The sequence below is a fragment of the Caloenas nicobarica genome, chromosome Z, assembly GCF_036013445.1.
Source record: "Caloenas nicobarica isolate bCalNic1 chromosome Z, bCalNic1.hap1, whole genome shotgun sequence".
In the NCBI taxonomy this organism is placed as follows: domain Eukaryota; kingdom Metazoa; phylum Chordata; class Aves; order Columbiformes; family Columbidae; genus Caloenas; species Caloenas nicobarica.
In genome coordinates this window covers 28256451-28375378 of record NC_088284.1, presented here as the reverse complement: position 1 = coordinate 28375378, position 118928 = coordinate 28256451, and the positions used below count along the sequence as shown (strand labels likewise).

Below are 118928 nucleotides of genomic sequence, written 5' to 3'. Positions count from 1 at the left end.
CTCTCAACTTTGCCATTGCCAACTGCCAGCTCCATGCACTCCAGCCCCTCTGCTACATACAGTGCCACCCCCCGCCTCTCCTGACCTGTCTGTCCCTTCTGAAGAGCCTGTAGCCATCCATCATGGCACACCAGCCACAGGGCTCATCCTACCAGGTTTCACTAATGCCAGTGATATCATATCCGTGGGACTGGGCCAAGGCTTCTAGCTCATCTTGCTTTTTACTGATGCTGCATGCATTAGTGTAGAAGCACTTCAATTGTGGTTCATTGTGCCCTTCACCTCGTGGCGCAGTCTGAAGAATCTCACTATCACACAGCTCCTCAAGTTTTGGCGTGCAATACCACTGCTCGTCACTGACTGGCCTGGTACTGCCCCCTCCCCCATTCCAACCTAGTTTAAAGCCCTGTGAAAGGATGATATAATTATAGAAACATAGAATGGTTTGGATCAGAAGGGACCTTAAATACGAACTAGTTCCAATCCCCCTGACATGGGCAGGGACACCTTCCACTAGATCAGGTTGCTCAAAGCCCCATCCAACCTGGGCTTGAACAGGGATAGGGCACCCACAACCTCTCTGGGCAGCCTGTTCCAGTGCCTCACCACCCTGGTGGTAAAGAATTTCTTCCTTGTATCTAATCTAAATCTACCCTCTTTCAGTTTAAAGCCATTATCCCTTGTCATATCACTACATGACCTCATAAAAAGTCTCTCTCCAGCTTTCTTGTAGGTCCCCTTTAGGTACTGGAAGGCTGCTATAAGGTCTCGGTGGAGCCTTCTCTTCTCCAGGCTGAATAACCCCAACTCTCTCAGCCTGTCCTCACAAGAGAGGTGCTCCAGCCCTCTAATCATGGTTGTGGCCCTCCTCTGGACTAACTCAAAGGAGTCTGTGTCCTTCTTCTGTTGGGGGCCCCAGAGCTGAACGCAGTACTCCATGTGGGGTCTCATGAGAGTAGAGTAGAGGGAGAGAAACACCTCCCTTAACCTGCTGGCCATACTTCTTTTGATGCAGCCCAAGATATGGCTAGCTTTCTGGGCTTCAAGTGCACTTTGCTAGCTCATGTCGAGCTTCTCATTAACAACACCTCCCAGTACATCTCCTCAGAGCTGCTCTTAATCTATCCTCTGCCTGGCCTGTACTTGTGCTTGGGATTGCCCCGACCCATGTGCCGGACTTTGCACTTGGCCTGTTGAATTTCATGAGGCCCAAACTTGCATGGGCCCACCTCTCAAGCCTGTCAAGGTCCCTCTGGATGGCATCCCTTCCCTCCAGCATGTCAACCACGCCACATAGCTTGGTGTCATTGGCATACTTGCTGAGGGTGCACTTGATCCCACTGTCCATGTCCTCAACAAAGATGTTAAATAGAGCCGGTCCCAATACTCTCCCCTGAGGAATGCCACCTATCACTGGTCTCCACTTGGACATTGAGCTGTTGACCACAATTCTTTGAGTGCAACCACTCAGACAATTCCTTATCCACCAAGTGGTCCATATGTCAAATCCATGTCTCTCCAATTTAGAGACAAGGATGTAATGCAGGACAGCGTCAAATGCTTTGCACAAGTCCAGGTAGATGGCATCAGTTTCTCTTCCCTTATCCACTAACACTGTAACCCCATTGTAGAAAGCCACCAAATTTGTCAGGTACAACTTGCCCTTAGTGAAGACACGTTGGCTGTCACCATTCACCTCCTTATTTTCCCTGTCCTTTAGCGCAGTTTCCAGGAGGATCTGCTCCACAATCTTGTCAGGCAGAGCTGAGACTCACTGGCTTGTAGTTCCCCAAGTCTGGGGTTATGTTTCCCATTTTCCAGTCAGTGGGAACTTTGCTGGACTGTCACAACTTTTCAAATATGATGGATAGTGGCTGAGCAACTTCATCTGCCAGTTCCCTCAGGACCTGTAGATGCATCTCATCAGATCACATGGACTTGTGCACATTCAGGTTCCTTAGATGGTCTTGAACCCGATCTTCTCCTCAGTGGACAGTTCTTCGTTCTCCCAGTCCCTGCCTTTGCCTTCTGTGACATGGGCGGTGTGACTAGAGCACTTGCTGGTGAAGACTGTACCAAAAAAGTCCTTGAGTACCTCAGCCTTCTCCATATCCCCCGGTAACCAGGTCTCTTGTTTCCTTCCAGAGAGGGCCCACATTTTCCCTAGCCTTCCTTTTACCACCAACGTACTATAGAAGCTTTTCTTGTTGCCCTTGATGTCCATGGCCAGATTTAATTCTATCAGAGCTTTAGTTTTCCTAACCTGATCCCTGGCTGCTCAAACAATTTCTCTGTATTCCTCCCAGACTACCTGCGCTTGCTTCCACCCTGTGTAGGCTTCCTTCTTGTGTTTGAGTTTGTCCAGGAGCTCCTTGTTCATCCATGCAGGCCTCCCAGAATTTTTACCTGACTTCCTCTTTGTTGGAATGCATTGCTCCTGAGTTTGGAGGAGATGATCCTTGAATATTAACCAGCTTCCTTGGGCCCCTCTTCCCTCCAGGGCTTTATCCCATGGTGCTAAACCAAGCAGATCCCTGAAGAGGCCAACATCTGCTCTCCTTAAGTCCAGGGTAGCGATCTTGCTGTGTGCCCTCCTTGCTGCCCTGAGGATCTTGAACTCCATCATTCCATGGTGGCAATAAACATGAGCCAGGACATTCCATTTCAATGTAAGAAACACTTTCTTTCTGTGAAGGTAGCCAAACACTGGCAAAGGTTGTGTGAGACATTGTAGAATCTCCACCCCTGGAGATATTCAAAACCCTGCTAGACATGTTCTTGAGCATCTTGCCTTAGGTAACCGTTAGGTAACCTAAAAGCTGGACTAGATGATCTTGAGGTCCCTTCCAACCTCAACCATTCTGCAGTTCTATGAAACTAGAGGATTATGTTGGCATAACCAAAAAAAAGTTTATAAACTGGCTATAAATACATGTAGATCATAAACTTAAATATTACAAATCTTCAGAATAAAGAGATTCTGCACACACCTTCCAACAGCAGAAAATAGTTTAGATGTTGAATTTGATGAGTTTATGAAAGGGACTAGAAGACAGTTTCCCACAACAGCTCGTAATGAGACTTAGCTGTTCAGAAGATACCTTCCAGTCTTAACTTCCAAAACTAACATTTTTAGAGCATGAAGTATGTAAGGACATTTTAGACATCCTGGTCTAGCCACAGTCAACTTGAATCAAGACATTGTTTCCCCTAAAGGCCTGCCAGCATCGGTGCATGTGTAGCTGCTCCTTAACCCAGTTCTGTTAAATGAGTCAGTTTATCTTGAACACACCTTAAACACAGTTAATCTTAAACATGCTTAAATTGGTTGTTTTTAAATGAAATATTTTTGACAGAACTGTTAGAGAGCAATTACGAACATAGGTCCAGTTGGATGGTGGCCCCATGCCTAAAAGCTTTGGCAAGTAACACTGGGGGTGACCTCATCACAGCCTACACCTTCCTTGAGCGGGGCAGTGGATGGGGAGGTGCTGATCTCCTCTTTCTGGTGACCAGCGATAGGACATGAGGAGATGGGATGAAGCTGTGTCAGGGGAAGTTCAGATCGGATGTTAGGAAAAGGATCTTCATTGAGAGGGTGGTTGGTGACTGGAACAGGCTCCCCAGGGAAGTGGTCACAGCACTAGGCCTGCCAGAGTTCAAGGAGTGTCTGGACAATGCTCTTAGTCATATAGCTTAGTTTTAGATAGTCCTGCAAGAAGCAGGGAGTTGGACTTGATAATTCTTATGGGTTCCTTCCAACTTGAGATATCCTATGACTCTATGATTTTATGATTTAGCTGCCTACGGCTCAGGCTCAGCACTGGCATCATGCTGCTCTGTGACCTTGAGTCAGAGGACTGTGTAGAAAAAGTGGTGTGAGAAAAAGCTGAGAGAAGTGGGCTCCTGTGCACCTTTGCTCCAGAGCTGCTTTTAAGCTCAGGCTCTTGCTCTCAGTCTTTGACCAAATTTTGTTGCAGGAATGCCTGTGCTTGGTCTTCTACCTTCCTGACTCGATTCTCATCCTGACCTGCTTAGTTGACTTTCTGGCTTCATCTTGGAGCTGTCTCATCATCAGCTTGCCTGGTGATCTGACCTGTTGGCTGAACCTTAATACCATCATGAGACATGCTCTGCTCTTCACGCTCAGGTAGAGTAGCAGTGTATGTTTGTTAGTGAGGCCACAGTCCTGCCTGCCTTGGCCCCTAGCTTGCCTTCCCTTACAGAGTAGCCTGCCCTTGCTGCTTCCTGTCAAGTATGACTGTGAACCCTTGGAGGTTACAGAATAAATTCCTATGCTAATTCTGTGGGTAGAGCTCTTAGGAAGCATGCATATAGGAATACTTCCACCTTTAAAAACCATACCTGATCTCTTCTATAAAGGCTTCTGCTACCAAGCAAGAGAAAGGGAAGTGATGAGCATTTGAATCTACTGCTTTTGCATGCCTCCAAATGGAGAAAGAGTTAAGGAAAAAGCACCTGATCTTCTTGCAGGGATGAAACATCCTGATGGCAATTTTCAGTTGCCTAAGCCTAACTGAGCTTTGCCAGTTACACTACCAAGCTGCTTCTAAACAAATTAGATGTATACTACTGTATTTAATGGCAATCCAAGTTGCACAATTTTAGTTGCTTGTTTTTGCTGATTGATGCCTGTTCTAAAGGTATACTCCATATATTTGAAACTTCAGAGTGGATCTGGCACTGGTAAGGATAGGCAAGCTGGCAGTTACCCGGATTGATGTGCGTATCATTAACAATTTGATTTCAAGAACATACATTATTATGTTTTGTAAAATTGACCACTGCTGTTAGGATAAAGGTAAATTTATGTCTGTGAGATATCACAGTTGTGAGGGCATTTCTAAGAACAATATTTCCCGTAATTTGAGGAAGAAGGAAATAAGTACAAATTCCATAGCGGTGAATCATGTATCTTTACTGACTGTCTTTTGAACATGCAGTATCATTTAAACACGTGATCCTGAAACTGAGGTGTTTCAGATGACAAAATCAGCATCAAGAATGGCTGATGTTTAGATATTCTAGCCTTGGCAATGTTCCTTTGTGTTTGATCATTCTGCTTTGATAAGAACGATTTTAAAAGCTTTTAACTTTAGATGTTTTAGCTCCAGCATGAAAACTAGGTACGGGAACATATTAGAACTTTCTTTTTTGCTTAAGTCTACTTTGCTGCTGAGCAGAAGACAGGAGGGATGTACACGTAATGCTACAGATTGCAATAGCATTCCATTCCACGGGACTTAGAATTCAAACAAGGTACAGACTCCCACTTCCACTGACAACAGTTTCTTTCCATATAAGATAGAGCAGGAAGCAGCCAGCAATGCTGGCTGTCTTTCAGTTCTCAATAACTCATACATATACTACTCTTGTCAGCTAATTTAATACTGAAATGCACAGTCATTATTGATACTGAAATTTATACAGTGTCTTTCATCAGCAGAGAGCTCACAATATAAAGTGTTTCTAAACACACATAAGCAAAAAAAAAAAGATGTTGCCATGTTCTGATGGAAAACAACAGCCATATGACACACAGGAAAAATATACTGTAGCAAACAGTTGCCCAGAAAGGAAGAAGGAAGTAGAATTAGGCTCCTTCGTTATGACAGCAGTCCTTACTCATTAAAGTATACCTTATAATGAGAGGCTCAAACTTCACTTTTACCCTGGATCACCAGGAATCCTTGTGGTACCCTGTAAAAAGGAAATAAAAATCATTGGAGCTGTGAAAATGAATTTTTGTTTAGGAAAATGTGTTACTTGCACTAGAATTTAGTAAGGACACAAGAAAAGCTGTGAGAGATATTTCCTGGCTGCGTGATGAACACTTCAGAGCACTGAAACACTATACAATACAATTATTATTATTACTGCAAATATCAGGACGTCTTTCTTACACCATATGCAGAACGCAATTATTCAGGTAAAGAGGTTCTTGGAGGCACCATCCTGGGACATTTGTTCAGTTCCAATTAGGGACAGTACAACCTAGTGAAGCAGCTGTGACACTCAGTGAAGCAGTATCATTACTTCCTACTGCTCTCAGAAAGAAAATATAAAAACAATAACTATGTTCAGCTCTTCTATGAAATGTGACAGATTAGACAGAAGTATGGTTCTGGTTCTCCAGTTCTTCTCAGAACATACATAGTAGATACAGAGCAGGCTAAGTTTCTTACCCTGGAGTATACATCAGTTAAGTTCTAAAAAGAATATAATTTAAGACCTATTATAAATGTCAATCAGCCTTCTCAACTTTGGCTCCTTTGCTGAAGAAGCCCTCAAATGAACCTGTTGGTACACAGTTTTGAGGAGATGTCTAGCTCCCCACTAGAAATACCAACTTCCAGTAAGTTTTTGTAATAGAAAATACAGTAAGTATTCTAGAATTAAGAGAAGTAGTGTTAGAACTGCATCCATACTCTCCAAATTTGAAAAGGTTGTGTTTAGATCCACGACTTGCATATGGCTTTATAATATACATAAATTGCCTGCTAAACTCAAGCTTTTACAAAATCAAGGAAAATCCGAATCCTAAAAGTTAAACTCATAGTCATACTGGCACCGCTTCTTTTATTCAGCAACCTAAAAGCATTTTACGAAGGTTGATAAATATTACCACCTACAGATACTAAAGACATGGAGTTGACTCACCAAAGGACATGTTGTTTGGTTTGGGTTCCTCACACTGCAGTTGACTAAGGTGCGTAAGTTGGGGACAGTATCTTCAGTCCTCAGTGCCCTCTGCGGTCCGTGAGGGGAAACAGGCAGACACAGAGCGACTCGCATCGCGGTTGGACGGAATCACTGTTCAGAAGCACCAATCTTTCTCCGCTGCCCTTCACCATCATTCCCAGGGGATCAGACATCTGTGGAAATGCTTAAAATCTTCAGAATCAGTGAAGGCCTAGTGTCACAGTTAGTATATGATCCCACCATTCTCAGTTTCTTACCTGAAATGCTACACTAAGCTAGTTCTGGGAAAAACTCTGAGAATTTATAAAGCTGTATTGATGATGATTTTCTCTCTCCCTCCCTTTAATACAACTCAAGAAAATCCAGAAGCCATTTAATACCCATAGCAGCCATGACCATATCAGAATGCAGTAATGATCTAGCAGGAGAAAAGGTCTCTATTATTTGAATAACTACCATTTGAATCTTTGATAATTCTTTTCCCTTTTTTAACTCTAAGACCCAAAATAGGAACAAATGTAGAATGGAGTAAGATCTGACACACTTCAGTTCTTCAATTATATCATTCATTATATGGGTAGCAAAATCAAGGCCATTACATAAATGAGCGTACCTAGAGCAGAGAAGCAGTTGATCACTATTTAGTTGGATATTAGATCTGCAAACTTCTACGTTCTTTCACTTCCTTAAGGTACAAAATTGGGCAGCATGCTACTTGGTCTATTATGGGTCATGTGCTGTCCTAGCACATGGTCAATCTATGAAAGTACATAGTAGTAGTACAGTTTATAAGGATGGTTTGAAGTGAATTAAGTAGAGCAGCAGTATTACTCATGATTTTGACTACTTTCATCTCGGATTCTTGGACCTAGCTGTGTTAAATGGTAGACAAAATACAAATACATGTGGTTGTTCATGCAGTTTACAGAATTAAGATATACTGTAGATCCACTTAAACGTAAAACACCAATGTTTTTAAACAAAGACTTGTAGCAGAAAAAGAATCCTTAATCCCCAGTGGTGGGAAGGAGTTTTGTTGGCTCAAACAAACCTATAAAACCAAGAATGTTTATTGGCTGGCACATACTGTGGATATATCATACAAGGTCAGAAAAGTGCCAATAAAGCTTTCACAGCTTAGAGGTTTTACAGGCTGGAGAAAAAAAGTAATAGTAAAGTTACTTTTCAAAACTCTTCAGAAAACCAGCATTGTGCAGTGGCATAAGAATTCCATCTAGCTCCCCTAGAAACAGGGACATTCAGCATGTGGAGTACAACATGCCTGGGACATTAATAAGTGTATGCAAAGATTATTGGAGAATTAATGCTGTATGTAGTAAAAAAAAACAGTTTCAAGAAACTTGTTTATCCTCAGAATTAACAAATGATAAAAGGGTCATTAGAGATTATACTGTGTGAAATATTTACCAGCTTCTTTATGTAGATTGATTCTGGACCACTGATAGATGTCAACACATCTGAGTTAAATGCATACGTTTACTCAAAGCTTGTCTTCACCACACACACTCAAACACTCATAGACTCTTCAGTCACTGTTGGTACATGAAAGGCTTTGCTTTCAGGCAACTAACTCTCCCATTTTCCATGGCTGTATTACAGTTTCAGTAGATTTCTCTGCATTATATCTTACTTTATTATTGCTGGATTTTTTGAGTGTCATTTCCGTTCCTTTGCCCACTCCCTCTTTGAAAGTGTGACAATGGATTGTAATGCTTGTCCCGTCCAGTGTGCTCTCATGAAATTCCATTGAAATGTCACCTTTAATGCTGTCCATATATATACTTATGTAAATACAAAAATTAACTAATGATTTATCAAAGTTGATGCTTCATAAATTTGTATGTTATTATATTTTAATGCTATGTCTCTGGCTGCTATCATTGAGGTGATGTGGCTCTAAGAAGTTTAACTCCATCCCAAGTAAAGTTCCTTCCTAGACTAGGTATCTGGAATGACATCTGTGTAAACCATCATGACGTTTAGTATGAACTGTGACTTTCACACTTCAGATGATGTGACCTTTCATCAGTGGATCCTTTCCTGCTCCTTCCTAAGCCCTCCAATTCTCTTGCTCATCCACTTGTAACTGACAAACACAAAATTAAAGAGTGACTGTCTTAAAATACCTACAGGCACATACATCACTATAAATAACAGAACAGTGTCATTTAAACAAACTCTAGTTGAGATGTAAAAGAAAATGCAGATTTACATAGTAGCAGTTAACTGCCAAAACTATAGTTAACATAAACATATGCTCAATATGGTCATTTACAGTGTTCTGACCATGTGCTAAGGGTTGTGCTGCCTTGTTCAAGTTGTAGTGAATTCTGGAATTTCTGGTCTCTCTTTGACTACTTAAACAGCTGAGTAACTCAAACAAGAAAAACAAACACCCTGATCTCCTGTGGCCTTGTGGTTGAATTACTCTGAATTTGGCAGAGTGCAAGCCCTAAAAGAAGCTTTCCCATCAGGTAGTAATCCCATAATATCTCCTCATTCCTAATACAGACACACTGCATCAAGGTTGTAGCCTGGGCCTCTCTTCTCTACCTAGCTGCTTGTTTTCACGGATCTTAAAGGAGCAGAATTACTATGTATGGGACCTCTACTTTGCCAATATTACCAGCCAGCAACTTCAGAACCTATTAAGGGGAGAAGGACGCCAGAAAACATAATTACATAGACCTGTTTTCTTGGAAATGCAAACTAAAAATCCCTACTTTTTATTTCTTCCCTGCCACAATGAATCAGGCATTTTCCTCTTTAAATGAATAAGGCAGAGAAGACATAGAAAGACAGATGGATGAGGCTATTACCATTGTGTGAAAGACTGGCACTGGAAATCCATTTGCAGCAGGTCTAGAGCATCTTGTTTATAACTGTTGACTAGGTCAATGCTTAATTTGGCATAGGTACCTGAATTTGACATTGAAGCATCAGAAATATAACTGTGTCCCCTTTAGCCCAATACACAATTCTACCAGAAACAGGCTATATTTATGTAATAGCCCATCTACTTTTAACTTAGCTACGCAGCATGCAAAAATACCTTATAATGATACCAATAAATCCAGACACTTCAAACTAGCATCTAAGGTCCAATAATTTTAGATTGTTATATTTTGCTAAGATTTATAAATTACAGACCAAACAGAGACTCATAACCTCTCTAAGAGTTTTAATGCTCATGTAAATGGCTGAGTAGCATGTACAGAGATACATGTAGAGATCTCTATTAAAGGCCTTGGGAATCTGTGGAGGTCCCCGCTGACTGACAGCTGGCCAATGTTATTCCAGTTGACAAACAGGGCATGAGGGAAGACCCAGGAAACTACAGACCTGTCAGCCTAACCTCAGTTTCTGGAACAATTATGGAGAAGATTATACCAGGTACTATTGAAAGGCATTGAAAGAACAGTGCAATCGTCAGGCACAGTCAACATGGGTTCACAAAGTCCTGTTTAACCAATTGGATTCCCTTCTATGATAAGTTCACCCCTCTAGTGGGTGAAAGGAAGGCAGTGGTGGTTGTTTTCTGGATTTTAGAAAGGTTTTTGATACTGTCCCTCACAGCATCCTTCTGGACAAGCTGTCCAGCTGTGGGATGACCAGGTTCACAGTGTGCTGGGTGAAGAACTGGCTGAAGGGCAGGACTCAAAGTGTTGTAGTGAATGGGGCTACATCTGGCTGGTGACCAGTCACCAGTGCTGTTCCTCAGGGTTCAAGTCTATTAATGATCTGGATGCAGGAGTTGAATGCACCATTAGCAAGTTTGCTGATGATACCAAACTGGGAGGTGGTGTTGACCCTCTTGAGGGACAAAGAGGCCTTGCAGAGAGATCTAGATAGATTGGAGCATTGGACAAAACTAAATGGCATGAAATTTAACAAGAACAAATGCTGAATTCTGCACTACTTGAATGCATCTGGAAGAGAGCAACAAAACTGGTGAAAGGCTGGAAGTCATGTGCTATGAGGAGCAGCTGAGGATTCTAGCTTGTCTAGATTGGAGAGGGCAACCTCATTGCTCTATGCAGCTTCCTAAGCAGGGGACGTGGAGAGGGAGGTGCTGAGCTCTTCTCCCTTGAATCCAGTGAAAGGACACGTGGGAATTGTTCAAATCTGCACCGGGGAGGTTTAGACTGGATATTAGGAAGCATTTCTTTACCAAGAGGGTGGTCAAACACTGGAACGGGCTTCCTGGAGAGGTGGTTGATGCCTCAAGGCTGTCAGTGTTTTAAGAGGCATTTGGACAATGCCCTTAATAACATGCTTTAACTTTTGGTTAGCCCTGAATTGGTCAGGCAGTTGAACTAGATGATAGTTGTAGGTCTCTTCCAGCTCGCTTCTTCCTTCTCTCTTCTCTCTTCTCTTGTTTTTTCTCCTCTCCTCACTATTTCTCAAAAGACATTACAAGAGCCAGAACACTACAGACAGGTTTTGAATAAGAATGCAAAAATAATGAAAATTTGCACATAGCACAAAATTGCATTCAACATGCTCAATCAAAAGCATTTTAAATTAGATCTATTGTCAACGACCCTCTCATTGAAAAAATATATGTATTTCCCTGATTGCTGCTCTTTAAAAATACAAATATACATGTAAAGACATACAAAAGCAGAATGACCACATGGCATTTGCTGTTATGCTACAGAGGAACTGACTCCTGAATTGATCAATACAATTTAAGTGACTGCAAGGTCTTTTCACGTAGTAAGATAATACCTAACCTATGCCTAACTTTGCTTTGGAAACATAATGAAGTTTTTATTCACGTCAGCGTGTGCATACACACCTGTGCGCTAAAATGGAGAAGGGACAGTGCAACACACATAAGGCAAAATCTCGAACCCTGAATTGTCAGTATGAGAATGTTAAAGGCTGTAAGAGTCGCTCGGGCTATAGTGAGATCAGCCGTGTGTTTTTGCCGAGGTCAGGCCAGCGGGGAGCCGTGCACAACCACCGCTCCGACAGCAGCCATCGCAGGGCGCCGGGACCCCGGGGACCGCGCAGCTCGCCACCGACAGCGGCCAACGCGGCGGGTCAGCGTGTCCCAAAGGGGCACGGGACGCGGGCGGCATCTCGCCGGGCTACCGGCACAAGTCGCTTGCGCTCTGCCTCCCGGCGGCACCACGGACCTGAGCGGCACCGTAACGGGAGACAAAACGGAGACGAGACGCGACCGACCGGAGAGGCGGGTCCCGAACTCGCGCCGCCCCGAGCGGGTCACCGGTGGCCGCCGGACTGCCACAGGGCACAAGCCGCGTCTCGCCACCGGCCTCGACGGGGATGCGCCACAGCGTGACGCACCCGCTCAGGCACCACGGAAACGCCTTTTCCCACCTACCGCGTTTTCTAAACGAGGACCCGGCGGCACGCACGGCGCCGGCCCCCGCGCCTGCCGGCCGGAAGCTCCGCCCAGCGGGGCGGGGCCTACGCGCTGGGGCGTGGCAGGGCGGTGCCGCACCGCCAAGGCCCAACCCTGGGCGTCTGCGCGTGGCGCCGCCCCGCCCCCGCACTGACGTCTGACGGCGGCCGTCAAGGGGGCGGGCGGGCTCCGTCGCCTCCGCGCCAGGCCGGCATGGGCGGGGCGGGGCGGGGCCGGCGCCTCCTTCCTGTTTCCGCTCGGCCGGCCGGCGCCCTCCAGGGCTGCGGTACAGTGGGGCAGTGGCGGGGGGCGGCGGGCGGGAGGTGAGGAGAGGTGGCACGGCACCGCTTCCGAGCCCCGGCGATGCTTCCCCGCCGTCACCGTCCGCCCCTCCTCGAGCAGCGCGACCTGTGCCGGGCGGGGGCGAGCGCTGCCGGGGCCGGGCCGCGCCGCGCCGGGCGCCTTTCCCTCATGGGCTGTGTCTTCTCTCCGCAGGGACCTCGGCGCCACCCTTCCGCCGCTCGGCAGGCCCGGAGGGTGCCCGAGGCGGTGCTGGGCCCCCCGCCGCAGGTGAGGGCGGCGCGGCGGCCTCCACAGCGCGGCCGTTGGGGCGGGGCGGGGCGGGGCGCGCGGCCGGCCGTTACCGGAGTGGGGAGGGGGGACGGGGCGAGGGGCCGCGCCGGCGGGAGGCGGGGACGGTGTCCGGGCGGCTCCGCGCCTCTGGTGGCCTGTGCCGGGGCGCCCGCAAGCGGCCGGTCCGGGCGGCCTGTGCCGGGGCGCCCGCAAGCGGCCGGTCCGGGCGGCCTGTGCCGGGGCGCCCGCAAGCGGCCGGTCCGGGCGGCCTGTGCCGGGGCGCGGGCTGACGCGAGCGGGCTCGGCCGTGCTGCCGCCGACACCGTTCCTACGTTGATTTTGAACTACCGACTATTGCCAGTTCACCACTTAAAGCGCTGCCCCAGCTCCCTCGCCTCCTTAGTAAAAGCTACAGAAACCTAAACCTACTGGGGTCTCTTTCCTTCTCTTCCAAAGCAGCACAGACCTCACTTTTTTTCCACATAGCAATTTGTTATTGGTAGTATCTGAAGCTCTGTTGGAGGAAATGCCGAATTATTTTGTAAACTGCACTTTAAGGTACAGTCAGCACTCTGTGTTATGCTTACTTTCACATACTATGCTGTACTTTTCTAGCAAAAAAGAGCTTGGTCTTTAATAATGAAACATGATGACATATTAAAATAGTAATTGCTGTGTATGTGTGCTTTTGTTTTTCTGAATGCTCAGAATTTTTTTTTTTGTTATTCCATAAGGTTTTTCCAATATAAAAACCAGAAAAGATGTTCGATATTAAGGCTTGGGCTGAATACATTGTGGAGTGGGCTGCAAAGGACCCATACGGCTTTCTTACTACAGTGATTTTGGCCCTTACACCGTTGTTCATAATCAGTGCAGCACTTTCATGGAAGCTTGCAAAAATGATTGAGGCCAGGGAGCGAGAGCAAAAGAAGAAACAGAAACGCCAAGAGAATATTGCAAAAGCCAAACGAACAAAGAAGGATTAAGTGGGAAAGTCAAAAACCCCTTCCTTATGCAAAGAATCTACTTTTAAAATGAAACTCCTGTACATCTTGTGTTGTAACTGTCCTTTGATACTTGATCTGGTTATTTCTTGCAGTATGAAATTTAATCCCTTCAGTGTATTTTTTCTGTTGAGCTGGGTTGTCTTTGCCCAAGTGACACTTGTTACAATCATTTAATCTACTATTTGTGTTTTAGTGCAGGTTGCTTTTTAAAATTTGCATGTTCAATTAAAAATCAATCTGTTGGGTGGCTCTAGAGGTAGATTATTTTTTTTCCTTAGCTAAGCTATGACTTAACAAGTGTCTTAAAATTGTCAAATTATGGGGAAAATGTGAATAGTAAACTGGATTACAGAAAGGCAAGTTTTGGTATACCTTAAGCAGAGCTGTGGAGATAAGGTAGCTTCAGAGTTAGGTAGCAATACCTTGCTGATTTCCCTTAAGGGTGTTGTATGTGGCCCTGCGGCACTCATTCAGCTGCGTGCCCACAGAGGCTGCTGCAATGTCTTTGGTGGTGGGGCTTGTGTGTAGAAAGAACCGAACTTGGCTTTTCCTGTTTCCTGAGCTACCAGCCATCAATGGTCTTGAAATTCAGCCCAGACTCTAGGAAACTGATGGCTTGTTCTTATTCCCTTCATTAGTCTGAAGCCACCCATGTTCTACAAGATACACCATGTTTTTTGGTTTTCCCTTAACAATCACCTGAATACTCCACCTGTAAGTTGTTTCTGCCTTCAGAAACTTTTTATGCCTCAAAAAATAGGCATAAACAGGGTGAGACCAAAGGCCCAGGTGGCCTAGTGTACTGTGTCCCAGTGACCCATAGCAGGTGGCTGTGGGGGGAGTAGAGGAGGAGGATGTGTGTGCTGGTGACAGTAGCTCTTCCTACTCGCTAACCTTCTGGCTTACCTTTGATTTAGGACCTCATGAGTTTAGGTGGGATCTTTGTTCTTATGGCCCTTGAATCTGCTGCCTTCCAGGCTGCAAAATACTAGCATACTGGAAAAAGTCCAAATGGGGATTGTGTTGTAAATATGCCAAAATTATTTAACCTTGATTTCAATTCATGTTTTTCTAACAAGTGGTTAATTTTTTGAAGCCTAATTTTTATTAATAGTCTAGTTCTCAAGAGCTTGTAGCAGACATGATGTTTTCAGACTTAGCATCTTTGCAAACAGCAGCACAGGCTTGTGCTTTCTAGCAACTAGTCCTTCACTATATTTAAAAATAAAAGCCTAAAATAATACCAGTGTTCAAATGTGGAAACCTATAGAGCTGTCTGACACCAAAGGGGATGAGAAGTGGGGAGCCTAACTGAAATGACTTAAAGTAAATGTGAAGATTTTCAATTTTGTTGGTCAAAGCAAGCAGCATTAGAATATGATATTTTGTCATTTTTAAAATACATGGGATCAAGTCTCCATGTTTTTTTCTCAAGTGTTGTCAAATGTGTATGTGTTCCACCTTTGATACCTACATAGCTTAAAAGACATGGAAGAAAACTGATGAGGGATGCACTGCACAAATAAATTTGATACTTTTTTCAAAAGATTGTGTGATCTTTATTTTGACTTGAAGTTCTCAAACATCAGCTCTAAGCATATAATCTGCACATTTTATGTATCTAAACTATGGCCAAACAGATGTGATCACTTAGGGAAGTCCCTGCATACACCAGAAATAAAAACAAATTCTTTTTTTTTAATATTAATGGCAGCCCCTTGTCCCAAACTCTGTGTTATTCTCCAGCAGTTTACCAAGAGCTTCTAACCTCTGTTACAGTAGTTATATGTAGTTTAACTCAGCCTGATTTTATCCTGTGTGTACTACTCGCTGCAAATTAAGTGTAACTAAAATACATTGGCTTTTTAAAACTAAGTTACAAGAATGTTTTGTAAGATTAATACAGTGCATAGTCAGTGCAGTGTCACAGTGACTCCTATTAATGAAATAAACTTTTCCATCCACACCAGAGGAAAGCACACTGGCACTGCCAAGAGCATTAAAAAACATTCCAAAGAACTATCTTAAACTCATGCCTAGGTTTGGGAAAACTTAAGTGCACTGGTTAAAATTTATTACATAAAAGAAAAATAAAAGAAGAAAAGTTAGCTAGAAAACCTACCTATGATGTCATGAGTAACTGATGAACAGCAACTGTTGAAAAAAAAACCCAAAGAAAGACATACTGTTTTTCACTAAACCCAAATATTCTACAGTTGTTTGTCATGATTAAGCCTATTTGAACAGTTCTGCAAAAATAAATGAAACTGCTTTAGTATTACTTTATTTCTTACATAGAGCAGCAATTAGTGCTGTCTATTAAAATATTTATCCATAGGAATACCCGTACAATTGTTTACTTATTATGACTACTCCCACTGCCTGGTGGCATCCAGGACCCTGGCTGAAAGGTACTCGCAGTGCTTGTTGGATCTTGCGAAGGTTCTTTCTTTCCATAGTATGGGGCTGATGCATGGCCTTTAATTTGAGTATGAACTGGTTCGGCAACAAGTCCCTCCTTGTATTCCTTGGCCTGAAGCAGCTTATCCTTTTCGGCTACATCTTTGATTTTCTGTTTCATTTCTTCTCTATAATTTTCGTTCTTAAGAATCTCCTAAAAACACAGAGAAAGATAATTAGATAAATCAGAAAAAAATGCAATACTCAGTGTTGGAATAAAACATTTTAAGCTGTCATCATTCTTAATTTTATAATCCACATTTTAATGTACGTAGGTAAAATAACGTGGCAAAATTAACTGTTTCTACAACTGCAATTCAGCCCTAATTTAAAATGTTCTCAATGTTTTGATCATGCTGTTGAAGTAAAATTGCATTGTGGTGTCCCAGTTTCACTATTATATTGGATCAAAAATGAAAATAAATTAAATAACAGTAATCAACAAATGTGAAAATGCATTAAACACAAGGCTACCTTTTCCATTGTTTTCTATATAGGACTTGCTACTATGTAGCTATTTGTCACTTGCATTTCTTCCTGTAGCTCACTAAGCCTATGACTTTAGGTATCTGCAGTTTTGGGAGAAGCAGGTGTGCAGCCTTCACTCTGCTAGTACCTAAGCTGAAGCCATGCAAGATTAATAAATAAGTACAATAATAACTAAAAAAAAAAGCCAGGACAGAACTGAAACTACTGAGATGGTACTAGTAACTCAAGAGAAAAAACACTGGGGAAGGCGAGGGAAGCATAAACACCCTGAGGGAAATCCTGCCCCAGAGACTCTGAGGACAGCTCAGCAAGGCCAAAGACCAGTATGGTCCCAGCAGGGGAGGCCAACAGATTCTCAGCTGGTGCTTCCCTGGCCAGCCAAGGAGAACTGGGCACTGTGGTGACGGACATCAAGCACAGCACCGCTTAGGTAAGCTGTGTGTTAACTCCACGTACCTACCAGGTGTGTTAACTAAAATAAACACATTGCATTCATACAGGGTGTAAAATCATACCTACTGCCTCTGTACAGGTAAAAAATTCAAATAAAAAGTGACCTAGTTTTTGAGGTTTACCTCCACCACTGATAAACTGAAGCAACTATCTGATGCCACAATCTAACTGCAAGGCCAAAGACACACCCAGGACGTGTATTCACAGAAGGCTCATACCACTTGCTGATTCAACTTTATGAAGCTATGTACTGAAACATGGTTGGGTACAGATTAGAGCTGGAAAAATCACTAACAAAGGTGACCTGAACTGGGATTTGGCTGCTTCCACTGAGAAATGCTGAGGCTATTAGTTGAAGCAAGTGCAATTACTGGCTTGTCCACAGGTATAATAGAAAAACAGCTGTTAGTAGACCTTGCAATCTTGTTCAAAGGAAAACACAAAGAACTCCTAAAGTAAATATTTTTAAAAAGCCCTGAAAAATACTGTTCAGTTTTTAACTGTTAGCATATGTTTCCTATGAGAAAGATGATTTGCAAATTCTGCTAACAGTATTAGAAACAAAAGCTGAAAGGTGATACAAATTTCTGTAACATTTTGAACTGAAATACAACTTAACTGTAATCAAAACCATGTAACAAGGAAGCTGCTAATATTTGCATTTAGATTGGGATACAGGAGGAAAAAGGCTGAATGGCTTTCTCTGGATTACAAGTATATGGCAGATCTAAGGAGAAACGAGACCAGTACACTTGTCTCTCAGTAGAAGGCCATGACAGTATTGTAGGAATGGCATAAAAATACATGTGATACTACCAAGAGATCACATAGCAAGTATGTGAACATTTAAGATTTTAAAAGGCAGTATTTAAAGAAAAACATCTTGGAGATATAATGGAAACTAACACCTTTTTCTGAGTCCTTAATTGCCTGTATACTTAAATTAACAGATGCACAAAGCAGAGACAAAACACTTCACATATGTATACAGCAAGAAAATACACAAGCAGCACACAAATGACTTTGCAGACTGAAGTGGGGGAGGGACAAAATTCTCCCATACTCAAATAAAAATATTGCCAAGCTTAATAGGGTCAAATTTTCAACAGTCAGTAGAGCAAAACCTCATTAGAACATCTCTCAATTCCATCCTTGTTTCCCACATGTCTATAAATCTACCATGACCTTATTGATTTCAAGGGGATTACTCCTATGGTGCTTGTATTACCCCACTACGAAGAAATAAGGTCATATACCTTTGTGATATCTGAAGACTGCATCATAGTCTCAGCTAAAACAACGTGAAATGATTTATTAAAATATGAATGTAATTCAGTTACTGTGAACAGCTACTTACTAACTTAAAATATTTTTCAGTTATTACTTTAACGAAGTCATCTGAGTCCAGTAATGGCAGCTGTAACTAAATTCCAAATGCTCCAAGTCCATTTTAAACGCTGATGTATAACTGTTGTCTGTTTTTCAGACTCTGTAAGATTCTTTTAGTCAGCTTTCACTGGCCAAAGCATAGTTGTGATCTAGTGAAATAACCAGGTTAATATTGAAAAAAGCATGAGGAATGATCCTAAGAAGCAAACATGGAAAAAAAACCTGAAGGGACTTGTTCAGAATCATCTATACAATCCACACCAGGACAAAAATGTTTCAAGTTCAAATTATCAGCACACATCCATTTTATGCATGAAATTCATGTCACTAACATGTACAAGGAAATAAGGGTTCCTGTGCTCAAACTAAAGAAAATGTGAATCAGGCATCCTGTGTCAACTGGCATGTTAGAAAAATTGGGTCAAAATAGATGAGTTTTCTTGGCATAAACATCTTGTCCTTTGATACTGGCAAGTTTGTTCTGTGGAATTCTCCCACAGGCACTGTGTCCTTCCTGTTTCTAATATTATCCTTAGCAAATACTTCATTCTCAATTCTCACTAGAACGTATACTTTTTTTGTTTTCAACTTTCGGATTCTATTTCTAAGTTTTATACTATTGGTTCAGTTACCATAGTCACTGAAATTTGAAGCAGTTATCAAATTGAAGTTTCCCTGCCATTACAAGCATTTAAATAAAAGATCCAAGTAGTTCCAAATTTGAATACGATAACCAACTTGGTTCAAAATGCAAATTTTAATTTGCACGCATACTTATGGAAGGAATTATTCTTAAAACACACTAGAAATGTGCAAGATCTTTATAACTAATTGTCCAAATTTGGCTTCAGTTTATCTGCATGGCTCACGGCAATTAAATACAGTGAGTGTTACAAAGGTTCCTCCCCAGCCAGCCTCTAAAGGGCTTCCTATCACCTGATGAACAGTGCTAGAGAAGCCAGCGTCTGCTGGGCTCTTCTACCCACGACAAGTAGTCTGTAAATCTGCATGGCACCACAGGCTCTTCCAACTCACCTGCACATCACCACATTATCACTTTGAGGCTCCATTGCAACCCAACCCTTTACTGTTTGATATACTGTAAACAGTGACTGGGAGCTAAAGGTTCAGAACCTTTATCTTCTACTCCAAGATGAATTGAAATACTTTATAAAACAGCTAGGTTCACTATAAATTGCCCCCCAAAACACACAATTTAAGAACATGAATATGTAATGTGCTCTGACCTGCAGGGGAAATACAAAATCTTTCTACTCAACACAGAGAACACAGAATCTATCAGGTTTCTAAGGGCTAGTTTGTTATTCCAATACTCTCTTTATACAAATAAATTATATAAGCCTTTTGAACCTGCAGTTCTCAGGAGGCACATGGCATCTAAAGAGTATTAGAAATGCCTTTTATAATTTTTATTAAAAGACAAATCTAAAGATTTGGATTATGCTGCAAAACTGAAAAATGCCTGAAGACATCCAGCCACTTCTTATGCTAGCTGAAATCCCTACATGTAAATTTCACCTTGAAATGCACCAGCTCCCAGTATTTGGAACAAGATAACGCGTGATGAAGCAAGAACTCGGTCCAGCTACATATTCTACAGTTTACTTTTAGGTGGAATGTAAAAGAAGAAATTTTATTCACTGCAGGTAACTACTTGTCCAGCTTTGGTGATTACTGTAAGCTCTACGAGGTGTTTCATGCTTCTAATGATTGCAGCTGCATGCTTTCCCTCCGTAGAAAGGCAGAGCTTAAAGAAGCGATCTCTAAGGTTTTCTTGAAGAACCTAACATTATTATTAGGAAATGCCAAACTGTCCCCTATGTGGAGTTTGAGGCAGCTGCTTTTAATCCACAAAGTGGTGACTTCTGTGTATCCTGACATCTTAGTAGTGGTAACAGCTGCATGAACAAAGAATGAGTGTTGGCTGGTCGTGGGGGCAACATAGCCCAAGACATGTTGCTGCCTTCCAAGTGCGTTGCTGCAAATGAAATCATGCTGTATTTCATGTCACTGGCACGCACTTCTCTTGCAAACTATATTTTTGCTTAAAGCTCTCACGTAACTCTAGCAGCTGAGATGTACCACCAAGCATCCTCTGCTGCTTGGGAACTGTATTCACCTCTGCTCCACAGAAAGAGAAAAATCTAGAAGTTTGTCTCTAATCAAAGAACTTTTAGTGCCTAGCAGGCTGTACTGGAAGACCTGCTTTGCAGGCTGAAGATTTGGAATGTAATGCTCTTTCACTCTTCAAGGAGCACATATTGTTGCTTCTTTCCCTTTTTTAAACAAACAAGTAGCCTTACAGAATAAATAAAATTAGTTCCTCCTGGTAGGAAAATGTCATAAATCCAAAACAAAAGAGGTTTCTCTAGATTTGCTTATTCCTTCAGCTGAGGTCTTGCCAGTAGTGACTACTAACCTTTGTGACACTTCGTGCTCGTCTTCTCCAGAGGCAAATGTCTGTATTTCACCCTTTCTATCCTGCAGCACCTCCTGAACCCCACAATCTTGGTAACTCCTCCTTCCCCTCCTCTTACTTCTTTACTGTTTCTCGCTCAGTCCTCAAGCCACCTATCGGTTATAACACCACTTGCCTCTCAAGGAGCATTTTCAGTCTCCTAAAGGCAAAGGGACACCCAAACTTGTGAACAAGTAGTTCTAAGGAGGCAGGTGGCTAGACATAGTATACCGATGTAACAATGTCCAAGAGGGTCTGTTTAAAGGTTATTTTAACAAACTGGTACTGGTTTTGGTGTTGTTCTTTCCAGATGATTTTCTAAAGACACTATACCCAAACCTAAAAATACATGGGTTTTATGTATTATTAATTTTGAGCAAGATGTCACATTTCATTTCAGATGGGTTTGTATTTTGACTAAATTAAAAATAAATGGCTTCTTTATGTTGCCTTAGAAACTATTCCATTCTCCTAAGTTATCTTAATCACATACATTGAAACACTTATGATTTCTTGTTATTTGAATAGGATTAACTATTATTTGATGCCAGAACAGAGAAACATATGGACAGATTAATGTTCCTTGGTTGAACTGTACAGACACTACATATTCATAGAATACTTGCATTTTGGTATCTAGTTTGAATATGTTTAATTATGAATGAACTTGAACTTTGAACGCTGCCCATTAAAATCTCTCATCTACAAGTTAGCAAAAATTTAAAAAATGACAAATGGAAAGGAAAAAATCTGTTTGATCGTTGTAGGACAATTTAACACATCAGGAGTTTTTCTTCACTGGAAGTCCACCAAAGTCCAAGAAGTTAAGCCAATTCACCTGTTTTCATAATATCACCAAACTGGTTAACTAAACTCTGTTTTCCAGTTTGACAAGTTAAATAGGCAAGATCAAATAATCTGAAATTACATCATACTTCAAGAGTAGGAGGCAGAGGGAACACCTCATCAGTGAGAAGCACTGAATGTTCCGATCCAGGGCAGGTCTCGTTAACTCAGCAACTAAGCATGAACTCAGGAGAACTAGGTTGGGAATAAAAAATTATGTGGTAAATGAAGGGCTCTGTCAGGACATGGCAAAAACAGAGGAGCAGTTTGATTTAGAAAGGCTTATCTAGCTTTGCTAAAATATTTATTTAAATCAAACAATGAGCCAACTGACCGCTAATTTTGTGAAGAACATACGTGTGAAATCTCTTTGGTCAATCGACATTCAACATTAGTCAAATCAAGGTAAGAATTGCTTTTTTAAGGTTTTGTTTTCAAAGAAATCTCTGATCAGCTGCAATTCTACAATATGGATTGTGTTCTATGCACTCAATGTGATTTTTTTCAGAAGGATGAACCCTGCATAATTCAGAAGTAAACTGATCTGAAAGATCTTTGTTGGATACATCACAACTGGTGGCATCTCTCATTGACTAGGCTTTGTAGAATAGCTTTTTTGACCTTCAAACATAAATCAGACAAATAATCCAAACAAATTACTAAATTAACATAGCTGCTGTTTTAGAACAGTTATTTTTGCTTGCAACCTGCAACAACCCCTTAAACATAAACAGATACAGAAATGGGCCTCCAGTGGTATCACAGGTGTTTGAAATAGGAAGCTCTGACTTCCATTCTGTTTTAAGGGAAAGGTAACTCCTTAGGATCATTACAGTTCATTCTAGATGAAGGCTGTTTGTGCATTTTGAGTTCCTAATCCTGTAAACGAAAGGTGCACTCGTTATTTGGAATCAATCAGTAACAGCACAAAAATTGCAATTAAGATTTAAAGCACTCCATAATTGATGCGTAAGTATTAAATCAAGATATTGATTACAAATGTAAGTACAAATATATGTTTTGATGACGGCCCAATATTTAGGTTTCAATACAGTGCTAATATCACATTTACTACTGAGCTGAATCAATTAAATACTAATTCTAACTCTCAGCATTTTTTTTTGTTAAATCAAATCTACAGAGAAGCAATGCCAACTATTACTGAATTACTATATTGCTACTTCTGAGACACAGAATTTCTGGAATGAGTTGACAATAGTCTCTAGGGCACCACAGTGTAGCACACATGCTATTTGGCAAGAACATGTAATGAGCAGCAAAATGACAAGAAAAGGCACAGACACTGGAATGTAAAGCATGTTGACAACACACGGAGTCAGTAAGGGTTTGTGCCTGAATTATTTTTATAATACTGCAAAGACTTTTGTACAGAACTATGTATATGTTCAAGATCACAGGTTAAACTGTGTAGAAGCAGCAAAAAATCACAAGCCAGCCCAGCACCACCACACTCTGCCCTGAATAAATGGCAATGCACAGTCTTGATGCCCACAGAACAAACAAGGAACTGTAGCCATGACTCAGTCCCAGTGTGGTCCTTGCTTTCCCCTTACTCTATGGATGACGTAGTCTGTACCAGCCCTTTTCCTGGTACGTTACTTCTCCCTCCACTCCCGTTCAGCTGTGCTGACACTGAGTTAGGAGACGGAGCCAACGCTCCATGGCTTCCCTCCCACACAGAGAGGAGCAGCAGAACAGCAGCAGCTCTGCCCTACAGCCTTGGGATCTGCCGCACAGGCAATGCCTCCACACTCTTTTCTGTCGAGGCTGACAAGCACCTGTCACGGCTGTTTCACACCTGAAGAGAAAGTTAAAGTGAATAAGAGGGAATAACTCTAAAAAGTAAGAACTTCTTCAAGCTGTTTTTGTTTTTTGTTTTTTTTTCTGAGTGACTTCTCTGACCACCCCCTTCTATTTAGACCTTTGTAGCTCAGCTTTTACATTGTCAAATTTTACTGCCCTTTCACACTGAGTAATAATCCTCTCTGGAATCATGCACAATTTACTATGCAAAATGTCGTTTAGTGCAAGTCACGTAATTTAAATATGTCCCAAATTTTCAGTCCTGGTTGTGGTCCTGGAAAACAATGATGGAAAATACTTTGCTCAGATATGTTTATCCCTGTGCTTTTTAACAGCATTTCCTAGAACTGTAAATCATATTCTGCAGCTTTTTGTGGCTTCAGGAGTAAAATATACCCATTTGCTAAGCCCTGTTCTCTGTACAAGAATATACAATCTCCACGTCAGAGTTCTCATTTTAAAACTTCTCAACTGAAGCATCTGAAAGAAGACAGAAGCAAAACTGTACCGTGCAATCCCAACAGTGTCAAATAATTTTTCTAAACTGCATCCTTTTACGGTTAAAGAAATGTATATTCTATGTAAATTAATCTCCATGGCTGAAGCTAGTTTTGACCATACAATCTCTCAAATAAATAATACTTAAGATCAAACAAATGGGAAAAGTGGGTATGCATTGTGGCAACCCAACAATGTAATTTTGATGTAATTATTCTGGGGGGGAGTAGATAGCGGTAAAAACAATCGTTGAAACCTCATGCTTATTACACTCACTGAAGTACATTTTTCCTTCCTTGACAAGGAGGCTGTCAAAACCAACAATTATGGAAATGATAGAAATAGTTTGAAAGAAGACAGGAGCTGTCACAAAAAGTTTCTGTTTTTAACATTTCACTTTCTATCCAACTGTGCAATTCATAAACCACTGAGATTTATTACTGCATGACAAGTACATAATGCATAAGAAAAGCACTCAGTTACTGTGGTTTTCTGTTTCAAACTGCTTTCAGGCTCTTGATACTAATTAAAGGAACATGCAATTCTACTTCACTTTCCATGAAATATTAACATACATACACACGCACACAAGGCAACAGTGAGGTTTCAGTTCAAACTGAGAATACTTGTAGCTGTGCAGCCCTGTGTGCACTCTCACAAGAAGCACAGTCGAGATTAACAACAAAGAGACTTCTAGTATCGAGATCTGTGTTCACAGAGTAGCGTTACTACAGATTCATATCTGGCAACTGCAGGATATCACATTGGCAGATTGAGAGATAAACCACATTCCTCTGCATACCAGTTTCTCTAGGCATTGCCATGAGACCCTTATATGGTTTTTCCTCATGCATTTTCTGGCACACCAAGACAGTCTGTAACTTTATTTCTACTCCATTCTACAGACAAGGCCATAAACAACGCCAGGCTACTCAGATACTCCTGAACCTCAGAACATGGGCAGTAGTGATGTGTAGCTACAAGGTCTGTTATGGGAAATAAAAGTGTTAGATTTCTAAATACATTCAGGCACCTTGTGTTACAGACAACAGGATTCTTTAAAAGCCCCTACAAATCTGATGCCCTCTGAAATCAGAAATACTAAAGAAATCAAATGGAAGTTAGGCACATAAAGGCTTAAAAATTCACTATATGCCTGATATTTTTAAGGTTTGCTACACCCTGAAAAAGATGCCTCAGTTCCTTCTAGGTTTAGAAGCTAAAGACTCAATGTGTCCTAGATACAACATATTGAAACCAATTTTTATATGACTCCCACTATCTGTGTAGGGAAAAACCTGGCTGTGTGTTACATGCGCACTGATTGGATAAAGATAAGAGACAGACAGAAAGGTAGATAGTCTATTGAAACAGGCACCATAAGCAAAGCTTACAAGTATCTTATGCATCCAGCCACTATCTCAATTAGCTGCATCAACAGAAAATAACATTTTCTTTCATTAGTATTTTTAATGTATTTACATAATGCTGTCTCAAATTTAAAATAAAGCATTTTTTAAATGAAATGAATGAAAACACGAGATACAGTACACAGCAAAATTTGTGAATGCCATGCAAATCTGCCTATCAACAAAGTGCTGAGAAGTCTCACGAAGTTCTTACCAGCAGAACTTTGCTGGAAATTCACAAAAGTGAGACATACTCACAGCAGTCCTGTGAGTGTTACATTGTTTAACACTACTTAAATTTGTGGGGTTCCACTTTCATGATGGAATAGCAACATAAGCCCCAAAAAAGGAGTCCTGAAGAGAAGGATTTTCCCTCTGCCTCCCAAGAGTATTTTCTTTCCATTGCAAATGAGGTGTGCAAAATCTGACACACAGAATCAAATAATTGTTTAGGTTGGAAAAGACCTTTAAGATCAAGTCCAACTGTCAATCTAACACTGCCAAGTCCACCACTAAACTATGTCCCTAAGAACCTCACCTACACATCTTTTAAACACCTCCAGGGACGGCGACTCAGCCACTTCCCTGGGCAGCCTGTTCCAATGCCTGACAACCCTTTCTGTGAAGAGGTGTTTCCTAATATCCAATCTAAACCTCCCCTGGCACAACTTCAGGCCCTTTCCTCTTGTCCTATCACTTGCTACTTGGCAGAAGAGACCAACACCCTCCATGCTACAACCTCCCTTCAAGCCGTTGTAGACAGCGATAAGGTCTCCCCTCAGCCTCCTTTTCTCCAGGCTGAACAGCCCCAGTTCCCTCAGCTGCTCCTCATCAGGCTTGTGCTCCAGACCCCTCACCAGCTTCATTGCCTCCTCTGCACTCTCTCCAGCACGTCAATGTCTTTCTTATGATGAGGGGCCCAAAACTGAACACAGGATTCAAGGTGGGGCCTCACCAGTGCCCAGTACAATGGCACAATCACTACCCTAGTCCTGCTGGCCACACTATTCCTGTCACAAGCCAGGATGCTGTTGGCCTTTTTGGCCACCTGGGCACTCTACTGGCTCATGTTCAGCCACTGTCACCAACACCCCCAGATCCCTCTCTGCCAGGCAGCTTTCCAGCCACTCTTCCCCGAGCCTGTAGTGCTGCCTGAGGTTGTTGTGACCCAAGTGCAGGAGCCAGCACTTGGCCTTGTTAAACCTCATACAACTGGCCTTAGCCCAATGATCCAGCTGGTCCAGATCCCTCTGTATGGCCTTCCTACGGTCCTGCAGATCAACACTCCCACCCAACTTGGTGTCATCTGCAAACTTTCTAAGGGTGCTCTTGATCCCTTCATCCATATTATTGATAAAGAGATTAAACAGAACTGGACCCAACACTGAGGCCTGGGGAACACCACTCGTGACTGGCCACCAACTGGATTTGGCATCATTCACCACAACTCTTTGGGCCTGGCCCTCCAGCCAGTTCTTTACCCAGCGAAGAGTACACCCATCTAGGCCATGAGCTGCAGCTTCTCGAGGAGAATGCTGTGAGATACGGTGTCAAAGGCTTTACTAAAGTCCAGGTAGGCAACATCCACAGCCTTTCCCTCTTCTACTAAGTGGGTCACCTTGTTGTAGAAGGAGATCAGGTTGATCAAGCAGGACCTGCCTTTCCTAAACCCATGCTGACTGGGCCTAATCACATGGTTGTTCTGCACATGCTATGTGATGGCACTCAAGATCATCTGCTCCATAACCTTCCCTGACAGAGAGGTCAGACTGACAGGTCTGTAGTTCCCCACATCCTCCTTCTGGCCCTTCTTGTAGATGGTCATCATGTTTGCCAACCTCCAGTCAACTGGGACGTCCCCAGTTAGCCAGGACTGCAGATGAACGGTAGAAAGTGGCTTGATAAGCACCTCCACCTCAGAACTCTTGGGTGGATCCCATCTTGCCCCATAGACTTGTGGGTATCTAAGTTGTGTAGCAGGTCACTAACCATTTCACATTGGATTATTTGGGCTTCATTCTGCTCATCCCTGTCTTCCAGCTCAGGGGGCTGGGTACCTGGAGCACAACTGGTCTTACTATTAATGACTGAGGCAAGAAGGGATTAAGGACCTCAGCCTTTTCCTCATCTTTTGTCACCGTTTACGCTCCACATCCACCAGAGGGCGGAAATTCTCCTTAGCCCTCTTTTTTTGCTCATGCATTTATAGAAACATTTTATTGTCTTTTACAGCAGTAGCCAGATTAAGTTCCAGTTGAGCTTTGGACAACTAGTTTTCTCCCTGCATAACCTCACAATATCCTTGTAGCTATCCTAAGTAGCCTGCCCCTTCTTCCCAAGGTTATAATTTTTCTTTTGTTTTCATGAGCTCCAGTCAATGCTCTCTATTCAGCCAGGCCAGTCTTTTTCCCTGCCAGCTCATCTTTCAGCACATGGGGACAGCCTGCTCCTGCACCTCTAAGGTTTCCTTCTTGAAGAGAGACCAACCTTCCTGGACTCCTTGTCCTTCAGAACAGCCTCCCAAGGGACTCAGCCAACCAGCCTCCTAAACAGGCCAAAGTCTGCCCTTTGGAAGTCCAAGGTAGCAGTTCTGCTGACCCCCCCTCCTTATTTCTAAGAGTATTGAAAACTCTGACAAGAGTATTGAAATTCTGGCAACATTAATACTTAGCAGGTAAACTAATCTGCATGTAAAGTGATAAATTATTAAATCTGCTTCCACAAAATAGCATTTGATTAAAAGTACTTTAATACTTGTAGCCTTTAGAACATTTGCATTAACTTAAAACTGTAAGCTCTCTAGACATGGGTCCATGTCCTATTTGCCCAAAACCACGCTGCATACATCTAGTTTCCTATATATGCAATAAAGAAATGTGATAGTCTACTTAATTATTCATAATTTGTTAAGTTTGTTAAAATATAATTTACAACTGCACAGGAATAAAGGTAATGGCCATACACAATATATATAAAGGTAGAGATGACAGAATGCTATACTAATGCAAGAGCATACATACACAAGCTCAGATTCTCAACTGCTATAAAGCAGTATGCGTACATGTATGTGTATGCACATATGCATGCTTACACTGGATGCAGACATGATTCAAAATTCTCTATCATGATGGACTCCCTGATTACCACAGGAACAGAATATGTCTCAGCAAAAGATAAGAAATTACTTGATCTGCATTAATTTGCAAAGTTATCACCCTCATCATAACCCAGTTGAAAACGGGACTTGGTATATTTCAAGCTGTAATGAAATCAAAAGGCAACCAACTGTTTCCAGTATCCCAGAAGCTGGCTCTTAAAACCTAAGGTTTCCAAATCACTAACATGCCTTACCTTACTTCTCAGATTAGAAATAACAAAGGTGATGAGCAGCATTCTCGGGTTATGACCAGCCCAATATGCAGAAGTCTAAATGACTTGCTCCAAAAATGGGGAAAAGGTGCTGGGTGCACAGGAAGGAAAGTAGTTGTTGGGTATGTGAAACACTTAACACTGAACAAGCTGTCTTGGGAAGTCTCTGGAGTATTCTTCCACACACATATACACACACACAATAATCTAAAGAAAAAGAGATGAAAATCAATTTCTTCTGTAGGAAATTGAAGGCTTTATAATAAAAACAAACAAACGATCTGTCAGGTGTTTGTGGAAGAAAGAATGGTCTGAACCAAAACATTATCAAGTCGTAAGAACATCATCAACAGACTTGGCTGGTGCCATGACCTAGCTGTAAGAAAGGACAAGTTGCCTTAATTCCCACTTAAGAGACTGATATGTCATGATGATTATGAATCACATTGTGTTGGCCTACAGTATTCACCAAACCATTGGTTTCCAAAATGTGGTCATCAGTGCTACCAGTAAGATCAGTAAGATCTAGCTGACTGGTGAAGCTGCATCCCTGAAATATTTTCCGTTAAAGTTTGATCATAGAGCTCATCATGAGACTTGATGGTCTGAGCAGTCTGGAAACCTCTATCATTCATAGCTGAGAGCTGAATAAAAGACAAGTTTGAGAAATAGAAAAAAATCCCGAAACATAAAATACTAAAGAGGGATGGTAAGAAAACAGAGCATAGAAGGGGAAAAGAAATTTTAATAAAGTTTGACATATGTCATTTGATATCATGGAACAGCAGGTTGGAAGAGATCACAATTATCATCTGGTCCAACCTTTCTTGGCAAAAGCACGGTCTAGACAAGATGACCCAGCAGCCTGTCCAGCTGAATCTTAAAAGTGTCCAGTGTTGGGGAAGAAGTGTCCGAAGTTATATTAGGAAAAAAAAAAATAATGGTCAAAGAACAGGGAAAAAAAGGATAAACATCCAAAATAAAGTGGTATTACAGACCACAAAGTTAGGAAGATAGGCACAGCTCCAGAAATTCATGCTCTAGGAACTGTAATGCTGTTTTCTAGTGTTATAATATGATGTTGACAGTAAAATGTCATTAAGGCAAAAATGTAAAATTTGTGGGCTTTGCCTCCTTTTTAAGAAATAGCCTAGTCTCATGAGAAATATGTGAAAGAACAAAGAGATTTGTTATATAGTTTCAAAATGAAATATAGTCACAAACAATCCCTCGTTCTATAGCTGTCGAACAGCAGTTTACCATATCAGCATTACTGTCAAAAAGGGAATATAATACAGAATAGCAGTCAGTGAAGTTTATGTGGCTAAAATACTAAAGCAAATCTGTCCTGCAAACAGGGACCAAACAGTATTCTATATGTACTTCACTGGCATAATTATATTTATAATGTTATTGTAATATAAAGGTTTGTGGTATAACGGTTTAAAATCAGGACAAAAGTAGATCATACCCTAAACTAATACAGAAAAAAAACTTAAGCTAAACTATCACATATTAAAATTGTGACTGCAGCATTATTTTCAAATACTAGCAAGAATTTTTAACTTACATATATTTGAACTACCTATTTTTACACAGGAAAAAAACAACTTAGAAATTACTTGAAAGAAATTATACCGACTTTTGAAATTCCTGGTATATAACTTCTGCTCTGATAAGGTCAATGCACAGCCCTGCAGGTAAAGTATCTAGCTGCTACATTATTTTTCAGATCCACTACCTCATGAAACTGAAGGTATAAACAGTCCTGTAACTCTGAATGCATGATTACTCCCAATAATCTTTAATTCTCCATAAACTGCTTTTTCTGGAAGGTAAAGTACTTAGAATGTTATTGAGCCACAGTTCTCTCACCTGTGCAGACTCCTTGCTCCCTGTTTTGAAACAGAACCAGCACCTCCAGCACCAGGACGGACTTTATTACACCAGTTTCAAACCCAAATCTGCCCATGTCCTCTAAAGCAAGTTTATCTTCACACAATTATCATGGCAGTCTGGTTCATGGAAATAATAGTACAAGAGACATGCAACACCTCCATCTTCGAGTATCACAAGCTGGTAATTTCAACAATGAAAGTTGTATGTATACAGTTAGTATGAGCCAGAGCTAATTAAAGGGAGATCAGCTCAAGCTTAGACAGAACAACTGCTGTAGTGTCACTTGTGAACAAACAACTAGGGTGAGGAGGAAGGAGAACCACCACCATAACAAAAAAAAAAAAAAAAAAAAAAAAAATCACATTTAATACTTCCCTAAATGTTAATTAAAAGAAAAGTGTGTTCATTTACTTTAAGTCCTAAAAAGCTTTGAGGATAAATTTAACTTACACTTCTTCCATTTATGGGTGTATTATAGGCCTGATTATCTCTACAACCTCAGTGGCAAGTGTTAAACAGAGGAAGAGAGAATTAGTTGAAAAGCTCTAAGTTGTGTGGGAGCTCATTTTAATGAGTTATGACTTGTAAACACCAGCTGACAAGCTTCCCCAGGTCATCTTAACACACAGGCAGGCAGGACAACTTTTCACAAATCAGTATATTCCAGAAGATCTCGGTGACCAAATCTTCGGCTAGAGCACGGCAACACAGCTTCACTGAACTCGACACAGTTATTCCTACTGATGCAAGTCAAGTATCTGCCTCTGTGGGTGTCAGTTCGAATCTTCTGCAGGAAGCCATGCCTCACCTCCTGACTTGCTCCTAGCTGGTGCTTAGCAGCTTGTAATACAAATCCAGGGCAAGTAGGGTATGTGTGTGTGTCTGTATACACAGAACAACAGCCAAACTCTTTCCACTCTGCACGCACTCAATCAGCATGAAATACCGTGAGATATTTCCCTACTTCATTCCATTAGGAACCACTTATGGAAAAAGGCATGGCTGCAAGTCTGCCACCTCATTAGCACTGTAAAGTGTTAGTGAAATTTGTTTTCCTGTACTGATGAATCTGCTGGCAACCAGATTTGAAACCTGCACTTTAATGTCAACTACCATGAAAAAAAAAAAATCCAACACTTGCATTAATACATAGAGGACCTATTTTAAAAATTAATAGCAGTAATTTCAGAATTTGTTTAATTAAAGAAACTCTTGAATGACCACAATCACCTTAAAGGATCTACACAGATCATCTTAAAGAATTCAAGTAAATAAAAATAAAAACTAAAGGACAGTGGAGTTTATATTTCCATTTATTTTTGTTTTTCCTAAGTGTCAGATATCTAGTCTGTGTATAATTTCACCAAATAGGCAAGCAACATACTAAATTCTCCTCTGATGGTGACAAACTACTGGACAGATGAGCCCACTATGAATTAAGTTTTGTAGTTTAACTACAACAATTGAAAATGTAAGGACACTTCATTTCTCTCACCTCAATGGTGGGTGGATCCTTTCTTTTTTTTCTTATCCACGCTGCAAAGGAAATAAAAATCAAATTGATTATTTTGAAGATCACAGATAGTATCAAACCTCAAAATTGTGATGAATTTGTAACAGAAAGCAAATATTTATAAAAGAAATTAACAAAATTTCCAACAACCTGGCAAGCCATAATCTTATTTCCCAAAATATAAAGACCCAAGATGTTATTTCCCATGTCAATAGTCTCAAGTCTACACAGAAGGAGGGGGTGGGGGGAAAATCACCTCTGTGAGGAGAGCTTGGGCACAGTTTACATACCACCCTGGCTGCCAAATAGGGCTTAAAAAGCAGGGCTCACAGCTCAGGCCTGTTGTTGAGTTTGCTATACAGAGCTGAGCGTCACCATGAGAAAATGATGACTGCTGAAAAGTATGAAAAGCCTTAGACCACTCTGGAGAAAAAGAGTTCCTTTACATGCCTCAGGCATTGTTAAATCTGAAAACCTGTTTATGTTGGAGCTAACCAGAATGCCTTCACAGCCCCAAACCCAGCTGAGGGGCTGCACAGCCCCGACCGCACCACGCTGTGCGGCTGCGCGTGGAAGGGGAGGCGCTGAACCAAGGGAAGGCTCAGTTCATGCTGGGACAGACAGCAGGGGAATGAAAGCTGTGGGAACGACACTTGTACTGTGGCTCAGGTTCAACAGATCAACAGACTTATGCCTGCTCCTGCTGCAGACACCGACAGTGAGCGATCCAGAGAGACCCCGCCGCAGACAGAAGCAGCACTCCGTCGGGTGTCGCTTCATTCTGCCCATGAACTAGAGATAGCTCCAACTATTACAGGCGCTATTTAGACAAACAAATTCTCTGATTGTGGACAAGGCAATATCCATCACTCTTCAAAAGTACCACTACCATAGCATTTTTTCATGCCTTTTCAGTCCACACAACTGGTAGGTAGTGGGTGGTATATTTGGTAGACTTTTCTGCTCATCTATTTCACATGAATAAGTACCAGAATACAAGTGGCCAGTAACGAACAGAAGGGCGAACATAAGGAAAGCCAGTTCCAAGTGCTGAGAGATGGCAAAATGTTCTTTTGTATGTTTGTTTGGATAATTAGGACTTTTGTTACTGTGCCTGAAAATTACAGCAAAAATGACATTTTCATTATCACCCAGTCAAATTCCTGGTCTGACCTGTACCTGTCTATAAAGTTTCAGAAATGCCTTAAGGAGGAACTATTCTAAATTTTAATTTTCTAATACCATCTGTGCTGTATTTTGAGGGGAGCTGGGGAATGAGTCAGTAAGTCTAAACCACTAAGAGCTGCACAGAGCTATAATGTCACCTCACTACTGAAAACACAATTACACATAGGGTGAAACACTAACACCACTTTGCTTCAGCAACATTATGAAACTGGTTTCAGGAGGAAAAGCTTCTAATTAATGTAAGAGTGGAATTAAGGGAGGCAAAATGGCATTACATAGCCTGGAACTCAGCCATGATGGCAAGGCCAATCTTAACTCAAGTTAATGGTAAAATACCTGTAATGATACAAACCAAGGTATTGCTTTTGGTTCTTGTCTATCAGGTAATACTTTGTGAAGATGTGTTCTTTTAAATACCATTCTCAAACACCTTTTCTTAAAAGCAGTCCCTGCCAGCTCTTCTCAGAGGTCTTTCGGTCCTAACAAAGATTACAGCCAAATTTGTCATTATGAAGAAGTGACTGAGCACAGAACAGACGGCATCACCCTTTTTGCGAAAGTTCTATGTTATTGGAAAGAAAAACAGCCCACTAAGATAATCCAGAAGACAACTAAATCACTTTATATTACATCTGTAGAGCTAGAAAATATTTTCTATGTATCTGTAGCTGTTTCAAACATTTAAATTTTACGACGATTTAAAAAAAAAATCTGGCAAGATCAGAGACTAAACTGAAATGACTGAGACTGGTATTTCTCAGCTGGCAGCCTTGCAGACACTCTTAGTAAAAGGACCAACAATGGTATCAGAGAAAATCAGAGCACACAGGCCTTTCCTCCTGACAGAAGTCATCTTTGTCCGTACTTAGTAACAGTTCCAACATAATCCAGAAGAGCAAGAAAGTGGTAGAGATACCACATATAGTGAAGTATGTATGTTAGCCACTAACCCATGAAAGATATAGCTGGAGGAAAAAAAGGAAAAGGAGTAGTTTAAAGTATTTGATAAAAAACTAAGTATTAAACCTTCAAAATTTAAGGGATTACTTTAAACAAAGTATCATCATCTGCCCTGCCATGCCTTGCTTCTGTCACATGGAAGTACCGTACCACTTGTTTCAATTCCACAACTCTCAGCACCTAAAAATTCCTTCATTTTTTTTTTTAAATTGCCAGTATTTTCTTTAAACACCAGCTGCATTTTAGCTTCAACTGATTACAATTACTGATTCTTAAAGAAAAGTTCTCAAAAACTGAAATCCTACAAAAATTAAGCAGCATTTAGAAACTGCTGCTTAAATATAACCATTACAATAGATCTTCTTTCAATAGCAGATGGAACTTCTAGACAGTTGTTTGATTAATGATTTTCAGATGAATGGAATACTTCTATTAAAATATTTCATAATTTAATTATCTGCCTCAGTTTAGCAAGCCATAGGCAGAACAGTGAAGGGTAATACAATGACATAAGTCTTGTAAGCAGAGGCTGTGAAGCAAGGAGCACTATACAACATCTCTTCATTCATTAATAGATCTCAATTAGTACCAACAATCAAAAGCAACAAAACAATCCTTAATTTACACAGATTTCTCGTATCAAACATTCCATTATCAGACTGTATCTCTTTAAATATGCAAATAATGCACACAGTGTAATGTGCTATTTTTATTTACAGCTGTAACAAGAATTTAAATGCATGGTTTTACAGGAGCTATCAACCTTCCTTCCTTCTAATAAATGTCAGGACTACAAATCTTTTTCAGTTTAACCCTAAATAAAACTTGCTGACACAAAGATTGGATACCATTTTCTAAATTACTACAGGTAAACTTATTTTAACATCCCAAACAAGGTGCATTAGAAAATCATTATTTAATGAAAGATTCCTTCACTGCTATGTAGCTGAGGGAGAAATACAGTAACAAAATTTACTAAAATCTCTTCATAGACATACGATGAAGTTAGTTAGCTTTAATATATTTAATATTCCCTGTGTGCAAATCAATTTCTGAAATATTCTACATAAAGCAGAACTCAAGATATTTTACATGATTAAAAGTAAAGAAAACATAATCTGAAGTATTTTAGTATCTTGTACTTTAGTTTCTATTAGTTTTATCAGTCTTCCAAAAGCAATCAATTCTTCTAATCATTCACCTGACCACTCGTCTGTCTTTGGGGAGAAGAAAGGGAGGACTCTAATATATTTAATCTCCACCAGTTTTCAGGTGGTTCTCTCTCAGACAGAAAACTTTAGAAGTCTGGTTTTTTTAAAGTCATTTTTTCTAAAGTATCAACAACATTTTGGGCATCCAACACACAGTTCAGAAAACCATCAACACCTCAAAACTCAGGAATAAGAGAAATTCATGGTAACAATTAAAGGAAGAATGAATGTATACAAAAATATAACCAGTGATTTACGACTGAGTTAACACTAATTTTAACAAAATCCAAGTAAATGGTATCTTGAAGACATTTTGCATTCTCTCTTAAAAATAGAGTTGGTGTATACAATGCAGCAATGGAATAGCTCTCCCACCTTAGGACTCTCCATTACACTTTTGGTTAATGCAGGTTTAAATTACTGAACAGATTTATACCACAGTTAGATAGTTGTTGATGGAAATAAAGCAGGTAGGTGCTTTATTACATATTATTTGAACACTATATGCACACACGCATACACTTAATTAAAAAGTGTCCAGTGATAGTTATAGCTGGAAAAGATTTCCACATGAACACTCCTGTTCCCTATGCTAACAAAACAAAATGCCCTCACCATTGTCAGCCAAGATGTTTTAAACCTGGTAAAGTATAGAAGGTGACATGTATGTACTGAGGGCAACCAACACGTGCTTCCCTGCCCCCAAAGGTTTGGCAAAATGAATCACTGCCTCCATTTCACACTAATTATGCTGCTGTCTCTAATTTTATCTGGATGGCACCTCCTGCATTCTGTACTCATTGTAATGCTACTTCTGTCTAAAAGGAATTCTGCAAGATAGCTGGATATTTCCTACCTTGAGACCCTCGCATTCTTTTATCTGCACTCATTTGTATTCTCATTAGTATGCATGAGATTTTCATTGAACTTTAAGACTCCTACCAGCACACAACGTAATGGGCGTAAAAGTGAGCACGCAAATTAAGACTCTCATTAATCACTAAATGTTACCAGGAAAGGAGGAAAAAAAAAAAAAAAGAGGAGTAGATGGGCAATAAAATGCTGCATGAAGCATGCAATCTCATGAATCTCTATAGGTATGTAAAATTACTGATCTCCTCTCAGGAGCACTATTGACATGTTCTGAGGAGGTAAATTAACCTTTCTGTAATGTTAGTTCTGAATGTTCACCTCCTTTAGAAAGTGTATCTGTTGCGTGCACCCAAATTGCCCAGGGAAAATAAAAGTATGCAAGCTCACCATGTAGTAAAATAAAAGACGTTTCACCTAAACAAAAACCAGGTAATATTCGTATTGTGCATATGGATTACACTCTAAATTCAAAACTACAATGCAAAAGGAAACATACTTGGATTTTTAACATGAAAATCAATTTAATTTTCTGTGTACAAACAGCTAACACTAAGACTACGGAGAACACAAGGGATTAGGATTCTATTCTTCTAATATTGAGTATGTTTCAGTTTTACAAAAGCCTTAAAGGACATTGAGAACTTTTGCAAAATTCACAAGCCTGAGAATTTATGAAATTTAATCCTGTGGAGCATTTAAAACTAACATCTTCAGGAGAAAAATTCCAGACAAACCCTTCAGGAGTAAGCCCTCAACCATCTGTTCAGTAAACTTTCAGGACTAATACACAAACATCCTCTTCGGAGTCTGAGAAACAGCTTGCACAGATTAAGTCTAAAATCTGGATGTCTGGTTTATCTACTTGCTTTACAGCTTTCTACTTGGTCTCAGTTACCTTATTACATGTTCATAACTTGATAAGCACAGCACCGAAACCAGCTCCTTAGTTTACCAGCTGTCCAGGCTGAATGTCTTAGCTATACAATGAAACTTAACTCAGATCCCCTTCAAATTTCACTACAGCCTACTACTACAACACTCCTTTGGTTCCTGGTTTTGTGCAGGTTCTCCTCAGACAACTCATGCCCTTAAATATTTCCAGGCATAGTACTTCTATTCAGTTCTGTCACAAGAGGTTTCTTTTCTAGTCACACAGCGTGATGTCGGGAAACAAGGAGAGGGAAAAGGTGTTGGGATGACTGCTTTTAAATCAGGTGGCCATTAAGGATTATCCACAAGCGAAAAACTGAGTCTGCAGATCCCTAGAAAAAGGAGAGGAAATAAGGCACCAGAAGCTGTAGCACGGTCCTAAAAGTGAAAAGCCTGAGAAGGCTTGGCAAGGAGACTGCTATTGCTGAACCAGCCAAAACTGAAGTAGAGGAGCTGCAGACGTCAAAGCGCACACACAGGGTTTGGAGAGAGGGTCCCTGGAGATCTAAGCATGTGCTCAGCAGAGAGGATTTAGAACACTACAAATAAAAAGAAAATTTAAAAAAAAAAGAGTAAAGAGAAAACAGAAGAAAGAAATATTATACAGCCTTCTAACCTTATATTCATCTTTCACTGTTCGGAGAAAACGGCAAGTATTTTAGAAATCCTTCTGCAAAGTCTCAGACTATTTGCTAGAATGATCAGCATCCACAACAGCACAAATTATAAAGTGAACACCCACAGAGAGAATGCATTGGGAAATTTTCAAGAGTCTGGTCAGAAGATACAGAGGCAAAGTTCAGCACAGGACTTGTGGGCCTGGGAAACTTAACAAATCTTAATCTGAGGAACTTAAGACAAATATTAAAGATGACAGAATAGGGACCGAATTGTAATGAGTCTTTCAGCAAAGTGTGTCTAAAAACCTTGTATTAAACTTCCCACTCAGATAACTGGCTCCTGTAGTATTATTTGAACTCTCTACTCTTTCTATTCTTTCCTATTTCCTACTCATTGAGAATTCTTCATTTTACAGGAGACAGAAAAGAAGTAATGATGAACTGAACTTCAGAGCATCCAACATCCTCAGTTCACATCCCAATACATAGCAGAGGTGCAACAGTCCTTCGAACAGCCTCTATAGCCTCAGCAGAAGTGCCAGTTTTGGCTTTTTACAATTATGTTATACTTCCACATGACTGTAATGTTTAAATCAGCATTGGACAAAAAGATACAGGTTAGCCTTTTTTGTGGAATTCCTATACTTTGTCTTTCAAAAACATGCACTACATACCCATTCTGCTTAAGGATTGCATAGGGGGAAAAAATATGCACGTTATGTTTCCTTTCTCTTTCTAGAGAAATTCAGTAGTTAAGATTAAATGACTGTTACCTATTTGCACCATGTAAATGTTCCTTTCTCTGTGATTTCTTTATACTTGGTGCTGCCAAAAATTACAAAGAAAAAAACGCAGTTACAAAATGGGGAAGTTAAGCGTTAAAAAGTGTAAATGCAGCTCATAAAAATGGGACTAGCCAATTGCCTTTTCTTCTTCTAAACAACCCTGAATAAGATGCTTTGACTTGCACAAGTGCATCTCAGGTCTGGCAGCTGCACCTTTCTGGGCAAGATCATACTGCAGGGCATCCTACCCTTGATTCTAAGGTCTCTGTACTGGTGTGCTTGCTAAAAGCATCCTTCCAAAAAGCTGTACCCTCCCTATGCACCACACTGTCAAGTTACATGGATTTGTGCTAAGGTTTCTGAAGAGTGATATTAGTGCAGGCTTATTAGTGCTATTCCGACTACAGCGGTCTTAAGGAACATGTTCATATAGCAAGTTGGCTGAACCAGTTCAAGCTCCTTTGTAAAAGGGTGATTAGCCCACACCCATCTGAGACAGACTGCCCATGTTGTTTCCTGTTAATTCCAGATGAGTGCAGGTAGAGACTACTGGACTGCACTTTTCCTACTCTGAAAAGGCAGCAGCAGGTCTTAAGTGAGAATTCATCAACAGCAGAGCAATTACCTGAGGCTCTAGACGTGCTTCTCAGTGTTTGCAGTGCAGAGTGACTGCACGACAGTCACACAGACCTAAGATGACCAGCAGTGGCTGGAGAACTTTTGGATGAGGAAGCAGGCCTTCAGAAAGCGGGATCAGGTAGATACCCATTCAAGCACCAGATGATTTAGTCAGGACAAGCCCGGCAGGCTGCTGTTCCCTTTCAAAAGATGGCTATCTCAGACTGATAAAGAACGAGGAGTAAATAGATTAAGACTTGGCAGCCAGCTGTAAGTACTGCAGTGGTAGAAGGCAGAAGCTGTTGGTACTACAGTTTTGCCACAGTTGGCAAGTGTTGCTAACAGGGTTGAAACATCTTTGAGAAGTTTATACTAGCCTTAGTTGATCACCAAGAAAAACAAAGGAATCAGTGTAACAACAATGAAAAAATATAAGATGGGAACAGATGATATTTCTCTACTGACTCCAGGAGACCTACAATGGGATCAAAGTTTCTCTTAGCTCAGTATTTTCTATCTCAGGCGCCAACAGTGACTTTAAGGGAGAGAGAATGAGGTAAAGCAAGTATATAATGATATTTCCTCAAAACACACTATAGCATCCACTAATTTGCAACTCACTGACAAATTTAGGCACTGTGATATCTGTATATGAGAAGGAGTTTTCTTCCACAAATTATTTGAAACTCATGCAAACTTCCAGCAAGAACAATATTCAGTGACAAGGAATTCCACAATGTAACTACATACTGCTTAAAATAAACAAATTTATTTGCCTTAAACCTACCAACTTCTGGGAGACGCCTAGATATTATTCTCCGAAAAAAAGCATGGTGAATGATGGGTAGACTCTATGTACTATTTCAGGGGTTCCTTGTTTATGCTATGGAGTCCTGGATTTCAAAGCCTCATTTAACCCCAGTCTTGGCTCAAGCTCCTACAGTCTCAGGAAACAACATATACTCCCCCTCTGCTTTCTCTCTTTCTCCATGGGCTGCTCAGCTAATCCTAAGGAACCTCTCTGACCTCCCTGAATTTTCTATGTCTCAAATTTTCAGACAAAATTTTCATCAGTAGCAGTGAGAAAGAACAGTTAATAATTAACATGTCCTCCAACTCCCTACAAGACTGTGCAAGGAAGAGTATAGGAAATCAAATATCACCATTTAAAAAAAAAAAAGCTCCAACACTGTGCCACCAATAATTCAACTGACCTACAAATTAACACTGCAGTGAAGGCATAACTAGGAAGTTAACACATTTAGTTTTGGTTATTCAATCAGATTCCCCTCAGGCACAAATATTTTCACATTTAATAGGAAAAAGTCATGATTATACAGGTTTTATTTACACTCTTATTAAGTACTGATTTCCTAAACATCATTTATCCTATTTGTAAAGGGTAACTTTAATAATTTATAATAACCATACAGTTAAACGGAAGCCTGCATTACTCAAGCTGAAAGATAACAGACACCTATTCACATAGTCAATCTTTTCACTAAAAATATAGAATCTACATTCAATGGCAAAATTATCGTAAAATAAAACCAAAATATTCAGTATTTACCTTCCCATTCTATTGGAAAGTCACCCATTTCATACTGGTATGCTTGACGATTTATTGCTTCTACAAATCTTCTTTCTGGTATAATCTGCCCTATAGCAACAACAAAAAAAAAGGGCAGTTAAAATATATTTCTATATAATATTTACATTGCTAATTATGTTATTGTTTTGAAACAACTGCACTTATTCACACCAGTGCAATGATGTCTACAAGATAAAAACGAAGGATTAAAATACTGAGAAAATTGTTACCATCTAGATATCAATCTGCAATGCTATGTGTTTCAGTAACTTTAACAAAAGCCTGCACTGTTCTACAGTTGACTTGGATTATTAATGACAAATATGTTTCAACTCAAGTTATCCGCCCTCCCTTTGAGAATGCTTCTCTGAAGAACTGCTCATCAGTTTTCTATCAACAGTTTTTTTCTTCACCTGAATATCTTCCACACCATTGCTGGTGAGGGATCATAAACTTGATGCTTTTCTCCAGCCAAAGACCAGCACTGACAGTTCAGTGGTTGCCTTTGCAATGGGGTCAGGATGAACCACATCCAGCCACTGGGAACTGCTCTGTGCACGTTGAGCCTTTCCACATGTGCTTGCAAACTAAATATTTTCTTCATTTAAAAACAAAACGAAACACAACCAACCAAACAACCAAAACCCCACAAAAATACAAACCAAACAAACAGTAGGTAGCTCTCTGATAGAGAACATTCAGTCTACTGAAAAGGGAGCCCATGTGGAGAATCTGGGTCTACATCCTACCCACAGATTCTACTACTGGCAAAGAGGAAGAATTAAGGTACAATGGATGAGGCAGCACACAGCAGACTGACTGTCAGATACCATGCTGCTGTACAGAGCATATATTTCAGATTGAAAAAAAAAACCCCACATTCTTAACCATGGAAGCTTTCACTTATGAAAGAGTATTTTAATTTGCTTTTTAAATTAGCAGATACTGGAATGGTGTGCAAGTCCCCTGTCCCTCAGAGGGAAAGAAATGTAACAAGATTCTCTCAGCTTTTTCTCCCAGCTTTCTGTCTTCCTGGGAGGCTGATATGAAGAAATTGACATTTTGCAGAAAAAACAAGAAATATCTGCATAAAATATTTTATTTCATAATGACATGATTAATGCAGTTTATTCCTTCAGTATGCTTTCAATAAGTATTTCAAAGTTGTTTGAAAACTAAAAGCAGTCAGGAGTTAAAATTCATCCATCTCTGGTTAATAGCTAAACTGCATACTATTGTTCATTATTTATTTAATACAGTAAAATAAGAACTTGTATAGAAACTGCAATTCCTTTTCTAAGTAACTTCTTTAGCTTTATAATATTTCTTTTAATTTTTAAGCAATGCAACATTTTTACTGTTTAAGAGATATGCCGTCAGGCAAAGTGTAGCATACTTTCATCTCCAAGATTAGATATTTTTAATCAGTGTTGAAAAACGTACAGTTTATACTTATTTGTTTCATAAGTACACAGTTCCTATATGGCAAAGATATTATATGCCATACACTTGCTTTAAAATAATTTCCTTACAGCAAGACCATGGATAAATCCATTCCTCATATTCTTTAACTATATAGCAAAACAAAAATGCAGAATTACTTTCTTCCAATACAGAAGACCTCCAGAAAAGCTGCAGACCTATCTAATTAGGTCAAATCCTAGTAAGTTTCAGAATTAACTCTCATCTTTATTGTTGGAAAGTCATTAGATTTTACTGTTAGCACAGGACCTTTTAAAAAACTGCCCATAATTCCAGTCCTGCACAGGTAGACCAGTCTGAGGAAACTGACACGCAGAAGTAACAAATAAGGGTATTTTTCTAACTGCTACCACTACTTGTGACTGATGTTATACCTCTATACATTCCCAAATAAAACATTTTTAATTAAATACTTGTAACAAAATACAGCACTTTTTACTCTTCTGCAAGCTTTCACAAGACACGTGCAAAAAATTCATTCTCCAGATCCCACAGTCAAATCACATTGTAGAGCCAAACTCAGAAAATTATTTCAGAAAAATGTTGTTTTGAAGAATCATCACACAGTAGTTCTGGTGGCTTTTAAGCCTCTCTGCATTTGTGATGCACACATGGCACTAATTAACTTCAACTGTCTGATTTGCCTTGTCCCTTAGGTTTCTTTTGGCAGACCACAACTGACAATTTATGTAGACTTCTCTAGTGAAGATCACACTGAGGCCTCTTTAGACATAATTAAAACCTTTTACAGTTTAGATAAGTGTTTTTTCAGGCTAAAGATATTGACTATTTTGCTTTGTATACATTAATTAGTTCCCATGTTTTTAAATAAATACTGTGGTCAAGAAGCTTCACTTGTAGGTGTATACGTATGAAGCAATTACGAATACCAATGTAAGAACCACTGTTTACCAACTTTAAAATTAACTTAATTTTCATGTGACCACTAGATCTTAGAAACATAAAAGAAGTATTAATACTTCAGGTTGGAATTACATAAAACACAACATATCCAAAGAATAACAGGCAACAACTCATAAAACAAAAAGCAGATTACTTTAGAAAGAACTTAACAGATGTACAGAATATTCAGATAGGCTACTCAAATACAACATCATTTACACGAAACACTGAAGCAGCCAAAATTTGCAACTTTGCAGGAGTAGGCAAAATGGCCACGAAGTTTAAGTAATGAGCAGATCTTTCAGCAAGTGAAAACAGCAATTACAATTTTAGATTTATATACTTTCTTACTGTACATATTTTCTCCAAGCCTTTCTGTCTCAGTCTATCTGAAAGTCACTGTGTGTTGACAGAAGTGAATTTGTATAAAAGCCTGAAAACAGAAGTGTTTAACAGAAGTTGGGCAGCCTGCTGGCATAAGAAAGGGGAAACCAAAGCCAGCAAGGGAAGCAGTTAAGTGATATGTGAAGGGTTAGCAAATGACTTAATGAATTATTTTCTAAATTTCTACAACCTAATTTATAGACTACGAAGCCCAGAAACCAAGTTATATTTCCACAACAAAGTCCCAGTTAACACAGATTCTATAAAATGAATATTTTAATTTTTCAGTTTCTTCTGAGGAAGAACCCCTCTTCCACAGACAAAACATCCTGGTTGTTGAAGCGCTATGTACTTGTAGAAACTGTATTGTGCTCCAATTACTAAGAATATGTTACTTCATCATCAGTAACACAGCTTAAACTTTACATACCACAAAGACAGCTTTCTAAAAATTTTTTCAGCAGTATCTTACAAAGCTCAACGGAGGGATTCCCATTTCTTTTCTCTTGTCTGGTAACACCTCAAAAAACCGTAATTTTTGCTAAATATGAAGCAGTACTTAAGTTAGTAAAGCAATTGAACTATTAGCAGTTCGCACAAAGCAGAGAAATAATTACTTCTCTAGAGGCAACAAAAAGTAGATTATTTCTCTATAGGCTGCACGAGTGGCAAATCACCCTTCAGAGCAAGATAAGAAGTCCTAATCTCTATTGGAGGAGAAAGAAAAAAAAGTTTGTTGGGAAGAAAGGGAAAAACAACCCTTTTAAAGGTGAACATTAATTTATGCAAGCCTAGGTCACTCCTTTGCATAGATTTTTTGCTGAGGGACCCTGTTCATTGGTGACCGTCTTCATGTTACCTCATGGTCATCACTCTAGCATTTCTGCAATAATAATCTTCACCTCAAGAAAGAAGTCAAGATTTTGAGATAGTACTATTCCCCCAAATAATTCTGATTGTATTTTTTCAAAATTTAATTTCTATGAAGTTAATTACTTTCTGCTCAGTGACAAATTAATAACTTTCAATAGTTCATTATATTTATTCATACAATAGATCAATACGGTATTTAAAATAAAACAGAAAATGTTTAGTATTTGCACCTAACATCTATCACTTACATATGTAGATATATTTTCTCCAATAATTCATATACTTGAAGTAATTTAGAACTCATTATGCTTTATAAAATCATATTAGAAATTCATTTCAACTTTTAACAGCAGCAAGTAAGACAATAGGCTACTTTGTTCTACGGTTCTGATTTCCATTATCTCAAAAGAACCAGGATCAGCGATTTCCAGTTTCATAGTGATGCAAGATCAGAAGTATTAAAGTTGATAAGTGCTGAATGAGCATGTCAAAAAAGCTGTAAGTATCCGGCACATAGGGTCCAAAATCATGCTTTGATTTTGCTATTTTTAGTTACCTCTTATAAACAATGCCTTTAAGTTTACAGAGTTGTCTGCAGGTACTATTTTCTTGCCAAAGGAATATCTGTTTCTTCACTTTTGTAACACTTGTCAGACATGCAGAGTGTATGGGCTACAACTTGGTTCCATCTTGCGGTTAAAACCAGTTACGTATATTAAAATTTTCCAGTTTGGCACAAACCGAAGATTTTTTTTTTCCCTTTTAAATCAGACAGCCTATGCTTGTGTGGGTCATTAGTTCACAGTAATCACATTTTTGCTTAACCACTTCATTGTATGTATCCAGTCACTGATATACTGAATGTATACACATACATATATACGGATATGTATTTTCTATGACCCATTGCCTAATTACGCTTTCAGAAGAAGAAAAGTTTCAGAAACATAACATGTGTAGTATAGATAACGGCAATGTTCAAACGAAAGTTACTCCGTCAAAGTGCGGATAGTAAAGACAGCACAGACCAGTGAGACTTCAGAATAATACCTCCACAATCAGCCAGGAAGGACTGTGGTGGGACAGGGTTTGAGGGGGAAAAAAAAAGAAAAAAAAACCAAAAAAACCCAACCCAAACCAAACCCAAAAAAACCTGCGAGTTTAAAAATGCATTTACTGTAGTTAAAATGCGAATAACAGGTTAAAAATGAAAACAACACAAGCTTTGGATTTTTTTTCTTCTTAAATGCCCACATATCCCTCCTCCTCCCTACTTGTATGTCTTTGCTATTCTTTAGAAGACTTCTAGCTCCCTAGTCTTGGACTCTGCTCTGCACATATCTGTCACTGTGACAAACAATTCATACAAAGATTTGTCTGGAAGCTGTTTCTTTGAACAGAAAAGAAATACACACATACCTGGGTTGTAAGGCTTATTGATACACCAAGCTGTAATTTCCAAAACTGGTGATGGAACAAATATTCTAACAATGATGCAACCAGTAACACAAGAAAACACCAGGAGCAGTAAACTATACTATGTGCAATGCTAGTAACTATTTCATTCTCTGTTTCCCTAAGGTGATCTACAACAGCAGACCTCACTGAAATCAGGAGGGGTTTCCTCAATACACTGCTCTCTCCATTCAGTTTACTAAGACCAACCATACGGTACAATATCGTTGTTAGTAAGGTCACCGCTACAGAAAGAGCTTAGTACAGTTTAGAACCAAGTCCTTTAAGGTGATCTTCAGAATGTTTTTTAATTCAAACTTAAAGCAAGAGCTAGCAGGAATAGCCTCCCACAAGTAGCTTTAAATTAATAATTGGAGAATCAAGAAATTGCAAGCACTAACATAAAGGCGTCCCACTTTCTCTTTCAAACTGGCCTCTTTACAAACCATATTACTGTCTGGATTGCTCCAACTGCCACAAGTTCAACAATTTCTATCTGGATTATGGTCAACTGTATTTAAATGTCTCTTAACTGTTTGCTTAAGTATAAACAAGTATTTTTTCTAAATTAAAACAACTTCTGCTACTGAAAGCTCAAATTTTCAAAAAAATTACAATATTATATTTAAATAATCTACTTCTGTTTTACAAACATCCTCAAAAAGTCTAGAGAATATTCTGGCACATCATTAATGGAAGACGTCTTTTTTTTTTTGGTCTTGGCAGGGGGGAATCTACAAAGAAAAATCTAATATTTTTATGATGAATAAAGCCAAAACACAAACACACAGAAGTCAATGGGTTTTCTACCGAGTGTAACGGTATCAAGCCACAGCCAGAAATACAAAGCACGAACTATTTGTACAAGAAAAGTGTCACTGTTCAGATCACTCAAGAAATAAACTTCTGCAAGCTTGCAAAATATTCAGTGAAAACCATGCACTGTGTGTACCAGCATCGCTTTGCCCATCTCGGAATGAAATCACCTCAGAGATGAAAAGTTTAAAAATATATGTACATGCATACACACATAGATACAAAAGCATCAGGAACATAATACTACCATCTAGATGTGCGTGGAAATTAATGTTCTTGTACATAGTCACATGTGAAGACAACCTTAGTAAAACTTCTGATTAAAACATTTGCAAGTGGAAGGAGAAAAGCTTTGCTTACCCCCAGTGTGGCAGTCTAACTCCATGTTGGATCTCACAGAGTAATTCTCATACACTCTTTCTGTTGTTGCTGCATATTGCTTTGAAATCCTTCTGCACGGTAATTGTGAACTCAACCCAAGATGGCCCCAAAACACAGACTTTGGACTGAGAGGGCTCTCAGTTTTCAGTCGGCCAAAAGATGTTTTTTCTGTATAAATCCATAAGAGCCATCTAGTGCGATCTGCTTTAACATCTACGTACCAATTCAAAGACGTGGCACCAGCTCGTATAGATGCATCTAAACTAACATCTGAGGTGTTAGCTCACTGCATCTGGTGTGGGAGGAGTCATCTGATTAAAATATTGCAATTGCTGACATCAACTGCTAGGTTGAGTTTGTTCATTGTTTACATGGTCCATGTCTATTTGTCTAGAATTCTGACAAATGCTTTTATTTTAGAAATAATCTCTTCTGTCATTGTTCTTGAGGATGTGGATATCATCACTGTTCCTGAGGATACAGATACCATTACAAATACCATGCCAGTACCTTAGAAATCTAGGTTATAGACAAGGATCAAAACATACTGTTTGTTATCTTTGATAGCCTGTGCTGCTGAAAGGAGGAAAAAAAATTCACACTATTCTCAAAGAAGGGTAGTTAATAAGCAATAAGAAAGACACGACCTCTTTCTCTGATAAACAGAATATTTTGTCAGTGTTTAGGGCTAAAGGGATTAAAAAAAAAAAACAACTGAGGATATTCGTTTTGAGACATGACAAATTCCTTCCAAGCAGCAAAACTAGATCTACCCTTAAATATAACAGAACACAGGGAAACCACAGAGTTCTCCAGATCCAAATGTTCTACAGTATCTCCTCTACAGCCACACAAGCAAATAAATAATAAACCCCCTCACTGCTCCCCATAAAAATCACCAAACCCTTAGCTCTAGACAAGAGCAGTGAGTAAAACAAGGCCTAAATTCACTACATTGTAAATGTTAAAATTGACTAAGCGGACAAGCGCATACAAACAAGTATATCTATGATATGCAAACAGAACATAACGCTCCATGCCACACTGGGAGTAGGAAGCCAATCCCATACATAAATGAAAAATATGTATTTTAAACCCAACAGGAAGAGAACAGGAGGACAGAACTTGAAGTCTGAATAACTGTATTAAATACTTGGTACAGCTATTCCAAATTGTTTCAGAGAAAGACAAGCAATCAGCGTGTATACGTTGACTCACTAGGGCTCATATATATTAAGAAATATTTCATTTTCACAAAGACCAAAAAAGTGGCTATTATAATCATGCCATTTTGAGCATGTCATTCTTAAAGAAATAGTCAAGACCTATATACAGTATCAATATCTGTCCTAGTAAAAGCCTCTGAACAAGTACAACTTGTCCAGAAACATCTCAAAGTCGTTTTTATTCACACCTCATTATCAAGCAGCTAACGATTAAGAGGATGGTTTCAGAGTTTCTATACTTGCAAATGCCCCCTCAAAAACTGGCAGTTGCCACTGGAACTCTGACTCCAGCGTTGAAAAGCTAAGAACCAGTGCAACCATTAATCAGTGATAGATTAGGTCTTTTTTCAATTTAAAAAAATGAACTAATATTTTATTTCATCTTTGTAAAGTAAAAAACCAAAAAAACAAAAAAACAACTCGTGTGGAGGCAGAGCAAGATAAATGGTAGAGGCTTCAACTGCAAATCCTTGGTTTAGGTGACTGCAGTGGAAAATGCGGAAAACTACACCTTACAAGGGTTTCATTCTGCATGCTCCTTTAACAGTTAAACACACATTACTTTTTAACACTATTATTTACAGTAAAGGCAATGGGAAGTGATATTAAACTTACTCAAAGTACCCTTGCAAGTTCAGCCTGAAAGCTCTCCAGGACAAAAGTCTGGTTTGGCATTCATATCGGATCTCATCCATTATATTATAAGTATGTGAAAACTGTCCTCTACTTGAACTGCAGTTTCCTGTTTTTGCTAAGGACAAAATGAATTTGAACTTACTCATTCTCATTTTTGGGGGGTCAGTTTCTCACTGTCTATGTAATTTGACATTTTGCGTTTAAGTTTTTTCCATATTTTTGTCATTATAGGACATTCAAGCTAGCCAGAAGGGATACTATAACTAGGTAATTTATTTCAATAAAATGAGAATGCTAGGAACAATTATGAGCTGCCAAACAGTCAACATGTATTCACCTGCATCTGTGTCATAAACATATGAAAAAAAAGCACCCTGCGTTCTATATTTTCTTTTTAGGAATGATAAATGTAATAATCTGAAAACACTGAACCTGTAACTTCCTGAGGGATCAGACCCCATGGCTTTTATACATCTTCACACAAAGTTTATGTTTTGAAAGCCTGCTGTACCTGAGATTGTGGCAGTTAACTCAAGTAAAAATACCTTTTATTGCAGTTCGTCTGAGAAGCAAGTTCCTTCAGTGGACAGAGGTTTAAAAACCCTCTGCCAAGTGCCCATTGTCATTCTCGTCCCTGAGCTCTCTTCATCCAGCAGCAGGATGCACCAACACTGGTTCCCGTTCCCTGCCCTCTGGATGGCCTTGTGCCCTCCACCTCATCAAAGCCACATGAAGCCCAACAGATACTGCACCTTCACAAAGAACCACTGTTTTGCGAATGAATCTACAACAAGCTTACGAGAAATACTCAACATTAGATTCTTTTTGCAAGAAAAGTGTAAATGATACCAGTACAAATGCCACTTCCTTGGAGAGCTGGTGGATGCTCTGTACTCTGGCATGTGGAAACTTTCTCCCAACTGTGCTTTTGGTTTGTTTTGCTCTATCAGATACAAGAAACAGTTTTCCACCAATTACTGTCAAAATATGAATAAATGCAGGAATGAAGTCCTGAATATTTTCTGTAAATGTATGAAAAATTGCTTAAAATGGGGATTTAGCATGTATAAAGCAAATTTAGCAAGCAGACAGAAAGTGTACAATAACTTGTACTCTATAAATAAAAACATAGTGTAGGAAGATAAACCTGCAGTCATGCAGGGAAGAGAAATGGGCAAATAACAGCAAGGGTATGAACTGGAAATGAAATGAAAAGAAAGTTACAGCTGTGGAGAACATCAATTAAGCAATATGACCCAACACAGCAATGTTAGTCTGGTTTGGATGATTAATTATATTTCAATTATACATCATTTGCAAATACTCATTTACCATCTCCATTTTTTTTGAGAATAAATGGAATTATTATAGCTAGCTGCACATACATTCTCAAGGAGCTAATGGTATTTCTATTTTTGGTACGTTTTAATACATTTTACAAAAGGATTACATGTTTTAGATCTGCAAAGAAAATTCAGTCTTACACAAGGTCCGAACACAGTTATAGCTCATAGGGTGCATAGCACTTGAAGGATTAAAGAAGACTAGTACTGCTATTTTATTGTGTTTGCTTTTCACTGCAGAGTATAGGGGAGAATGCTCATGTATTTCTGCAACAGTCAACAGAAGAGCGCAACTTTTGAAGAAAAGGTTAGCTAAAGTAACTTGTACTTCGAGGTACATTATCCATTTCAGGTATACGCATATCCTAGAGACACTTATTTTAAACAGCATTAAAAATTATTATTTATCCTACAATTTATATATATGCTACTCATTTTGTCATAAAAATTACAAAATTACCCTCTGAAGCTGCACTTTCACTATTTGTATACTCCAACATAGAGCATTTGAGAACATAAGAGAAGGTGTATGTAGATTACCTTTAAACCTCTGCTTCAAAAGTTTGTTTCTTTAAGCTGACCGGTGCACACCCATTAGTTAGGGCATTTTCCAGTAACATCAATTCTGGGCAAAATAGTACATTTTAGCTAGTTTTGGTGAGCTCAGAGTGGTCTTCACATAGCCAAGGTACTGCAGCAATGTCAGATCTACTTTCAAAGCTACTTTGAGCAGGAAAAGGACAAACTGGAAGAGCATGGACCAAGGACTATTTGAAAGACAAAGCTTTTTAGACCTCAGCCAATTAATGAATTTATTTTTCTACTCAAATCTCAAGAGCTTCTGTGGTAACTTTGCAAGTTAGAAAAACAAATGCACATGAAAAAAACAACATGCAAACCCCACTTAAGTTTTTCCTGTTTTCTACTTCCACAGTTCCAGCTCAACTAAGCAAATTTTAGACTAAACAGCAAATACTGATGTTTATGTGCTTTCACAGTATGTAAGTACTTAATTACAAAGTATTGAAATACTCATTTGTGTGCCCATTGATTTTAGAGTATTTTGCTGTTACTAGAAGCTAAAGCACCAAGTGCAACTACTGTAGCCAGTAAGTACATATAGAAGTTTCTATGTGAATGCATTTATGCTGATACCAGTGAAAGAAAGGAAGAAAGACTGCATTTCGACAGCAATCTTTAGACTTGTATAGCTTCTAATAACCATAATACAAGTGTTTGATACACACGAGTTTATGACCACTGAAAGAACAAGCTGTGATACTTAAAAAATCTACAATCAAATAATTTCATTTCCAGGTATGTCAAAAACTTCTAGGCTCCTAAGCTATATTTGCTTTTTTAGAAGCAAAATTAGAGGTTGTTACTTTACTACACTTTACCAATTTAATCTCTAAAATGTAAATCATAGAGATTCTCATTATTCCAAAGTTATTCAATTAATCCTATTAGAATTCTAACTCATTTCTTTCTGGTTTGAGCAGCTAAGATAAGTGATACCCATGTCTACGTCACACAAGCTATTTCATTCTTAAATGTCCCCATATATTAAGAAACCTTACTGATATCAAGACTACACGCGACTTGTGTCTCACCATGCTAAAGCATAATCTGCGATGTCCAGCTATGGAGAACTCTCTTAACAGTTTCTGGAAAATTTAAGTGTTTACTGACCTCGAATTTTTTTTACCTTCCTTAGCTTGCAATGCATGACGTAACTGCAGCATAGGATGGCACAGATGCAAACTATTATGAGGAAAAGGCTTCTGAACACAACAAGGTGGGTACAGCTGCCTTGCTATGCACTGGGAGTTGTGTGCATATAACACAGCGATGAAATAAAATACCTAGACATTAAACCTTCCCATAGTCTTAAGGTGCACAGGTGTTACGAAACAAAGGTGTTCCTGGAGTTAGATCTCTCAATAATTATGATTCTGCTTCTACAAAAAAAAAGAAGATACTTCAAAAAGATTTAACGTTCCCTCCCCACCCCATTCCTTCCATGAAAACTTAAATAGTCACATACAAACCCTTCAAAACAAAAGATAAATGTATCCAATTTTATTATACCATTTGTCTCAATGACATTTCTTACTAATTGTTTTGACAACGTGGACCTGTTTTTGTGAATGCATGTTTGTTTTTTAAATTACCAATGTAATTAAAGTTGTTACTCAGAAAAATAAATTAAGATCTTACACATCTTCTCCTACCTGTGTGTGTGAATGAATGAGAGGGAGCATGCCAGAGATAAGATGGGATTTTCAGCCCTAATAAAGACGACCTAATTCTGCGCATTTCAATATCATTCACTTTCCATCCTGGGAATTTATCATAAAATCAAATTACCTGTATGATAAACCTTCTGTAATTACCAGTAAGAGTCTTATTTTTCAGTTTAAGGACACTTTTGATTTTCTGTTGCATTTTACACACGATACAGATGACTAAACATATTTAAATATCAAATTCAGACATTTTTAGTTCAAATCAATTAAACTGAGAAATCATTCCCTTCTGGCTGCCTACATTTTTCTTTAATCCTGGTCAGTGTACGACCTTATCACAAGTAATTTGCTACTATAAGGCTGAGAAAAAAAATGCTAGCCTCACAATTTTTGTCATTTTTCACCCACTTTCCCTGCAGGCTGCTACTGTTGATGGCCTTTATGGAAATATAAATTCAATCAGCAGCTGCAAATTTCATGAGACGTCCATCTTCATGCTGAATTTCTAACTGAGTGTCAAAACAATCTGTGGATTTCTCCCTGATGAAACACACTTTGAATTGTAAATTTCTGCAATTTTATCATGTTCAAATTTCAGCTGAACTAAAATAGAGCTAGCCCAGATATAGTGCCTACCAGCTTGAGATGAGTCATTTTTCCCCTCATTATCTCTCTCTACCATTGCAAGGGTTAAATAATAACCTATGAAAAATAACCTGTTTTTCTCTTTTACATAAAAATAAAACTATATTTTCTATTATTTTTAGTAGTAGAATAAAACAGAAAGGCCTTCAATACATTCCAAATGCTCTCAAATCAGTTATTTGAACCTGCTATTCATTTTACAGTATTTTGCAATGATAAAACCCCAGAAATTAGCTGTACTAAAACTCAAAGAATTTCTTACAGTGTCAAAATGGGTAACATTCAAGGACAACAAGTACAGTTCACAAAGACAGTTTGTTTATTCTACATTTTGACTTCAATGTTGACAGAAAAAATACACATGTAAATGACTAAAATTGAAACTCAGTCCAGTTTTGAACAGTTTGCTGTTCTCTGAATACAGTAAAGCGAAACAATTTCTGATTCAATTACTGCTTGTTACAGTAGCTAAGAAAGCACAAGCAGCCTATCAGGTATATTACCGCAGCTCAAGTATTTTGCTTTAGAAAAGCATTTGTTTCTCTCTTCTATAGAAACTACCATGAACTATGTAAAACAATACTACTTTTCCATTTTGCAAGCAAACTAAATAGTCTGTTTATTACATATTCTTCTCCTCTCATTTTCATATATAAAAATACCATTCACAAAGATAAATTCACTGATAATGACAATATATCTATTCATGTAGTTATGTACTGGCTGTCTTTCTATTTGTTTTCTTCTCTCCAGGAATAAATATGTGTGGTGGAGTGGGTGGCAGGCTTACAGAATGCACTTTACTAACATTGAAAAGAATTATTCTGTTTTGGATGTTTCAATGCGAATACCATATTCCAAAACACAAGACTGTCTTTCAGTTTACAGAAGAATTCAATGGAACATATTCTTTTTTCATACACCAAATTTTCAGTTAATTCTTAGAACAAAGAAAGAAACATTAAAAATGAGCAGCTACAGAATAATTCCCTTGAAGAAGACTCCATGTACTGAGGTTTTATCACTATTTGGTGAAGGCACTCCACTCACTCTTGGTTACCTGCACTGCATTCTCTTGTGTGAACTGGAATGACCTGCGAGTTGACCATATCTCCAAACTCTCAAAACTAGCTGATCTATACAATTCCCCTGACTGTCTTTTTTACCTGAAGTACGGCTTACTTATCAAAAAAAAAAAAAAAAAAGGGTGAGAGAACTACTCCATGTAAAAAATCAAGTTTGTCTCAAGAAGAGGCCCAAGGAAAGAACGCTGGCATGCAGCTGTGGAGGGAACTTCCACTAGTTAGGTGAAATCTTATGCTCCAGCAAATAAGCAGGTCAGAGGGGTGAGTCACTCAGAGAAAACTACTGGGCTCCTTCTCAAACCATGCTTGTTAAACTGACCCTTATAAACTTGCTATTATTAGAATGCAGGTTTCCTGGTCAGCATGACCAAAAAAACCCAACTTTGCTCAAAACATTATTTCAACAGATCTCTGGTTTTGCTTCATTGAGTCACAACATCCCAGATCAAATAATGCTGGGAGTTTATTTCAGTTTCCCATGGTTGTATATTTATTAGCTTTAGCAGCAAAACAGAAGTATACACCAATCTCTTCTTTAATGCCAGTTATTTTATATAGTAAAGCAAATATTCTGTAACACACACAATTTTCAGTCATAAGCTTTAGCACCTGAGTATAGCTGAAGATTCTGCTAGGGTAGATCACAAGAATGATAATTACTGAATGCAATACAATAGCTTTCATTATAACAGCTTCTTGAATACTAGATTATTTAGTTACATTTATCTGTGGAGCCTGCCAGAAAGGAAGGGAGGCATAACAAGAAAATTTGGTTCTATTTCACAAAATATCAAGAGTACTACTGATAGAGCTCATTGTAATACACGTGAAGGACAGGTACCAAGAATCCATCCTAACTGCATTAATTCACCATCCCTGGACACTTGTTCCTGTTCAATTTCAGCATTTACCTTTGTCTCACACTATTTCAAAACCTCAACTCTACTTCTCAAAAATAACTGCTTCCATTTTATCCATCTCTTTCAAGTTCTAAGCTATGATGCTTTATTAAAGTGCAGAGCATTGAAGCACTTCCAAAGGGAGCTGATAAAACTTCCACCAAATACATTAAAGTGCAGAATTTTCCAGTTTCTGTGGGGACTGACATCCTAACTTCCAGGCTTCCAAACCAAAACTGAAAACATCAAAGTACTTTAAAACTTAGGCAAGAAAATGAAAATTGAAAACAGCAGTAATAAGGAAAACAGAGCTGCACAAAAGAAAACTCAGTGTAGTAAAAATCCAATAAATGCGATTCCACAAAATCTAAGATGTGCTACATATTTCTTCAGTGCCACCTTCTGGTACCATTCTTAGAGCTACTCAAGAAGTGTGATTTTTTTTTTTTCCTTCCAATATAACCATGAAAGTTGTTAGCATACCAATTACATACATATCTTTAAAAAGAACAGTAAACTTATGCACTTGAAAAGAGCACTAATCCTGAGCAGAACAGTTTTGGAATTTTATGTTATGTAAAAAGTTGTGCTGGTGAGGGCATTCAGTCATCTGTGGATATAAAAAAAAAATGCATCAAGTAATAACATCACAAGTCAGATAAGCCTAGGACAACACTAAACTTACATTTTGGCAAGGTGTTCTGAGTATTACAAATAAACAAAAATTGTAATTTTTATGGCATGAAGGTATACCACCTGCAGATTGTGTCCTCTTTCCAGATGTCCCCAAACTCACGTATTTATAATTGAAATACTTCTGACTCGGAACTGAAGATACGTTTTGGGGCTCAAAAGTCAGTCTGTTTATTTTTTCAGAAAATATCATTGGTTGTTTTAATAAAAATATTGCCTTCTATCTACAAACCTTGCCTTGCCCATGTCTTTTAACAATCATGGCTAAAACATTACCACAATATTCTCCTTGCCTTTTCTAGTCAATAGCCAAAAATATTAAACAGTTGATTTAGCTTTGGTTTTCATAACACCTCACACACAGACGTGCAGAAGTTCATGAAGATTTCCTTTTTCTCACCTTCTTCCAAAGGCAACTGGAAAAGTTTGTAAATGGCAAGACATCTAACAAGGATTTGCTTAGAAAGTAGGACAGCACTACCACATTCTGAAGCTGATTCTTGTTTTAAAATACAGCATAATCATTGACAATATTGGAAGCAGGCAAAGGCCAAAGTGAAATGCATAATAAAAATAAACAAAAAGGCTTGATTTTGCTCTTCGGTTTTTGTAATTGTCAATTACTTTCTTATCAAAGGTATTTTGTAACATGACAATCTAAGTAAGGTAATCCACTCACAAAACCCTAAAAATGTCTCCTTAAAAACTGGTATGAATTTTAACTACACCTTGTAATGCAAATAAGAAATAGTTTTCAAAACCAGAAAATATACAGCAGTTAAATCCCTGTTATTGCAGGACTGTGAGTTAATTCACCACCATATGGCATAAAAGATATGCTCTCTCTGGGAACATTAGCTTTCAAACTTTCTACATGGTCTCAATTGTTTATGGCACGTTAACAGGTAAACACAGGAGTGATACAGAAAGAGCTTCACACTGCAACAGCAGCAAGTTGTCCAGTGGGATATCCTTGTACTTGATGCTCTCAGGAAGAGCTTGAGGAGAAGCACTTGGACACCAGCAAGAATGGAGAAAAGAGACAACATTACAACTTGAAAATTATTTGTTCTTCTAGAGACCGCTTGACTCTTACGTGCTTGCTTTTTCATCTCCCTTCTGCTTTTATTTCTTTCAATGGCCTCTCCTTTCCTGTCATCCATGAGGGATGAGTAAACACAGAGTGTTTCCATCAGCTGCTGGATCCATAGAGAAAAATTGTCACATTGACCAAGTAAAGCCCTACTGAAATTAAAAAGCGAATGGAAACGTTTATTTTATCCTTCCAAAAAAGACCAAAATATTTCTAGAATTCTATAAGCATTGGTTGGATAATGTCATCTCTAATAACATGGCATCACCCCAATATACACAAGGTTTATCTTTTAAAAGAAAACATGGTCAATCTCCAGTTTCTCAAAAATATTTCTCAGCATAACACTGATTTGTGTGCATGTTTCTGGAATGCTTGTGTTCCAGAACTGTTGCACTCTTTGCAAAGCAATCTAAATAATCATGTTGCTCAGTGATATCCAATATAATTATTTATGATAGTTGTGAAAGCCGCATCTGGAGTGAGGCCGTTCTAGTTAATGCATAATCAGGCATATATTATCCTTTTTTTCTGTGATACTACACATTAAGTCTAATTTTCAAAGAGTTTCCATCAATTGGAAGATCAACAATAAGATTTACAATAATAAAAAAAATATCCTGAATAGGCTGTGTGCACAACAGCAGAGTTCTGCACAGCTTTGATGTAACAAGACAAGTGCTAAACTTAAATTTTAGGTATCTGTCATGAAATCCTAGCCTTCTGTGCCCAGTAATATTTACAACTGCATTCCTAGTCCCTCCTAGAAGTAGCACAAGTTTCAGTGGTTGTTTCACAAACCTGGTTTTCTTTCACTTGCTACTTCAAAGATTAGCCCAAACACCCTTCTGTTTTTCTTGCATTTTCTCTTCATGGAGAGAAGAAAAACAAAACCAAACCCACCAACAACCAACAAACACCACCACCAGGAAAATATTTCCAGTTGCTTCAAATGACACTGCACCTCCTCTACACAAACCTCCCTCCAAGGAGTGCATGAATCTCATAGAATTTGGCATTTAGCAGCAAACACACAGATGTTAAAGACTCTTTAAATGGAGTTGCTTTTCTAATCTGCATCACAAATTGCAGGCTCAGAGTACTGCCCTGATGAAAAAGTACAGAAAGGAGAGCACTGGAAAGGAAAATAGGAATGTGGGACTTCCTAGTATGGATTCTTCTGTCCAAGGATTTCCACATATTGGGAACAGCAAAGGAAGGAAGGATGTGAGATCCACCTTCTTTTCTGGGAAGGGTAAAACATTTCACATGAGGATGGCCCATGGCTGATACAGAGTCATAACTGAAATGTCAGACTAATTCAACATCAGAATCCATACAGCCATCAGACAACCCGTCTTTAACAATTTTGTCTCCATTCTATTTTCTTTATCACCTATTAAACAACTTTTAGGTATTTAGGAAACTATCAATTACTTTCCTTTAAGTCCACTATTTTATTGCTTGTCGGGTGCAGACATACTATTTGTTAGGTCTTCAGTGTTTCTCATACTTGAAAAAAACTAATCCTACTATTCTAATGTGCAGTTTAAATATTTTGTATTCTCTCTCCCATCTTATGGTTGGTAACATGTTCTTATTCTTTACACAGAATTACTATGCTTTAGTTCTCATTCATCTTCAGCAGTTTATTACTCATCCACCAATTTTCAGATGCACCCAGTGGCATCTTTTCTTTTGAGCCAACTCCAGGCTCTTCTTTATATTCTGGCCAACTTTTTACACTATATCTTTTCCTAATTAGCAATGTCACCATTTTTTACTAAGCTCATTCTATTTTAGTGCCCTCTTTTCTCCTCAGTATAGTTCATCTAGTTGGACTACAGCTACGTATCTTGTCACAGGCTCAAACACATAGTCAATGCATTCTAGAACCTCATCTCACAGAATTCCAGAGAAATTTCACAGAACAGCTGAAATAGCTCAATACATTACAGAAACACTTCTGAATCTTTGTATCCCCACTCCCTCATTTACAAGATGCATCAGAACCCCATTATGCCAGTGTCAGTCCAACTGCTTGTCATTTTATTCACGCAGACTATCAGCTCTAGCCTAGAAACTACCTCCTATAAACAGTTTCAATTTCACTTAGCAGTTATGAGGTCTTCTGTTACATAAGATTTCAAGGTAACATCAACATTTTAAAGTGCTAACGTTTCAAAAATATTAAATAGTGATGCGATTTAACGTACTGTGTGAACTTCAACTACAGTAACATGAAAGTTCCAGTCTGCCAGTAACCCTTGGGAAATAAATTTGAACCTCTTTTGAAAAGGCTCACAATAAAACAATATTCTGGAAGTCAAAAACTTCAATCTGAGAATGCAAAACTTTCTAAATTCACAGAAATATCAGCTTCATCATCTGTGTTCTCCTCCAGCACGACAGAAGGCCAGCCACGGAACATGCCTTAAGATGCCACCCTAAGGAAACGGAACTCATGCCCTTTCTTCTGCAGTATGCCAACTACTTACTGATTAACAGGGTATTCATAAAGGGGTAAAGTGTTATTGCTGCTTGTGAATTGCTACTAAAATTAAGCACAATGGTTGCTATACCCTTCACAGCTTGAGGGTGTGAGGAGGAAATGGAAAATCTAGTGAGTACTGCATGCGTATCACCACTTGCCTGGCCACTGCAGCACCACAGAAATGACAGAAAAAAATCTCATCAATTGAGATTTTAAGTACAAAATTGGTTCTTTTTAATCAAAACTGTATCAAGAGACACCTGGGGAAGTGGTACAAAATAATAATAATAATAATGATAATAATGATCATAAATAACAACACCAACAATAATAATAATATCAACAGATTATGCTGTCAATTTTAGATATGATAATGTGCTTTAGAGATAAAACCTTCTCCTACATGACAATCGAACAGATGGAGTTTCTCACTTTTTGTTAACTGGACCAATACTTAGAATACTTAAAATAATTCAAATTAAGCTGAAAGCTACTCCCTTCTAAGCAGCAAATGCACATCCCAAAAAAAAATGAATTGAATACTGCAGAGATTAAATTGACATTATTATGTCACATTATACATTTATGCAATACTTCAAACTAAATGTTGAATAAACAACAAGCATTAATGCACAGTGCATTAATGTGAGGAAAAAACATGCGTTCCATATCTGGTGGAGAAAAAAAAAAAATCTGTGCAGAGTAAGACTCTCCTAAATCTCAAATGCATATTACACATTTTTGTTCTCTTCCCTTCCTCTAAACTGTTTTATTCCTTCAAACAGCAGTTATAAATGTACTAAACCCTAAAAAACTATCACCATCCAACATTTAGTCTCCCACTGAGAAGTGTTTTTTTACCTTTTCAGTCTCTCTAAATCCATTTCTTTCTAACTATATTCATTACAAAGGAAAACCGCTGATTTGATCCAAGTGTTTGTCCTCTCTCACCTTATCTCCAATGTACACTTGTTTCATCTTTCATGATATTTCTTCTTTATATAGTCTGTCAACAATACTGCTTTCAAAACACGCCCACCATACCCCTTCTTGCTATAGTTATACTTTCTCTTTTACGCCACTTCATTGGCTTCCAGCCTCTTCTGGTGCGTCAGCATTTTGAACAGCAAGACGAGCTAGAAAACTCCAGTGCACAGAATTTGCAGCAATTGTTCTAACAGCTCCTCTCAGAAATATGTAACTAATAATTATCTTGCAATACTTACAAGGCCACTGCCTCCTGGCACTGGCTGTCCTTGATCCCCTCTTCTTTTTCTGTATTTCATCTCTGGAGACACTGCAATCACGGCAACACAATACCCTTCAGACAAGTATTTTGTAGTACAGAATGCCACAGCATAATGCCAATATCTCCCTGCTTGTTTACAATACAAATTACTGCTAAAGAGCCCCAACAGGTGTTTCAAGGTTACTGTCAGGGTTCACCCATCACATACGAAACCAAATTCTTCTAAGAATTTCAAGATGGACACCTCCAAATAGATGCCTGACCTTTATATTAAAATCAGCATGTCCAAACCAGATCTTATTCTCCTTCCTTTCTCCACAATCATGATGAAGAATGCCATCACACTTCTCCTTTCTTCTTGATATTTAGAATTGGAGCTCTCTTGTCTCTGTACTCAGGATCTCTCTCAAATGTACAGGTTCTTTCTGCATAAGATTTTTTCAATAAAACTTTCCTGATTTTCCATACTGCTAAATCTCTCATCCAGGCTCAGTTATTATGACATCATTTTCTCTTGACATGACATATGCATCCTACTCTCCTCATGAATTTATAATACTGCTGAAAAAAATGGTTTTCCAGTCAGAAACTGCGAGCACTTCCATTCTGTCTTTAGAACCTCCACATAATTTTTATTTTTCACTCTGGCTACAAGCTACTTCATTTCCAAACTCCTCTGCAAACTGTCCCCTTGTCTGAAATGGCCTCAAATTGCACCAGGGAAGGTTCAGATTGGATATTAGGAAAAATTTCTTCACGGAAAGGGTTGTCAGGCATTGGAACAGGCTGCCCAGGGAAGTGGTGGAGTCACCATCCTGGAGGTATTTAAAGGACACATAGATGAGGTTCTTAGGGACATGGCTTAGTGCCAGAGCCAGGTTATGGTTGGACTTGATGATCTTGAGGGTCTCTTCCAACTAAAATTATTCTGTGATTCCTCTTTCTATAGCCTGAAATAGATTGACTTCTATCACATATGGGTCTGTATCGATTAAGCTAAATTTATTTTCTGCTGCCTTGGTGTCAAGGTTTGATTGCAGGGTGATAATAAACCGTGGCAGATGCTTTGTTAACCCCCTCTCCCCGCTCCAGCCCCTCTTAACCCCCCCTCTCCACTAAGTACAGGTGATAGGAGGATAAAGAAGGACAAAAAGAGAGAGAGTTGGAAAAAAGTTTAAAATATTTTTACTAATGCTACTAATAAAATAGAAAAAATAATACAAAATATACAAAACCAATCTTGAATTTCCTGGCAAATCAGAATTACTCTGACAGCTGTTGGGCCAGCATCCCGAAGTCCTGGGTTGGACCCTGCAGCAAACTGGAACTGGATTCAAGGATGCAAAGTCTGTCACTAGGCCTCAGTTGGCAAGGACAGCAAGCAGGGTCTTCTCCTGATGTCAGCCATTGTTGAAGAAGAGAAAAAGGGACAAGATCCTCGTGATCTCCCACTTTTATATGAAGTATCACGTGAATTGAATGGAATACTTAGTTGGTCAGTTTTAGTCATCTGTTCAGTTCGCTCCTCCTTGCCCCTCTCACTTATGGGACGTGCATCTTTATCAGCGACTTTGCATTCCATTGCTATGTCTACCAAAACATGTATCCTACTTTAGAAAAGTGCAGTTACTAAGAAGCCTTTAGCTGAAAGGAAAATTCACTAAAAGAGAAACTGCTCACAGTTTCATAAGGTCTGTTTCTGGGGCAGCTGTCCTTCTCCTGTCACCGAGAACCCACAACAGGCTCACCTGTGACAACTTAAAAGCAAGTGATGTAGTGGTGAGTCACACCACGTTTTGAGATACCGGTAAGAAAACAAGGTGCAAGCAACTTCATCAAGACAGCACAGGTACCTGTAGTTACTTTAACTCCTAGAAAAGACATGCCTAAAGAAACATGTTTGCAACAACTACCAAAAGGGCTGATATTCTGCACTCTGCAGCTGGCAGCTGTTTAAGTCAGCAGGATTTAAAAAATCAAATAAGATTTTTCCAGCTATTAAAAACACATATCTAGCCAGCAATTTATTGCTTCATTCTCTATATACAGTAAAAAGAAAGCTATTAACATGAGGAAATTAAGAAGATATATTTTTTACTATTTGATTTTTGGCCATCAAACAGACCTCAAAAAAACCCAAAATCATCACCCCCCCCACACACACACCTCTACGGAAAGAGTCAAAGTAGGTTCTCAAACCAAAACCACAATAATTAAAAGTAACAAATGTACAGTATGTAAAACTTAACACTGGTAGGTAAAATTCAACAAGATTAGCATCCCAGTTTAATATCAATACACACACTGAAGATCAAACCCAGCCATGTCAACAGATAATGTGCAAGTTACTGCCTGTCCATATGACTACTTACTGCTATTCCGTGTTTTCAAGTCAGCAAGATTAACATACCATGCCTGTTGTCAATTCACTTCTGGCAGCTGAAGGAAAAATAACTGCACATACACGCTGTTTTTCAAATATTAATGCTTTTATAATCTGTAGTGAGCTCTTCGCAGTGTAACTGCTTTGTTGCATAACGTATCACTCAGACTGAGGAGCTATTTTGTCATTCCAGAATTATTGTCCTAGAAGCTGGCAGTCCGCAATGCAAGTTTTATTTTTGTACGAACACACATACACACAATTATTTTAGAGCTAGGTTTCTCTGTTCTGCAGTCTCACCCAAAAGGGATATTAGGCAAGCTGCGATCACACACTGTTTCTGAAGCAACGGTGCCCCCATCCGAACAAACTTGTAACCACCAGCTATCACTGGATGCAAGTGTGTATCTGGATAAAAACCCCCTATGTGAAAAGGAACGCTTTCTCAGTACACTTATTTCCATATCCAAAATAACTGAGTCTTTTAAAATTTGGTTTCATATTCATTAACCAAAATTAAAATTCCGTGTTTCCTAAGTATCTTAAAATTAGACATGTAAACTAAAATGAGTTTACTAGTTTTCCATCAACACTTGAAAAACTAGCTTGCAAAACTTGTGTGTGTGTGTTTTCACCAATTTTCTGGAGAATTATCTGCAACACCTGATAATCAGTTTATGAATGCTTCATACAATCGGAATCAGCTTCAGTCTCTTCCTCAGATTTCATTCCTGCTAGTGAGAAAAGTAACATTCCGAGTCAAAAGAAAAATGGAGTTCCACCTCAGAAGTGGAGGTAAGGTGGTGTTCCTTCCACTCTATCCTATTCACCACAAAGCATTACAGGAATGTTTCAGTCTAGTCTTAGACATAAAATTTTATTTTATAGCAAACTGTGAGAAAAATTGAAATTCCATTCCTCACTTCTGATGCACAGACAGGGAATATGCCACTATCTAAAACAGAAAACAAGTAACTACAATCCCAGAGGATTCCTTTATCTCAACAGAATTGTAATTTTTTTCCAACTTCCACTAAAATTTATCTAGTTCTATTGAAGTCCAGATTCAGTAAGACTTCCAACATCCTGCATGTCTCATGCAATTGAGCAATTAGTATCTTCTTTTCATGTAGATTCTTTCTTATTTGCACACTTCTGGTTTGTGGAGAAAAAGAGTCCACAAGAAACGGGCCTTTTATGTGAACCCAAGTAGGCATTTCACATGAACAAAAGGTTTTCCACAGAAGTCAGTGCTTACACTCAATTATTAGCAACAAAATTTACAACTGAGACTTGGGAATGCCACTTTTGCTTCAGATGGTATTTACAAGAATACTGAGAAACATGTTTAGCTTGACAGTGTCCTGCTCAAAGCTCTTATCAGAAGCTCAGGTCACATACACCCCTGAACATAGAGTTTATTCAACACATAAAAACCTACAGATACAGAATACTTCGGGCTTTTTCCAGATGTTTCTGGTAGGCTGCAGCTCCAAACAAAGTCAAACCTGAGCCTACTGCTTTGCCAAAGGGAAGCTTAAAACTTGACCCATGGTTTTGGCACTGATACATCATCTTTTAAGAAACCAACCTTTTGTTGTTGACCCACTGTTCTTATAAAAGCCTGTATATGCTGGTATTCCATGAAGATATTGAAAAAGTTTAAACATAACCTGTCCATTAATTGGCCTTTAGAAAAGATAAAATATACATACCAGATCTTAATATTTAGTGCCTTTTGTCTTCCTGCATTTTTTTAATAAACTGGTTATTAAGAGTCCTTATAAATTATTTTCAATGGAAAATGGCATAAGCCATTTCCTGTAAGATACAGTTTGTTGTAATAAATGCATAAACTTTATGAGGAATTTGTTTCGTAATTAAAAAAATATGAACATTTTAAGTATCACTCCATGTTCCGCAGCAAGAACAATTCATCACATAGCAAAGCCATGGCAATGCCCTGACAGCATGTTATACAATAAGAAAAATAAATGCATTACATTGATAAATCTAGTCTGCTTAGAGAAATAGAGTCATCAATCACCACTACCCAACTGTCCCCATCTTCTATGTTCCATTCAGCTGGAGCTCTCATGACAAGCACGGTGCAGTTGTACTATTTAATCAGCACCAACCCTTTAAGATAATCTTGTAAACATACCACTTGCAGAATGTCACTAAATACAGTCAGATTTTCTTACGAACGAGCCAACCTCACCATAGTGCTGAAGGTTTGACTTGGAGATTACAGTTTCTTCCTACTTGAAAATAAAAGTCCCTGATAAACATTATACAGTGTACCTTCAGTCCCACCATTTGTAATGTCCTATCTTTTGAGAAAATTACCCTAATTCTGAACTCTTTTGTATTCCTGTGGGCAGAATGGTTCCTTTTTCAGGGTCTTTCCCCTCTGTCTTGACACTTAAATTCTTCTTAATTCCTATTTCTAGCAATTACTTCCTTTACTGAATCTACTAACTTCTTATTCTTACAGTGTAGGGACTTTCAACTTTCACTTTCTCCCTTTCAAGAGAATTAACACCATCAGATTCAAAGAGTTCAGTTTTACATTTTCCTTCCCTTCATCTCCAAACCATATTCACCCAGCAGAACTATGAGACACTTGCAAGCTCATATCTTTTTGTCATTAATCATTAGACCTTTTTAAAATACGGCAAAACACTCATTAAAATTAGCACCTTTGAACACCCCTGACAGTTGATACTGTTGTTTATCTGTCTCATCTCCACCATAATTCATTACACCACAATGAAATACATTCAAGTCACTAGCTCTTCTTCTACTAAGCTAATTATTCAGAGACAGTCAAAATCAGGAATGCAAGACAACTTTTCTGTGACTACAAACAGGTAATGGTTGTTATACCTTGAGTTTGACCTGGACACCCCACATTTTAGGATATTTGTGAGACTGTCTACAGCAGTGATGCAATTCAGAGCAAGTGTGGTTTTGTAGTGAATCCTGTGCTGCCTCTATTTACCATGTGCTGATTCGAATGTCAAAACATTTTCTGTGTGCACACCTTGATTTTTTTAAGAAGCAATCCTCACAAAATATTTCAAAAATTAACAGGATATTAGGTGCGAAGGCAATGTGAACGCCACATCTGCAGCATTTACCTTTTCGAGAACTTCCAACTACATGTATTGTAGATATTCAGTCTTGGGAAACAGACTAAATCTAGTCTGAAATAAACTTTCTGAATCACATGTGATAGAGATATGAGAAAACTCAGCATCAGCCACTTGGATCCACTGACCTGCTCCTACTGCTCCTTACTAATGTGGACAAAGCCCCAGGGTCCAAGAGCATCCTGGACTCTGGACTGAGTGTAGGAGAGAGCAACTCACAACTGACAGAAATAAACATGAATTCTTTGCACCACAGGCTCCACATATTTCTATTCTAAACCCTTGTTGAGGACAAGGCAGGGCCCTCCCTCCTTAATGATTGTTACATTCTGCAACTCATAGTCAAGGGTGTCCGATTCTAACAGTAGAGTTCCATCAATTAATGTAATAAAGAACAAAACAACAGAATAAAAAGCAAAGTTTGAACACTCTCATGAAAAAAATTCACTATTGATTTCTTCCCCCTGTGGGGCAGTCTTGCCTACTTCATTCAGTTCTTTCATTCTGCTAACAGGTTAGGTTTCTTTAGATCATTTAAATACCAAGAAAAAGACTGTGAGCATTTCTGATAAAAAAGTCATTTTTACTGGTAAATACAGAATGACGCTGAAATAATGACACACAAGAAACCTGATTGTAGTTTTTTGCTGCTTCCTGTATGCTAGAAGACACAGCCTTTTGTACACCCCTCAAAGTCACCATGAACCACAACAGTGAGAAGACAAAAAGATGAAAGCAACATGCAGAAAGCCTGGAAGTGTTACACTGTCATATTAACTCGGAGGAAAAAGATGCTGCTGACAAAAGGGCATGCACATTGCCCTTCCGGACACTTGTTTGAGCAGACCTGCTTTGAGTCACTGGCAGGTGTTTGTGAAGCTGCACAGCAAAACAGATCAAGAGAACAGCTCTGAAGGCAAAATAACTCCAAAAGACATCATGTTTCTGCACGGAAGGTGTGTGCCCCTTCCCACCCTTCCTTCCTTTTAGGAATGGCTCTGACTTAGGCGACTGCACAGCCTCAAACTTTCCGTTCCTCCTTATACTCAGGTAGAAAGCCTCCAAATCTAAGGGTGCTCTAGCTGACGTGGTCACACAAAACATGTGGAGCACAGCAAGCAGAGAAACAAGCCTGTGCAGGGAGAGGAAACAGGACTGTAAAATACCGTACCATGTGCACTCAGATTCCTGCAGGGAAGCTGCCCTCAATAAATTATATATAGCTATGCAGGGTAACGGCAGCATCTGCAGAGAACGATGTGAGGACATGCTATAATACCATCCAAGGCAGAAACCTAGAAAAGTGTTTTTCCTCAGCAGTGAGCAAACATACACACAGGAATTAATCTAAAAACATATCCAGAAATGTTCTGAATTATTACGAAGAGTCAGTTTGCTTATTGCTGCCTTCCTACTACCGGGTGATGTCTCCGCTCTGAAATCTTCTGATGACAGCCGTAGGTTTTTCCTTGCTCTAGAGCACCAGCCTCATGAGGAACAAACGAGCCGCACAGAACGGGCCCACCCAGCGACCCCCGGCACCCGCGCCCACTCCTTCGCTTACAAGCCTCCCATCTTCGCCACCGGGCAGCGGCCGCCGCCACACCGCCTGGCTGACCGCAGGCAGCAGCAACACGGGCACCAACCGCGCTCCGCCGGCGGCCTGGGGTCCCCGCAGCGGCGGGCAGAGGCAGCACGCCCGGCCGCTCGCCGGGCACCGCTCCCTGCGCGCGTTCGGCTCCAGCTGCCGCCGCCGGCCCGCCAGGCCCCGCCGCCCCCCGCCCGGCCTACCTGCGGGGGTCTCGTGCTGCGGCACCCGGAAGTACTTGTTGCCGAACTGGTCGGTGCCCACCAGCTCCTTGGCGGGCCCGAGGAGCCGCAGGCGCAGCGCACGCAGAGCCCGCCAGGCCGCGCTCATCCCGCAGACAAGGTCGTCGCCGTCGCCGCCCCCGCCCCCGCCGCCAACCAGCCCGGCCCCGCCCCGCCCCGCCCCGGCGGGCCGCGTCACGCGCGCACCGCCCCGCGCTCACCGCCGCCTCCCTGCTCGCCCGACCCCGCCCACGGGCCACCCGCATGCCAGCAACGCCGCTCACCATTGGTGGGGATCGGGCAGCCCCGAGCCAATCCCCGCCCAAGATGGCGCAGCGGCGGCCGGTGGCTCCGCGGCGCCGACATGCTGGGGTTCATTTCGGCTCGTCAGGCCGGGATCGACGATCCAGTGCGGCTGCGCCGGGCCGAGTGCACCCGGAGGTAGCGGGGGCTGATGGGGAGCCGGGCCCAGGGCGATGTTGTGCGGCGCGGGGAGGCCCCGGCGCGGCCACCATGGGCCGGCGAGGCGGTGGGCGCAGCCCCTGGCCCCGCGCTGCGGGGAGCCCGCTCCAGGCCCAGACCGGGCCGGCCTGAGGTGGGGCCCGGGGCCGCCCTCGCTGCCGCTCCGGCCTAGAGAGCCGAGCTCTGCGCTGCCGCTGCCCCGCGGTGCGCTCCGGGCCCGGGGAGCCGGAGCGGAGGAGCTGGGAGCCCCGGGGCCGGCCCGGGGTCCCCGGCAGAGGCTCCCGCCTCCCTGCCGTGCGTCGTTTCCTGTGTTTGTTTTTGTTTGTGTGTGTGGATGAGCAGCCCGGGGCGGGCTGAGCAGCGCTGGGCCGGTAGGCTGCGCAGTGTTACTGCCCTTGCCGTCCGGGCGGCTTCACCAGGTGCTGCAGTTTGCGTGCGGCCATGGTCCGCTCGGTGAGGAAACCGGAGTTCCGTGATGCTTGTGTGCCCGCCTCGGTTCGTCCTCCCTCTTTCCAAAACTTGGCCTGTTGGCAGGTTCCAGAAGAATCAGATGAGGGGGTTGTGTTAACTTCACAACAGCTTTTTTGGCAAGTGGTGACTGCATAGAAAGGCTTATTAATACTCCTGCTAAAGGTTATAATGTGATAATATTTTTTCAATATCAGATAAACAGTTTTGCCGTTGTATTTCAAGACAAATCTAATAAAGCTAACCTCTCTTCAGTCGCTCCAAAGGATTTGTGTTGGTGATTTACCCATGCAGCTTTTGTGGCTGTATCATTGTAAAAAGAATCTGTTTAAAACTGAAACGAATTTTGGTGATTCAGGAAGCTCCTTCCTGTGTGCGTTTTGGCAACACGATTACATCCTTTCTGTGCCCTCCGCAGTCATATAGTGTTCAGTGTTAAGAATGGAAGCACAGTGGGCAGAATATACATTATTTGGAGGACTGTCTACCTAACATTTCCCTTCATAAACTATAATTTTGACTTTAAAAATAAATAATCTATTGTCTTTAGTAGATGGTATTTATAACTACATGTTGTATGTTTTAAAATATTTCCTTAGGCAGTAAATTTCAATCTTGAGTCCAAAAGTTTTGAACTAGATATCTTGTAAATGTCAAAATTCTTATTCTGGGTGTCTTCTTGCATAATTATAGTTCATATCTTTTAAAAGAGCTTAAATGACTTGCCACTTTTGAAGCATGCCTACAGACACGCTAATGGGGTGTCTGCCTGTAGCAGCCTCATTTTCTCACATCAAGATTTTTGCCACTGAAGCTCAGTAGGAGCTCTCTTGCCCTGCGGCTTTTTAGTTATCTACCTAGCTATGTTTTTGTCGACAGTGGTTTTTACAAGATAGTGCTGTAGAAAGTACTGATCATCTTGTAAGACTGATTTGGTATCAGGTAGTATGGTTTAAGGAAGCAGAATTTGGTTTTTCTGACTATGTAGTATTAGCATTTTTAAAGATACATGCTGCTGCTAACTAGTACAAGACACTGACTGCAGCTCAGAAAAGTTTACCTTGGAGGCTTCATCAGGTGGTTAATCTAGTTTTTATTTAATGTTACAGAAAACACAGCATTGTTTCTTTAAAGGAAATACTGTAATTTGTTCAGCTACATTAATCTGTCCACAAGGTGTCTATAGTTCCAGGTAAGATGAAGCTTGGAAGGATGGTACACAATGGAGCTTCTAAATAACTTGTATTTGTTGCAGTTAACAACAACTGCTTCTTGCTGTTCCTTTCACTTGATGTTGTCTATTACATTCTGCTTTTTGTTTCATGTATTGACCCCCAAATGCAGTTTTGGTATTTCTTTGAGCTTATTTTACTTATTGATTTCTCTCTTACTTTCCAAACAACATAAAGAATATTTTTTTTTTTTTCTGCCAGCTTTACAGGAGTTATTTCCAGCCCTGTATCACGTCTGCAAGTCTAGTTTTGCAAAAAGTAACAGGGATGGGTTAAATGCATCGATGAAGAGTGAAACTGCAGTTTGAGCTATTCAGAGCTACATAGTAACATTCTGCAATTCTTTTCTTGTTGCTCATATCTCTGTTTTTCTTTTTTGTGTGTTGTTATTGTTTTTAGGGTTCTAAGTTTGGAATTAAATAAAGATAGAGATGTTGAAAGGATACATGGGAGTGGTATCAACACCCTTGATATTGAGCCTGTTGAGGGAAGATAGTAAGTATATACTTTAGTTGGTAAAAATGTATATGAGAACTTCACTGTGTTTTAGTATTATGGGTTTATTTTCTTGCTGAACAGTCAATTATATTAAGAATATTGAGAAAACGAGTGTTGTAACTTGTGTGCTTTATTAACACTTTCAGCATGTTATCCGGTGGGTCAGATGGTGTTATTGTGCTTTATGACCTTGAAAACTTGAGCAGAAAACCAAGTTACACGTGTAAAGCACTTTGTTCTGTGGGAAGGTAGGTACTTACAAAATTCTATTAAAAGTTCATATTGGTATCTCTTGTGTGGCTAGCATTAAACTCACAAATTAATGTGCATTCTTATTTCTAGGATAAAAAGACTGTAGAAAATAGTGCCCAAAATCATTGAAGGCTAGCATAATTCATTATGGTATTTGGCATTAAAAAACCAACCAAACAAAAAAAACCAAAAAACAAAAAAAAACCCCATTTTGTGAGGATTTATGCAATTTACTAAGTAGCAGAAGCTAATAGTTTTTTCTTGATTGTCTAGTCTAACAGTTATGATATACGTACAATGACTCTGTGATATTGTTTGAGTAGATATTTGACAATTTGAAAGTAAAAATGGAGGGTGTTAGCTGTACTTATATGGAAACTAAAGTGGCTTGTGTTGCTGTAGAGCACACAAAAAAGTCGGAGTTAGTACTCTAATTTCATATTTTAACACTAGAAAAAGACAAAAAGACCTCCAACCCTCTTCCAGGTCACAGTTCCTTACCTGTAAATGTGTTATTTTTTCATGTTAAAATTTGCAGACTCTGTGCCAGTAACTAAGAGAAAGTAATTTTGGGACTGTTGTAGAAATATTCCATGTATCCCACAAATACATATAATATATATATCTTTGAATAATTCTGTGTTTAAGCAAAAAAAAAAAAGTTTGCATAATCCTCATCTAATTGGAAAAAAAAATAATAATTGATTTGAAGTTGGTTTTATTTTCCCTCTCCCTTCTAGTTTTACTAATAGCTATTTTGAGTTCACCAGGTAACTCAGCAGGTTCTGAAGTAATACAAAACTTCTTAAGAACATGTTTGAATGAAAACAGATATGTTACTGGCAAAATTGAGTCATATTTTTCTGAAGAACAGCATACTTACTGTGTGTAATCTACACAACGACTAAAAGCCTTTATTGATTTGTCAGGCTTTCCCTGCAGGCAGTATGAATTTGTCCATTACGGGTATTAAGTCTTCTAGCAAAACCTGTTTTTTAACTTGTGTTTACATAGTAAGGTTATCTAGTAGGTTAGAACTTAATCTGAGGCACATACCAAGATATATCCTACTGTGTAAAAGATTAGTAGTTACATTTTCCCCTTAGTTTTTCCCAGTCTTCAAATTATTTGAGGTCCGAGGCCTTCATAAGTAAGATTCACAATAACAGAAGAGATTTTTAACAATAAAAGGCTTAAATGGTATCTTAGACCATAAGAAAGAGAAAGGGTAATATAACACGCATCAAAGCAAACGCATAGGAACAGAATCTACTGCAAGTAAGCTACATTTGGTAAGTGTTCATGGATAGGACTTCTTAAACAAAACTAATTAAAATTGTAACTAAGAACAAGTGATGACTGTACATCCCCAAATCTCAAACCAAAATTAATTCTGGAACAGATATAGCAGACTGAAGAACTGGCAAAACTGTGCTAAAATCGTGCCATTGTTAACTTCAGTTAGGTCAGTAGAAGTATTTCATACTTGAAAATTTTGTTTATGAGTGTAGTTAGTTGGTAGGTTTTTTCCTTGAGTAGGTGTTAATTTGTGTAGATGCATATTTTATTTTTATCAGTTGAGTAGAGGCATAAATCATACTAGTAGAATCTGATTTTGTGTAACACAATTTTCTAAATTTTAGGCTTATTATCACTTAAAGTAAACATAATAGGTTTTTTGCATCAGTTACCTATTCTCAGTATTCCTGTAGCTTCCTAGTATGTTTTAAATACTTATTGTAGCTAATAGCTACAGATATAGTTTCAGCTATTGGAATATTATTCATGCAGAGTTCCTGACGTCATAAATTAATTTTGTAATTAACGCTTCCCATGTGACTATCTGGCTCATGTCTTTGAAGCATTTGTTAATGGTGCATTGCAAAAGTTTGCCTGTATTCCAGGTTTGCAGGGCACAAACAATTCTGCTCTCAAAGCTGCTTGAAGGGTAGACTTTTGGTAGAAAACCTTTAAGGCTGTTTCTGAATTGACCAAACTGGGACTGCTGAGGGTCCGGTAGTTCAGAACATTAGAGAAGATAATTGATGGTGGTAGTCTGTCATTTACCCAGTGTTTCTTATCTAGAATTTAGGGCCAGTATTGCAAAAACCAAGAACTTGTTCCACTTATGGTTTCATAAAATCCACGCTGTCCTATCACAAAAACTGCCATTTGAGAGTAACTGAACAATATCACCTTCTAGATAATATATAACTGATGCTTGTGTGTAAGGTAGTCTCCTCTACTCAAAACCTGTCTAGGAAGAATGAATGGTAGTGACCTTACTATCCATAGAATTGATTCTGCATTTTTCTTTGGTAGTAGAGATTAGGATATTCTGAGTCATAGAGGAAACTACTGCATATAGAATCAACTGAGAATAACACATATCCCCAAGACTTGAAGGCAGGCTGAATGGCATGTGGCCCCTACTAAGCCTATAAAGATCAAAGGTGATTCCTTCAGAACTACCCAAGAGTTTTTCTGATCATTCCTCAGCCCCCTGGATTATGGCAGAACTGATTGCTCCAGTGCAGTGCTGAACACAGTCCAGTGTTGCAAACCTACATGTATTGTACCAGGATAATTAGTTACATGTGCTCAGATTTTTATGCACAGTGCATACAGATGCCTTTGCAGGAGCAAGTTCACAGTGAGCCAGGCTTGATTTCCTGGCACTGCAGGTACTGAAGATTTTTAGCTCTACCCCAATGTAGGATAAGTGCACAAAATAGTTGATTTTTAGCACCATGGCAAACTAACAGGCTGCTCTAGCATATGCCTCAGAGATAAGCAATGCAGGAGTTATTAAACTAAACTCAATAGTTGCTGAGTACCTCTCACTTGGCATTGTTGGTGCTGGCTTACGTGCCTTCTAGCAGCTCAAGCAGGGAGGTTTATTAGCTTAGCTATAGTGCCAGATCTGTACAGAAGATCTCCATCTGTGTCTGCACAAGTAGTTATGGTTTGGAAGCCAGGACACTTGAGAGAACAATGCAAAGATAAGAACTGAAGTGAAGAAATCTTGTGAGCCCTTCACTAGCTGCAGTTGGAGCCACGTGTACTGCATCTGGCTGGGATTGAGTTAATTTTCTTCAAAGTAGCTTGTATGGTACTATGTTTTGGATTTGTGATCAGTCTGCATAACACACTGTTTTAGCTGTTGCACAGTGTCAGGCCATTTCCATTCTTCCCTGTGCCCCTGTGGCAAGTAGGCTGGGGCTCCACAAAAAGCTATGAGGGAACACGTCTGGGACACCTGACCCGAATTGACCAGATTAATATTGATATTCCATACCATACAATGTCATGTGCAGCAATAAAACTGGGGGGGGTGGTTTCAGGGGTTGCCGTTGCTTGGGTCTGGCTGGGCATCAGTCTGCCTGTGGTGAGGGATTGCTTTTGCATCACTTGTTTTGCCTTTTTATGTGGGTTGTGTTGTTTTGTTTCCTTTTACTTATTAAAATGTCTTTATCTCAACCCACAAGTTTTCTTGTCTTGCCTTTGCCATTTGGATTCTCTTCCCCATTCCACTGCAGGGAGGGAGTGAGTGAGTGGCTGTGGTGGTGCATGGCTGTCTAAGGTTAACCAACAACAGCATGGTACTTCTGAGTCCGGGAGCATGAGTTTGGTCCCTGGAGCTGGATCCATGTGGATTCAGCTCAGATATGAGTGGACTAGCAGATGTAGGAAATGACCTGTATTGTTCTGATACCATAAATCAGCTAATTGAAGAAACTTCTTAAACCAAATTGATTTTAGAAGCAAGCACCTTTTATTGATGTGTTGGCTCCCACGGGAATCATTTTCACCAAGGGGGGCCCCAAACAATTCTCAGACACAGGTTATATCCACACCGATCATACATGTTCATTGCACTTCTTGGAAATACTTAGCATCTGTAAATGTCCCTTGAACATACGTAGTTCAATATGTTGGTGGTCTTTTGGGGGTCCTGGGATGAAGTAAGAAGTCTTTCTCAAACTGCGCGCTGCTTGACCCCAAGTTCTGGGCAGGCACAGTCCCTTTGTTATTCGGCTCAAAACTGCAGAGATAGTAGTAACCCATCTCAAGTTGGACTCTGCGCTGGTCTCACCACCTTATCTTCCAGGAGCAAGCGCATTGTCTCCTAACCTTCTCCTGCTTATCTTAACAAATACCATTCTTGTTACTTAATGTGCCTAACAAGTGCCTAACACCTAAGATCTGTGAACCTTATTAACTTAGTAAATGCCAAAAATCTATGAGCCATATTCATATAGACTTATTTTATTTCTAATTGCTGATTTTAGGTATCAGTTCAGGGCCTGGTTGGTTGAGTCGTGTCCTGGAGCTGTCAAGATTGGCTCTCATGTCCCGTCTTCCCACCACTGTTAATGTATTATTAATTATATTGCATTCTGTTACTATGCATAACTGAGTTGAAAGTTTCGTATTGCTCTTCCTCTTTCACTTCTGAATGCAAAAATAATTAGCTCAGTAACTCAGTCCACTGTTATCTGGTGACTTCAGTATACACAAATTTCCAGTGACTGTGCAGCTGTAATTATTAGCTAATAATCATGAATTTTTTTGAACTGTATATGTGATTGTATTGTTCAGTGGATACATTTCTAAGACAGTGGGATTCCACAAGTGTGAATGGTTTGTAGTGTTAGGCCCTCACTTTAAACATTAGATCTTTAAACATTAGAATTTAAACATTTCAAAAGGCTTTAGTGCCTTTTATGCCCCAGATTGAGTGTCTTAACCCACAGTTTCTTGAAATGAGAGCTCTTCAAAGTAATTATAGTTGATTGATTGAGAATTGAGACACCAAAACCCTCGTTCTACTTGAAAATTTCATTACAAGTTAAAAGAAAAAGTGTTTAAACTCTGTTTTTGACTTGTTTTTGAATATCAAGGCAATTATAAGAAGATCATAAAGACGCTAACCACTGGAATCTTTCCCTTGATTTCAGGAGTCATCCTGATGTACATAGATTTAGTGTGGAGACAGTCCAGTGGTATCCTCATGACACTGGCATGTTTACATCCAGCTCATTTGATAAAACCTTGAAAATATGGGACACACAAACTTTACAAGTAAGAGAGAACTTCTACAGCTTGCAGGCTTCTTTGTATACATATTATTCATTCCACATCAGCAGTTCACCCAGAGCTCAAGAGGACCAAGCATCCAGAAGGATGAAAAACAGCTGATGGCTAGAACTGTGGGTGCAGAAGAGGGTGGCGTGGTTGTGGCATTCGTGTATACCTTGGTTTGTACCTGTCTGTTTCTGAAGATGTGAATATCTAAACTGTACGAGAGCTTGAAACCCTTGGGACAATTCCTTTGTGCTTTTGCAGTGAACAAGAATAGAGCTGTTCGAATTTATACTGTGTAAACTTGTCTAGGAAGGAGTGGTCTGAAGTTCATCTTGGGGATTGTTGATGGTAATGGTAGTGTACAGCAGGGCTAATTATTTTCAGTAACCAAGGCCTAAATACTGCTTTTGAAGCATGGGTGGTCTTGACACTCAGCATCATTAGATCCAAAATTCTGCTGTCATAAGCACTATAGACACCATTTCTAAATATAGGTGGAGAATGAGAAAAACCATTGAGAAAATGCTAACCAATGTAACTGGCTTTATTAAAGTAAACCGATTCTGTAGGATTTAATGTTGCTTTGACTCACCAATCCTTGCATCCAATTGTTGAACTATGAATTCTGGACTGCATTTATCTTGTCTCCAGTATGCATGTATTAATGGATTTACACTGATGCTATTCGAATGTTGTTTAATGCATAGTGAAATAATTTTTAAAAAAATAAGAGGTTTGCCATCCTAGGGACACAATAAAAAATACATTTTGGCTTTTTTTTTTTTGTGTGAGACATGAAGCTGTGTTTGCAGTTACTAGATCTCATAAATGCAAAGTTCAGTTCCCTTTACAGGTGGTTCTGTAAGCATCACTTAAAAGACACAATGTTCATATGAAGGTTATTGATTGACCTGTTCTGTCACCAAATGGTGTATTTGAAAATACAGACAACTTAGTTTTAAGTTCGGGGTTTTTTATTTATACAGTATTTTAGAATAAGACAACAAAAGCAATTGTACCTGAAAGTAATTGTACTGATTATTAAAGTCAAGATTATATTTCACTAATTTTTATCACTCACAAGAGAGCTGATAATATTGTCTGGTGGGTTGTTTTGGTTTTGAGGAATTGCAGATAGTTATGTGATGTTTGTGAATGACAAAGGGCTTCTAAATTTAGTCTAGGTGTCTCCCGTTGACTTCTATTTCCAAATTACAGCATTCTTGTTTGCTGTTTTTTCTTGGTAGCTTTTTAAATTTTTTGATAATTCATAAATAATTTCCATTCATGCTTCTGATTAGCCAGTTTTCTTCGTCTTTGTTTTGGGTCATCTTTGAGCCCTGGCATAGTTTTTCTAGAGTTGGAAACAGACATTTAGTTTGTGATGTTTGCATGGTCTGGTTTCTAAGCAGGAGAGTTATTGTTAATATGCAAATAACAATATTTGTATTAGTCTCATTTGTAGTGGTTACTTGAAAAATATTTAGTGATATTTACATTCTGATAACAGACTTGGTGCTGTGATTTATTTTATCTTCTTTTTGTCAGGCTGCAGATGTATTTCACTTTGAGGGAACAGTCTATAGCCATCACATGTCTCCAGTTGCCACAAAGCATTGTTTAATAGCAGGTATGTGTGTGTTTTTAAGAAATCCCAATGCATTTTAGGGTTATAGTAAAAAGCAAGTAATAATCAGTAGGAGATTTTTCCCTCACCTGTTTTATTTTTAATTTGGGTCTTCATAAGATAGAAGCTCATTGATATGATGGGTTAGTCAGATGATGTCGATAAGAATATCACATTTGTTCTTCTGAAATAATGCATCAATCAATTCTTCTTCTATATGAAAATTCTTAGCTATAATTAAGTTACCTTTCATTACATAAATTAGTATTTGAAGGTAATTAGATCCAAACATAGTAAATTGTGTAAATTGAGGGGAGGAAGCGCGTGATGCTTACGTGTAAACAATTTAACTATGTTTAGAAAAAAAATATTTCAAGAGGAGATATTTAAGTTTCTTAAGTACTGTCCTGTTTACTCCAGTTTCTAAATTTTGTTTGTTATATGGTGAATTTACTTGGACTAGAAATGGAAATCTATTAATAGAATGCATTGCTTTGACTAAATGAACTGTTACGCAGCTAACACTTCTATTTCTTTGTCATCGCCAAGATTTTTTTTTATTGTTGTTCTCTCAAAGACTTGGGGTTTTTTTAACTGTCTTTTGTTTCTCTTGTTACAGTTGGTACCAAAAGTCCCCAAGTACAGCTCTGTGACTTGAAGTCTGGATCCTGTTCTCACATTCTGCAGGGTACTTTTTAGCCTGAAACATAAATGTTAAACAATAACTACTTTGAGTAAAACAAGTCCTGTAAAGAAACACTGTATACAATGTGTTCTTTGTAAGTGTCATGACTAATTTATTTATTGCCATTGTGGAAGTTACACAGTGGCAAAAGGTTCTTCAGAGCGTTAGTCTAGTACTAATGAATTGGAGAATATAAATATTAATTAATGAACAGTTATTACAGATGTTTGAGCATTTTCATGACCTAATCAATAGTGATTACTATTTATTACATAGTTAAGTGTAGATTTTGGTTTTGTGTTAATGGAAATTCAATATGGGATGCTGCCTTTTTTCTTTTTTTTAAAAAAAAAAAGAACTTTGGCTATTTTCAAAAAAACATTGTGTAGGGTTGCTTGCATGGATTTGTTTAGAAGTTTCTATATAACATGCAATGTACTACTTGCTGTGGAAGGGTGGTTTCTAGTCCTTTGCATTTACCTAATTCAGTAAACACAGGGGTCTATTGTTGCATAATCCATTACTTTTTGCATTTAATGAGAATTTGCCCATAATGTTCTCTCTTTTTACTATTTACTTTTTGGAGTATGACTCTGTATACTTGTGCTCAAGCGAAGGCAATTACACAGTAAGTCTTGAGGCTTCAAACCAGCAGGGCAAGAGCCAGATCTGATGTAGAAACTGTAGAGAAGAGTTAGCTGAGACATAGCAATGTAGAGATGCAGCTCTATTTCTTCACTGGCCAGCTCAAGTCTAAAAGCAGCCTTGGTGCTTTCGTGAGATGCAGAGCTTAAGCCAGTAAGTTCTTCTGAACTGAATCAGCCACAATGGGCATCTCAAACATTTTGAAAGGATTTGAAGAAAAAAACAAATGGAAAGTTCCTTCTGTGTGTGAGAACACCAGTGCTAACACAAAATTTAATAACACTACTTAAACTCAGTAGCTGTAGATGTGCTATTATATAATGTTTTGCATTGATAAAACTACCTTTGTTATCAGAAGGTATAGACGTGTAATACTCTATTTCACGTTCAGCTCACTGCAATCCCACTTGAGCAACCAGAAGAAAAACAGATAACCTCTAGCCCAAAATAATACATTTTCACATAATTCAAATTCATATTACAATTTAGATTATTGTTCTGGATTGGTGGATCCTATAGAATTAAGTCTTGCTTTTACTTTTAGTTATTTACATCCAATAGCGCGTATAAATATTTTCCTAGAAAATCATATAAGTTTTTTCACAAAATTTTTAGGTCACAGGCAAGAAGTACTGGCAGTATCTTGGTCTCCACGTCACGAGTATGTTCTGGCAACAGCAAGGTAGAGATGTTGGTGGACAGTTATATGCACTAAAAATGTCTGGTAAAATAGAATACATTCATTATGCATGCTTTTTTACAATTCAAATGCACTTTTAAAGTTAATCTTCATCGTTTACTTTAACCTCTTCACAGTTTTGTACATCTTGCCTCGAAAAACTAAGCCTGGAAAGCTGTCCAAGTGATGCTTATTTTATAGGAAGATTGTACAGAATTTTGAAATAGTAGTTGCATTTAAAGGTATAGGAAAGTGATAGAGCATTATAGAGATACTAGTTTCTTACTGTTTACTAGTGTGCACGTTGCTGATCTGTTTTATAACAAAGTAAAATATTTTTACCACAAAGTACCATCCTGGTTAATCATGCTTATTCATGCCAGAGATTATAATTCTGGTAGCTTAACTAACAGGTAATAACTTTCCAAGCCACAGTGATTCAGTAAGTATGGATTATATTAATATATTGATATTCCCAGGCCTCCTCTTTTTTTTTTTCCTTCATTCCAATAATTTTCAGTCTAAAAGATCCTCTTGGCTTTCCTATAACTTTTGCTTATGTTAGCTTTTGATTATAATGTGCCATTTCTCTTCTTAGTTTCATGGTTAGCACATTTTTTCATTTGAATTGCAGAGAGGATTGTCCGTTTCATAAGTTGAGAGTGAAATTTGAGTAAGTTAATATCAGAATTGCATACCCTTGATTTCTGATACCAAGCTTCTGAAAGTCTCAACATACTTGGGAAATTTTCAAACAGTGTGATTTGTTTTAGCAAATGAAAAATCGTTCCCTTGTTTTTCTATCACAGAAGTAGCAGCAAATTTTGTTAAATATTGACTTACTGATGTCTCCGAAAACATTGTGCTTCAAAGTCATATAATTATAAACATGTGTCTACCTATGTTGTCATGTTGTCTTACAATAATTGCATGTCAAACCTGTTTCGTATGGCTTCATTACTTAATTCAATGCTATAGACGGATGACTAGTTCCTAATATCATAACTCAGTTTTGCCATCTGCTAAGACAAATATGGGCAAGAACTGGCAATATGATAATGAAGCGGTAGTGAGGAGAAACTGACTGGTGCTGCTATACAGAGTATCTGGACTAATCTTGTGTACCAGGAGAAGTGACTGTTTTCTAAGATAGTTGTATGTTTGCTTGTGATCACTTCAGGGGAGGGAAAATATATTTTTGGTTTTTGTGTGGCTTGCCTATGAAACGTGTTATTTCCAGTTTTCTCTGTATGATGCTTGGCTCTTCCATATTTTTGGCAAGAGATTGGAACGGTCAGAGAAGTAATGTTTTCTGAGCGTCCTCCACACACTTCAGTTTTAGGCACTAGAGAAGGTTAGAAACTAGTTTTTGTTCATTAGAACTGGCTAGAAAAGTTTAGCCAATAGAAACTGCATTATCAAAAATGGACAACTATAGGCTTTTATAATAAGGGAGCTCGTTCTATGCCTTTGTTAAGAATATTTCAATAAACTATTTCCAGTTTGTTGCTTACTTTATAGTCAGCTTAAAGCTCACAATATCTCTGTTCACAGTCTTAGAATATTTGTTTGCACCGAAGTAATGTGTTGTCAGCATACTCAGGTGGAATACCACTTGGAAGTTAACAGAATCAATCTGTAGTGGAGGAGAGCACAGAAGAACAAATTAGTCATTAGTTTTGTCAGATGCAGAACAGATAAGGTGTCACCGTTTAATGCAGGGCAACAATAAACCATGGCAGATGCTCTCTGTTAACCCTCTCTTCTGCCCCCCTGCCAGCCCTCCCCACCAAGGAAAAGGCAATAGGAGGGCAAAGAGAGACTTGCAAGTTGGAAGAAAGTTAAAAATGCTTTACTAACGCTACTAATAAAATAGAGAAAATAATACAAAATATACAAAACCAATCTTGAATTTCTTGGCACAGCTCAGCAATGGAGCTGGCAGCAGCGACTGCAGGGCAGGCACCTGGAAGTCCTGGGCTGGACTCCACAGCAAACCAGAACTAGATTGAGAGATACAAGGTCTGGAACCAGATCTCAGATCGCAGGCACAACAGGCAGGGTCCTCTTCAGATGCCGGCCATAGTCAAAGAGAGCAAGACCCTCGTGATGTCCCACCTTTATAGGGTGTATGATGTGGATGGGATGGAATACTTAATCAATTTTGGTCACCTGTTCTGTTCGCCTACTTGCAAATACGCCCCTCTCACTTATGGGACGTGCATTTTTTTCAATATTTTGCGTACCATTGCTGTGTTATCAGCTGCTGTCTGCAAAAACAAGCAGCCAAACTCAGAAAAGTGCAGTTACCTAGAATAACTTAGCTGAAAGGAAAATTCTCTTAAAGAGAAACTGGTCTTGTTTTTAACAAAACCAGGACATAAGGAATAACAGTTGGCTTTGCTTTGATCAGTTGGTATATGTATACTATCTATATTTCTGATATTAATGCACTAATCTAACTTGAAAACACACAGGAAAAAGCATGTAGTATTTCAGTTAGAAGACTGCTTTTCTAAGAAGCAGTTTGAGTATATGTTCCAGCTGTAGAACAAAGAGATAGAGTTGGTTTTGTTTAGCTGGGGTGAAAAGTGATTTATTTTTGGGAGGTTTTTTGGAGGGGTTTGGTTTTGTTTTCATTGGATTTTTTTGTTTATTGGTTTGTTTTGTTTTCCTTGAAAGGACAGTTGAGTTGCTGGGAGCTATCTAAATAGTGTCGCTAAATACATCTACACTGGTGACTTAGTGCATGGGAAGTGGTCTTTTCTATGAATTTTCCTGCCAGTCCTGAGAGTCTTGTGGTGCACACAGAAATATACTACTGGAATGCTCAAATCAAGCTGCATATCAAGGTGCTATACAAAATGCGCTGCCTGTGATGTTGACTTCTAAGCGTGTGCAGCATGTGCCTAGTACCAACAGTTACCATTGCTTTTGTTGCTGGCAAAGGCACAGTGTGAGTAAAGCATGAGCATGCAGCCTGGGAACCAGAATGAATGACAGCAGCCTGAACCTTCGTCTTTCCCTCCTTGTGCCACCCCAGTAATGTAGGCAAAGCCAGTGAGCTCCCACAGAAGAAGCAAGCTCTCCATGTTTCTGCCATAGCACTGTATGACAACTGAGCGTGTAGACCTATCCAGCTTATGTGTACGTAGCCAATTTGTGTACCAGTCATCCTGTAGATCTGCGATAGCAAGAGCCCAAGTTCCCAGACAACCATTAGGCAATGCTGGACTCTGTAGCTACGGTTTAATCAACAGAAGAACTAGCAAGTTTATTTCTAGTCTGTGTATGTATGCAAGAGTGTTATGTTGTAGTAAAAGAGGCAAGTGTATTTTATTGTAGACAAAGATTCACTCATGTGCCTGCAGTCTACCAGTTATATTTATTAATTCATGTAAATGAATGTCTGAAGTCTGTCTTAAAAATCTTTTCGTGAAATTCTATTGTCTTGAATGTGACTGCATGATGAGTAGTTCTGAATAGTGGCTGGACCAGGGTGAGTTCCCAGAGGGTTGGCTAAAGACAGTTATTGAACCGTGGTGCACACAATTTCCCTAATGCATGCAAATCTGTTTTTCTTAGTGCTGACAACAGAGTAAAATTATGGGATGTGAGGAGAGCATCTGGATGTCTGACTACGCTTGATCAGCACAATGGAGAAAAGTCCAAAGCATCTTCTGAGGCAGGTAATACAGAATATAACTGTTGGTAATCCATACATAACCAGAAGCATTCTTATATTTCATGAATGCTTTGAATACTATTAATAACATGGGCAAGGAGAGTAGCGATAATCCAGTTGTTACCTACTGCATAACACAGGCCATTGAATTTATTCAGTTATTTCTGTTGTAGAGACAGTGTTTGTGGTTCGGGATCTCATTTATAGAGATCTCCTTGGCAACAGCGTTTTATCTGTTCTAAATGTTTTCCCCAAAAAATGTAGATTAGCCTTTGTATAAAAAGCAATATCTTCATAAGCTATTCCGGTAGTTAACTACCCTCCTTTAAAAACAAAGGCAACACAAACAAAACCCACAAAAGCGCATTTGTTTGCCTGTTTAAATTAGTCATGCTTCCAATTCAAGCCTCTAGAATATTTTCACGTACGTGGTGCCATAAAATCAATTATATTCCTTTTACTGCATAAAGTATACAATAGAGTATAAGTTTATGATTATATTTAATTTCACAGGAAGCTAAATTACACATATATTTCACTACAGTTGAATGCATTAATGGTGCCTTGTATCAGTTGTTATTAGTGAAAACATTAACATTTTAATGTATCCCCAGGTCACATTTCCATACCAAAAAAAAAAAAAACACCCACAAAAAAGACAACAACAACAATAACAACAACAACAAAATAATAATTTAAAGGGAAGCTTCTGAACTTTAAATTATGGTTCATGAATTTTGGTCAATTCTGGGTCAAAAATAATTGAACATTTACTGCTCTGAGGTAGGAATATATATTATTTGAAATTCAGTCACAAGTTGGAAACCGTGTCTCATGTCTCTGAACAAAAGGATTTGCATATCATAATTCATAGTGATTGAAGCTACATATGTGTCAGACTGACCTGTTACGTGCAACTGAAATTGCATGTGGAAAAATACATGCAAATCTCTCTAAAGACAAACTAATTTTCCAAAATGTACAGTTAGCAGATGTGAAGTAGCAGTACGTATCTGTTTTAATTGTAGAATCATAGAACAGTGTGGGTTGGAAGGGAGCTTCAAAGCACATCCAGTCCAACCCCCTTGCAGTAAGCAGGGACATCTTCAACTAGATAGAGCTGCTCAGAGCCCTGTCCAGCCTGGCCTGGAATGTCTCCAGGGATGGGGCATCTACTACCTGTCTGGGCTACCTGTTCCAGTGTCTCACCACCCTCATTGTAAAAAATTTTTTCCTCATATCTAGCCTGAATCTCCCCTCTTTTAGTTTAAAACCATTTTACCTTGTCCTCTCGTAAGAGGCCCTGTTACAAGGTCTGTCTCCATCTTTGTTACAGGCTCTTTTTAAGTACTGAAAGGCCACAATAAGGTCTCCCTAGAACCTTCTTTTCTCCAGGCTGAACAGCCCTAACTTGCTCAGCCTGCCCTCACAGGAGAGGTGTCACAGCCCTCTGGTCATTTTCGTGGCCTCCTCTGAGCCCTCTCCAACAGGTCCATGTCTTTCCTGTACTGAGGGCTTCAGAGCTGGACACAGAATTACAGGTGGGGTCTCACCAGAGCAGAGTAGAGGGGCAGAATCACCTCCCTTGACCTGCTGGCCATGCTGCTTTTGATGCAGCCCAAGATACGACTGGCTTTCTGGGCTGCAAGCTTACATCGCCAGCTCATGTCCAGCTTTTCATCCACCAGTGCCCCCAAGTCCTTCTCCACAGGGCTGCTCTCAATCCCTTCATCCCCCAGCCTGTATTGATACTGGGGGTTGCCCCAGCCCAGGTGCAGGACATTGCACTTGGCCTTGTTGAACCTGGTAAGGTTCACATGGCCCTACTTCTTGAGCTTGTCAAGGTCCTTCTGGATGGCATCCCATCCCTGAGGTGCGTCAGCTGCACCACTCAGCTTGGTGTCATTCATGAACTTGCTGAAGGTGCACTCGATCCCAATGTTTGTATCATTGATGAAGATAGTGCTGGTCCCAATACGGACCCCTGAGGGACACCACTTGTTACCAGTGTCCATCCAGATATTGGGTCATTGACCACTACTCTCTGGGTGTGACCATCCAGCCAGTTCCTCGTCCGCTGAACAGTCCACTCATCAAATCCATATCTCTCCAATTTAGATAGAAGGATGTTGTTGCAGACTATGTCAAAGGCTTTACTGAAGTCCAGATACACGACATCCCTAGCCTTTCCTTTGTTCACTGATGTAGTTGCTCCATCGTAGAAGGCCACTCGGTAAGTCAGGCAGGACTTGCCCTTGGTGAAACCATGCTGGCTGTCTTGAAGCACCTCCTGTCCTCCATGTGCCTTAGCATAGCTTCTAGCAGGATCTGTTCCATGATCTTTTCAGGCACAGAATCACAGAATGGTTAGTGTTGGAAGGGACCTCTGGAGATCATCTAGTCCAACCCACCTACTGAAGTAGGTTCACCTAGAGCAGATCGCAGAGGAATGTGTCCAGGTGGGTTTTAAATGTCTCCAGAGAAGGAGACTCCACAGCCTCTCTGGGCAGCCTATTACCTCAAAGTAAAGAAGCTTCTCCTCATATTCAGACGGAACCTCCTACGCTTCAGTCTGTGCCCACTGACCCTCATCCTGTCATTGGGCACCACTGAGAAGAGTCTGGTCCCATCCTCTTGACACCCATCCTTGAGGTATTTGTAAACATAAATAAGGTCCCCTCTCAGTCTTCTCTTCTCCAGGCTGAGCAGCTCTTTCCCCATAAGAAAGATGCTGCAGTCCCCTAATAATCTCTCCTCACAGAGGTGAGGCTGACAATTTGGTAGTTCCTGGGATCCTCCTTTCTACCCTTTTCAAAAACAGGTGCAGTGTTTCCCTTTTTCCAGTCATGATTTCTCAAATATCACAGAGAGTGACTTGGCAACTACATCAGCCAATTCCCTCAGGACCCTGGGATATATGTCATCAGATCCCATAGACTTATGTATGTTCAGGCTCCACAAGTGGTCACAGACCTGATCCTCACTAACGTGAGAGGGACTTTGCTCCCGCAGTCCCCTCTTGCAGTTCATCCACTTGAGAGGTGTGGGAAGACAGCTTGTCCATGAAGACTGAGGCAAAGAAGTTGCTGAGTACCTCAGCCTTCTCCTCATCCGTTGTTACCAGTTCAGCAGTCTTGCTCATCAGGGGGGCTACACTACCTCTGACCTTCTTTTTCTGGCTGACATACCTGTAGAAGCCCTTCTTGTTACTCTTTGCGTCCCTTGCCAAGTTCAGCTCCAGCAGCGCCTTGGCCTTCCTGACGCCATCTCTGCACAACCGGGCAGTGTCCCTGTGCTCTTCCCAGGATCCATGTCCCTGCTGTCACTGCCTGTGTGTTTCCTTCTTGCCCTTTAGTTTGTCCAGCAGGTCTCGACTCAGCCTTTTGTCCTCCTTACCTGATTTCTTACACTTGGGGATTGAGAGCTCTTGCACGTGCCCTTCAAGCTCTGCCAGCTCTGTTCTGCTCCCATGTCCTTGAGGGCAGTTTCCCAGGGGATCCTGTTCACAATCTCCTTAAAGAGCTGGAAGTTCACTTTCCTAAAATTCAGGGTCCTGACTTTATTCCTTGCCCGTCCCACATCCCTCAGGACTGTGAACTCCACAAGAGCGTGATTACTGCAGCCCAGGCTGCCTCCAGTCTTGGCATCACTGATGAGCTCACTTGCACTGGTGACCATCAGGTGCAGTGTCACATTCCCCCTGGTAGGGCTGTCTCTTACCTGGCCTAGAAGTTATCTTCAGTGCATTCCAGGAGTCTCCTGGATGGCCTACAGCTTGCCGTGCCACTTTTCCAGCACATGTCAGGGTGGGTGAAGTCCCCCAGGAGGGTAAGAGCCTCCAAGCGCGATGCCTCCTGTAGCTGGAGTAAGAAGGCTTCATCAATATCCTCCCCCAATTGGGCTGCTTGTCCCTTTTGAATAGCCTGTAGTCATCAATCACTGCACTCCAGTCGTGGCATCTGTCCCACCAAGTTTCAGCAATGGCCATGAGGTCATAGCTTTCTAGCCACAGTGTGGCTTCCAAGTCCTCCTGTTTGTTGCCCATGCTGCATGCATTGGTGTAGAGGCACTTCAGCTGGGCTGTTGGCTGTATCTCGTTCTCAAAGGAACATCTCAATTATTTTGAAGTATTTTGCTGCTGGTTTCCTGTTGGCTTGTATTATCTCAGGAGCGTAAGACTTCAAGTGTGTTTCAGTGTGGCCAGCATGTCTCAGAGCCACCAGCTGAGGGTACTTGCTAGCACCCCATCCCCCTGTCCTCACATCTTGTCCTACAGGTTGTCATGGGCAAGCCTGGTATCGTCCCTCCTCCCCCATCATGTGTAGTTTAAGGCCTTGTCAATGAGCCCCACTAGCTCTTGAGCAAAGACCCTCTTCCTGTTTGAGAAAGGTGAGTCCCATCCAACACCAGCAAAGCTGGTGCTGTGTAGGCCATTCTATTATCAAAAATACCCCAAATTGTGGCAGTGACACGAGCCGCAGAGCCATGTATTAATCTACTGCATCCATCTGTTTCTTCTAATGTCACTGTCCACAACTGGAAGAAGAGAAGAGAAAATAACATGTGCTCCCAATTCTCTTACCAACCATCCCAAAGCCCTGAAGTCTCTTTTGATTGCCCTTGGACTACGGGTTGCAGCTTCATCACCACCCACTTGGAAGACCAGTAATGAGTAGTAGTCCGAGGGCAATACCAGGCTAGGAAGTTTTCTAGTGATGTCAACATGCCAGTTCGCATTGAGCTTCTCATCAACCAACACGCCTGAGTCCTTCTCCTCAGGGCTGCTCTCAGCCCATTCCCTAGCCAGCCTGTATTTATGCTTTGAATTGCCCTGAGCCAGGTGCAGAACCTTGCACTTGGCCTTGTTGAACTCCTGAGGTTCACATGGGCCCACCTTTTGAAATTGTCCGGGTCCCTCTGGATGGCATCCCATCCCTCAGGCATGTCAACAACTCAGCTTGTTGTCATCAGTAGACTTGCTGAGAGTGCACTCAATCCCACTGTCCATGTCTTCAACAAAGATACTAAACAGTGCCAGTCCCAATATCTACCCCTGAGGAACACAACTTGTTAAATTTTATCCCACTAATCATTGCCTGGTGCTCCCATCTGTCCCATCTTATCCCTCAAGAGGGTCAACAGTACCTCCCAGTTTGGTATCATCAGCAAACTTGCTAATGGTGCATTCAACTCCTGCATCTAGATCATTGGTAAATATATTGAACAGGACTGGCCCTAGAATTGAGCCCTGAGGAACAGCGCTGGTGACCAGTTGCCAGCCTGATGCTTTTATAAACTGAGAGTTAAATAATTAATTTACTGATATGTTACCATTTAAGCAGCACTTTCAGTGCTATACATTGAAATAAAAATATGTATACAAAACAGTAAATCTTCTGTAGAAATCTGAAACAGCTCTTTTTCCTGACAGCAAACACTGCTCACAATGGGAGAGTTAATGGTTTATGCTACACACATGATGGACTTCATCTGTTGACCATTGGCACAGATGATCGGATGCGACTCTGGAACAGCTCCACTGGAGAAAACACGTTAGTAAGTTCTTGGGGATCTTTGGTTATGTTTTTACTTGTGCTTACTTTTAGGAGATTTATAATTTGTGCAATTGTCATTACGACTTTCCATATTTATTCATTTTTATAAAGGATATAGCTGCTTCATCTCATCGTTTAAGAATTTGTGAGCATTTTTTTTACAGATTTTTCTTCTTATTTCTACTTATTATAAGGGACAGTATGAAGTAGCCTATATCTAGTTAAAGATTGAATATGGTGACTTTAAATTCATTAATTTGTGACCATAGCTGAAAACACTGCAGACAGTAATGAAAACCTTAATATGCAGTGACTTCTGGTAGATTTTTTTTTTTTAAACTATTAATTGTCTCTGTGCTGTCCACAGAGCAGTTTTCCATACCTGAGAGTTTCGCTGATGGACTTCCTGGCTTTCTTACAACTTTCTTTGTGTTTTTGTGGAGTCTCTCTTGTGGAGTTGTATAACAGTGTTAAAAAATATATCAATCCCCCTACATTTACCTTGCGACCAAATTGTGGTGGTGGGGGCGAATGAGGGAATTAAATCTCTACTGCTGCTCCAGTCCTTTCTATGCCTTTTTTTTTTTTTTGCTGGAGGTTCTTAATTTTCTGTTCAGTAAAGGAGATTGTTTCCTATGTTGTTTTTGAAAGAGGGACATACTAAGTAAGTCAGTTTCCATGAAAATTTAAACAGTGGTGATTATGGTCTGTCATTGCTATCAGGAAAGGAAGAAATTTTAGTCTACTTTAGGAGAATTTTACTTCTGCTGCTTAGTTTCAAAACACAGCAAAACCAATTTCTTGTAGACATTTAAATGAACAGACTTTTCTGTGTCCACACTACCCATATTTGCCAGCTTGTTCTCAGCACTTACATACAGACATCTTTCTGTCTTCATATCACCATCACCAAAGTAGATAATACAGTTTGTTCACTGTACTACCACCAGCTGGATCACTGTTTTTTGTTTTTCTGTGCCTGTTAGTTCATTGACTTGTTTCATAGGCTTTTTTACAATTTTTTGTATTTGATGTGGAATAGCTTGATCCTGCCTTGCTTTTTCAAGTCCAGAATTATACTGTCCAGAGTACTATATTTTCACACAGTGCCCAGAGATATTGCTTAAAGTAATTTTAAGGCACCAGCAGACAAATGCATGTACAGGTAATACAAGTTCACACCATAGTCTGTTTATTTCCCCAACTGGCCAGTCCTTTTGATCTCCATCATTTTTTTTCTATGGCTCTCCAAAGGTATAGGAACTAAGCTATGCATGTGAATCTTTTTGAGCAATGAGCCGAATTTGGGGCCTAGTGGATTGTTTCCGTTAGTAAGAGAAATGAATGTTGGAGTTGTACACATATATCACAAAGAGGAATAGAAAGTCCAGATTCACTGAATATAAGAAGAATCAAACAGGGGGAAGCCAGTTTTCTGTTTGTCTGTGTGCTTAAAGGACAAAGTCAGCTTTTAAGACCTTTATTTAGTTCTTGTTTGGCAGCATCCTTTCCTTTTCGTTGCTCCTCTATCAAGCAGGAACATTTTTATGGAGTATATCCATATAATTTTCCAAGCTTCCACTCTTCCTTTTCATTGTACATGCCTTTGTTATGAGTAGTGTTGTGGCTTGGTAATTGTTGCTGTTACAGCTCACGTACTCTGGAAAGGAGTTTAATTGCTCTTTATCAGCAGAGTAATATGCTTCTTAAAACAACTAGCATTAAGAAGACTTAAAACAGTCAATGTTTACAAACACCGTCTTTACGAAATGAGCAGCGTATCCACAAAGGACATTACATGAACTCCACATCTCAGGAAAATATCCTCTCAATATGAAAAATATCAACCTACTTGTATGCTAATCAAACTCTTTGTATACATTTTGATGATGACTGAGAGAGATTTTCTACTTTATATTGTACTTTTCTTACATAAGTGCTCTTTGTTATGAAACATCAAAAATAGAGCAACAAGTAGTCTTCTTCCTTGCCAGGCTTATGCTGGCTGATGCTTATATTTGCCTCAAACTTCGAACTCAAGAGGTTCAACAAGGTGAAGTGCCAAATCCTACACCTGGGCCAGGGCAACTCCCAGTATCAATACAGGCTGGGGGATGAAGGGACTGAGAGCAGCCCTGTGGAGAAGGACTTGGGGACACTGGTGGATTGAAAGCTGGACATGAGCTGGCGATGTAAGCTTGCAGCCCAGAAAGCCAGTCGTATCTTGGGCTGCATCAAAAGGAGTGTGGCCAGCAGGTCGAGGAAGGTGATTCTGCCCCTCTGCTCCACTCTGGTGATACCCCACCTGGAGTACTGTGTCCAACTCTGGAGCTCTCAGTACAGGAAAGACATGGACCTGTTGGAGAGGGCCCAGAGGAGGCCATGAAAATGATCAGAGGGATGGAACAGCTCTCCTGTGAGGACAGGATGAGAGAGTTGGGGTTTTTCAGCCTGGAGAAGGCTCTGGGGAGACCTTACTGCAGCCGTTCAGTACTTAAAAGGGGCCTATGAAAAAAATGGGGTCAGACTTTTTAGTAGAGTCTGTTGCAATGTGACAAAGGCTAACCATTTTAAACTAAAAGAGGGTAGATTTAGACTAGACATAAGGAAGAATTTTTTTACAATGAGGGTGGTGAAACACCGGCACAGGTTGCCCAGAGAGATTGTAGATGCCACATCCCTGGAGACATTCAAGACAAGGCTGGACGGGGCTCTGAGCAACCTGATCTAGTTGAAGATGTCCCTGCTCATTGCAGCCAGGTTGGACTAGATGTCCTTTGAAGGTCCCTTCCAGCCTGAACGATTCTATGATTTATAGCTATATACTGTTGTGCATAAGGAGTTCTTTTAATATTTGTAACGCTTGAGAGAAAATTATTCTGTGGATCGTCTAGGAAAATGTTTAAGGTGATAATTCCTGAGTAAGTTCTGATTTCAGTGATAATTTAGGTGCTTGCTGTAAATCTGGCATGGAATAGCCTGTGCAAATTCTATTCCTGTGTGGAACTGTTGATTTCTAGGCATGTCTTTCTTTCCCTTTCTTAAAGTTGATATTAAGGAGAGTGAACTTAAATGAACAGAAAAATTATTCTCTTGATAGGCAACTCTAACTGGAAATCTCAGAAGTTCTATTCACATTGGGAAGCTTAAAATTAATTTTACTAGGTATTAAAGAAGAAATGAAATTGGTCTTTTTGTATAAAATTATTTCCTGTAGTTTTAGTTAATAGCTAACTGCATAATCCTTCATTTTACAGGTCAATTATGGGAAAGTCTGTAATGAAAGTAGAAAAGGACTCAAATTCACCATCTCCTGTGGCTGTAATCCAGAGTTTGCCTTTGTACCGTATGGTAGCACCATTGCTGTTTATACAGTTTTCACAGGAGAACTGATCACTATGCTTCGAGGTCATTATAGTACTGTCTACTGCTGTGTATTTCAACCTAATTTTCAGGTAAGTAATGTACAAACAATATTCCAGACAACCTGGAATATTTATGCAGATTGCCAAACTGTTTGCACAAAAAGTTTTAACTTTTCAGGAATGTGCTTTAATCAAAGGTCTTGATGTAAGACGGAATTTTGTGGCCTGTGTGTCAAGCAAGATAATTTTGCTCACATTCTTGGGATGGCCCTTTCTGTATTGGGTGCCTTCGACTATTCGTTTCATCTTACATAGGTAACCTTTCAATATACCTACAGTAATTTTTTGGTTTATATTGTCATTAATAAATTTTATGCATTAAGGCTTTTGTTTTCTGTAAGACTGAAGAGGAGGCATTTGTCTTTCTCTGAGATACCTAAGACTAATCACAGTAAGAAAGAATGTGAAGTGCATTTAGGTGAAGTGCATTAGTATTTCTATCAGTACTGAGAAACCCTCAAGTACTTTGCTAAGGTGATCTTGCTCAAATGCCTGTAGTTAAAGCAATCGCTGGATGTATGAACAATTTAGATGAGGGGCTGAGAACATAATGAGCTTCTTAAAATTAATCTGAGAACATTTCACCTAAGAAATACCATAGCGTTACACGGACTCAGGATGTTGACAGTCTTTTTTACTTTTCCTCTGCTTTTTTTATTCTTTTCCTCTCCCCCTATGGTATATATTTCTCTTGCAATAAAGGACTTAAGGATAACAAAGCTTAATTTGTTATGAGATACGTTACAACAGATTGTTCTTACAGCTTGTGGTGTGGTAAGAGCAGAGTGGATGTTAGTGTGGATTTTAAAGATATAACAGAGTTGCCCTCAGGTGTTGAGGGTTGTACTTCATGTTCCAGCTCACCCTTTCTCATCTTTTGTTTCTGAAATTTCAGGGAGAAGTATTTGAGGCAAAAGGGGCATGTGGATATCTTTCATGACCTCTTATACAATACATCATAGAAGTTAATCTGGTAGCTCTTGCTTTGAGTTCAGTAACTTTGTCTGAAACAATGTTTCCCTGTCACTGAGATGGACTTCACTGAAATTTTGGACACATCAGGGATGAGGCAATTAGAGCCCAAGCTAATATGCCTTGCTAGACCTGGAAAGCAGTTATGGCATGAATAGGCAGTGAGATACGAGATCCACTGAAAGGTGGAATATTCACATTATAGCTAAGGCACATCTTTTCTGAACTATTCTTCACTAGCTTAAAAAGCTCTTGGTGTTTTTAAGAGTAGTTTCCAAACAAAAATACTAGTGTGTTTATATTAAGTCATCTTTGGTGTTCTTTTTGAAAAGCTGAAGAGGCGAGTCTCATTACATCTCGTTGTAAAACATGTTTTCCAGCCCTGGAAATGCAGACCTCTTTATAATGTCTCTATCTTGGCTTTTAAGATCCTTAGAAAAGGATCACTTGTGTGAGCATGCACACAATACCTGCATCAGTCACTGTAGCTATAGGTTTATGTTGGCAACAACTTCATTTGTTTATCTGTTGCAATTTCTGATTCTCTTCCAGAATCATCCTCTTCCACAGTTCAGCTCTGTATTCTAGAAGTGTGACTGGATTGTCTTTTTCTTTAAATGTTCTGCATTTATTTGTATTAAATTGTTAGTCTGGAATAAAATTACTATAGTTAGTGTGTCAAAACCAAAGGTAGTGGTAGTGTTATTTTGACTGTAGTCATACCTGTACTTCCAAATTGCACCTTCTGGCTTGAAACAATGAAGTACATTCATTAGTCTTCATATATTACCAATAGAAGTGATGATTTCCCAGTTAAAACTCCTTTTCTGAGAATTCAGTTATCTGTAAAATCTGTTTTATTTTACTCTTGCAAGCAATCTTAAATCCATATGTTAAAAAGTTATTCAGAGCCATGCCTTTGTATTTTCAGTTACTAGTTGTAAATAAAATCAGTTTCACTTGCCAAACATGCTTTGTTGCAAACTGTGTTGACATTTTTTTGTATTCCTATATCTTGACTCTACAGTACCTGAATCATTTAATCACCTTGTTTCCCTCATCAGTTAGTTCGTTTGAATCTGTATCATTCCACTTTTTTCTTTTTTTTTTTCTTTACCCGAATGGCATATTAGCTCACTTTCAGCTTCGTAGTATATCAATATGTATTAAAACATAACTAACTCAAGCAAGCCAGAAGTTTTCTTAGACAACTCTTTTAAGTCTCTCTGATGTGTAGTTATGCATCTACTGGTGAAATGTGTAGCAGATGGCTTTCTAACGTTTTTCTTACCTATTAGGACATTTGAAATTAGTACACTATCTTCATATGAAACAAGGTCTACATCTTTTCTTCACAGTTTATACCATTTCCGTCTAGTAGTGAGTCTCTGTTGTTAAGAGTTTTCTTCGTATTAACAGTCTTCTAAACTTTCTGCTGTCTTTAACCCTGCTGAGTGATTTCTGTCCTACCCATCCCCAAATCTGGTCATTAGAATTTCCTACTATTTTTTTCTATGTTTGAAACTTCTGATTGATTTTGGTTGCTGCCAGTCCTTCACATTCTTTCTGTTCATTAACTGTGTTTTAATCACTGTCTTTGTTTCACCTCATAACTGAAATAAGGTCTAAAAGGAACTTTAGCTTTGTACCAGTTATGTATTAATATTTGAGGTGAGAAGTGTCTTCTGTTTGCTCAGAACCATGTAGTCAAATATGATTACTGATACCCAAGCAACTAGCTATTTGCAATCCAATTATATTAGTCTTTGTCTGTCCTTATGAGGTCCAAATTAATGAGCAGGTTTGTGTGGAGTACCTTTTGTGTTTGAGATATTTTGTGGAGCTGTCTCCACAGAGTGGTGTGAGATTTCATTAATTTGTGTATATACGCCTTTTGAGGTCCAGAGACTAGACCCAAAAAATCCACTATATTATGTATCCATTATTTATATATAAACTTAGTAATAAGATGTTAGTCTGCATGAGTAGTAAGAACTGCAGAATTTGGTCCTTTTTTAAGAGCCATTGATTTAATAGGAGGTCAGTGATTTCAAGGGTGGCGTGGAAGAGGAAATCTTCACTGTGCAATGTCTTAGATTATATTTACTGTTGGATTTAATATGCTAGATACCATTGTGCCATATTAGCTGCTTAGAATAATTTAAGTAAACAAATGAGAACTACACTTCTCTTTCAGAAAAAGAAATGAAGTAAAGCACCATGCACGAATAACATGTAATAAAATATTAGGTATGCATCAGGAAACAATTTTGCTTTAAATTATGCCTACTTCTATTGTTCAAGAAATGACAGTGACATTTGCAAAGGTATTTGGCAAATCCAGTGGCAGGCTAGTGAGTAAAGATAACTGAAAGTTAAATTAGGTTCTATTTGCAATCTGTCCTCAGAGTCTTAAAGCATAATATTTCCATATATATTTTACCATAAACATGCATGGAGTATGTTTGTAGTACAGTATATGTGTATGTCCTATACTGTCACATAAACAGTCATGGAGCACACTGGCTCTTCCCTTGACTAACTTAAGATATGAGTCACCATTTCAGATTGTAATAATTAATTGTAAGTATTACTCAATGCAGTGGATATGAACTGAAGATCTCGCAATGCCAGGATCAGAAAGTGAGACAAGTGATAATGAAGATTAAGTGGAAGTATACTGATGTCACCATAACATTGCTCACAAGGACAGATTTTAACACAATCATAGAATCATTTAGGTTGAAAAAGACCTTTAAGATCATCAAGTCCAACCAGTGACCTAGCACTACCAAGTCTACCACTAAACCATGTCCATAAGCAGCACATGTACACATCTTCTAAACACCTTCAGGGATGATGACTCAAAACGCTTCCCTGGGCAGCCTGTTCCAATGCTTGACAACTCTTTCTGTGAATATTTTTTTCCTAATATCCAATCTAAACGTGCCCTGGCACAACTTCAGGCCTTTCCACTTGTCCTATCTCTTGTTATTTGGGAGAAGAGACCAACATCCTCTATGCTACAACCTCCTTTCAGGTAGTTGTAGAGAGTGATAAGGTCTCCCCTCAGCCTCCTTTTCTCCAGGCTGAACAGCCCCAGTTCCCTCTAGCCGCTTCTCATCAGACTTGGGCTCCAGACCCTTCACCAGTTTTTTTGCCCTCCTCTGCACTCTCTCCAGCACCTGAATGTCTTTCTTATGACGAGGGGCCCAAAACAACACAGGATTTGAGGTGTGGCCTCACCAGTGCCGAGCACAGGGGTCGGTCACTTCCCTGGTCCTGCTGGCCTCACTATTCCTGATACAAGCCAGGATGCTGTTGGCATTTCTGGCCACCTGGGCACACTGATGGCTCATGTTCAGCCACCTATTGACCAACACCCTCAGGTCCTTTTCTGCCAGGCAGCTTTCCAGCCACTCTTTGCCAAACATGGGAAGTTTTAAAGTCTTAGTGATAGTCTTTATCCTGTCACAGGCAGGAGGCCTGAGTAGAGTACTGCTGGCAGGATGAAGTGGGACATATACCTTGGTGTATCTTTGACCTGTCTTCTTTTAAGCAAAATAAGAAGGGTGTTTCCTCTCTCATAAAGTTACGAACTCTAATCTTGTGTGTGTTTTATGCGTGAATAACTTCATGCATGGGACCAGTTCTACAAAAGTGTGCCAAGTCTGTTGAATAAGATTACCCACATAAATGGGTATTTATAGGGATTAGGCTTTAAGTTCCTACACTGTCAGCATAACTCATGCAGTTCTAGAATTAAATATACATAATATAGGACACTTTCTGCTAAGACAGAACTGTAATAATTTATTTAGCTTATGTTAAATCAGCATATTAGTAATGTGCACAGTTGCTAGTTTAGTGTAAAAGCCAACATACTTAAAGCAAGGTTTTCATACTGTCAGCCTGAATACAGAAAAATACTTTGTGTTTCACTCAAGAAGTTTAAACACAGAGCAAAACTCAAGTGTTGTGAGACATGGCATATAATATGCAGAAGTATGATTCAAGATTGAAGGCATATGAAAGTATTTTCATGCATGTTCATGTAAGTGGGACTTTGGAAAATAGAAGCATTAGTGCAAAATTTACTGCAAAGATGGTGCAGTGTTTCTTACTACTAAAATTTCCTTAGTTTAAAGTGACAGAGAAGTCTGTGTTTCCTTTATTAAAGAACTAAGAAAACTAAGCTGTAGTTGACTGTTAGCTATTTGGTGTAGAGACTGTTTGCTTCCATGTGGTTTGCAGGGTGCCTTGCACAATGGGATCTCAGTCCTTAGTCATTACCATAATAAACAGAGGTATTTTTATTAAAAATAACAAATAGGTCTTTCTGATCTCCGCCTTCCCGACAGGGTACAGGCTTCAAATTGTTCTTTATTTGTTCTTTTCCCTCTCTAGGCATACCGAAACTACATTTACCTAGTATGTCTTTGCTCCATACTTATGCACTCTTCTAACATGTATTACTAGGTGCTTTTGAGTTGATTCATATATTTTAGTTAAAATAAAATATTTTTCATTTTCTTTTTTCCCTTTTTTTCCTCTCCCTTGAACATAATTAATTTCTTAAGCTTCCTAACTGTTAAAATACTTGTCTTTTTGGGAGACATGAGACAGGAGAAGAAAAGCTTATTTAAGCAATAAAGTTCATTTAAATGTGGGTAGTGCTGTTTTGGTGAGCAGTCTGGGAAAAATATAAAAACTTACTTATTTTGTTTTGGCATGTCATTTAAAATACTGATTATCAAGATTATAGTACAAATTAGAAATTGTATATTTCTCTTCATTTTAAAATAAATATTTAATACAGGGTTTTTTCCAACACCGTATTCAGGAAATTTATGTAAAAGTAATTTTTGCTTGCTGTTTTAAAGGAACTTTATAGTGGTAGCAAAGACTGCAATATCCTTGCATGGATACCATCTCTTCGAGAGTCAGTTCCTGATGACATTTCTGAAAAGGTAATGAACTTAGGAGTTCGAACTATACTTTTTATGGCTGTTATGCTTGGGGGAGTGGTATGAAAATTAAATATTAAGTATGTGTTTCACCATCAAAATTTGTAACTTCCTAATTAAAAGGAGAATAATCTATTTTTTCTGTGCAATCTTTTGATTGTTGTGGGGTTTCAAGAGGACATTTTCTCTCAGTCTTGTAAAATCTTTTGCAGACTTGTAGCTTCTCAATTAAAATTGTCATTTGGCTATCAGTCTTTAAACTTTTACTTCAGTTCCCTTAATTTCTGGACTGTTTTCTGTAGTTTATGCTATTTTAGAGTTGGAAGGGTACCAAAGATTGTATTTTAAATTGTTTAAAATATACTGTGTATTAAACAGTAAGATTAGGGATGCCACATTTCATATGCGAATATTTTTGATGCAGAAATATAATAAAGACTATTTTAAACAACCTTATTTTAGTGTCTGAGGCAAAACATTCAGGCTGTTACAGGGAAGATCATATGTAACACTGTTTTCCAAGAGAGTACTTTCTTTTTTCTTGGTATTAGAGCTGAGTAAAAAAAAAAAAAAAAAAAAAAAGTGAACAGCTTGAGGGGGAAAAATTATAGACTTTAACCTGGGCACACTGCTGGCTCATGTTCAGCTGGCTGTCCATCAACACCCCCAGATCCCTCTCTGCCAGGCAGCTTTCCAGCCACTCTTCCCCAAGCCTGTAGCACTGCCTGGGGTTGTTGTGACCCAAGTGCAGGACCCGGCACTTGGCCTTGTTAAACCTCATACAATGGGCCTCAGCCCATTGATCCACCTGGTCCAGATCCCTCTGTATGGCCTTCCTACCCTCCAGCAGATCAACACTCCCACCCAACTTGGTGACATCTGCAAACTTACTAAGGGTGCACTCAATCCCCTCATCCAGGTCTTTGATAAAGAGATTAAACAGAACTGGCCCCAATACTGAGAGGGGAACAAAGCTGGTGAGGGGTCTGGGGAACAAAGCTGGTGAGGAGCAGCTGAGGGAACTGAGGCTGTTCAGCCTGGAGAAAAGGAGGCTGAGGGGAGACCTTATCGCTCTCTACAAGTATCTGAAAGGAGGTTGTAGCACGGAGGGTGTTGGTCTCTTCTCCCAAGTAACAAGTGATAGGACAAGAGGAAATGGCCTGAAGTTGTGTCAGGGGAGGTTTAGATTGGATATTAGGAAAAAATTCTTCATGGAAAGGGTTGTCAGGTATTGGAAAAGGCTGCCCCAGGAAGTAGTGGAGTCACCATCCCTGGAGGTGTTTGAAAGGCATTTAGATGAGGTTCTTAGGAGCATGGGTTTGTGCTAGAGTTAGGTTATGCTTGGACTTGATGATCCTGTGGGTCTCTTCCAAACAAAATGATTCTATGAAACCATTCACAGAATCAGAATCTGCCAAATGGTATTAATGTTAAAAAATCAGGATATGTTAATGTTTTGGCTCATAGCATACAAAAGTTCCACTTTTAAAAATTTCTGAAAAGTTGCATTTTGGATGGGGAAATGATAAGAAACATAAAATTTTTGTAACATTTCCTTTATATGACAACTTATTTCAAAACTGTCCTACACTTAAGCAAAGCAGAAAAAAGTAGTTTCAAACATTAGATAATCTAAATCCAAAATGTGTTCAGTTGACCTGAAATTAATATTTTTAATGTAACTGAGAATTTTGATGTGTGAATGGCTTTTTCTTAGTCTGAAAAACAAACCCACAGCAACAGGGTTATTTGCCCAGCTCTGATTAGGACTGCCCCTTTAAATCTGACGTGGAGGTATGTAACATGTACCATTGTTCCGAAATCTGTTAAGCTACAGCTGCTTTTTGCAAATGCTGTAGATGAGCACTGCCTCTGAAAGAAGGGATTCTGCTGTCCACAGCCCACTAGTTCCTGCTCCCTCCCATGTGCTGGAACAGCTGTTCGAGTGCTGTAATGACTAGAATCTGAACTCGGGATAGAAGTAAACAAGAAAACAATTTTACCCCAAGTCAAAAACTGTGACAAACCCTGTAGCTTGACCCTAGGGGGCTAAGGTGAGAAATAGTTGTTGGATGCAGTTAGAAGCCACCACTACTTTTTGAGGCAGTGCTCAGTTATGCTGGGCTACGGAAATTATGGAAATTATGGTTTAAAAACAGTGATACAAAACATATATAGTAATATCTATCTGTTACATGTTACACCAGCCATTCATAAAACTTCCAGTCAGTGTTCCAGATATTTTTTTTTGTTATATTTAATTTAAAGTATTATTTCTTTTTATAATTTATCCTGTCTGTAATCAGTGAAATGGCCAAAGAAATGGTTAAAAAAATGCAGCACCAGTGAGACACACAATAGTTTGTCCACATACAGTAGTTTAAGAAATGTCTTTAGCATTGCCCTTATTTGATTTTTAGTATTTTTAATTAAGCAAACCACTGAGAGAATTTTTATTTTCTTTAGTCTCTGCCTCAACAGCATTTAAATCCAGCATATGAAGACGCATGGAGCAGCAGTGATGATGAAAGCTGAATTTCAATTATGTGCTGATATAAAATTGACATTCAGACACTGTGTTCATGGACTTTGTCTACAGAATTGGATACTGTTGGATTTATTGCAACTGCATTTTTGGTACAGTTCTATGGGAGCAAGGTCCTTCAGAAATAAGTTTCCACTGTTCCCTGTGTTCTTTCTTCACTGTTGCAGTTAAATCTAAAGGATTACTTTTTTATACTCACTGACTTTTTATACTTACACTTATGCATTGGTATACTTTATTCAGTGTTGAACAGCTGTTAAAAGAAAAATAAAAGTCCTTGAGACCAATAATATTGCATTGTTTCTGGTATAACTAATACATAAGGAGATAATATCTTCATTTCCAAGACATATGATAGAGAGAATTTTGCCTGAAGGAGGACTAGCTCAGGGATACTTCCAGCTTGTTTTTATCGATGTCTAGATGGAGCAGACTGCGTACATTTTCAAGTGCTTATGTGCTGTGGGAGCCAACAGGATTTTGTACCTGTTCTTTGCATTTTCAGTTTTGCATAACTTTCTTCATAAATGCAGTATTCCATTCAGAAAGAGGTATAGCTGGGATCATCTATTCGAGTTCTTATATGGTGATCCTGTCAACTACTATCTGAGTCTGTCCCAGAAAGTTAAGAATAGAAGCTAGTTTAGAGTTTTTGTTGCTCCTTTTAGCACATTCTATGTATGAATCTCTTGCACTTCCCTAGCCAGTGTGAAGAATTCCTGGACAGAAACAGGCTTGAAGCACAGCACAAGGCAGAGACTGTATCACATTTCAAGTTACAAATATCATATATAGTTCTTCAAAACTTTTAATCAGAATTTGTGGTCCTAATGACTTCTCTGTTTTGAAAGGGAGGAGCTTTGTGGGGTTATTGTCCTGTCTCAATCACTAGTTTGTGTTTCAGAAACAGTATTAGTCACCAATCGGAGAGCAGAGTTAGAGGTTCCCATCAAATATAGGTGCAGCTCTATAGAGGAAATATTCCTTCCAAAACAGAGCAGATATTAGGACCACAAATTCAGATGAGATGAAAAAAAAATATTGTGCAAATAAATGGAAGATAATAATTTAATCTTTACATAGTGTGTATTCTATGATTATGCATTTTAGAATTAATTCACTGTGCTTCCATATTCTAATATCTATACAAGATATGGGCCGTCAGTTTCCATATCAATCTAGTATCTAGCATTGTAATATGATACAAAGTAAGGAATGGGCATTTTAAAGGAATATGGTAATTAAACAAGCTTCATATGTAATGCATATTTGCTGGGTGAGACCCAAAATTTAAGGTGCTCTATTAAGTGGATAGCTGCAGGTGGAAGACTTCCAGAAGTTTTGGCTCAAGTTAAGGACCAGCCTGACACTTTCACTTTACAGGAATAGAGAAGAGGACTTTCTATTATTTTAAAATAATAGTTTTCCTTACCAATGGTGGATGTTCCCACTAAAATTGGCAAAATTGGGGAATAAAGTTGGAGAGGGATTTCACATTTTGATTTTTGTCTTGAAGAGGATGACCTTTTGTGTGTTATAATTGTGCATATCATTTGTATGTGCCAGCTGCAGTGCATGTATTTGGTATTTGAATTTCTAAAAATGTGCTTAGTAAGTCATACAGATAGTTATGAAAAAAATAAATGCGTTATTTTTTTCAATAATTTTTCATGTATCTGTAATGGGACTATAAATGGTGTTGATTTTAAAACAAACCAAAAAAAACCACCAGCTCTGTGGTAGATTGGGAATGGTATATAAAATTGGAGAGGTAGAAGAATTACATTTACTAACAAAAGGTGAAAAATCATAAAAACTAAACCCATAAATAAGAATGTTCCATTAATTCTTCTGGGTTTTGGAATGGCCTTTCTTAGCTGAGTTTCTTTTCCTGTGCTTTCAGTACACTATTATTGAGATTGGAGTGGACCAACGGAGATAATCTAGTCCAATCTCCCTGCTTAAAACATGGTCACCTAAAGCAGGTTGCTCAGACTTGTGTCCTATCAGGTATCTCTACAACCTACAAACCCTTTCCATTATTTGAGTATTCTTAAAGTAAAACTTCTTAGATTTAAATGGAGTTTTCTGTATTTCAATTTGCACCCGTTGTGTCGTGCCCCATTGTTGGATACCACTGAGAGGATTGAGAGACTGATCGAGAACTGGCTGGATGGCAGAGCTCAGAGGGTTGTGATCAGCGGCACAGAGTCTGGCTGGAGGCGTCTAGTTAGGGGGGCTCTCCAGGGGTCAGTACTTGGTCCAGTGTTGTTCAATCTGTTCATCAGTGATCTGGATGATGTGGGATAGCAAGTTTGCTGATGATACCAAACTGAGAGGAGTGATGGATACAGCAGAAGGCTGTGCTGCCATTCAGTGAGACCTGGACAGGCTGGAGAGCTGGGCAGAGAGGAATCTAATGAAATTCAGCAAAGGCAAGTGTAGGGTCCTGCACCTGGGGAGGAATAACCCCAGGCATCAGTACAGGTTGGGGGTGACCTGCTGGAAAGCAGCATTGTGGAGAGGGACCTGGAAGTTCTGGTTGACAACAGGCTGACCATGAGTCAGCAATGTGACCTTGTGGCCAAGAAGGCCGATGGTATCCTAGGATGTGTTAGGAAAAGTGTGACCAGCAGGTAGAGGGAGGTTGTCCTCCCCCTCTACTCTGCCCTGGTGAGGCCGCATCTGGAGTTCTGTGTCCCGTTCGGGGCTCCCCAGTTTAAGAAGAACAAGGAATTACTGGAGAGAGTCCAGCGGAGAACTGCAAAGATTATGAGGGGTCTGAAGCACCTTTCTTATGAGGAGAAACTGAGACAGCTGGGTGTGTTCAGCCTGGAGAAGAAAAGGCTGAGAGGGGATCTCGTCAATGTTTATAAATATATCAAGGGTGGGTGTCAAAAGGATGGGACCAGACTCTTTTCAGTGATGCCCAATGATAGGATGAGGGTCAATGGGCACAAACTGAAACACAGGAGGTTCCATCTGAATATGAGGAGAAACTGCTTTACTTTGAGAGTGCCAGAGCACTGGAAAAGGCTGCACAGAGAGGTTGTGGAGTCTCCTTGTCTGGAAACATTCAAAACCTGCCTGGACACATTCCTGTGTAACCTGCTCTAGGTGAACCTGCTTTAACAGGTGAGTAGGATTACATGATCTCCAGAGATCCCTTCCAACCCCAACCATTCTGTGAGAAGAGTCTGACTTCCCCTTCTTTACCGTGCCTTTTCCTGGCTCCATCAGATGTTTCTACACATTGGTGAGATCCCCCTGAGCCTTTTCTTTTCCATGAATGCAGCTTGGGATTCAGCTCAGGAAGAGGCAGGCAGAGAATTATTTGCACAAATATTTGTCCACCCAGGCACCACAGGTTTAGTGTTTGAAGCTGTGCCAATCAGTTGAAAATAGAAATTAATTGCCTTCGGGGTTTATTGCTCCTACTAACAGCTATTGTCTTCTACACAGGAATCTTTCCAATTTCTCTTCTGGTATCATTTCATGTCATTATTCTCCCTCTTGACTTGTCCTCTGCTGGAAGAAGAGGTGTTTCTGGTGAGGGAAATTACCAACATCTGTGTCTCATCATAGCAAGAATCCAGGCACATTCTACAGTCCAGCACCTGCAAATCTTCCATATAATGGCAGTAGCTGACAGGTGATGTTTAGTTTGCAAGGTTTGAAACCTCGTGGTAGTAGCCAGCATCTCAAACACTCATTTATGTGAAAGTTCTACTTTAAATAATGGCGTATGTGTTGTGATTTCCTTCAGTACCTCAAGTTTTCTGTAAATGTGGTAATTTTAGGGTTTTTTTTCTAGACAAAAAGATTATTTTTATTTCTGCTGCATTCTTATGGTGGCTGTACTTAATTACTGAGCAAAGTGTTAGTATCTTCCAAATGAAAGACTTTAAAGGACAGTGAAGATATACTATATATTATTTTTTCAATGGAAAGAACCAAGTACTAAGCCAATGGTGACAGTTACAACTGTGCATCTCTTGCTTGTATATAAGTTAAATGTGATAATTAAATCCGAGTCTTCCCCTTCATTTACACCTGTTCTGCTTCTATGCTTATAGCATTTATTTTCTTAGTGTCAGAGCTCTTTCAGAGACAGAAATGCAGTAAGTAGGTTAGTATAGACTTAATTGCAGTTCCCATCCTTTTGTCAGAAAAAAAAAAAAAATGAAAATCCCATCAGGTGTCAAAAGGGGTGCTGTATTCATGTTGAAATAATGTTATTCAGTTGAGAGGTATCTAGCTGATAGCTGCATACTAAGTTCCTGTTAAAAAGAGTAAGAAAGTTGAGTTTAAAGAGAGAAGTTAAGCTGGAAGGGACTGCACCAGTCACGGTAGCAAAACTGGGATTTAGTAGTCATCCTCTATCAGAATACATAGAGAAGTGCTTTCATCTTTTCAGGCTGTTCCAGGAATTGACTATTGCTTAGAAGACTTGCTTTTCCTGCCAAGGCAGAGATTTTTATTTGAGCTTGATACAGCAAGTACCAAAAGATGGAAATGAGTGTCTTTATTCTTACAAGAGATCAAAGAATTTCCATTCTGGCCTAAGGAAACAATGGAGGTGGGAGTCAGTCTAAGCCAGCCCAGCTGAAGAAATCCAGAGAGCTTAAGACAAGCCTCTTTCAGCTGAGTGAAAGTTGAGTTCTGTAGGGACAGTAAAATAGGACTTTGATTATTTATGTCTAGGTTATGATGCTCAGAAAGAATCTGGTGTTGAGGCATCCAGGCAATAACCTGGTTTTCCTCCTATACACAGACCTGGAAGAAGGCATTAGCACATGAGAATTTAAGTATGGTTAACTCGGAAGTATTGGGACAAACAAGTTAACACTTTGTTTGCCACTTTTTTTTTTTTTTTTTTAATTGTTTGGATTTATAGTCAGGCCATGCTTCTCACTGCATAAAACATCTGGGGTTTTTTAATCAAAAATCAGTTCCTCATATGCTCAGTCACCTTAGGGCTCAGTGTTTAAGACTCCTGCCATTGTAAAGCTGAAAAATTCTTACATTTGGGAACATGAGTAGAATTGAATATTACATTTTTTTCCTTTACCTTTCCCTTGTGTTATAGTCCTTATCCTACCTTGAATGGTGTTATAGAGCTACATATAAACACATACATGTATAGACACACAGAACATAAAAATAAATTTAAAATGCCAGTGCTTGGTCACCACTGGAAGGTAGTTCTTGGTTTTCTTCCTACCTCATTTTTAATGCAAGTAAAGCTCTAGTGCATACAGTTGAGAATGGTAAGCTCTTTGGTGCACATTGGCCTAGGATCTGCCACAATGAGCAGGTAATCCTACTGTTAGCTTAGTACAAATAAAGTTTGAGATACATACTCAAGTTATGGGCATATCAGTTAAACTGTGGGAACTGTCCAGATATGTATTTTTGGCATGTAAAATGTAGGAACTGATATGGTTAAAGTAGTCCATAAAGAAAGAGAACCTGAGTATTGGCCACGTGCTTAGCCTCAGCCATGTGTGCTGAGGCTTTGACAGCTGAGAGATGTTCTTAAAGGCAGTATACTGGTTTCAGTGGACAGCAGTTAGTGCTTATAATACCCAACTAAATAAAAGTATGTAAGACATATCAATAAAGTTATTTTGTGTGGTTAAAGCTGAGTTATGAAATGGACATAATTCCTTCCATTCTCCCCTTGGTTTTGTTTTCTTTTATTCTATTTTATGAAAAGAGTGGGGATGGAGGATAAAAAGGGATGACTGAGTGGCCAGGAATTCAGGCAGGTGCACATCTACTCCCCACAGCTTCATCCCTTCTAATCGTATCTGTGTGCTGTGCAGTCAGCTTTACCCACCAGCCCACATGTTCTGCACAGATGACAGCTAACTGATGTCATCCAGCATGCTGGCAACCCTTAACCACCTCCAGTCCTGCCAAATTCCACCAAGCCCAAGAGACTGGAAAAAAATATTTTAGGCTGTTAAGGAAGCTTTCTGTTTACATATGAAAGAATTTTTTAATTGCACAGTCATACAGCTTTGTTCTTTATTTTCATTTTATCACCATTTGCTTTCAAATTAAGGCAGAAAGAAACCAGGATGCTTTTAGTTATGCATTTTAGCTTTGTGCTAAGGAGACTTTCAGTCTGTACACTTGGAAGATTACAAAGCCACCCTCTTCTCACAGCTGTGGAACAGAGATGCATTTGTGATCCCAAACAGGTTTTACAGTAATTTTCCTCATGCCAAATTGGAGATTAAAATCCATTTAAATCAGTCCAAACAGTTATTTTTACAACCATATGTTTGTAATCTAGAGTAACATGTTTAAGCAAGAATGGGATAATTTATTCAACAACAAAAATAATTTGCCTTTGTTTTATACAAAATAGATTCATGTGAGAGGCAGAGAAGTGAGAGGTTATTAAAACATTTTTTTTGCTGTTCTCAGCAGCCACTTTTGGAAGATACTGAGCATTTTCCTCTTCTATTGACTGCAAAGCATTTATTTATTTAACAGGATACTTGCTTCGTATTAGTTACAGGTCTTAGAATTGTTAAAACATCCTATAGAAAATTTGGAATAGTATTTTTAGAAAAGTTCAAAAAACATTCATAATAAATGAAGAAATATATTATGCTCTTGCTGGAGATCATTGGCAAGAATAGACTTACATTTGGTAGCCAGCCAGTTCCATTTGTATTTAAAATTTAAAGCTGACTCTTAATCCTCTCTGTTAGTAGTTCAGGATGGCCTCTGAAGGAACTGTATCTTTTATATTAATGCCTGCCTGCAATGTTTTACTTTCATCTACACGAATATATCTTGCTCTGTATAGTGGATTTCAATCTGCCAGCACCATTTTAAGAAAGGGAGGGTAACCTCTGAAAAAGAAAGAGAAAAAAATATAATCTTTTCCTCCAACTTGGGATACATCTGCACTGCAAAGCAACAGCATAATACAGAGATGTTAACTCTCTCTTACGTGAGCAACCTCATCACAGGCTGATGGACCTTGCTGGGATGCTTCATCCATTCACCTACAGGGACCTTAGTACTGCCACGGCAAGAATACCTTGTTAGTGTGTTAATATGCTTCTTTCCTATTTTCTGTAGATACGCTGTGTCAACAGGGCACAGTGAATGCAGCACTTTGGGGAGCCCATGTTTGCTGTGATAAAAGATGGAGCAAACAGTAGGTGTATGGTAAGAATATCAAGTTCTCATGTTCTGTGGCAGTCAGCAGGGAGTGTCTCGTGTTGCTCAACAGTTAATTACTGTTGCTATCACCTCCTACACTGTTCTGTAGCACCTCTGCAAATCAGCCGATTATGGTTCTCGTGCTAGCAAACACGAAAAATATTTTTTGTGACTTCAGAAAATAGTAGATTTGAATGAAGCTCTTTTCTTTAGCCCGTCACTAATGCTTCCAGGTGGAGTATATGGCCCAGAGAACAGATGTTTGTACCTGAATCATGCATTGTGGCCTATGTGAGTTGAAGCTAAGCATTTTAAGTATCCAAATGTTCTGATGCTGTTCAGTGGTTTTGCACTGCTACTAGTGCAACAAGAACCTTATACCAAGCAGTTATTCTGCACATCTTATGTGGGAAATGGTCACATTTGGCACTTACTTGGAGTGTATTGCACATTCTCAGAGTAGTTCATAAATTGTTTCCTGAGGAAAAAAAGTTCATCTCTAGAGTTGCATGGAACTTTGCTATTTGTCATTGCTTATAAAGAAAGTTTCCAGAACATTCAATTGTTTTGCAGACAGCTAATATACCTGTGGGCCTAAATTAATGTTTGAAACAGCTGCTTCATCCTGTTCTGCCACTATGGATAACTACTAAAGTTTAGGTTGACTAATGAAGTATATCAAAGTAATTTAAATAAGACTCAGTGATGGGTTACTATATTAAATGAAGATACCTGTGAGACCTGCAGAACTCTGGGGTATAAGAATTATATTGCTGCTTCCCAGAATTCCCCGTGTTGTATTGTAGGTTTTAGTCCTTCAGGAGACTTGCTCTGTGTGCAGTAAACATATCCAAGGTCTCACTGGTACATCTTTTATCAGTAGGAGGGCTTATTGTGCATTCCAGGGGCCTTGAAAACTGTGCCAGCAAAGTTTTTTTTTCCATGACAGAGGAAAAATGATGCAAGTCAAAGGGTGGAAAGTGATCCAGTAGTTCACAAGACTGCTCAAGCATGAAATTTGACAGGCACAAGAAAAATGAAGATAGAGGAAACAAAGGAGCCATTCTAGTTTACAGAAGAGAAGGCAGAGCCCTGCTGGTGCCCCGAGAAGTGCAGGGTGCACATGTTTGACAATCCTCCATGCTGCCGTGGTGCATCAGCAAGACCAGTGCTCACTTCTGTGGCACCTTGGTCTCCTAAACCCTGAGGCAAAAGTCCTGTTCCATGATGGGTCAGTGCGTGGGAGGTGTGAAAGCAAAGGCTTTCACACTGCTCCATCAACCCCCTATCTCCCTTGCTTTACCTAGGCTTAACTAAATACAAATCTTTCATGGTCCCCAGCTCCTGCCTCCTCTTCTTCTTTCCATAGCAGGCTGTTCGTAATCACTGCTGTTAATTTGCATCTCCTTTCTGTGCTGCACACAGCCACACCCACACACAGCTCTCCAAGCCAGGACTTAATCATGGCCTGTCTCCACACTGAAGTCCTCAGTGTTTTACTCAGCCAGTATTATTCATCAAGCTCTTCTGCTTAAATTTGGTGGTTCTGTTTCATTTTGAAATACCACCCAGCAGTGCTGGGCAGTCCTTTGGCCTGTCCTCCGCTTTTTTTCTCCATTTCCATTTGGCTGGCATGGCTATGTGCATAGGTGCAAACAGTGGTTTCTCAGTTCAGATAGTGTTTTGAGCAGGTCATGAGAGTTTTGATCTGCAAGTCATTTGGCTATGTGAGAGCAGAACTGTACCCACAGAATAAGGAAAAGGAGAGAGAGGTTTCGTTAGCTTTTTCATAACCTTATGCAGTTTCTGGAATAACATTAGCTGCTTGTTAACTCACTTGGACCCAGTGCAATATTTTTCTATGAAGAAGAAGCTCATTAGTTCCCACACTTGCAGCATTTGTTCATTTAAGTCAGTAGAAAAGCGTTGTTTTGAAAACCTGGCATTTAAATTTTGTTTTCATTTTATAATTGACACATGTTAATAATTATTTTTCCTAGTCACCTTCAGCTTCTTAAAATCTTACAGTCATTAGAAAAAGTGATCATATAAATGTTTGAGTTCTGGTTTATCTAAAAAGAGACTTAGTTAAATAAATGTGTAGCTGAAGTATTGCAGAAATCTTTGAAAATCAGCAGCAGTACTATTAATATAAAAACTGCTGTATTTCTTAGTTTTATAACTTTGTGCAATATAAACCAGCTGCCACCTTTGTTGTTTATCCTCATTCATAGATCATCTTTCTTTACCCAAATTCACATTTCTGCCTTTCCCCTTATCACTTCTTAAATGCTATTTCACTAATCCAAACTGAAGTACTTAATTTCTCCTAAACTTTTCTCACTGCATTGCGTCTTGTCATCATTATCTAAGACCAGCAGCCTCTGTGATACAGAGTTGCAAGCTCTACTCCATCCAGTGTTGAGATTTTACCACTTTTTCCTCTATAACACTTCATAAAACCTGGTCTAACTTTTTTGTGCATATGTGTACAGAGTCCCCTAACTTTCCCTCACCTCTCATCTTGATAGCTTCCTCTTCACTTACTCCCACATTTCCATTCTGCCACCTATTTAATGAAATGTGCCACAAATTTTAAGATAGCTCTTGTGCTAAGACCTAGCTATTTTCTTTTTACCTTCACTTTTTTACCTTCTTTTTACCTTCACTTTTTTACCTTCTTTTTACCTTCACTTTTTTTCTCCCAACATATCACCTGCTCTTTAAATGACTTTTCTTTCTCTTCGGTACATTTCATAATTCTTACCTAGCCTGCCTGCGTAAGCTTTGTTCATTTACTCTTCCAGCAATTATCTCCACCCTTTTTGCTATCTTATTCCAAGATGGTCTACGCAGATTATAACTTTTCACTCTTATCAGATTTCAAGACTCACTTCTATCACTATGTCTTTAGGAAATGAGTCAGATATTTATTTATGATTATCTCTTAAATATTCATGAGATGTTTCTGCATTCTGCATTCAGCTACATCTCATGCTGTCCCATTGTCCTGGGTGTCTCAGGCCATCATTAACCCAGAAAATGGACAACTGAGCATAGCTGACAAAGATTACACCTTGCTTCTTTTCCATGATCACATCATCCACTCCTCCTCCTTTCTATTATCCTAAAGCTTTAATCCCTTCATTGCATCAAGACTCATGTCACTCCATACTATAACACAGATATATTAAACATATGAATATTCTAATATAGGGTGTAAACCTAAACGATGGTGTTTTATTACATCCACGTGTGTATTCTAAATTATTACAGAATAATTAACCAAGAAATACAGGTGATATTTAAGATACCTTGCATTACGGTGCCTTGACAGAGATTATTAACTTTGTTAAAACCTGTTGTCAAAACTGCTTTGAGGAAAATAACAGTTCTCCTAAGGCTTATAAAATCTGAGCTCACGCCGCACAAAGCAGAGAACTTTTCATTGATTGGACTCTGCAGAAATCTGCAAGTAAGTAAGTAGGCTGCATTATTCTAAAACCACCCAAAGTTATCCCGCTTAGAGCTATCATCTCTTCAAGAAGACAAAGATGTTACCAGAGATAACGAAGCCAGGGACGGTCAGCAGAAGGAGCCCTGTTTGTGTCTCCACCATCGCTGCCTGCCTGGGCTGCAGCACGGCAGCCACCAGCGTCTGCAGCGTTGGAGCCCCTCAGGGCTGTAAAGTTAAAGACAGGCCAAACAGGCACAGGGATGTCCTTGGCAATCAGGTGAGAGGGTTCAAAACAGTTCAAATTAACTTTGCCTTGCCTCTCCTCAGGTGGAAAGAAGGAAAGCCCTGGTGCAGAACTGGATTGCTTCTTTACTTTCCAGGCATGAAAACCCTGGTATGTCATGACAGATTCTTATAAACAAATCCAGCATAACGGAAGAAGTTTGTAGAGAAAGTCCTCTGCTTTGTCTAGTCGGGTTGTTTCTCTCCTGTTTTTCTGTCTCATCCATCTCTCTTTGATATGAGACCGTTCTCATCCTCTCCACTTTTCTTTGTATCCTGTTTGGAAAGACAAGGTGTTTTCTTAGGAACTCTAATCTAAAAGCCTTTTAACTGTTAAAGATTAACCATTAAAGCATCTGTGGAAATGCATGCCTTTCCTTGACACTTGACTCCAGTCTGCTGCATTCTGAAACTTAGCTATTAGTGCTTCAATAGCTTGTTCATGCTTAACAGGTTGACAGGAAGACAAGTTCAGATCCTACGTGGAAAATACATAAATACAAGCTAATATTGTATGCCTGGGTGGGGAGCCACTAATTCCTCTGTAAGCAAGCAAGTGTAAGAACCTGTCTTTCAGTGACACTATTTGTTGGAGATTTTTATTTTGATGAAGCTTTCTAGGGCGCTTTCAGAGGGGCTTGGGCATATTCAGAGTGGAAGAGAGGAGGGTTGCACGTGCCCTTGTGCACAAAGGAAAACATGATGAATATGGCAGATGAGTCCCAGGAGGGGAATATCAAACAAAACAGGGCTTTTTAGAGAGAATGATGCACACACGCAGCTGGAAAAGCAAAGCTCTGAAATTACTGCTTCAGAGCACACGATATGCTTCAGATAAGAAAACTCAATGCTATGACACTGGTAGTCTTCCAAAAGGTATCTACACTCATGTTGAATTTGGGGGCCAAACATGGTCTAAATGCTCAAAACTTTACAACTTTACCTGGATTTTCTTATAAGATCAACAGAATTTGGAGCTTTCCTTTATACAAGGTAATCAAAAGCAGTTTCCAATGTCAGCGAGAGGTTTCCTACACAGCGTTTTGCTTAGTCCATTTATAGCAATATCGAAATATTTGTTTCTATCTCACCATAAGATCACAGTAGAAGCTATTTCACCATTTAGATGGAATTAGCTAGACTTTTCTTAAAGAAAGAGTATAAAGCAGACTAGAACATGAAATTCCTTTGCTTTTAGGAATTCAAGTGAAATTTCAAATTTTCAATTTCTGCCTTAAAAATAGAAATAGTTAGTTTTATTATAAATTCATATGTTATTTGAAAGTGTCTAGATCCTCTAGCACAATCAAAGTCCAAACATCCTGGGACAAGAACTAACCCAGCTCACAAGCAAAAAGAGAGCGAGAGAAAGGGAATGATGTTGGCTTTTCTCAATTATTTTGTTTTCAATTGGGTTTTTGTTGTTTTTTGTTATTACATTAACTGGTAGTATGTAAGATGATTTACTTCAGTATTCTCTGCGATTTGCAGAATCTTAGGCCAGAAGGATTAGGGGGCATGTCCTGACAGCATTAATTCCTGTATGGCTTCCTATAAGAAAATACTGCCACCAGAAGAAACAAAGATGCTTGGGGGTAACTTCTTTTTCCTCATCTTCAGTACATGATAAAGAGACAAGCTGCCTTAAAAATGGTAAGAGAGAACAGTAAGCAATAGTAAGTAATTTAGTCCTTTCTTTGTGTCACAATGACATGATATATGCCAAGAGGGATTTCAGCTGCATTCGTATGTATGAGCTTTTATAGCTTTTGAGATTTTTTGTGTGTGTAGAACTCACTACAAACGATAAAGACCAAGATCAACCAAAGAGCAGCCTAGAAGAGAAGAATATCTCTGAAAACCTTGACATAAGTTTAAAATTTCCATTCTGTCCTCTTACTGCATCTCCCAGTAGAAAAGGTGAGCACAATAAATACATTAACAGTTTACCTCAACCATGATAAGTTTCTGGATAAGGCAATAGTTTTCAGGAAGGAAAAAGAGTAGTGAGCAAGTGTCAGAGTATTCTTTAGAAATACTTGAGGAGCCATGTTAGAATCACAAAAAATACCCAGTAACTTCAGTTAGTAGTTTTCTTCTTTCCAGTGGTTAAGCTTTGAAGATAAACTATTGGCTTCTAGAATGTAGAATTCTTCCTATGCTCTAAATCAACAGTTTGTGTGTTTGTTGGTGTCACATGCACAGAGAAAACAGTTCATCAGATCCAAAGATGATCTATGAATGTAGGTCTTGCAAACTTCACTGAAGATTTAGACCCAAAAATTTCTCCAGTTAAACAACATCAGACTATGTATTATTCCACAGTAACATTGTGTAGACTAACACAGAAATAACAATTCATTGAACAGTAACAACCAAGGAAGTGTAAGCTTTTTTTTTAAACTCTGGGATTTTTAAATAAGATTAAACATGCTGTAAAGAGTTGCATTAATCTCAGCCAATCTCTGTTTGAGCTGTTCCTATAACTCATTACTTTGCCTGTGGCTATCCTAGAGTGAGTGTAAAGGCATGTGAAAATGGGTGGAGTTATGAAAACAAGTACACTTCAAAGGATTTTTTTCTCAGCTCCCACCTACACCTAAGAGTTAAATTACACTGTGCCATCTGATGTGAAGCCACATTCCCACTTCCACCTTTTACTCTTGACCTATTTAAATTTTCAGCTCCAACAGTGAAGAAATAGCAGGAGGGGAGAATGACAGCACCTGCTACGAGTCACACTGTAATACAAAAAGCTGTTCATGCAGTGCCTAACATGTCCCCAGATGCAGCTCTCAAAGATGACAGCACTCTGCCTGGGAGAGTGTCCTCAGGATATATCTGGTAGCAACAACATACCGCGTTGCATTTAAAGTCCCTCACTGGCAAGTCTAATTTCTCAGCTATAATAGGAAGATTGTTTTTGGAAGAAATCATTTTGTTCACTGAGTTCAGACTGCAAGTTTCACTAGTTTGTTTGGTGGGGTTTTCCCAACCTTTCATGCATACTAACCTTAGACTCCTTCATGGAACATTTTAGGCTTCACAGCAGATTCTCCAAGACAGAATGTATTTATCCAGTCACATTACTATTCATATCTTTAAGCCTTGCCTTGAGCCCCACTGATAGCTCTGCTTCTCTCCTTTAAACACACAAAGACGACATTTTTATCTGTAAAAAACTCATTGTTTTCAACTGTTGCAAAAGACATTTGTGGTCAATAGTAATAAAGGAATTTCAAGCACTTTGTAAAAAAATCCAACTACTTAGCCCATCTCTGTAGGCATGTCACATCTGTGTCAGCAGTAGTGCTTCTTGTTAGTAGCACCTGCTTAAAAGACACTCTCACGGCTGCCTGGGAGGTCAAGGGTAGTATGGCAATAAAAATACCTCTGTGTTGTCCTGCAAGAGCCAGGGCTTTTTCCATGAGGCACTAATAAAACCAGGCCTGTGAAATCCCCGAAAGGAGGTGATGCACAGCCCAATAACAGCCCAAGCAACCATTCAAAAACCTCATGGGTTCAGCTCCTCTCCTCTCTCCTCCACTCTTGCCATGGTGCCAATTAAGTGCAGCCCAGCTTTGTCAGGCCTGGCAGTCTGAACAGTGTTTGCACAGCCCTCAAGGAAGCTTTAGTTTCTTGCTCTGAGTTTGCTGTTGCTGTGGTTGTGCTACTACAGACACTTGAGCTGGGAAGAATAAAAGGAGTTTAAGTATGTTTATTTGAACTGTTGTGATAGTGTTGTAAGCCTGTGTCCTGCTTTCGAAGGAGAACTTTAATCACAATGGGAAGGCATGTGTTGTCTTGCTGGTGCGTGGTGGTGCCTCAAGTGCTTCCTTTGAAAGTGTCAGAATTGATTGTACAGGTAAAGAAAAGAGGGATACAATGGATAATGGTTTGAATAAAAGTTTCTGTTGTATTCTAAGACTGTTTGCCTTCTTCCACATGGAGGAAAGGTTACTGATGTGTAAGCATGTCTGTGCTAGGTGATCAGGAGTGTGTAGAAAGCATCGGAATTTTTTGTTTGGAAAGGGCTACAGATAGACTTATGTAAGTGAATAAGAACTGCTGAGCATAGGTTAGCTATTTGCACGTGGGATTTTATTTTCACTTTGTTTTGTTGAAGTCTTAAAACTCAAACTGTAGGCTCTCTGCTACCCATTGGAGAGAATGTAGAAGGTACCAAATAGAGAAGATGCAGGAAAGGATCATATTCTTGATGCCTGTTTCCATGCCATGAACTTGTCAGCCAAGAGGAAGGGGATGACCATGGGCAGAACAGAGCAGGAAGGGCTTGAGGGTAAAGTTGTTGTTGTAACAACACGGTGAGGTGGAATATGCATCATCCCCTCTGGGCAGAGTGCTGAAAGGACCAGCCTAGTGTGTAACAGAGCTGTGATCTTTGCAGCTTTCGCACTGGGCAGATGGAAAATGGCTAGAGAGACTCAGTGCATCAACTGATGCACTTCTTGCCAGGGAAGTGTGATTTGCTGCCTTTGTAGGGTTAGGTGTTTAAATTAAGAAATACCAGAACTGTTTTTTCATTCAACTCTTATTGATCTTTCTCACACAGGATAAAGGTGTATCACTTAATATTATTTTCAGCCATTCTTCTGGATCAAAATATACAATAACTCCAACTCTTGGCAAATTTTTGCTGATCATTATTACAAAGTTTATGAAAATTGTCTGAACCAATGAACTTGCTCCAAATTCAGAGAAAACTAAGGCTTGTTCAGCTGCTTTTGTCCCTGATCATTCTTCTTCTTTGGGATGCAGCATATAGCTAGCATTTGGGGCCTAGATGATTTCAGTTTTCTTTAGAAAGAAACTCTTGAGACAATGGGGTATATTTTCTGGTAGAACCTTGTTTCCTTAAAAACAATGTTTCCCCAAAGCAATATGGGGAAAAAGATCAAGCTGGCAGCCTGCCCCTTCAGCAATCCAAGTCAGATTTCCATAAGCGTAGTATCTCTATGGGAAATTGTTTCTCAGCTTACTCTAAAAGTTTTGTTTGTACACATATGCCTTATTTGCTATCTCTCCTGCACAGTTTCAGCTCATTATTTGTAAGGACTGGAAGATCGTAGCCTGTCCTAGGAAAAAAAAATATCTTTAAGATGCTTCAGGTTGGTCTTTGTAAAATCTTACCATGCAGCTATGTGATTTAACTGCTTTGGTCAGTGTCTACCTCACTCCAAAGAGAAACATAAATGGCCTTTTTACTGATGGTGGCAGACAGTGCTCTCTCTTTAGATTAAAATGGAACTCTACAACGTTTTCTTCATGACTGTCATCACAACTTTGCAGGACATCTGCACCATCTGAACATGCACTGTGAGGCTGTGGGCAAGATGGGTCTCTGTGACTCTAATAGGTTACGGGTGTAACTGCAGACCTGCACAGTGCATCCTTTCATGAAGGAAAGCCATTGGGTGTCCACATTTCTATATACAGAAGTATGATAATGAAAGATTTTTAGCAAATGTTTCTAGAAAAACAAATATATGTGAAGAATTTTTTGTTGTTGAAATATATAAATATATAACAGAATGTATATATCATGTATGTATATCATACATCTCACACCATGACACTACCTCTGTTCAACATTCTCTTTAAAAACTTTTTTCATACACTTAATAATTATTGCTGCTACTTTTGCAGTAGCAATTTCTCACCCTACTTTTAGAGCACTTTCCTTCACTCCTGCCTATCACCAGTCTCAGCTGCATGATGGTAAAATGATTTTTTATGGTAAGGACCTAATGATTTTAATACTGTTGCCTGAGATAGGTGGGTTTATATGGAAAGTTTCCTATCTGAATAGCTTTGTCACATTTGCAAATATTTATCAAATTCACTGCTGTTCAAACAGCAATACTGGAGCTCAACACGTAGGTAAACATGTGCAACTGTTGAAAGAGAGCTGACTTGACAATACTGCAGTAGCTTGTGATTGGTCCATGCTGTCAAGAAACCATGCAAAACCAGCAACAGCTACTCACTCCGGTACCATTACCTGCAGTGCATATCCACAGAGAGAGGAGGGAAACCTCTTTGCACAACTCGGGTCATCCATAGGCAGATGAGCGAGACTCTGTCCTCGCCTTGTGCCAAGGCAAAAGTGGTGATACATACCTGAGGAGGTACTCTAGGTGAACCTGCTTTAGCAGGTGGTCTGGACTAGATGATCTCCAGAGGTCCCTTCCAACTCCAACCATTCTGTGATTCTGTCAGTTTCTCTTCTGTTTGGAAACTGCTCGTGGAAGGTCACTGCCAGCATTACACAAGGACCCATGCATGGATCTCCAGAAGAGACCTAGGCAGAGAAATGTTCAGAAACACCTCAGGTATACAGAAGACACTGTTCTGGTGCAGATGATCAGGCTGAAAAAAGCAATTTTTTTTCTGCAATAAGCAGTAAGCAAAGTCTGAAAGTAACTCCAACTGGAAAATGAGAAGGGACACAGAGGGTCCTTTTGTCTCCAGTCCAGATGCCAAACACACTGTGCTGTTACAGCTGTGGAATACAGGCCATTTTCAACAGAGCTAGCCTGGGACAGGTTTGGCAGTTGTGACTCAGAATACCTGTACAGGTGCACAGGCAAACCAGATATTTTCCAGGAAAGCAAAGCGTGCAAACAGGTTTTGGGTATGTTTGCATCTCTTCAAGACGGGCATGCAGATAATCTGCTGGTGTTCTTTGAATGACTACCGTGTTTGGTTACAACTGTTAACTATTTCAGCAAAAGTTCCCAACACTGTTGGTGCAGTAAGGAGTGGCTCCTGTTATTCTGCTTGATAAGCCCTTCAGGCTTCAAATACACCTAAAATAGTCTTAAAACACAGTCTCATCAA

General features: G+C 39.5%; 3 protein-coding genes and 1 long non-coding RNA gene across 10 annotated transcripts; 2 read left to right on the top strand and 2 right to left on the bottom strand.

Annotated features, from left to right (window-relative positions):
• Window positions 1–4980: 4980 nt before the first annotated feature.
• On the bottom strand, window positions 4981–12158 carry LOC136002480 (uncharacterized). The gene is made up of 3 exons (XR_010607915.1): window positions 12098–12158; window positions 6682–6907; window positions 4981–5721 (listed from the first exon to the last, which is right to left on the bottom strand). It is a non-coding gene; the product is annotated as an uncharacterized LOC136002480 (long non-coding RNA).
• Window positions 12159–12349: 191 nt separating this feature from the next.
• Window positions 12350–15244, top strand: SMIM15 (small integral membrane protein 15). Its single transcript, XM_065656219.1, has 3 exons — window positions 12350–12404; window positions 12614–12688; window positions 13426–15244. The coding sequence occupies exon 3, from the start codon at window positions 13453–13455 to the stop codon at window positions 13675–13677; it is 225 nt and encodes a 74-aa protein (XP_065512291.1). The 5' UTR covers window positions 12350–12404; window positions 12614–12688; window positions 13426–13452; the 3' UTR covers window positions 13678–15244.
• Window positions 15245–15254: 10 nt separating this feature from the next.
• On the bottom strand, window positions 15255–68501 carry NDUFAF2 (NADH:ubiquinone oxidoreductase complex assembly factor 2). The gene is made up of 4 exons (XM_065656218.1): window positions 68338–68501; window positions 41082–41171; window positions 32309–32349; window positions 15255–16312 (listed from the first exon to the last, which is right to left on the bottom strand). Exons 1-4 carry the CDS (start codon window positions 68462–68464, stop codon window positions 16055–16057), a joined length of 516 nt encoding a protein of 171 aa, XP_065512290.1. The 5' UTR covers window positions 68465–68501; the 3' UTR covers window positions 15255–16054.
• A 176-nt stretch (window positions 68502–68677) lies between these two features.
• ERCC8 (ERCC excision repair 8, CSA ubiquitin ligase complex subunit) lies at window positions 68678–102667 on the top strand. Of its 7 annotated transcripts, none has more exons than XM_065656310.1 (13): window positions 68678–68796; window positions 70917–71012; window positions 71162–71263; window positions 76229–76352; window positions 77904–77985; window positions 78602–78670; window positions 79928–79994; window positions 83577–83680; window positions 89108–89232; window positions 92489–92686; window positions 92775–92911; window positions 98512–98598; window positions 101062–102667. In XM_065656310.1, the coding sequence occupies exons 1-13, from the start codon at window positions 68720–68722 to the stop codon at window positions 101081–101083; spliced, it is 1290 nt and encodes a 429-aa protein (XP_065512382.1). In that variant the 5' UTR covers window positions 68678–68719; the 3' UTR covers window positions 101084–102667. The 7 variants fall into 7 exon arrangements, 5 of the variants coding, with proteins under 5 accessions (XP_065512382.1, XP_065512383.1, XP_065512385.1 ...); XM_065656312.1 differs by lacking the exon at window positions 68678–68796 and adding an exon at window positions 70438–70477; XM_065656311.1 differs by lacking the exon at window positions 92775–92911.
• The last annotated feature ends 16261 nt before the right edge of the window (window positions 102668–118928 follow it).

Bases quoted from the DNA above. Each gene is read 5' to 3' on its own strand.
- SMIM15 (XM_065656219.1), top strand. From the start codon at position 13,453: ATGTTCGATATTAAGGCTTGGGCTGAATACATTGTGGAGTGGGCTGCA.
- NDUFAF2 (XM_065656218.1), bottom strand. From the start codon at position 68,464: ATGAGCGCGGCCTGGCGGGCTCTGCGTGCGCTGCGCCTGCGGCTCCTC. The intron at 41,172-68,337 runs GTAGGCCGGGCG...TTGTTGCTATAG, and splicing joins GCAGCACGAGACCCCCGCAG to GGCAGATTATACCAGAAAGA. The intron at 32,350-41,081 runs GTAAATACTGAA...TTTCCTTTGCAG, and splicing joins CTTTCCAATAGAATGGGAAG to CGTGGATAAGAAAAAAAAGA.
- ERCC8 (XM_065656310.1), top strand. From the start codon at position 68,720: ATGCTGGGGTTCATTTCGGCTCGTCAGGCCGGGATCGACGATCCAGTG. The intron at 71,013-71,161 runs GTAAGTATATAC...TAACACTTTCAG, and splicing joins GAGCCTGTTGAGGGAAGATA to CATGTTATCCGGTGGGTCAG. The intron at 92,687-92,774 runs GTAAGTAATGTA...TTAACTTTTCAG, and splicing joins TATTTCAACCTAATTTTCAG to GAATGTGCTTTAATCAAAGG.